This window comes from Canis aureus, chromosome 2 (genome assembly GCF_053574225.1).
Source record: "Canis aureus isolate CA01 chromosome 2, VMU_Caureus_v.1.0, whole genome shotgun sequence".
NCBI classification, from domain to species: Eukaryota; Metazoa; Chordata; class Mammalia; order Carnivora; family Canidae; genus Canis; species Canis aureus.
In genome coordinates, this window is record NC_135612.1 from 11,344,592 (window position 1) to 11,488,770 (window position 144,179).

The 144,179-nt window shown below is 37.9% G+C and overlaps 1 long non-coding RNA gene and 1 pseudogene across 2 annotated transcripts; one reads left to right on the forward strand and one right to left on the reverse strand.

Moving 5' to 3' along the window:
* Positions 1 to 3,314: 3,314 nt before the first annotated feature.
* On the reverse strand, positions 3,315 to 74,996 carry LOC144292712 (uncharacterized). 2 transcript variants are annotated; one of them, XR_013360054.1, is made up of 3 exons: positions 74,880 to 74,996; positions 45,722 to 45,806; positions 3,315 to 3,389 (listed from the first exon to the last, which is right to left on the reverse strand). It is a non-coding gene; the product is annotated as an uncharacterized LOC144292712 (long non-coding RNA). The 2 variants fall into 2 exon arrangements; XR_013360057.1 differs by lacking the exon at positions 74,880 to 74,996 and adding an exon at positions 62,988 to 63,070.
* LOC144291438 (proteasome subunit alpha type-1 pseudogene) lies at positions 49,485 to 51,901 on the forward strand (annotated as a pseudogene).
* Positions 74,997 to 144,179: the final 69,183 nt, after the last annotated feature.

A 144,179-nucleotide genomic window follows, 5' to 3' on the forward strand; every position in this document is an offset into this window, starting at 1 on the left:
GATTTAGTGGATCTAATTATAATCCACTTGCCCAGGCTAGATCATTCAGCCATCAATGAATCATACATTATCGTTTTCTATAATTTGTTCTACCCAAAGATTTGGGGGCTCTAGCACAAACTCATCAGGCATCCTGATGAAAAGTTATTTCCTTCCCTAAACACCTTCTACTACTTGCCTTTCTCAATAAAAGATATTAAGATCTTCAACAATGTATTCGTGTAATAATGGAAAAAAGGAATGAAACCTCCCAAGAATAAGTAATTATTAATTTAATATTCAATCTCCTGTCACGCATGATTTCAACCATAATACAGTGACAGTCCTTGGTGGAAGCTTCCCTGGCTACCTACTTAACCCTAGTGTACTAGGTGTCAAGAAGTCACATGGGAAAACACTCTGGCTTAATACTCAGAACTGGGTTAAAAATCTCAAACCAAGGGGATCCCTGGGTGGCTCAGTGGTTTAGCACCTGCCTTCAGCCTAGGGCATAGCCCTGGAGTCCCGGGATCGAGTCCCATGTCAGGCTCTCTGCATGGAGCCTGTTTCTCCTTCTGCCTGTGTCTCTGCCTCTCTCTCTCTCTCTCTCTCTTTATCTCTGTGTGTGTCTCTCATGAATGAATAAATAGATAAAATCCTTAAAAAAAATAAAATCTCAAAAAAAAAAAAATAAACCTCAACCAATCACTTATTTGCTGCATGGCATCCATCAGTAACTTCTTGACCTTAACCAAATGCATTTTACCAAATCTAATCCATGACAGGTGGTTAATCAAACCATTATCATTAGAAGAGTGAAGTTCTTTCATTAGGGCCTAAATTTTAGACAATAGGGTTAAATATTTAAACATATTCATTTCTAGCTTCTCATTCAACCAAATTAAATTTGAATCCTAACCCCTGTCCAATCAGAACGAGAGGAAATTCTATCTCCAACTGTTTTTGGCTATACCTTTTAGGGTTACACCGAAATCCACTTAGGGGCACACCAAGTTTATGCAATTCTGGGGAAAAGGCGAGTGGGGGGTGTTTAAACCATCACCATATCATGGTCTTCATTGACCTCTTTTTACAAGCTTTTAACAGTTCCTTTAAGAAGCTCTCAGCTTTTCTGCTCTGTGTAGAGAATAGAGGAATCTGTTGAGTTTAGGAAACTAAATCCCCAGTTTCCTCTCCAAGAAAGTTCTACAGCTACTTAAAGATTTTCCACCTTTCCAAAGCACTACCGTGGATGGTGCTCAGGTCCTCTACCAGCCTAGAACCCAGGACTGCAGACCTACTCACTCTCCTTTTGAATCCTCTATTCCTTCTTTCATTTGAAGATGCTCCATCCCAGCCCCATCCAAGGATTCCTAAATAGGATCTTTTCAATGGACTTGAACTTCCACAGAAAACCAACAGCATTACTGACTCCCCTACATGGCTCTCTACCCACCTACCATGCCAGATGCAATTACAAAGAGCCTCACTGTCTGCATACAACATAAAGGGAGGGAAAAGTAATAAACAATTTACACAGTTTATTTTTTAATCCTGTTGTAATAGTCTTTCATATTCATGAGATCATGGAAATTTTGTTTTGTTTGTAGCCCTAGCACCTAGCACAGTGCCTGGTATGTCAAGTTAATTAACTTTTAATAAGTGATTGGCAACTGAATCAATCTGAGTTAGTAAACAAGTGAGTTACAACAGGATACTATTTTGAAATCCTAAACTGAGAAGTCATTTTTTTTTTTTTAAATTTAAGTTCTGTACTTCCACCCATTGGCTTCCACCCATTGGCTTCATGGCACTTACAGCTTCAAGGCGAAGCCTGAACAAAGAAGGCAACTAAAACACTGAAAGAATTCTTAAAACTTATAGCAGGCACAATAGTCTAAAAGCAAGGTATCTTTCACCTGAAGGAATAAGGCACTTAAGATATAAATGGATTTGTTGTGAATTTCAAAATCTCTTGGCTTGGAAGAGGAAATTAGACCCTGGAAGTCTAGAGCCAAAGTCAACTCTCTGTAAAGTGCCAGAAAGTAAATATTTTAGAGATTCTGTGGCCCACAAAGCCTATGAAAACTATTCTCTGCCATGGCAGTGCAAAATAACTCATAAATTATACATAAATTATCGAGGATGGCTGTGGTCCAATAAAACTTTATAAGAATAGGCAGCAGGCCAGATTTGGCCCACCAACTGTAGCTGGTCCGACCGCTGTCTAGAGCATAGAGTTTATAAATGCTGACCACATTTATATTCCTAGACTGTGGAAGAGCCTAGAGACAATGGGAAGAGAAAAAAAAGAAATTCACTATAAATGTTAATTATTTTAAAACGTTATTTCAGGTGAAGGCTCTTGGGAGTCTCATTCTCAAAAGGACGATCCCAAGAACAGAAGGTATGTCTCTCAAAATTCTAAGGGTAGAGATGCTTTACACTCTATGGTGGAATACCAATGGCAGCAATAACAACAAAGGCTCAAAAAAAAAAAAAAACCCTAAACAAACAAACAAACAAAAAAACAAATAAACAAAAAACAAAAGCTCCTCATGCCTGCCAGAGAATTGCTTTGATCCAAGGTCAAAAGATTCCATATCAGACAACCTTAGGTAAACAGGCTAAGGATAGGAAGGGTAGAGAATGTAGATGAGCATCAGATAAGCAGTCTCACAATCACTGAAGTCTCATCAGCAAGAAAGATGTTCCCTGGGAACAGCCAATTCTGAGAGAACAAGCCACAAGCAGCCAGAGGAGATGATGACAAGAGCTTTGGGACCAGAGGCATTTTATTTATTTATTTTTTTTTTTAATTTTTATTTACTTATGATAGTCACAGAGAGAGAGAGAGAGAGGCGCAGAGACACAGGCAGAGGGAGAAGCAGGCTCCATGCACCGGGAGCCCGACGTGGGATTCGATCCCGGGTCTCCAGGATCGCGCCCTGGGCCAAAGGCAGGCGCCAAACCGCTGCGCCACCCAGGGATCCCCAGAGGCATTTTAAAGGCAACGAAAGGATAAAGCTGCCCATCACCCTCAGGGCAGGCTGATAAAGATGAGCTACTTCCCCACTGCACTACTGTACCATTACACCTGTACCCAGATGCCATTTGGGGACAAAGAATAGGTGAATGGAGAAGACTGCCCAGCAGAAGTCATGGGAATTTGGCATAGGTTGAAAATCATGAGGTAAATCCATAAAACTAAATGCCTTCAACTATAAGTATCTTACATCAAAGATAAAACTTGTAGCTTCTGAAATGAGATTTTTTTTCAGGGATAGAAAAGTAAATTAATACACACTTCTCTTCATAAAAGAGTATATACTTACAATTGCCCAGATTAGCTCTCCTTGCGATGCCACGAGAGGCCAGTTCATGAAGCATCACCAAATCCTCTCATGTAACTATAAAAGTAGCAGCAAAGACTTCTTGTAAGTTATTAAACGTCAAAGTCCTGCTTTACTGTGTGAGTTGCAAAATCACTCACCTAATCTGCAGACAGCTACAGGACGTGGATACTAGTAGGATGTCCCTCTAGAGCAGGGCATAAAGTGCCTCTAGAGGAGGTGTCTCCTTCTCCTTGGAGGACCCAAAGGAGAGCTCTATTTTATATCTGTACCTGCCAGTCCCCCTAAGAATGTAGCTTTATAATGACTAGTATTCCTCATGAAGTTCCTGAATTCAGATAGACAAAGGAATGAGAAACTATCATGAATTTTTCTTCATAAGCCCCAAATGAGAATCTCTATTTAAACCAAATCCTATCAACTAATATTCGATAAAGGAGGAAAGACTATCCATTGGAAGAAAGACAGTCTCTTCAATAAATGGTGCTGGGAAAATTGGACATCCACATGCAGAAGAATGAAACTAGACCACTCTCTTTCACCACACACAAAGATAAACTCAAAATGGATGAAAGATCTAAATGTGAGACAAGATTCCATCAAAATCCTAGAGAAGAACACAGGCAACACCCTTTTTGAACTCGGCCATAGTAACTTCTTGCAAGATACATCCACGAAGGCAAAAGAAACAAAAGCAAAAATGAACTATTGGGACTTCATCAAGATAAGAAGCTTTTGCACAGCAAAGGATACAGTCAACAAAACTAAAAGACAACCTACAGAATGGGAGAAGATATTTGCAAATGACATATCAGATAAAGGGCTAGTTTCCAAGATCTACAAAGAACTTATTAAACTCAACACCAAAGAAACAAACAATCCAATCATGAAATGGGCAAAAGACATGAACAGAAATCTCACAGAGGAAGACATAGACATGGCCAACATGCATATGAGAAAATGCTCTGCATCACTTGCCATCAGGGAAATACAAATCAAAACCACAATGAGATACCACCTCACACCAGTGAGAATGGGGAAAATTAACAAGGCAGGAAACAACAAATGTTGGAGAGGATGCAGAGAAAAGGGAACCCTCTTACACTGTTGGTGGGAATGTGAACTGGTGCAGCCACTCTGGAAAACTGTGTGGAGGTTCCTCAAACAGTTAAAAATAGACCTGCCCTATGACCCAGCAATTGCACTGTTGGGGATTTACCCCAAAGATACAAATGCAATGAAACGCCGGGACACCTGCACCCCGATGTTTATAGCAGCAATGGCCACGATAGCCAAACTGTGGAAGGAGCCTCGGTGTCCAACGAAAGATGAATGGATAAAGAAGATGTGGTTTATGTATACAATGGAATATTACTCAGCTATTAGAAATGACAAATACCCACCATTTGCTTCAACGTGGATGGAACTGGAGGGTATTATGCTGAGTGAAGTAAGTCAGTCGGAGAAGGACAAATATTATATGTTCTCATTCATTTGGGGAATATAAATAATAGTGAAAGGGAATATAAGGGGAGAAGAAATGTGTGGGAAATATCAGAAAGGGAGACAGAACGTAAAGACTGCTAACTCTGGGAAACGAACTAGGGGTGGTAGAAGGGGAGGAGGGCGGGGGGGTGGGAGTGAATGGGTGACGGGCACTGGGGGTTATTCTGTATGTTAGTAAATTGAACACCAATAAAAAATAAATTTAAAAAAATAAATAAATAAACCAAATCCTAGATAAACAATGTTCTCTTCCAAAGTGAATAAGCTACTTAACTATAAGAACAGCCATCCCAAGTTTCCTCACAACTTGTCTACACACAGCCAAATGCAGTGAGCCAAATGCCAATGCAGGGAGCTATGGCTCAGGAAACAAGATTTCGGAGGGGTAGACAGAAAGAGGATTCCCTACATAGCTCACCCACAACCACTCAAGGCACAAAGGCAACCTACGGACATATGGTGCTGAGGGCATATCCTGTCCTGAGTACTGAACATTCAGTCAGCTTTCTAGCAGTCACCTAATGAATGGAGAGTTAAATGGAGTACAAAGTATAGGCAGTTAGAACTGATGTTGTTACTTGGTCTGTTTAATGTTCCTCCATCTATAAACTCGACTTTAAGGGTTCCTTAAAATCCCAGTGCAGCCTCACCCATTTCTTAGTTCAGGCAACCTCGTCACCACGGATACTACCAAAGTCACCATCAAGGTCAGTGCACAGTTCTTTCAAATATATATCCTCGAATATAAATCCTTGAAGGAAGTTTAGCTATTAATGAACCAAAAAAACAAATTTATTTTTTAAAGGTTTTATTTATTTATTCATGAGAGACACACAGAGAGAGGCAGACACAGGCAGAGGGAGAAGCAGGCTCCACGCAGGGAGCCCAATGTGGGACTCGATCCTGGGACTCCAGGATCATACCCCGGGCAGAAGGCAGGTGCTAAACTGCTGAGCCACCCAGGGATCCCTGAGAAAACAAATTTCTAAGAGTCTTTGAAGGTACCCTAAAAAGTGACAAATTTCATTAATGTCAATTTAATTGCAAAGAAAAATACCAAGCTTTGGTTTTTGACAAATTTTATCATCTCATAGAATGAGAAAGTTAATTGTACTTTTAAGTGTAGTTATTTTTAAAACCAAAACACCTTAAGGCCCAAGGATTCTAGCCATTTGTGGGGACCAGCTTCACAGATCTAAAATTATACTAAAAAAATAAAATAAAATAAATAAAATAAAATAAAATTATACTAAGAATAACACAGTAACAAACATTTTCAATCAGTTTGCTCTTCTAGTAGGTATCACAAGAAAAAAAATAAAAAAGGAGAGATTTTATTTCCAAGAGAAAAGTAGCCAATTTTTTCTATGTATGATGTGTATCTTCACTAAACACTGTTTATTGAGTTGACCTCCAGGTAAATTATCTGGTGTTTGGTACAGAAGGTTCTATTTAGAAAGATGGGGTTAAAAAAGAAAATTAGAGATCAAAAGGAAAATGTTATAGAGAAGATACGAGACTTTTTCAAGAGTATATGGCCATATTCTACATCATTATAATCCCTTTCAGGGGCAACAGTACTCTTGTTGTGAGTGTTCACTCAAAGGTAAACAGTAAGTCTCACTACTACATGAAGCCTGGAGAGTTCCATGTAAAAAGATGAATTACCAAATAAAGGGCTAGCAAAGTTCAACGGGTTCACACTGGGAGGGAGAGAAGCATCTTGGAAAGGCATGTATTTTCGTTTTCATGTATGACTGTAGAAATTCTTTCAGCATTACCATTGTGCTTTTAAATGCTTTCTGCTGAGAATAATTTCAGCATAACAATTGACCATATATTCTATATTTTTTTTCCTACTTGAAAAAAAATATACCCCTATATCAAAATATGCATAGGTAAAGAGCATGTGTTAAGTATTCCTGAGAATCTAAAACTACTTACAGAATATAAATTGTTAAGAAAGTTACCATTTGTCATTACAAGAAGCACCAAAAAAATCTAATAGGCTAAAACCAGAAAGCATGATCTTAAACCAATGGTCACCTTGGCATTAAGAAAGGTATTTTGATCCGAAAGATACTTAAGGGAAATATGGATATACCACTTTGTGTTAGTGGGGGTTTCTCTAGAGAAAGAAAACCAGGAGGATGTGTACATATTGAGAAACATTATTTTAAGGAGTTGATTCATCCCATTAAAAGACTGACGTGTCCAAAATCTGCCGGCGTGGAACTGGCAGCCTGGAGACTCTGATGCTGCAGTTCAAGCTCCAACGCCATCTACCGAGAGAATTCCTTCTCGTGTTACTCAAGGGAAGTGCTCCTTTGTGGCATCAAGACGTGTCATTGATTGGATGTGGCTCCTGTCCATTATGGAGGGCAACCCCTTCTATTCCACCAATTTAAATGTTAATCTCCTCCAACAAAAAGCAAAATAAAACAAAACCACCACACTATCACCACAACATCCAGAGTAATATTTAACCAAATATCTGAGCACCATAACCTCCCCCCCCCCAGTTGATACAGAATACCAAGCAGACTTGTTTTTAAGAGTAATTTTAAACTTCATGGGATAAGCATTGCGTGCTATATGTTGGCAAATTGAATTTAAATTTTAAAAAAGGTTAAAAAAAGTAATTTTATACTTTCTAAGCTACATATGCATCACATTTTAAAACAAGTAGGATAAATATGAAATAGGTGAAAGGTGACTAGAACCCTTTTTTTTTTTTTTTTTTTTTTTTTTTTTTGCCAGAAATTAGCTTTAAGACTTGTAATCAGATGCTTCTTCATTTACATTGGAAAATGATTTGTTAGGATGAAATGTTAACTTGAAAATATAGTGGGTTTTTTTTTTTTTGAAGCTATCATTTCTAAAATAGTGTAACTTTGCCAGCAGGGATAATTTACTGATCTACATGAAATATTTAGAGTGCTCAAATACCTGCAACTGCAAGATGACATTTTGTCAAGATCAATAAGATTCTTCATCTTTCTAAAGTATACAACTGCATGTTAGAATTTGCTTGGTGAACATTTTCCCAGTGACTTAACTTGAGATACATTTTTCCAGACATTTAAAATGTTATTTTAGCCCCAATTACTAGTTAGCACTCACACTTTATTTTGTTTTTACACTTAGCAGCAGACTTCCTTAAACATCATCATTCATCATCTCTAAGTGCTTGACACTTTCCCCCAACAACACCTGTGAGAAGTCAGTTCCATTGCTATCATTCTCATCTTCCACAGAGCCTACAAAGCATCTTTCTCGACAGAGAAAAAAGGTCTCTTACTTATCACCTTCTCAAGCCAGAATGTCACCTGCCTGTAGCCTGAGCTCTTATCACCTGAAATGTTATCAAAATCTGGAAGATATCTGCCCACCACAGTTGGTGAACATATTTTGGTTGCCTACCTCAACAGTGACTGGAGTAAGAATTGCCTTGTCTTAAGTGTCTTAGACTACTTCATTAATTGGTCCAGCAGGTCAGACCATCCATTGAGTTAGTCCTAATTAGACTGGAACTTCCCTGATGACAAGATGTCTTTGTGCTGTGATGTTAAGGACATGAAGAGATTTCACTTGCTCATAGATCAAGAAAAAGAAATGGGGATCTAAATGAGGAAGAGAGGACACAAAAAAATCTGAGAGGACAAAAGAGGAAAGCAAGGAGTAAAGGTTGGTTTAAAGAAAGGTGTACCCTCAAGATTAATATCTTATCTACAAGCTCCATTTTTTTTTAGCCTTTACAGTTAAGATGATAATCTCCATGGTATAAATTAATATTTACTGTCAGTTATTAGGTAATTACAAAGTTACAATTTTAAGATTTGGATGAAAGCAAGCTAATGGGTACCAATGGAAGGAGTGCTGAGGAAGAAAGGTGGCAAAGCAAAAAGAATGGTGAAGGAAGATCATCCATTTCACAATGGTGCTAGGAATAGGCAGCTGATTCTGTCTAGAAATGCATATTTCTAGCCCAACAGCAGTGTGTATGAAAGGATACTAAGTATTTAATACACGATTGGAAGCTGGCATCTAAAAATTGACCGTGTGGCAGATTCCACTCAGGTTCAGCAGGTAGGAGTTAAAACATGAGACGAGGACATACTATGACATGGGAAAGATAAGGATCATCAGTAAATGGACTAAGTCATTTCACACATATATGTAATCCATTTAAAACATAGCTCAGGGGGCGCCTGGGTGGCTCACTTGCTTAAGCGTCAGCCTTTGGCTCAGGTCGTGATCCCTGGGTCCTGGGATTGAGCCCCGCATCGGGTTCCCTGCTCTGGAGGGAGCCTGCTTATCTCTCCCTCTGCCCACCTTTGCCCCTACTTGCTTGCTCTCTGTCAAATAGATAAATAAAATCTTTAAAAATTAAAGTAAACAAATAAAACATAGCTCAGTATCTTAATAATTCATAAAATGAAATTTTTTAAAGCTACTGAATTTATGGTGGCAGTATAGTTGAGGCAATCCAGCTTCATCACTCACTGTGTGGCCCTGGACAAGTAACAAACCTCACTATTCTCATCTAGAAAATGAGTATAGTAGGGTTGAGGTGATAGTTAAATGGCTTCAAGTTGTTTGTTCGGTATGTGTCTCTTATTTGGTTGATACTATACAAATGCTGCCACCTTTTTCCCCCATTACTATCTATTTTCCCATTTAATGAATATTACAAGTACTACTTTAAAATGAGATTGATTTTTCATACTATTAAACATTCCTTGCTTTTGACAGGGTTTTAAACCCATCATCTAGAAAAACTTCACTCCTACAAATAAAATATTGTAAACTTTTTACATGGAAAGGCAGTACACACACATAAATATTGAAATTTGTACACATTACATCTTTTACCCAAGTTTTTGAGGTCATCTGTTATATACAATAAACCTTGGACTGTCAATGTTATGGACATAATCTTTACTCAGAAATTAAACCAAAATTTTATGAAACAAATTTAATCATTAAATATAGGAGATTAATATTTGAGCCTTTGTTTCTGCCATTTTAAATATATGCTCTTCTCTTCCTTGAAATGAGGTAAAGAAAAGGAATTTAATTTCTTTTCAAACCTGGACTCTCCTGCCAGTATGCTTAAAATGACTTCAAATACTAGAGTTAGATGTAAAAGGAGATTAACTAGATATCCAGCCATCCTCATTTGCTTTTAACTGCATTTTCTTTCTGTCTTTTACTAGAAGGAGGGGAAGAAATTAGGTTAAAACATGCCTGACTTTATATGAGATTATAATAAGCAGCATTTTCAAGAGATAAGAAAGCAGAGCTAAGAATTTATGCAACAGCAAAGGTTGTTACAGGATCTTTATTCAGAAGGAAGAGAATTACAGTAAACTTGAAAAATGAGAAGCAGATGCACTTCACGGAGTTTCTTTCCTGAATAGTAAGGTGTCCTTGTTTAACAAGGTAACTTATTTTACCAGAGAGACATGGTAAATGTCCTGATCTGTATTACTTAGAGAACAAAGTAGTAAATGAGTATAATGACTAGTCATAAATATTCATGAAATCAGGCAATTATAAGCATAACCATTGCTTTTTGATTGTTTAGAACTGGACTGATTACCATATGAAAACCATTCCTTCTTGAAAAAGTTGTTTTTTTTTTTTAATTTAAGATTATTTGGCATAAGTCCTCTTGTAAAAGATGTATAATACCTAGTTTAGTATATGTGCTGCCGAAGCAAGCACTATAATACCTAATTTAAAATCCTGTGCCATCAGTTTGGTGAGGACAAAATGTGTAAGTCTCATTTTCCAACATAGTTTGCTGAGGTTAGCAACAGCGACCTAGAAAGTACAAAGGCTGTTAAAAACAAGAGTTAAAACATACTGATTTAACTATATACCAGTAAAAGACTTGGAGTCCCAACACATGTTTAAGAAAACAACATATTTTCACCTCTGAGATTGCTACTTGTAATTTTACTTACAAAACCTAGAATTTGTATCTATTTATAGTTCGGGGTAAATTTTTCCACACTCTACAATTCAAAAAGAAAAGCCACCTGTAAGAGAGCCATTTTTGTTATTCTGGTGTCCTCGAGTATCAGGAGACAGCAGGGTTCCATTCATGCGTTCACTCAACCGTTGCTTAATGCCCGGTATAGAATACATTACTGTATTATGTTGCATCACTATAATGTGAAATGGAAAAAAATGATGACCCAGAAAAGGAAAAGATTCATCAGTTTGGTGAAAGAAATACTATGGAGTAGGTGGGTCTTTTCCAAGAAGAAAAAGTCCCTCAAATGATATCAGAATGAAAACCTACATTGAGTCATACAGTCACCAAAAGCCCTAGCCACCAATGATTGTTCCATAAGCAAATAAAGTAGGTCAAAGTATATGCTGTTACTAAAACAATCTAAAAGATTAGTCCATGCATATTGCCACCATACTCAACTCCTTCCAGATTGAGTCCAAATTTATTTGCATGGCATCTAATTACATCCTTTCTTAGACTCCCAGTCACCAATCTATGGTAACAATAAACTACTCACACACCGCCACATCTTGATGAATTTAGAATGTTGGGCAATGGCAGAGCAAAGCAATGAAGTAGCACAAAGACATTCAAGTACTGAAAAAGGCTACAATAGTCCCTAATTCATGGATATGGATCTGTGCCTGCCTCCAGCAAAGTTTTCCTTTCAGCTTGTTGGGAGACTGTTCTCGTTGAGACTCATCTTCAGTTCTTTATTTAAAGCAGAATCAGAGCAGAGTAGAACTTCTTTTGCAGTTCTTTAAATATAAATATATATATATATATATATATATATATATATATAATTTTATAATATGTATGTACATAACATAAATAAATGAAAGAGAGAAACTAGTATTTTCTGTAGTTCTGTTGGGATGTACCTTTAAGGAGCACTTAGGAAAAAGATCAAATTTCAGCATATTTATCAATAGAAAGTTATCAAGGTCCTTATTAGTGGGATAAATACTTAGTAATAATGAGATTTTCTATGTTCAAAAGATAAAGGTGCAAGTATAGTCATTTCTTCCTAAGACATATTTTATATAGCCTTCTTCGGAACTTGGTATTTTATCAACTTTAAAAACTTTTTATTTTTATCAACTTTAAAAAGAAAACCGTAAGACAGACAACGGATCTTGAATCAGATAGACCATAACTAAAAGGTCTAAAATCATCCCACTACTGCTTCTATGAAGACATTTTACAGCTATCATAACTTGTGATGGTAAAAAAAGGCTTTAGTCTGTCATACATATGCTTAAGTGATAGAATTTACATGGTCTTCTATGTTACGAGATTTAAGAGTTTTACAAGTCAATTAACAGGCCACACTTCATTCCAACTCTAAAAAACTTACTGCAGTTTCTTCAATACCTGCAAACTCATCTTCATTGCAATTCAGTGATCTGTCTTATGCGTGGAAATTCAGATAAAAGACTATAGTGGATAAATACATGATAAATGTATTATAGGCATGTAGGACAAAATTCTTTTAAACTTATAGCTCAATTTCTCAATTTTTTTCCATGACTAGTTTATAAGTCTAGCATCTGATTTCTCATGGATTTTATTTCAACGGTTATATAATCTTTAAAAATCACGTTCATTATCATACTCACTTGCAGGTGTCTCTAAAGATTGAGAATTTTTCCTAGCTCCCTTGAAAACTATGCCAACTCATTAAAACCCCAGCTGGGAATCTCATTGCCCTTGAGCTGCTGACAGAGAACCCCTAAAAAGAAATTAGAAGATATCATATAGACTGCTTCTATCCCTGCAAATCCATCAAACACTTAATATGCACCAAGCAATGTAGCACATGTTCAGAACACAAATAAGAGTCAATTGTGACCCTGCTATACAGACAAGAGTATCCTGGGGGGCAGTGGTGGGAGAGAGAAATGATTAAGTGATGATTAAGTTAATTTACTCATCAGTTAAATGCAATTTTGTCAGTTCAGCAATACAGAAATAAACAAATGCCACTATTAGCATAGAGGAGGGACTAATAAAATCCACATTGATGGGGGTATTGAGTTAGCAGAGATTATATAAGTGTAGAATGATTATGAATAGCAACAAAAATAGAGAACAGATATATTAGCATATGTAACAAATACACTTCTGAAAATCAAAAATTTGTTAGTGCTAGAACCTAAAATTTAATGCAGAGAGTTTAAATGGATGAAAACTAGAGGGAAATCAAAGTGAGAATAGGTAGTGTTTAATTGTTTTAAAAGCAATTAAAATTCCACAGAAGAGCAAAATAAATAATACATATTGAGAAGTTACTTCTTGCAAGCACTGTGTTGTTACACACTTGTTTATTCATTTCATCGCCATTCAACAAATGAAAATATTAAAGCTCAAAAAGACAAAACTTCCCCAAGGCCATGCAGTCCAAAGGTAGCAGAGTTACCCCTCAGCGGGTTTTTCAATATATTCCAGTCAAAGTCAACCATGCATCAGTATCTGATTTCAGAGCAATGGTTCTAAACAACAGTGTCAACTGAGAACATTCTAGAAACTGAATTTCTCATATCTCTCCCTTACTGAGTCAGTATCCAGAAGGATAAGACCCAATAATCTGTGTTTGTCCAAGTCCAGGTGATGTGATATGCATCATGGTCTAAGAATATCAGAGGAAAAGTACAGGCATTTAGAGACAACCCCTCCAGTGGATTTCAGTTCACTTTTCACCTCTACTGTCATTACATGAGATAGGCTTCAATGACATCTATGTCACTAGGTCAGAAAGTAAAACAGGACCTTTCATAGAAGAGGGCTTCCCAAATTCTGATGTGCATATAAATCTCTTAAGGATCTTATTAAAATGCAGATTTCAACGCAGTAGGTTTATCAAGAGCCCAAAATCTTGCATGTCTAACAAGGTCCTAGAGGACTCCAATGCTGCAATTATGAAAATTAGGCTTTGAATATCAAGGTCACAAGTCAGAAAAATGGTGTTCTAAAGACACAAACTACTAAACTTGACAAGGTAAATACAGTATTTTGATGAGACACACTAGAAATTGTCAAAAAGCGACACCCAGAGAATTGTGATGTTACAAAAATACCCAAGCAGGACTGCCTTTAAAACGTCCCTCATTTATTGTTGTTGTTTCGAAGACTTCAAGGAAAAAAAATCCCTCCAACACCCACACATTTCTACATCTGGAAGCTTTTTCTTCCAACTTCAGTCCTCTGTCTACAATTGAATCTCTACCTCTTGCTCTAGCATCAGTGGACATGAACAGCTAACTCTAGTCTGCTTTTAGCATGTCCTCTCAAATTTGGCCCACATCACCCTTCATTCAGCCTTTGCCCCTTGACAGGTAGTTACATTTATTTGATAGCCTGATAAAACGACCAATGACTTACCTAGTATCTCACCATAAGCAGCTCAAACGGATTTAGTGAGGTCTTTTAATGGCCTCATCAGTTTCTTCCAAAATCTAAGGCAACCAAAAAAAATTTAACCAGAGTTTTGAGACCACAGAAGAACCATAGGACAACGTCTCCATCAAGCATGGCTCTGCTGTGTTACTGATTGCTTTAGCAACTTCACATACAGCTCTAGCTCAAGTTTAATGGCACCACTTAGCACTTTGCTACAATATGCAATACAGCTTTCCACCAAAAAAGGTGAAAAAAGAGCTATAATAAAAATCATTCTATGGCATATATACTTAAATTCTGCAGGGTTTCACTGCAGATCCATGCCAGCCTGCAAGTGTTTTATGATCAAGAAAACAGAACACTTCCTTGGTGGACTTGGGCACTCTCCCAAGTTACCAGATTCTTTTTTCCTTTTCATTGTGTTTATTTAGTATTCTTTGGCTACTAGAACTGTAGATTTCAATAAATTTATTTTGTTAGATGGTTAGCAAAATAGTGTAACAAGGACTATAGGTCAAGCAAAGACAGTTGAAATATAGCCCTGCTCTTAAAAAATTATGAAGTGGGAGATGCAGCAGAGTGTCATGGTCAAAGGTAGCTTTCTGAGACATCAAGAGTCCAATCCCATCATCTGCCACTTAAACTCTCTGGGTAGTTTCCATAATCACCCTCTGTCTCAATTTCCCTATCTATTTAAAAATATGGAGACGAGGCAAAAATACAATCTTTCCATCGTGGAATGGTGAGAATTCATCAGTTTACATTCATAAAATACCTAAAGAAATTCTGGTACCTCATAAATGTCCCCTATTTTTTTTTAATATAGTTAAGACATGAAGCTGGCCTCATAAACTCAAGTGTGCCAAAAGCCCCCCCCCCCAATATACTCTTGCTTATTTTGTTAAAACTTAAAAAAAAAAAAAAAAAATTCTTCTTTCCCTCATTCCAAATAGGATGGTGCACAGATACTTTCAACAAATTATCTGGCCACAGTCAGTCTTATTTCAATTTGCATACCAGCTCTTAAGGCTTATAAAATGCACAGGCATCAAGAGCTGGAAGGACAATGATCTGGTCTCTGCTTCTCTCTCTCTCCTCTCTCTTCTATATTACCCATCATCCTATCTTCTCCTTAATCCTTCATCTAAGCAGGTAGAAAACTGTGATGCCACTGTCTTTTGTCTCTTTAGGTCTATAGAGTCAACTACTTGCATTTTAAGGTTACAGAAGAAAAACTGAAAACGTGTCTTTCCTCCTGCCAACTACTTGCTCCTTACTTGAGAGCAAAAGAATGGTCCTTCTCCTTGTAGGTCACTCTACACCCTGAAATTTCTAGCAGCTTATCCACTCCTCGACACCCTTCCCTCTCTGACCCCAGAGACCCAAACCTAGAAGCAGGAGCCCCTGTGAGCCACCAACCTCTTTAAAAAAAAAAAAAAAAAAAAATTATTTATTTATTCATGAGAGACAGAGACAGAGAGAGAGGCAGAGACACAGGCAGAAGGAGAAGCAGGCTTCCTGCAGGGAGCCGGATGTGGGACTTGATCCCAGGTCTCCGGGATCATGCCCTGGGCCAAAGGCAGGTGCTCAATTGCTGAGCCACCCAGGGATCCCTGAGCCACCAACTTCTATCATCCAATCACTTCCCCTGTTTTTTCCTTTCCTGAACACACAGGAGAATTTTTCTAGAGGTGGAGAGGATGATCCTCTCCTTCTCTAAACTCTCTCAAATTTTGATTAAACTCTTGAATTCATTTCATTCCCCTGAGGGCTTATAATTCTGGAAACAAAAGTCAAGAAAACCTTTTGACATGTGCCTTCCTTTTGGTCACACCTTTCCCTGGAGGCAAGGCTCAGTTGATAACCTTGCTGCTTGTTTGGGAGAAAGGAGAAGACACAATAGGAAGAAAGCAAATAGGAATTAATTGCCCAAAACACCGACAAAAATACAGGTGCACCAATAACCTTAACGCAAGGCAGCATGTTCTAGGCATTCTAAGAAAAGGATGCAGAAAAAAATACTAGATTTTTAAGGGGAGAGGTGCCCCTGTATGAAGGGTAGATCAGAAAAGGCTCTGAAAAATGTAGTATTTAGGCTTCCCTGAGGGATTTGAGAGAAATGGGTAGAAATCCCCTTCAAGGTTTGAGCAAAAACACTCAAAGCTAGTAAAATTCACTATCTTTTCATGCAAAGTAAAAAAATCATTTTTAAAATTTAAAACACTATCCTTGCCTACAAGAAGGTTCCACTTAGAATCAACCATGGTAACCTGTGAATATCCTGAACAGGGATTACAAGTTATGCCCAGGTTCCAAAGAATTGCAGACTTATTTTTTTATACCAATGATTAAAAAAAGAAAGAAAGAAAGCCTCCTAGGGACCACTTAGTAAATCAGGCTACCAAGGGGAGTAATGATTTAGGGAAAGCTTTTCTGTCTGTTGGTCTAACATATATGTCCATTAATTTAAAAGAATTGGGCTCCATTTAAGATGTTTTAAGAGTTAAAAGGAGCTCTGCTATGTGAGGCCATCATGTTCGATTTCTGACTTATTTTAAGGTTACAGATAAAGAACTTAAAAACTCTTATTCCCACTAGCCCCCTACTGGCAAGTACAACATCTTCCAGACACGACATAAGGGAATTGACTCATGCATAATAAATTTTTTTCATTATGACCACTGCATCTTCCTGACCCCAACAGCTCTGCACAACATGAGGTACCGCGGCATCATGAGCAGTGCAATTTCTTTCTTTCCATAAATACTTTTAAGTATACACTTGCACAGGTCAGTTTGTCCTGTCAGTGCATGAAGATGCTAAACTTCTCTGTGCATTTGTTCCCTTCTTAGTGTTTATCCCACCATTCTTTAAAGGGTCAGAATTCAACCCTGGTTGAAGGAAAACAGGATTATTTTCGTAACAGAATAAGCAAATGCAGTTTCTAAAACAGATGAAAGGTTTCAAGGTTAAGAAAAAATTCTATGCTGAAGAAATGCATTTAAGTATTATGTTGTTAACAACCTTTCAATGTACAGTCATAGCCAGAGAAAATAATGATTAAAAAAAAAACAAAAAAAAAACATCAGGGATGTCTGGGTGGCTCAGCAGTTGAGTGTTTGTCTTTGGCTCAGGGGGTGATTCCGGGGTCCTGAGGTCGAGTCCCGCATCAGGCTCCCTGTGTCTCCCTCTGCCTATGTCTCTGCCTGTCTCTGTGTGTCTCTCATGAATAAATAAATATTTTTAAAAAAAATCAGCGTTACCCCTGGGAGAAAAAATGAAATTTCCCCCCAATAATAGTCTTACTCGATTTTTTTTCATGTTATTGAGAACAAACTTATCATTTATCTGTCACCACTGGAACTTGTAGGATTTGCATTTTATTAGCTTTATCACTTTATCATACTTACATGTCTTGAGCCCAGCCCACTAGCAAATCTCTGGAGATTAAGATAAAATATATATAGATAGATAAAATCTAGGACTCTGAAGATCAACAGGAAAACTACTTTATTAGAAAATCTGTTTCTTACTGCTGAAGAAATTAGCTGATGAGCTACATTTTTGTGACAGAATTTTTGTTTGAAAATGTAACTTCAGAGGTACCTGGGTGATGCAGTCAGTTAAGTGTCTGACTCTTGGTTTCAGGTCAGGTTGTGATTTCCGGGCTGTGGGATCCAGCCCCATGCATAGGGCTCCAGGCTCAGTGCACAGTCTGATTCTCCTTCTCCTTCTCCCCTTGCCCCAACCCTCAAATAAATAAATGTTTAAACAAATAAAAACAAAATGTCACTTTAATTTCTTAATTATGTCCTCTAATCCTTCAGAGTGATAAAGCTAGACTTAGAAAATTTTTCCATGTCTTTCTCATTAGGAGTAGGATATCTATCATCTCTACAGATCACTGCAAAAGCTACAAAAATCACCAGTTGACCATAACCAAATACTGAAATCAAGTATTCCTGAGTAAGAGTTAAACAGGGGTATATAATACACATTAATAGGATCTGCCTCAACTTTAATCCTATTATTTGGTGGCAGGGCTACAGTTGTGGAAAACGTTTGTTACTGAGTGTGCCATTAGGAAGAAGCATGGTGGAAAACAGAATGCTGGCAGGCCTGGAGCTCACAAAATAAATTTAGGTTCATAGTGCAAAGAACTGCCTGTATGTAATTGGCCGATTCACGCCTATTCAACCAAAATGAGTAGTTACTGAACATATAAGGCTGTGTCTAGGATTGTGGATTTTCTATGTCTTGAGAGGAAAGGGGAATCAAATGGAATGAAGTCATGGATCTGTAATTCTGTGCCTTGGAAGCAAAGCCTTTCCTGTGTTTCTAGAGAAGACCTTGAGTACGGTGAAGAAGTGCCCTTAATGCTTAAATCTAAAGTATTTATGTAGCAGTATAGCTACTTCCTTAAATCCTGTAAGGTTACCTAGATCCTGCCATCATTAAAACCACCACAGATCTGGGACGCCTGGGTGGCTCAGTGGTTGAGGGTCTGCCTTCGGCTCACGGGGTGATCCTGGAGACCTGGGATCAAGTCCCACGTCGGGCTCCCTGCAGGGAGCCTGCTTCTCCCTCTGCCTAGGTCTCTGCCTCTGTTTGTGTGTGCATCTCATGAATAAAAAATAAAATCTTAAAAAAAGATAAAATAAACTAAAACCTACTACAATCTGAGTAACTACCACTACTATTTTTACTCACATGGGAGTAAGGTCATCATTATTTGAGTATCAATCTTCTGCTCCTTCACTCTTCTGGCTTTTCTCCTGTCTGTGTAAACTGGTGTCATTTATTCATGCCACCAGAAGCCAGAGAAAATAACTGATCAATTGCTTTTCCCAAGAAAACTAGAAATGTCAGATGTTTCTAATGTTCTGACTTAGCCAAGAGCAACCTGACATCCACTTTACCAGAAAAAAAAAAAAAAAAAAGGCCAAGAAAAAACACAGAACATTCCTTTTTCCCTTAGTGGCTCATTTAAAAGGCTCTTCTCCCCATATTGCTAGGACTCCTTTTAAATATCCTATCATGGAATATAAAAAATAATGAAAAATAATGAATGAAGGAAGGGGAAAGGAGAAAAAAATGAGTGGGGAAATATCAGAGAGAGAGACAAAACATGAGAGACTCCTAACTCTGGGAAACGAACAAGAGGTAGTAGAAGAGGGGGTGGGGGGGGTGACTGGTGACGGGCACTGAGGGGGGCACTTGATGGGATGGGATGAGCACTGGGTGTTATGCTATATGTTGGCAAATTGAACGCCAATAAAAAAATAATAAATAAATAAATATCCTATCACTTAATTTCAAGTAGGATTGTATTTTAGGCCTCTACATGTATCCCATTATCCCAAAGTTCTGTGTAAAAGAGTTTACACCCCTTGATCTGACTCTGCTTTATATGTCACTGAGAATGACAAAACCCCAAGTGGCTCATTTGTAATAGCAGGATTTGCTGAGCTCCCATGCTTTGGTCTCAGCAGCCCCACGTGTGCATGTGCCCATGTATGTCCGGCCACACCTGGGCTTATGGGGGACACAGAGGTGCTCCAATGCTCCCTCTACTATGTGTCTGATCAAACCGGTGCTCTTAAACTTGGATCTGTGAAGCCATTACAAAGACAGTAATGTTAATACACCTAATAACAGAATTAAAGAAAATTACGTGTTCCAATTTTTCTTAAGACTGGAGTACCCCCCCAAAAAAAAAATTTTTTTTTAATTTAAAAAATTAAAAAAAAAAAAAAAAGAGAGAGACTGGAGTCCCTGGTAGTTTGTTGGTTGCTTTCTTGGTGATGTAGAAATCATCCTGCCTTGTGAATGACTACATGAAGCTCACATGGTAACTGGGATAGTTTTTTCTATCTTCCTTTCAACTCTCCAAAGCAGTCTTTCATCGTCAAAGACCTGAATACTGACTACCGTCGTCAGTGTAGGGTTACAGTGAAGCCCTTCTCCATTGAACCCCATTACACCTGTTTGAACTTCTTAACTATTATTATGGCAAATGTTCATAACCTTTAAAGATTTTATGGTACTTCCCCCTCCTCTGAGCAAGCTCTGTTCCTCCCCACCCCCACTCTTTTGCTTCTTTTTCTTTCTCTTTCCCTCTGGGAAACAACCACTTCTTTTATAAAGTGGCTGCACTTTATTGCTCTCCTCTCTTTTCTTATCATCTGCCTTCTGTCACAGCCCAGCTGGGAATTGATTGAAGGAAAAAAAGTGAGAGCTGGAATTGTTTCAAGTCATTTTCTTCCAAGCCCCAGGATACCCCAGGAACTGATTCATATACTTCTCACCTCCTTGCAACCTTCTCTCATCTCTTTCAAGCCCTAGTCTAAAACCACAGAACAGCATGTGGCAGCCTGTCAAAGGAAACACGTGACCCCAAACCCCATTATCGCTATGACATTTGATGCCCTCCACAGTGAGACTAATGTATTGCCTTTGCCAATGCTTGTCTAGTCAAAAAAATTATAAAATGTAATCAAGTTATCCATCTTAGTCTGCGAGCTGTGTATTATCTGTCTCCTACTGTAATTAAGTGGGACGCACATACTGAAATAAAGGAGATGAGCCAGTTATCAATGAGCCTCATGCTCAAGTCTGCTTAGGACTCGTAAGATGAGCATGTGTCCTTTTCCATCTTCAGTAGAAGTAAATTGGTTATGATGAAGGAGGAAAACAGGGGTTACAGCGAAAAATTCTAAGCAGGAATTAGCAAAAGTGAGTCTTATCAGATGGGCTATAATCTCTCAACTGGCCTCCATTTGTAGCACAGAGAAGCTAGTGACTCCCAATGCCAAAAACCAGTACTTTTAATATAAACTAAGAGGTGTCTTTCTATTAATCACATTACTATTAACATAAAGACTCTGAAACACAGGTGGGGGGACATGCACAAGTCCATATGGTGGGAGTAAATTAGAGGAACTATTGCAGACCCTAAAGCTAAGGACCTAAAAGCATACGTAGGAAACCATGATAGAGTTGATCACGGTTCTGTAGATCTTCAAAGCTGGACAAGCTTTGGACATTTCTATTAACCACACAGCATAATCAAATAAAATGAGGTTAGCACTATGATGAAAGAAAGAAAACAAGTAAAGGTGAACGTTATTGAATTATATGGGTGTTTTTATCGATCATCTCTTTTTATTCCTGCTCTAAAGGAAAAGCTTTCAAAATTCATTATAGGCTTGAGCTGGGCTTTGTTGTAGAAAGTGATCAACTGGTTTAAATGTGGTTATTGCTTTATGGGAAATTTTTACTGTGTTTTTTTTTAAAACTTCAACCCTCAGGGTTGTCACTCTGCCTTTGTAAGGAATGAGCAAGATTACAAGGGCATTCCAGTTTTTATAATATGGTTGGATTAGAAACACAGTCACTGTCCAGCGTATTGTCAGGAGGAAGAAAAAATGAGGTTATGAATGTTAAACACTGAGAAGCCTTTCTCAAATGCAGAGGTAGGAATTTTAAAACTGTTTACTTTTTCAGTATTGTAATTTTTTCCAGAAGCCAGGGGGGAAAAAACATCAACATACTACCTGTGAACACTGTATATTATACTTCTCTAATTTACAAATAGCCTAGCAGTAAAAAGTCTAATAAATTTTATTACATTAGTAGGTGAAGTTTTACACTTTCATGGAATTCACCACTTTACCCTGACAATTTTTTATCTTCTCATTACCACAAAATTTTGAGTCCACAATTTTGAGTTACTAATTTGCCGGAGTGATTCGATCATTCCTGGGGTTTTTTGTTTTGTTTTTTTGTTTTGTTTTGTTTTGTTTTTGCTTGTTTTTTTGACTTTGGATTTTTTAAGAAACAGAACTTCATGAATTTCAGATGCACTAAAAGCCTGTATTAGCAAAGGACTCTATTTCCCCACTCCCTGGCAGCAAGGGGCCGCCATGTGACTGAATTTAGGCCATTGGGAAATGGGCAGAAATGATGGTTGTAATTTCCAGATTATAGTCTTATTAGAAATCCCCATGTATTTTTCCTATTTCTTGAATGCAGATTTGTTCCTGGGGAGATAGCATTTCACCTGTGTAGCAGGAGGAACATCTTGAAAAATAGCACAACTATCAGAAAGATAGTCCTCATTTTTGGCTTTCTTGTTAGAGTAATTCAGCTTATATCCTATCTATTAAAATTGTTTTACTTTTTCTTAAAATTTTTTTTTAAGTTTTAGTATTCTAAATAAGGATTTAAACATAAAGGCCCAGTGAGTAAATTCCAAAAGTAACACACAAAAATATTGATACAACCAAAAAGCATTTAATATCAATTAACAACCACATCAGAAATTTTTCATAACTAGAAAATTCTCAACTCCCGGAAGCTTAAATTCTTTTACTTACAAAATGTCTCATAATTCTCAATTGTGCAATATATAATTTCACTCGACTGGAATACCTCAAAATTATCAAGGGAGATTTTTCCAAACACATATTCAGTAAAGTTTCTCAGATACATTGATCGGGAATCTCTAAGAGGGGACTTCATTAGTGATTCTGATACATACCAGAGTAACTTTTTAAAAATCCTGTTCCTTGCCTAAGAAAAATACTCCTGCTGATCCAATTAATGGATTATGTTCATCCTTGCAAATGCCTTTCTGATAATCTTAACAAATGTTAAAACAAATGTTTTGTTAAAAACAAATGTTTTTAAATTGTCACTGAGGAGTCTGGGTGCATCTCCAAGACAGAGCAATCACTGATAGCAATACCCTGGGGAAAATCTATGCAGAAACAAGAAACAACCAGAAATATACCCTTAGAAGGTGCTTTACAGAGTTTAGGGGAATAAAATAGGCAGACGCAACTGTAAATGACCATTGAAAAGCTTTTCCTTAATATTTGAACAGCAGCCTCTCTATTATTAGTTTGTGTCTTCCCAAAGTAGCTTGTACCATTGTTAATACTCAAGTACATGTGCAGCACCAGCGTTCAACGGTGAGGTAAGAAGGGTCAAACACAGAAAACATACACAAATTTAACTATATAGCAGTGCAGTCCTTTGTATATTATAACCTAGTATCATTTTATAGAAAAGAACTGCTTGAATATTCTTTCACATTCGAGATGATAAAGACACCAGGTAAAATTCTGTCAAATACATAATAAACTTATTATTTCTTTCTTATTCCTGGGATCATAATTCTTTTAGTCTGCCAAAGAATAAGAACTCATCTACTTCTCCATAAAACATGAACATTTCAAAAGACGTAAAGTAATTTAAAGATTGCATTAAGGAGATTGAAGACTTCTCCTCTGATGATGGAGAACCCGAAAGTGTATTTATGCAAGCTTCAAATTCAAGGAAATTGCTGGTACATGAGATTACGTTTACACATAGAACATCCAAATTGGAATTCACCCTGAGTAGAATTTTTCCTACAGAATAAAATAAGTCAACCCAGAGTCAATGGGAGATAAAATACGGAACAGGAAAGAAGAGCACAAATTGTCCCAAGTCAAATAAAAGATTGAAAAATCATAGATAACCTGAAGGAAGACATTCAATTTTACAAAACTGATACATGAAAAAAAAATTTTTTCACTGACCTACTTGTCAGAGTTTTTAATCACAGAACCTGGCACTTAAGTGCATTCTCAATGAACATTAGCTTTCTCCTCCCACTCATCCTCTCTTCTATCATTCCTTACACTTTAGTTCCTAGTACTGCCTGCTTCTGCTTTTGACTTAGTGAAGACAATGAAGGCCTTTTGTGAGCTCTTCATGTAATGAGTCATCACAAGAGGGCTTTGTTACCAAGTTCCCTCAGTTTTTCCATAAAACTAGCCAAAAACAGGTCTCCTGTTTCTGCAGTTCATGCTCCCATGCATACACCAGATTCCACTTCTTTTCCTATTTCCCAGGGTGTCCCTTCCCCGATAGCGCCCTCCATCATGGATCTACAGTATTTTCTCTTCCACGTATTTCCTCCTTCCAACTACTTTTACTTTAATCTCTCCTTTTCAAGAATCCTATAGTTTCCCCCTCATCCTGTTTATATCCTTCCACTCAATGCCAGATTCATGACATATTGGTTGCCTTCAGACTGCTTCTAAATATCTTCTACTTCTTTCTCTAAAGTTTCTTTTTTTGTAAAGTTATTTGTAAAACTATTACCCCTGGGGCACCTGGGTAGCTCAGTTGATTGAGTTGATTGATGCTCTAGATGGATCTTACTTTATAAATAAGCTGGATTCTGGTTTCCAACTCTCAGCTTCAGCTCAGGTCATGATCCAATATGCAGGCTCCATGTTCAGTAGGAAGTTGGCTTAAAGATTCTCTCTCTGCTCCTACCCGTGCCCCCCACTGCTCTCTAAAATAATTTTTTTCTCTCTAAATTCTTACAAAAAATTTTAAAAAATTATCTCAACTTCAATAATGATCATTCATAATCTATTTAACTTTTTTATAACATTTAGGGAAAACCTAACACTTGAATCCTTTGATTTTTATGACTCTCTTCTGTTTATTTTAGGGTTTCAGTTTTCTTTGATGTGAATTAAATGAATACACTCAAAATACAACTTACATGAATATAAAAACTGCTCATTGTTTGTATTTCTTCAATTCTTATGTCTGAAGCATCCCATTTTCCATGTCAAGATCCAAAGTCTAGGCTACTGTCCTTCTGCCCATCTTAGCATTCAAATAGCAACTTATTCATTCTCATAGTTCTCAGTGCCTATCACTTCCAAATGCATCTCTAATCCTACCCTCTTATAGCCACAGACTGTATTTCCAATTGCCCACTTGAGGCTTCCACTTGTGTATCACATCAGGTATGTAAACACATCATATGCCAAACTAAAATCCCCTGAACCCCCAAACGAGCTGTTCTTAGACATAGAAATTTGAAGTCTTTTCTTACTTTCTTGGTATCTATACCCCTATATTGACCTAATTCTACTGACCCTTGTTTCCAAATACCCAGTTGCTCCTTTCTCTCCATTTCTATAGTTAATATCTAAATCTGACCATACCTTACCTAGAGCAATAGTCTAATTGTTCTTAACTATACTCCCTTCCCATCCAAGGCCTTCAACATGTATTACTATCAAATCGTTCTTTCTAAAGCCTATCTGCCATGGCCATTCTTCCTTAAACCATGACTCAGTCTCCACTTTGTATTTAATGTTTTCTATTTGCAAGACCCTGTACTTCTACAACATTTCCTCTTACTATCTGTACCCCACCCCACCCCCACTTGCCTTATTTCTTCTTTCCTCATCCAGTTTTATATAATGTTACACTATGTTATCCCCCTCACTTCTATTCACTTTCTCCCCTGTGTTCTACCCTTAGTTCAAGGATCATTCCCCATTTTTTCCATAAAGTTTATCCAACTCTTACTGCATTTTGATTCCTCCAATCTCCCAGCACTTGTCCAAGAAAAAAATTGGGCAATTCTGTGGTTTTTATCTTCCCTGATGCACATGATATTCCATCTTCAGCAATTCATCACTTTGTGTTAAGTACCAATCTTGCTGTGTGGACTGGTTTTAAAATACACAAACCAAAGTGAAAAATGACTAAATGATAGCAGATCACATGTGAAAGGCAACTTATTAAAAAGGAACAGGAGTTTGACACTGTTTCCTGAAATGTTCAGCTTTTAGTAACTCAACAAACTGCACATTTATGTGTGATTTCCCATTTATTTTTAAGAGGGGGAGGAGCAGAGGAAGAGAGAGAATCTTAAGCAGGTTCCACACACAGCACAGAGCCCTATGTGGGGCTTCAACTGATCACCCTGAGATCATGACCTAAGCCAAAATCTAGAATCGTTTGCTTAACCGACTGAGCCACTCCTTTTTGTATTTTGACAAATAGCTAAAAATAAGGAGGGGAGGAAAAAAAATCATGCAAAAACACATGAAGAAAATTTATCTACTTCCCAGTATTACCTAGATTCAGTCCTGGGGTAAAATTCAGAAAAATAAAAATCCACTGGAGTCAGAAGGAATGCTGGGAATAGAGCATAACAAATTTCCCAGTGTCTACCAGGAACTGACCTGGTCAGCAGAGACACTGCCTCTGAGTAGCAGGCACTGATTACTTACTCTTCAAATCTATCCTCATTGTGGAGAAGCATAATTCCTTCCGGCTCTATCTCAACTTAAAAGAGATGTCCCTTAAATCCATCTACTTTCCTTTGCTCTGGCTGGTTCTATATGTGCCAAGGCTATCTATTACTAGCAAATTGGGTTTCCCATATATATTGATGTCAAAAAGTGACATGCTGAGAAGACATTTGGTACCTGTTATAGATTGCTCTAGATGGATCTTACTTTATAAATAAGCTGGATTCTGGTTTACAAATCCATCTCTTCAAAGTCTGATTACTTGAATCCATTCATCACCATGTGAAAAATTTAACAGTGCTGTTAACTAAGAAAAGAAAAAAAAAAACAGAACAAAGCAAAGGAAGGATAACATAGCAGTGCAGAAATCATTTTAATTATCTGTCTACTTCAAGTTCTTTTAGCAATACTATAATAGAAAGTAGAAATCCAGGTACCTGCATAGATATTTGTACTTAAATTTGTTTTATTATAAAATTACTAAGTTGAAATAGACACCAGCTAAGGACCAATCTTGGTCTGACATACTGTATAATCCTGGCACTAAACTTTTTAAAAACCCACTAATTTTCCCCATGCACTACACACATTATTTCCTTATCATCTTATCAGGAAATATATTTAATAGTTGATCCAATAAGGGAGGATATACTCTCATGTGAACTCTGACTCTAATGGTACTTTATTTCTAAATGTACTGCTCAACTCCTCTTTCAATTCTTACCCAACATCTATTTTCCAAACCTTTCTTTTTTTGTAATCAAATCATGAAAGACCTTGCCTATAATCTGTCTTGGAATGGTCACAAATAATTGACTAGGAAAGTATCACCTCCATTCCCTCCCCACACAGGTAATGGCTTTATCTTTCTATTCACATTATTGCCCCTATTTTTCATGTAATAGAAAAGGCAAAGCACCTGAAAAAGCAAGAAAGTAAGAGTGGGATGTATTCAAACCAGATCAAGCATAACCTTCTTAAAGACTTGGGACTTTTCATGGCAGTCAATGAGGAGCTCCTTTAAAAATGTTTAAAAATTAAAAACAAAAATAAATAAAAAGATTCTATTTACTTGACTCAAAAGGAGAGCACAAGCAGCGAGAACTGCAGGCAGAGGGAGAGGGAGCAGCAGGCTACCTGCTGAGCAGAGTCCCATGTGGGGCTCCATCCCAGGACTCCAGGACCATGACCTGAGCCTGGGATCATGACCTTAGCTTGATAGTAGATGCTTAACTGACTGAGCAGTCCAGGTGCCCCAGATGAAGAGCTTCTGAAGGGTTCAAAATTAAGTAGGAGCAGTACAATACATTTAGGTTTGTGCCTTCAACATATTCAGCTATCATGTGGAAAATGGATTTGAAATGAAGATAACCACAAAGCAAAGCAGACTATAGAAGCACATGAGACCTGAAACACTAAGAAAGAATAGTAACAATTACTATGGAAGGAAAATTGGGGGGAAAAAAACATTTAAGGGTAAAAATCAGCAGTCCTGATTGACTCTAAGAAAACGGAAGGCGATTTCAAGCATGAATTCTAAGTTTTTTACTTGAGTACTTAAGTACACAGTAAAAGAGAACACTCAGGAGGAGAAGTCAATGTAGGAGGTGAATTCAGGATCGTGTGTGTGTGTGTGTGTGTGTGTGTGCGCGCACGCGCACCTTTGCTTACTGGGTGTCTATCCTACCTTTTACCTGGAAGTACCACTTATAGAGACATTTTGCTTTGAGGGAGCACTGTTTCCTACCTCTCAGTCTTTTCAGTTTGGGTAGAGCTGAAACCATCCCCCACCCAACCCTCCACAATAACAGAGATCTCCTGGTTAGCACACTGAGCTAGCCAAAATAACCCTTTCAGGGAGGTCACATGACCTACCTAGGAGGAGTCTATGCTATTGACAAACCTGGCCACTGCAATTCAAGACTGGAATTGCCAAGGCCCATCTTACCACTCAGGGGAAATCTGTGGAAGATCGATTCAGGGATCTGACAGAGTAACTGGGTACTTAATCATGTCTTCTAAGGTAAGACATTTTCAGGACATCTGGGTGGCTCAGTGGATGAAGTATCTGTCTTCAGCTCAGGTCATGATCCCAGAGTCCTGGGATAGAGCCCCATGTCAGGCTCCCTGCTCAGTGGGGAGTTTGCCCCCCCCCCCCGCCCCTACCCTGCTCATGCTCTCCCTCTCTCCCTCTCTCCTTCTCAAATAAATAAAATCTTTTAAAAAAAAATAAGTAAATAAAGTAACACACTTTCATCCAGGACAAATGCTAAACAGGCTTCCAGGAAAATTCTATAGGTCTGGATTATCCCAAACAAGAACCTATATAGTCACTTAACCAAGAGATAAAATAAATATTCTACTTATCTCTATCAACTGAGCATCTGGACACACACTTTTAGGTGATATAGCAAATCAGTTACCAATTTTGATAAATCCAATTAGAGTAGAGTTTATCTCTCTTAACATTTAGATAATTTCCAGAGAAACACTTTGGGGAAAAAAAAAATCTATTATCCAGGATACTCTCACACAAAGTGATAGTGCCTACAAGGTTAGGAACTAGAGGATGAAAAAGGAAAACCATTGATTCACAGGAATCCTTTGGTAATATCAATTTAGGGATTTCTGATCCCTAAATGTTAACATAGTTTTTCATACTTAGACAATATATGCATGACATATAATCATTACACATACTAACAAATTTTCCTAGAGTATAACCTACCAAATTCATCAAGTTATTAACAAAATTCTTGATTTGTGTCTTTGTAGGTTAAGACATTAAAGACAAAGATAACACATGGATTAAAATCATTTGAGAGCTTCTGTTAACAATATTAGTGATCAAGAGTGAGAATCACAGTACAGAACCTTGGCAATCGCTTCCACTGGTTTAAGCCATTAAATTACTTAAAGTTCCAGTCTTGGAGATCCCTGGGTGGCTCAGCAGTTTAGCGCCTAGGATGTGATCCTGGAGTCCCGGGATCAAGCCCCATATCCGGCTCCCTGCATGGAGCCTGCTTCTCCCTCTGCCTGTGTCTCTGCCTCTCTCTGTGTCTCTCATGAATAACTAAATAAAATCTTTAAAAAATAAACAAATAAATAAAGTTCTAGTCTTTGGTTTTCCTGTTGTAGTAGGTTCTGTATATCAACCTATTATGATCACTCAGCTCTTATTTGTATTCTGATGTTAGGTTATAGCTATGAGGCGATACAGTTGAGGGCAGAATGATTGAATGACTGCCCTGGTTAGGTCTGTCTCATGGCATCTGTATGGCAGGATGATCATGGAGGTCCTGGACAGGCAGGAATGGGAACACAAACAAAGGATCTCTGGTTCCAGTGTGTGTGTGTGTGTGTGTGTGTGTGTGTGTGTGTGTGTGTAGCGGGGAGGCTAAGAGTCAGCAGGTCTGGTTTTAGAACCAGATACTACACGTAGAGCTAAATAATGTTGGATGGGTCACATAAAGTCTCTACGCCTCAGTTCTCCTCTTGACAATGGCAATTTTCCATAGTTCTAAACATGACACAGCTGAGATAAAATGGATTTCATGTGCAAATACTTAGAGCAGTTTCAGCGTAATCAGATGTAGGGGGAGACATGCTGTATGGTACCAAGAGTTTATTAAATATATAGTAAGGCATGGAGTCAACAGCAACTGTGAGGGTTGGCAGCGAATGAAAACAGTAGAAGCTACAGGAAACAGCAGAGGCAAGACGAGGTTTTTCAAAGATTAAGAAGAGGACCTTCACTTTAATATGCTTGATGGCTTCCAGGGCCTTCTTCATTCTGGCTCACAGTTCTCTCTACCATCTGGTATCAGCCTGTGAGGCCATCATATGACCAATGCCTCCAGCATTAGTCCTGAACCCCCTAAACTGCAACGGTAAGTCTTCTCTCCAATAAATGGGATCCTAACATTTTTTGACAGTCCTTTTCCTATCTGGAATGCCTTTTTTTGTCCTGACATCAAGCCTTTCGATAAATTCTAGTATTTCTTCAGCATCCTCTGTAATTCAGATCTTACATGATGCTGTTTGTAAACATCATGCTATCACACGATGCGGTGTGATAACGATGATGTTGGTAAAAATTCCAAAGTACTCAACTAATCTAACCACAATAGTGTCTATGCCAATACATATACGTATACATGTGATAGTTATAAAGTAGCTAGACAAAGTAGGTTTTGTTCCATTATTGCTTTTTCCTCACTTTGCCGAAACAGATTCTCACTCCTTTGAGGTCAGGGATGGTGTCATACACTTTTTATATCCCTTCATTTTCTACTTTAATACATAAAAGAAGCCACCAATGAATAATCATTTTAATGGTGTATTTAACTTCAGATTGTTGAGATCCACATCCCCCAAATGATGATTGTTTCTATTCTGTCATAGGATTTTTTTTTCTATTTGCTTCTTTCTAGGGTAACTCATAGCATATATTTCATTGAATCTAAGACTACATCAATTTTAAGATAGGCTGACATTTTATGCCATTCTAGACTGCCAATTATACCATAACATGCTATCATTTATAGAATGCATTCCAATTCCAACATATTAAAGTGGAAAAAAAAGTCATCCCTCTTAGAACAGATGCAATATAACAGTTAATCTAGGAATATTATCAAACAATGAGAATTTATTAGGAGTCAGTTATTGAGTTATTAGTGAAGACTCTATAGGGCTCTTCCCTAAGTAAAATGTGTATTTTAGGGGCAAATTATTTTAAAAGAATTCACATTATATCAGTAGTTTTAAGTTATACCAAGATAACTGTAAAGAAATGGTATTTAAAAATCAAATTAATATGGTTGACACATGTTTACTGAATAATTTACTAAGTGTTCATTAGTTATAGTTAGAGCAAACCTCTCCATTACTTTTTAAAATTACAATTCTGTTTGTCTAGAAAAATTCTTAATTTGCTTTCTTTGTTGGAGACACTTGCTAAACTTCCACATCATTTGTCCCTAACTAAATTTCATCTATTTTCTGTCATACAAATGAAATTTAAAATCAACTGAAAATGCTAATGAGGTATCACCTGTAGTACAAAGGCTAGACTTGTACTGCATCCATAGAGAAGCACCCATAGGACAAAACTGAGGGGGAAATATCTTGGTTTCAAAAAAATCACTGTTCATAACATTGCTCGTAGACATGGGAACTCTAAGATAAATACAACCCTGATGATGATAAGCCTCATTTCCCAGTAAGAAATGGGATTTTGACAAATTATGAAACAAACACTGGAAGATTTAGCCCAACTAATTGACTGAACTAACTGAACTCTTCCTGGAGTTATCAGCCACACGTTAAAAGCACCCATATAGCCTGATCATTATCTGTGATCCAGAAAAAACAGTTGTGCAAGGCCTCAAGAGAAGGAGTTTGTCTGATTGGATGACCTGACTGCCAATTGCTAGACAAGGCCTTTTGCCAATCTGTGGGAAGTTTCCCCACATATTACTTAAATTGCAAATTCTTAAAAGCTTAGTATTGCCCAAAGAATCAATTGAAAGCCTCTGTAACTTCAAGACAAAATTTAATTCCTGAACTATCCTTTTACATTTTTCCTTCTCAATAAGCAGTATTTTAAATCTTCCTGAGTGATTCAACTTATTAAAGTATATCAGATTCTTCCCCAAGCATAAAATTGTAAAACATCACAAACTATCTGCAGCAAGGAGGTTTTGTCTCTAGTGGGACTTTTGACATTTCCCTAATAGTTTAAATAAATGCCATTTGATTGTTGAGGACCTGACTTTTATGTTTACCAGATGTAATTTTGTCCTCATTACTGGAGGCAAATCAACCAAATCAAAATTTTCATCTGTCTAATCAGCTCCAGTTCTTCCACAAATTCAAACAGCAGTGGACCTGTAAGCATGTTGTTGTGCCAATTTATCTGATCAACTAAGTATTTTCAATGTTTGCCTGAAATATTAAAAACAATGTAGACACAGCACAAAATGTTTGAATCTGATAAGGATGAGCACACTATGACTATAGACTAAGTCAGGCCTGCTGCCTATTTTTGTACAGCCTAAGAATGGTTTTTACATGTTGTAATGGTCATGTTTTTAATGTTTTGTTGTTGTTTTGTTTTTAATGTTATACAAACATATAGAATATCTTGTTTGCCAAATGACCCAGAAAAACTAAAATATGACCTGATCCTTGATAAAAGTTTGCTGACCCCTGCTACAAAACTTTATTATCTTTATTAAGAGTCTTCCTTAGGGGGGGAAAAAAAAAAAAGAGTCTTCCTTAGGACTCATTACCTCATTCCTGGAGGCTGCTGCTGCTGCTGGACTTCCAGTGATATGGCCACATCTACAGATTCCAAAATATTTGCAGAATATCACTGGCCTTCTAATTGGGAAAATCTATATTATCCTGTATAGATGCCCCTAATCCCAATAAAAAGTTATAGGTTGGTCCCTGGACTCATAGCTTTCAAATTCACAAAGACTGAGTAACAACTCAGTTATTCTGCAGGACTGGATTTTGTAAGGGATCTGTATAGGGCAGTCATTTTACTTGTTCAACTTGAGAAGAAGGGTTCACAGATGTTATCTATTTAGGAAATAAAGATAGAAGACAGAGGAGTACCAGGACATCCAAGCAACTCTCTCTGGGTATGGTTATCAGAACCACACTTCGCTTACTAGGAATGAGCTTTTAAAAATATACCCAAAGATATTATCCTTTTGTTTCAATGTTCCCAAGGATGTCACTACATGGAACATTTTTTTTTTTTTTATCTAGTTCTTATAAACCTGGGAAAACTTGTCAATTTTGGTTTGCTTCCTTAATAGATGTGCTTTTACAAGGGTACAAAGCTTAAGTCTTAAATTTAGCTAAAAGCAATGGGTGCTGTAATGGACATAGCATCACAACTATCTGGGATGTGGCTGGCAGATGGTTCACAGAGATTCTGGAAACAGTAGATGTGGCCATGTGGCTGGAAGTCCAGCAGCAGCAGCCTCCAGGAATGAGGTAATGAGTCCTAGGAAAGATTCCTAATAAAAACATTGAATTTCTATAGCCATCTCTTAAAAATCACACAGCTTCCCAATGATCTTCAAACCAGGGTCAGTTTTCCAAAGGCCCTATCTAAGAGGCGAACACGGACAACTTTGTCTGGCTCTACACTGGTATCACGTAGAATGCTAAAAAATAACACCAAGTTATAGGATTCCAGTTTTAAATAACCAACAACTTCTCAACACATATATCCCAACAGTTTATATTATTTTTTTAAAGATTTTATTTATTTATTCATGAAAGAAAGAGAGAGAGAGGCAAAGACACAGGCAGAGGGAGAAGCAGGCTCCATGCAGGGAGCCCATTGTGGGACTCGATCCCGGGACTCAGGATCACACCCTGGGCTTAAGGCAGGTGCTAAACCATTGAGCCACCCAGGCGTCCCAAGCTTGCATTATTAACAGACATAGTGAGGTTCATAATTCAAATAGACTCATTTGGGGCCAGGAATATAAAAGGTAAAACATTATTTTTTAAAAATTAGGTAATAATGAAGCCTGAAATAGTATCATTTGGAAAATCTGCTGAGTCTGTTTTATATGAATCATTAAAGAGTCGACCTTCGGGAAAAGAAAAAGTATATTAATTTTCACAAACAGGTAACCTCATTTTGACAATACTTGATGAGTATCTCTGTCTTCAGGCCTTTGGAAAACAACATACCATAAACACAAAGTAAAGCCATCAAATTGATTTTTACTGCCATCCGTGAGGTAATCTCAACTTTACTGGTGTAAACTAGCCAAGATCAGACCAAGTACGAGGAAATAAAATAAGATTTAAGTTTCACAAAGAAGTTAATGTGACAATTGGCTCAAAGGTCACAGATTACATCACTATACGCTCATTTAATCAACCCTCAGTATCTGTATATGTGAAACTGCTAATAGCAAATCTTTTCCAAGTGCTCTTATCCACCTAAATGTTTTTTTATTACCCATGTCTATAAAACAGAATGAGGAGAGAATCATTCAGGAGACGATTTGCTCATATGGGCAAGTGAACTATAAGGGACCTTGTCAAACTTTAACCACTGTTTACTGTTGAATTGTCAATGACAGTTGGTGCCTCATTTGGTATCACACTTCATTGGAATATGTCCCTGCCTTTTGATAAGTGCAAAAGTGGTCATTAACCACAAAGAAACAATCAACTAGCCAACAGAGTGCTGTTCTGAATCTTAAAAGAATTAAAATAAACACTCAAGTGGAAAATATCACAAGATAGAAGGCAGAGTGCCACCTTCTGTTCTCCACGGAAACGTTAGAACCATTTACAAAAAAGAATATAAAGAAAAAATAACCAAGTCTTGCACTCCAGTGGGGATCATAACAGAGTTAACTAAAACATTCCAAGAAAAAAAAAAAAAAAAAAGATTGCAGCTTTAGAACAATCATTGCCAGTTTCTGAAAAAGGCTTCATTCATATTGAAAAAAAATGAAAGCTTACTGTCTTTTATAGAAGTAACATGATTCCATGTAACCCTATTTTTCTGTAAATAAAATAGGACAAGACCTTCCTCTGAAGATCAGTGTAAGACACCATAGAAAGGGTTACTAGGCCACTATGTCATTATGTCACCACTATCTCACAGCTAAAATTCCTCATGTTTCTGATTTCCACCCCCTAAGGTATCTGCATTTTTGTTTATGTGTATAATATCTTTTAAATGTAAAAACATCCACTCCTACAATAGATATCACATTTTCTGAAGTTCAGACTTACTCTTCAATCAGCCATTGATGGTTATGATAAGGCAAGTGTATTTACCATTATCCCATATAATCTGAAAGAACAGTGTTTCACAGGGATTTTAATGAACTGAGGGGGAAAAAAAAACCTTTACACAGAAAAATACTCATTCAAATACAGCTTCTTTAAACTGTGTAATCATCAAGGTCATAGATGGAGTTAAAGCAAAGAGCTTTAGAAATAATTAGGTTGCTCTTTTTGAAATAAAACTTTCGATTTGTGATACATGTGATATAATTATATTTAGCAACAAGAGAGTAAAGTATGTGTTTATATCACTTGTATTTAATTACCTATATTCTCCCTTTTGCTGTGTGCTACTGCCTAGAAACTATGAACCATTCCTGCAATTCTGTTTACTGTGATTCTATCTGGGTCTGTACTCAAGTATCAATACTGTCCATGGCCAGAATATCCAGGGGCCGTTGTGTATGCTCAGCTCCATTGAGGTACAGTGGTCAAAATAACAAAGGACTGCCTGTTTCCTTAAGGCAGAGGATACTGAAATGCACTGCAAGTCAGAGAATATTAAATTCTTCTTAATTCACTATTTTCTTTCTATTAAATATTGCAGAATGTGTACCTCCCTCTGAACAAAGGATCACTCTAGGTAGTATTTCTTAAGGGAACATCAAGAAGAGAAGACCCTGGAGGGTTAAAAGGTATTACAAATTCAACAGCAAGTTTTAAATCATTTGTGGTTGTACTGCTTCTTATATATGCAGCTATTTCCCATCTTTTTGTCCAGCAGAATCCTTCCATCAAACACAGTAACCTATTCCCCTTGACCTATGAAACCATAGTTTTAGGTTTTACAAAATGTGATTTCAACATAATCCCAAGATTGTCAGTCTGGTTTTATGACAACAAAAAGAACAAGGGAACTCAAGTGTATAAAAATATATTGAAAATTTCCATAGCTACTGTACCAGATAATAATATAACAATTCTGGCTTCATTTAAACACAGAATTTACCTCCCAACCCTTTCCCCCTAACCCACCCATGAAAAGAAAATCACTAAGGAAAAAAAAAAAAAAAGCCATGAAGGATTTTATTTTGAACGAGAAAAAAAAATTAAGAAAGGTCAACAGCAGAAAGTAAATAGCAATTTGGAAGCTAAAAGGCAGATGGATGTGGAAAATAACAAAATGTCCACCAATAACAATATAAAAGTCAACTGTCGTCTAAGTCAAGCCATGGCACATTCACAGCAACGAAATGGATGAAATGCAACCACTCCTAACAACACGGAAAAAGCTAATGATCCTGATATTCAGCTAAGTATTAAGACCCAGACGATTATGTATAATCTGTATCTGTTGATAGCAAACTCAAAAAGTGGGGAAACTTAAATATAGGGTTTAGAAGCATTCATAGGTAGTAAAAATACAAATAAGAGAGAATAATTAAATATATCAGGAAAATGTTTGCCTTTAAAGGAGAAGGTAGTAAAATCAAAAAGGATATACAGAGACTGCCTTGAGGTCAGCAATATACTATTTATTTACCCAAATGGTGGTTATATTATCATTTAAAAATTTTTGTTATAAAACACATGAATACTTTATATTATGCTGTGTGCTCTGTACCATTATTTAAAAGCTAAAAGCAAAGGAGACAAACAAAAATACGAGAGACCCATGCAAACTAAATCAATGGATTCAAAATAACAAAAAAAAAAATTTTTTTTTTTCAACATGGGTTTCTATACCCAGCTACATATCTGTCAACCATGGAAGTAGGATAAAGACAGTTCACACATTAGAGTTCTCAGAAAAGCCTTTCCCGTTTACCCAAACACAAACTTGCAAGCAACTGGTAAAATGAGCCCTTGTCCAAGCCATGACACAGTTCACACAAGAGAAGCAAGAAATGGCCCTGAAATATAAACACTGAATTTAAATATATCCAACATTGTGATGGATCCCTACTGGAAAAGTGGAGAAGGGAAAATGAAAGAAAATTAAATCCTCATCTTTCATTGTATGAAGTCCACTGCTAACATCTGTTTTAGTTTCTTCATACTGCTAATGAAACAAATTACCTCCAATTCAGCAGCTCAAGTAAACATTACCTTAGTAACTTCAAGTTCTGGAGCTCAGAAATCCAAAATGGGTCTCCCATTGTGCTAACACCAGGTGTGTAGCAGGTCTGTGTTTCTTCCTGGAGGTTGTAGGCAAAAATACATTTCCTTGGATTTCTCAGCTGCTAGTGTGGGCCCCACGCCTCCATCTCCAAAGCCAGCAAGAGTCACCCGTCTTTGCCACAACACACCACTCTAACGCAGAATCTTCAGGACCCTCTTCCACATTTAAAGGAAACTGTGATTACCTGGATAACCCAGACTCCTCTCGTAATCTTAGGGCCAGCTGATTAGCACCTGTAATCCCATCCATTCCCTTGCCTGTCCCTTGCACCCTCACAACACATTCACAATTTCTGGAGGTGAGGATTTAGACAAATGTAGGGACCATTATTCTGCCTATCACAATATATAAAACTGAAAGTTGAACAAGTTCTTTTGAAAGATAGAGGGAAATGCCAAAAGAACAAACTGAAAATATCAAAAATGCTTGTATCTCCAGAGAAAATGTTGGGAGTGATGAGGGGAAGAGCAAGGGACGACTGTATTTCATCAAAAGACTTGTAAAACTATTTGATTTTCTAAATTATGTACAGAAATTACTTTCCTAAAATAAAAAAAAGAAGAATTTATAGTTCTGTTTCTCTCTCCTTCTGTTCTGAGTACCCATCAGAGGCGGGCACTAAATAGGCTTCTGAAGCCGTTATCACAAACAAGTTTCAGATGTGATGACTTTGATTTGCAAGATGCGTGTTTTTGTTGTGGGAAAAAAAAAGCCGCTGGAGTCTGAAGGAGAGGTACTGAAGGAAGCTCAACACTGGGGTGTTTTTGTCCTAATATTCTCCAGTAAAAGTGTGAAGAAAAATCAGATGAGCCTTTTTCCAGGAGGCCAGGAGAGAGTCAGAAAAGGGGAGTTGGGTTGGTTTTAAGTTCTAGGACAAGTCACTAAACATGGTGGGTAAGGAGGCCAAGGTATGTGGGTAGAAGGAAATCAGCAAAGAGATTTCCAGTCCCCTCCAGACTCTGCAGCAGGGAAATTTGTGCAAGTACAAGCAAAGCCATCCATCACTCATCCTATGATAAAGAGACACACCCATTCTAGCTGCTATCTGGTGAGGGCCTTCCATCGATGCCCTTGGATTGGCCGGAGAGAAGTGACACGAATTAATGTTCCCATTATTTTCCTGAACCTTATGAACTGCTCCATGGTGACACCACCCTCCCACCCAGTACACTCATATGTCCCCTCAATTAGACTGACTCACCCACATTACCCTATTGCTACCTTTGGAAATTTATTTATCATATCCCGCCTCATCCTTGTATACATAGGACAATCACATTTTGTTAATTCCTCTATCATAAGGATTGCCGCCTACTGTACGGTGGTCTGGCCCCCATCGTACCTGTACCTTTTGCTATACCATGAAATCCCCTACAGCACAATATTTGTCCCTCATCTCCATATCCCCAGCAACAACACAGGTCCTGATGCAGGAGGTCCTTAAAAGATGGTCACATAAGGAATAAGTGAAATACCGGGTACCTTAGATGTTCTGGTCTAAAAATTGTTTCTTTAAAAAAAAAAAAAAGATTTTATTTATTTATTCATGAGAGACAGAGAGAGAGAGACAGGCAGAGACACAGGCAGAGGGACACAGGCAGGGAGTCCAATGTGGGACTCGATCCCAGGACTCTAGGATCAAACCACTGAGCCACCCAGGTATCCCCTAAAAATGGTTTCTAAACTGGCACACTGACTGATCCAAGATTTCTTTTCATACAAAGAATAAGTCAACTGGTAATAAAGTGATAGAATCTTCACTAAGTCTGATTGTGTATAACAAAATGACCCCCAAAAATATTGAAGTTGGTTTGCAAATTAAATCTCTTCTCTTCCAGAGATGCATACCACCATCATTGCTTAGAGGTCAGATTTAGGTACTAGTTTCTTCTTTGTCACATATTATCACTGTGACATTGAGCTAATTATTTTGTGTGATTTATTTTCCTCTTTTAAGTATGGGTGAGATAATACCCATGGCATTGAATATTGCATTAATGAGATAACATAGGGGAAAAAAGTGCAGGGGCACTGGGTGGCTCAGTCGGTTAAGTGTCTGCCTTCCTCTTGGGTCATGATCTCAGAGTCCTGAGATCAAGCCCCACTTCAGGCTCCCTGCTCAGTGGGGAGCCTGCTCCTCCCTCCTGCTTATGTTCTCTCTCACTCTCTCTCTCTATCTCAAACAAATAAATAAAATCTTGAAAAGAAAAAACAGTGCCAATATTAGATGTGTATATGTAATAGCTAATGCATTAAATGAGTATCAGTAGTACAGAAGAGTGAGGAACTCCATCAATTAGCAATTCAAGTATTCATTATTTATAAAACCACCTCCAGTTACAGGAATAGTTAACTATATGCTTATTAATCTATTTAAAGAAAGCACATAATAAAATTTATTTTATAGGTATTGCTTTAATAATTTCCTTTAAATGTAATAGTGTATTATTACTTCCTTATAAAGAAACTTACAATTAACACAAAAGAGCTAGGAAATAGAAATTATGGCTACTCTCCCAAACTCTGGGAAAAATAAAGGGAACGTTCAAAAATTAAATTATAAGAATAAAAATTTTAAAGCAACATTAAATATTCAGGTCTGCTATCAGAATCCAAAAAATAATCTTTTTTAGCCATTTTGTCTAAATGAGTTTGCATATGTAGAATGTTAATTTATTCTCTAATTTGGTTCAGATGGGATTACAATTGGTGTGAAATGAAAGCTAGTATGCTAAATACATATTCAGAGCCAAAAAGATTTAATCAATATATGGAATAACTGTATAACCATCAACATACACCAAAACGAATTCTCTCTACCTGCTCTAAACATGAAGCTACACAAGGAAACATGTAGAGATTTGATCTTTAAAATGTTGATAATATTTGAAGAAACCGATTGAATTTAATTGTATTATTCAAAAGCTGCACATTTTTCTCATTGTATAAAGTACGTACAAAGCTTGGACTTTGGCTTTGTCAAGCTTAAAATTCTTCAGTATCTCTAATGCTTAGTACCCATCATCAGCGTCCTTCTCAGGCCATGTGTGCAGCTCCTAATAGTTAAATTTCTATTTCTCTTTTTCCCTGCCTTGAAGCCTGACCAGGTTCTCAGGCTTTCCATTTGTCTCCCTTGCTCAAAGCTTCTTATCCAGCTTACCATGGGATTAGCACTGTGCTAGGCCCTATGCTAAAACCCTTCATGCATTTAAATCCTCTTCACAATTAAATGTGACGGGATATGTAAACAGGCTTCAGTAACTTCCCCAACATTCACATAGTTACTAAGTGGCAAAGCCCAGGCTTGTAGCCTAAGCCCACACTCTTAATCATCACTCTCCATGGTTTTCAAAATTGTTCTTAGCTTCAGAGCAAAAGCTCATTCGGAAGTTCAATATGTACACTAGATAAATTTGAACTAAACCCATTTGATTGAACGAAGGTGAAGGATTAAATATCTAAACCTATTCCTTTGTCCCACACTTCTAGAAGGAACTCCAAGGACAACAGATTGAAAACCACTGTTCTCAATCTTTCCTTCACCCAAAGTGGATCTGCTTGGTCCAATTCCATCCCAGAAGCCCCAACCTGAAAGCACTGATTTCTCAATGGAGTATGCAGCAAATGCCTCTCGGGCCTGTGTCGCATTCCCCCTTTAACTTAAAGTTGTGGGACAGGGTTCAACCCCCAAGATTTCCAGGTTCCTGCCAAGCCCCAGAATCTTTCTCACCATTGTGGGAAGGGCACCAAATCTTCCTTCAAGCAGAACTCAGTAGATGCAGGTAGTTAGTGCACCCTTCAAGCAGTAGATGGGACTAGATAGGCTAATGATCCAACCTCCTGTTTCCCAGGTGAACTACTCAGAGTTCAAGCCCTCATGGCCTGAGGCAGCCATCTCCATTGACTTCTGCTCCTTTTCCATCCCTACTCTCTTACTCCTCACTCATGAATCCTGCTGTTACCTCGCAAGTAAACTGCCTCACCCAAGTCCTTGCCTTCAATTCTGCTCCCAGGAGCTTCACATTGAGTCAGGATATACTGAAATATATGAGGTACCCTTAAAATAAAAGGAATTGGCACAATGCAACACTACAGCAGGATTGTGAGGAGGTCACAACAGGAGCTCTCCTACAGAAGAAATATGAAAAGCCAACAGGTACATGAGAAGATGATGAACGTCACTAGGCATTAGGGAAATGGAAAATGAAACCACAATGAAATAGCACCTCGTGCCTGTTAGAACGGCCATCATCAAAAAGATAAGAGGTAACAAATGCTGGGGAGGATGTGGAGAAAAGAGAACCCTTGTGCACAGGCAGTGGGATTGCCAATTGGTGCACCCACCATGCAAAACAGTATGGGGGATCCTCAAAAATTAAAAATACAGCTACTATATGATCCAGTGGTTCCACTTATTGAAACATTTCCAAAAGAAATGAAAAAACTGAGTTGAAAAGATACCTGCATCCCCATGTTCATAACAGCATTATTATTTATAGGAGCCAAGGCATAGAAACAACCTAGGTGTCCATTGATAGATGAATGGATAAAGAAGTTGTAGTATAGGGCAGCCTGGGTGGCTCAGCGGTTTAGCGCCGCCTTTGGCCCAGGGCATGATCCTAGAGACCTGGGATTGAGCCCCACATTGGGTTCCCTGCAGGGAGCCTACTTCTCCCTCTGCCTGTGTCTCTGCCTTTCTCTCTGTGTCTCTCATGAATAAATAAATAAAGTCTTAAAAAAAAAAAAAACAAGAAGTTGTAGTATCCATGCACAATAGAATATTAGTCAGCCAAAATACAAAGAGGAAATTGTACCATTTGTGACAACATGGAGGGATGTTGAAGGTAGGATACTAAATGAAATAACTCAAAGACAAATATTTTATACAAATACTTTATAATCTCACTTATATGTGGAATTTAAATAAAATAAAATAAAACTAACTCCTAGGAAAAGAGATAGGACTGTGGTTACCAGTGGTGGAGTATGGAGGGACAGGGAATTGGAGGAAGGTGGTAAAAACATACAAACTTCTATTCATAAGATAAGCATGGACTAGGGATTTAATGTACACCATGATGCCCATAGCTAGCAGTGCTATATGACACATGGGAAAGCCACTGCAGTAAATCCTAAGAGTTCTCATCACCAAGAAAAATTTTTTTTTCCTCTCTTCCTTTTTTCGTGCTTTTCTTTTTACTGTATCTACATGACAAGATGGATGTTAGCTGAAGCCGTTATGGTAATCATTCCACAATATATGTAAATGAAATCATCATTCTATGCACCTTAAACTTACCCAGTGATTTTTGTCAATTATTTCTTAATAAAGCTGGAAAAAATACTATCCCTATCTTAAACCATAAATATAATAATCATTTAATGTATGCAGAAGATAGTTCTTAAAGTTAGTTTTATTTTTGCTTTCTAAATTCTCTTCTCTAGGGCAGCCCGGGTGGCTCAGTGGTTTAGCGCCGCCTTCAGCCCAGGGCCTGATATTGGAGACCAGAGATGGAGTCCCACGTCAGGCTCCCTTCATGGAGCCTGCTTCTCCCTCTGCCTGTGTCTCTGCCTCTCTCTCTCTCTCTCTCTTTCTCTGTGTGTGTCTCTAATAAATAAATAAAATATTTAAAAATAAATAAATAAAAAATAAATTCTCTTCTCTAAACCCAAACTTACAACATGGTTTTATAAAATATTTTTATTTTTATTTTACCTTTAGCTGTGTAAAATGAGTATTTGTATTTTGTAAGTTACCTATTTTTCAGTATGATGATTCATTGAATATGAAGCACAACCCTGTTCATTAGCTTCTTTATAAAACTAGAGTATCTAAAATTCTCACAAGTACTCTATATTCAGAACATTATTTATAAATAAGCCACAATAATAAATTTACAGAGTAGAAAGTACTCTTAGACATCCTCTATTTCAATTTCTAAAATCATAGATGGAAAAAGGATTCTGGTAGAAATTAAATGACTTTCCTAAATTCTTCAGCTATGATCTGAATCGGAAGGACAGGAAGACATCAACACAATAGGAGGATCCTAGGTTCGTCCCATGAACACTAGATAACTATCAAATCATCCTAAACACCCATAAATCAACCTGAAGACTGACAGAAAAAGCTCCACAACTAAAAGGAGAGAAGAGGCCACATTGAAGAAGGAAGCTACAAAATAAATATAACTAAATCATTTGAGTAAAGTTTGTTGGTTTCAATAATAAAAATACATGTTTATCTAGATATGTAAAAAATAAAAATATTAAAATTAAATATAATTTTGCTACCTCTGAAATAGTAAATATTAATAACTTCATACATATGTCTTTTATTTTTTAAAAATAACACGAGGCATTTCTGACTAATAATATTTTTTTAGCTTGCGTGTCAAAATTGTTTGTAAACATCACTTTAATACCTTTGTAACGTGTCTTTAGCTTTATATACAATAATTCGATTGATGATTTCCCAATTCTACATATGCAGCATTGTTTTATTTTTACTGTTGCTTTGCTTTGGGGCATAAGTTGGGGACTGGTTTGTTATTACTATAATGAAAAGAAGCTGTCATAAATATATGTGAACAACAACAGAAATTATCTGAATCAGATCTCTGGGCTACTATTCCACAAATGCTTTATCCAGTTTATGATTTGCAATCATGACCTCTCTGAGAATCTATAACATTAATAAGTATAAAAGCTGCAATATATAAAAAAACACGTACATGCTCAGACACATTTGCACCTAAATTGCAAATTGTGTGTGTCTTCCTATTACTCAAAATGAAAATCGCCTGTCCTCAAAGGATCCCTATCTATAGGATTATAACCTATAGATAGTGGTAAATTAAAACAAAAGAGATGTTTAATAAGGACAAATAGGAAATAAGTGTAGTCCTAAGAGCTTAGATTCCAGAAAGGAAGTTACCTCCCTAACCAAAACAATCTACATAAATGAAGAAAAAGCCAAGTCCGCCGTGGAACATTTTTCGGTGTATTAAGTGGAGGTGTCCATATAGTTTTTATGGACTATAGCTGTGCGGGATGGATAAATAAATTGATAAATAAATAAATAAATAAATAAATAAATAAATAAAGCCTCCTCTATAAATGAGTAGTATGGGTGTAGCAATTGAAGTGGTTTTCGTATTTGTAAGAATTTGCAGTTAATAAGTCTGAACAAAAGTACAAAACGTTACAGTGTAGCTCAGAATAGACAGAGATTATCACAATCAGAGGGAAGCTTGTATAGCCTGGTCTATGAGGCAAGAAAAAGAGAGAGAGAGAGAAAGAAGGGAGGGAGGGAGAAAAGAGAAGAAAGAAAGAAAGAAAGAAAGAAAGAAAGAAAGAAAGAAAGAAAGAAAGAAAGAAGAAAGGAGGAAAGAAAGAAAGAAAGAAGAAAGGAGGAAAGAAAGAAAGAAAGAAAGAAGAAAGAAAGAAAGAAAGAAAGAAAGAAAGAAAGAAAGAAAGAAAGAAAGAAAGAAAAGAAGGAAGGAAGGAAGGAAGGAAGGAAGGAAGGAAGGAAGGAAGGAAGGAAGGAAGGAAGGAAAAAAGAAATTTGAAAAATTTAGCTAAGAAAAAGTGTATTTCAAACAAAATATCTGACATTATAAACAAAGTTGTTTTAAAGAAACTCCTTTAGAGTGACATTTGTGCTTTGATTTTCTAAATGGGGAAATAATTCATAGACCAAATTAGATGACTTAAAATGTGACTTACTTGTATCTATTCTCATTTGTGCAAGAACTGAGTATCAATACAACCCCTTTTACATGATCCTTATTCGGGAATAGTGTTATGAAGATCATTTTCACTTCTTGACATACTTCATTTGAAATATTGTCTCATCAGTGCTTCTGAAGTTATTATTCATTTCAGGTAAGAGGAAAGAAGATAGAGATGTCACTGAAGGTGACAAGCTAACCATGCAGATAATATCTGTGTTCTGTATAACCATTTGGGGGACATTGCAGTCAAGAATCTTATTCTCACTTGCCTCTCTAAAAACTAATTTTTTGACAATGCTTACAGAGTAACAACACAAGTCAGCATAACTCGTATGCATCTAATCAGATTATAAGAGTCCCAATAAAAATAAAGAATCCAAATACATACACCATCGTATCATAATTTTTTAATAATGATAAATAACCAGGAATGATATAAAGACTCATAGACCTAAGACCCAGATGTAACATAGATACTCAATAAATATTTATTGACTTATTCAATTAATTTATGTGATGTTAGGATAAAAAGAATCTGTTATTTGTCTCCCTGATAAAAATTCTGTAATTAAAATACACACATTTTTGCTTGACTATTGTAGAATCAGAATAAGAGGATTAGTAAGCATCACACTGACCTGTGATGGCCAAACCTCTCCTCCCTTTGGCAGAGGTTGATGTGTAAGATTAGAATTCTCAGGTAGTTGTGAGGACTCTCCCCTCCTGGGATAAGAGAGAAACAAAAAGCTTGAGCTCCTCTTTTCGAGATTCTTGGCAAACCTTCTCCCTATCTGTTAATATGCGTGCTTTCCCTTTGACTCCAGTAGAACACAACTGATTGAGGTTTCAACTCTCTTAAGTTACACTCACACTTTACCCACACTTTCTTGATTCTACTCCTCGGTGGCCCCAAGTTCCCCAAAAGCATATTCAGAAACTTTCTTAAATGGCATCCTCAACTGGATCATCTCGATGCATTCAGGTTTTTTTTTTTTAAGATTTTATTTATTTATTTGAGAGAGAGAGAAAGAGTGAGCACGTGCCCTGCCAATACAGGTTGGGGAGGGGCAGAGGGAGGAGAAGCAGACTCCCCGATGAGCAGGGAGCCCAATGCGGGCTCAATCCCAGGACCCTGAGCCAAAGGCAGATGGTTAACTGACTGAGCCACCCAGTTACTCCTATGCATTCACTCTTAATAATCTGACATTTCAAATTCTTGGGAGTGGTTTACCGTGTTCTTATTTTCAGTCACTACTATGTGCGATGTTCTGTTAAGGCTACAAGTTTTGTACCAGGCAACAGCAAGCAAATAAGGTGAGATTTTGCATTACCTTCTGGTTATACTGCACTGAAATAAACCTCAAGCAAGTGTTTGTCATTTTGACTGTTTTGCATACTGTTTAAAATGACAAGGCCACCATGTAGGGTTTGTAAAACATTTAATTGTACACAGATATGTTCACTTTTACATCTTTCATTATATTCAGATATGTATCATAAAATCATGATAAGAGGTCTTGGAAGTTCGAAAAGTTCTAGTAATTTTGAGATGAACACACAAAGGCATGCTTAATATATCCTCTATATGGAAGTAAGTATATCTAAATAGGAATACATTTTTCCATTTGCTATATATTCAATCTTTCTTCCATGTCTTTCATTTCCTTTGGTTTTCTTTTAGTGATATTCAATAACTAGTAAAACTAGACGATAGCAAAAAAAAAGTGTTGATCAAACTATAATTAAGTGGCTTAAGATACTCATTCCCAAGTTATACATTTGTCCTATTATCATGTTATTCTTTTAGCATTTTTCTTGCTGACACAGCAATAAATGGAGTTCATTCTATCTACTAATTATATCTACAGTATAACAATTATACTATCCACAGTACTGTATAGCTTTCTGAAATATCTGCAAAGCAATTTCTAGATCTTGCAATATCTAAAATTGCAGATTTAATTTCTATTTAATATACAGTGTGAGTCAGTGCCATATTTGCTTAACCTGTCAATTTTCTTTCATATAACCTATATATCATATGATTCTCCAGTGATCCAAATGCCAAAATGGAGTCTTCCAGAGTGTATAAGGTGAATAAAAGAAGAACAAATCCAAATTCTGAAGCTGGAACACAGGAAAAATTATTTTAACCTAGAAAAAGAACAGCAGTTGCTGTAGACCTCCACCTCCAAAGGGAAGAGTCTCAGGATTACTCCCCACCCTCACCAGAACGGAATCCTCACCATGTTTCCTCTGCAGTCAACAAGATGTGTTTAGGAAGTGAAGGCGAATCTATATGCCTATAACCAAGCCATAAGGAAATCTTCTCGACTAATATCTATTATCACTTTAATGTATTTTCTTTGTATCTTTTTCATAGATATATTACATAGTTGAAATTATATTGAATGATACAACTTCATATTTTACTTTTTACTTAGCAATTTATCACAAGCATTCCATAACATAATCTTCCACTATTAGCTGAATGTTGGAGTTTTATATAATTTTGCTATGATTCATAGTGCTATTAAAAACTGTTATTCAGGGATCCCTGGGTGGCGCAGCGGTTTGGCGCCTGCCTTTGGCCCAGGGCGCGATCCTGGAGACCCGGGATCGAATCCCACATCGGGCTCCCGGTGCATGGAGCCTGCTTCTCTCTCTGCCTCTCTCTCTCTCTCTCACTGTGTGCCTATCAAAAATAAATAAAAAAAAATTTTAAAAAAACTGTTATTCATGATTTTAACCTCTTTTTCTTTATTATTTTCTTCCCAAAGACCTTAGAAATACAATGATTAAGTTAAAAAGTATGACCAATATTGATAAATTTCCAAACACTATGATCACCAGTTTGCAAGAATGCCTTGTCAATGCACCTTTATCAGCATTATGCATTATAATTTTTATACATGCTGGTTTGCTAGGCAAAATAAAATTATATAAAAATAGGACCTATTATTCTCCATCTGCACAATGAGAGCAAGGACCATATCTGATATTAGTCGTATACCTCCACCTCTGGCCAGCACAGTGGTGGACACATAATAGGTTTTCAAGAAATAGGGGGATCCCTGGGTGGCGCAGCGGTTTGGCGCCTGCCTTTGGCCCAGGGCGCGATCCTGGAGACCCGGGATCGAATCCCACGTCGGGCTCCCGGTGCATGGAGCCTGCTTCTCCCTCTGCCTATGTCTCTGCCTCTCTCTCTCTCTCTCTCTGTGACTATCATAAATAAATTTAAAAAATGTAAAAAAAAAAAAAAATATTTGTTAATGGATATTTTTGAACGACCACAGTAATTTGCTGCTTTGTTTATTATTCACATTCAACATTTTTTGTATGTGCATTTTTACATTAATTTTTTCTCTGTTATAAATGAACTTTTTGTGTCCTTTATTAATTATTTATTAGGATTGTAGTAGTTTTCGTAATTAAGATGTAGCAGTTTCAAACTTCCATGCATCAAACTAAGTTATAAAACAAAATCTATCAGATGCAAAGATAACCAAAAAGAAACAAAACTTGACTGGCAGTCTTCAATAAACAATTGTTTATGTTCATTCAAGTAAATAAAAATAAGTGACATAAAGGAAATCAATGATAATAAGAAGAATAAAATGTACAGTAACAGATGACTACACTTATCCTAGTATATGAGTAATGGGTAGAATTGCTGAATCACTGTTACACACCTGAAATTAATATAACATTACATGTCAACTACACTTTGATAATAAATGTTTAATGAGTTTGACAATAATTTTTGATAATAAATTTTTAATGGAAAGTATGTTATTCCTAATTTTATATCTTACAGAGAATATTATATGCCCATAGAACAATTTAAAATGTATTGTATACTAGACCACAACATGCATGGCAGATGTTTTGAGCCGATTCCCTCTCCTGTGGTTGCTTTCTTGAGCCCATCAGAGGCTCCTCTACTGAATCCTTCTGACTTCAAATTCCATAACATTATTGACATATTCAGTTCCTTCACTCGTCTGCTCCTGGCTATCTCCTTGCCACTCTACACAGACTCTCACCATTGGAATCTCATCACTCCTCTTTTGAGTAAGATCAAAACCAGATCTATGCTGGCATGTTCTGTCCGTGGGATCTACCTCTGATCCACAGGAAACACTCACAATTCCAATGACCTACGTGTCCACCAAACAAATGAATGGATAAACATATGGTGTATGATATATTATATAATTATAATATATATTATTCAGTGAAGAGAAAGAAGGAAAACCCACTATTTGTAACAGCATGGATCGGACATTATGCTAAGTAAACAATCCAGACATAGAAAGACGAATACTTATGATCTCACTTATATGTGGAATCTAGAAAGTTGATCTCAGAACTAAAGAGTAGAATGGTGGTTATGAGGGGATGACAGGTTGGGAAGATGTTGCTCAAAGGGCCTAAATGTTCTGCTATAAAATGAATAAATTCTGAGGATCTAATGTACAGTATAGTGACTATATTTAATAATACTGCATTGGATTCATGAAACTTGCTAAGATAATAGTTCTTAACTATTCTCACCACACACACACACACACACACACACACACACGGCAACAATGAAAAGTGATGGATGTGTGAATTAACTTGATTGTGGCAATCATTTCACAATATGTACGCTTACCAAACTACCACATACATCTTATATATGTATGCAACTTCATGTCATTATATGTCAATAAAGCTAGAAAAAATATTTTCAATTAACAAAAAAAATCTACGTAATATTCTTAATCTTCCCTATAAGTAATATTGTCCCTTTAACAATGTTTATTTGCTTTACTTTTGACTCCCTCAAACCCGCAAATAAAAACCTGTCAAATGGACAATAAACATGATCTTTTTTCCAAAGAATAAGAGGCAACACAGAGTTAATTCCAATTTCTTTAGGAAATTTTATTGACTCTATCTGCCTTAAGTGTTTAAGCAGCCACATTGATTATACAATTGCTCGAAGATTTAGGAGAAATTGATTAGCTGGAAAAAAACCCACATACACATGGATTTGTAGACAAGCAGTTAACTCATGGCCCAGAAGTTGTAACTGAGTGTTAATAATGCTCTCTCCTTACAATTGCTTCTTGCTTTTAATTGCTGTGTGCTTCCAGTGTGGGGCAGAAGCCTTACATGAAAACTGACCCAGTTTAAGTAAACATTTTTATCAATACAACTGATCGCTAACAAAAGTGATAATAGTAGTCTTTTGATTCTGATTTATGGGGTAAGAAGATGTAACATTTAGACTCTAGCTGATGAATACAGTTAACCTAAAAAAAGACAAGGCAAACTGCAAAAAAGATGAGACCTATGCACTAAAAGAACATAGGAATGGGGCAGGAAAAAAAAGAGAGAGAAAAAAAAAAAAGGAATGGGGCAGAAATGTGTCTTTGTCTTAAATCATGTCCACTGAATCCCAGAACCTGGCTTCAAACTAATGCCCCTGTTTTCATCAACTTCCAAGGCCCAGTGCTCCTGGGTCTTTCCTTCAAATTCTCACTTTTGCATCAGATTCATACTGCATGTCTTCAGCTGCTGACCCAACATTTACTCCCACCTACACAGTGAGGTACAAGCTGATCCAGAACCAAATCACTGGCCAAATCTAGTATTCTCCCTCCAGAAGGAAACAGTTAAAACAGAAGCTCCCCAGCAGTGAAAACAGAGGTCAACAAAATGAGTGGGAAGCCAAAGTAGTGACCAGTATAAAATTCAACTACTCTCATAGATGTCAAATCACTGTAGTGATTGATTCAATGTTCAGAAGAGAAACTAATATTAAGGAATGAAAAAAAATTATTTAAAACCAAGATTATACCACATTCTTGTACACAAATGTTCATAGTGGTGCTAGTCACAACAACCAAAAAGTAGAAACAATCCAAATATCCATTAACAGATGAATGGATAGGCTCCTGAATCCACACCTCTGTGGGAGGCTGCAGCCGGACCCCTACTGGAACCACGTTTCACAACCAGTATGACAATGATGTCATTGTTTGGAGCCCTCAGGGCAGGATGCATCAAATTGAGTATGCAATGGAAGCCCTCAAACAAGGTTCAACCGCAGTTGGTCTGAAATCAAAAACCCAAGCAGTGTTAGTTGCATTGAAGAGAGCACAGTCAGAACTTGCAGCTCATCAGAAAAAAAATTCTCTATGTTGACAACCACACTGGTATTCCAATTGCAGGTCTTACTGCTGATGTTAGACTGTTACATAATTTTATGTGCCAGGAGTGTTTGGATCCCAGATTTGTATGTGACAGACCTCTTCCTGTGTCTCATTTTGTATCTCTAATTGGAAGCAAGACCCAGATACCAACACAACAAGATGGCCGGAGACCATATGGTGTTGGATTGCTTATTGCCATTTATGATGATATGGGCCCTCACATTTTCCAAACCTTTTCATCTGGCAACTATTTTAACTGTAGACCCATGTCCTTTTGGAGCCCATTCTCAATCAGTTCATACTTTCTTAGGGAGACATAAGTGGGTTTATAGAGGAAAATTTGAACGAACTGGTTAAACATGGTCTGTGTGCCTTATGAGAGAACTTCCTGCAGAACAGGACCTAACTACAAAGAATGTTTCCATTGGAATTGCTGGTGAAGACTTGGAGTTTAAAATTCATGATGATGATCATGTATCTCCATTGCTGGAAGTCCTTGAAGAAAGACCACAGAGAAAGGCATAGCCTAGGCAACCTGCTGATGGGCCTGCTGATGAAACCAATGGAGCTGAAAAGGCACAGGACAGTCTATATATTTGTATTATCCAATAAGTAAAAATGCAGGAGCATGTACCAATGACAGTAATCAATTCTTAGAAGAAAAAGATGCAGGGTGGTCTAATGGTATATTTTAGGAATCACTCCAGATGTTTTTTCCAAGCAACTTGTCTGAAACCATATAATGGTATGTATTTTTCTTTGAGAGAGTCTATATTATCATTTTCTAGAAAGTATAGTTATCTGTACTAATGTTTTTATGAGAACATTGTGTCTTTGTGGGTTTAAAGACAACTGTGAAATAAAATTGTTTCACGTGCAAAAAAAAAAAAACAGATGAATGGATAAGCAAATATGGCATGTATAAAAAATGGAATATTATTCAATCATTAAAAAGAATAAAGTGCTGATATACTAAGTAAAACAAACCAGACACAAAAGGTCATACATTATATGATTTCATTCATATAAAATACCCAGAATACACAAATCCTTAGAGACGGAGAACAGATGATGTCCTAGGGGCTGGGACGAGAGGAAATAGAAAATGACTGCTTAATGGAAATGAGGTTGCATCTAGGGTAATGAAAATGTTTTTGAGCCAGACAGAGGTGGTAGTTGCACAACACTAAGAATGTACTAAGTGCCACTGAATTGTCCACTTTGAAAGGGATAATTTTATGTTATGTGAATTTCAGCTCAGTTAAAAAACAAAACAAAACTATTTTTAGCCATTTCTGCTTTTTGCAGACAGTGGCATCATTCAGAGTGTAAAACTGAAAGGAACAGAAGACATTTAAAGTCTCCCTAAGTCCTTATTGTGGCTAATGGTTTGTTTTAACAAATCACACTGAACTATAATTAGATATGGAAGAAGCTGAATAACAGAGAGTAAATTACCATGAGTAACTATCAGAGAATGATTTGAGAGGGAGAAAGGAAGGAGAGAGGCCCACTATTAAGAGGCCAGAGCCAATGGGCAACGTTGGTCAATGAGAAAGTCCTGATGTCAGGAGGGCCAAATAACATTTAAGAGCAGAGATATTGAACACCCCAATGCAGTTTGGGGAAAGGAAAGTTACTGATTCTCTGCATTGAGTACAAAGCAGGTTAGTGATCAGACACTGTAAACAACACCCAACCAGAATAAGAATTTAAAGCCAGAGTAATTACAAGATTCATAATTCACTTAAGAATCCACAGAAATCTAGCTATGGCATTGGATCTCCTTCACATTGTATGACCTTAGACCTCCAAATACCTGGATCACGAAATGTGAAACCACTTTTTTCGAAAAGAATAAAATACATTCAATTATATTTTTATTCATAATACTAGTATTTTAAGTAAAAGCAAAATTTTAATTTTTAATGTTATTTATTTCATTTTGTGCCTTAAATTTCCATTTGAGTATAATTTTATAATACATATTAGTATCAATTTTTTAAATAAATAAAAGCAATATAATTTGGAGAACTGTGCTTTAAAATGTTTTATTAATAAGGGGTGCAATTTGGAAAATGTGGAAACCACTGCTTCAGATGATAACATTTTAGCTCACATAGCTATATATTTTCATTAAATCAAAATTAGTAGAGAAAGCAAAAGTTCCCTTTTCCAAGCCATTCAGTATGAAAGCATCCTATTTACATGAAAGTGACTTGGTGAGGTGTATGTTGGTGAAACTTCATCAGGATCCCTTTAACATGCATAATATCCCAGGTTTCAGTTTGGCTTTCCCACACCAGCCTCTGGTGTCTCCATGGCTGAGGAACCTGGTCCCATTGACTTGCCTACTTCTGTTCTGTAGAGATAACCATTTATCGCTGCTGTGATGATCATATCTGTGTGAAATTCCTTTTCAAATCTATGGCTTCCAACAGTTTCAGGGAAGGAAAAATCCATAAGCTGTCCAAAAACCTTTTGATTTAGATCAAAGTCTCAAGAATTGTTGAGCCTAATTTAAGTTTTTTGTAGCAACATATTTTCAAGCATCTATGATGCTCTTTGCTAAAAATGTTTCACTTTGTTTCTTCCCAAACACCAATGTACATTTATAGTTACCTCCTTTACAAATCCTAAACTTTATCTCACTTATTCGTTGTTGGGGTTTTTTTCCCTAGGGCTATGAGGTACTCAGGAATAGTCTCCCTACTTATGTGTCTATCTATAAGATTTTTATCAGAAAAATAGGTGTGTACAGACCTCACTTAAATCAGGAAAAAAATCACGTAGGACACAATAGCCTATTTAACTCCTTTTCATGGGTGCTAGTGGGGTAGATTATATACAGCCAATAATTCCACAGACATGAGCCTCAGGTCTTTTATAGCACCTATAGAAGAATATAATAGACACATATTTAGGATTCACAAAAAAGGGGGAATTTGTGGGTTCAAATTCTGTCCTTTTCACACTTAGCTATAAATTTTTTCTCTGGTTTTTCATATATGAAGAAGTCTTTATGTTTTAAAAATCTAACTTACAAGGTTAATGAAAAAGCATTATATGAAATAATAAGCTATAATAAGTGTCTTATGCATTGAAGGAGTCAGCAGGACCCTCATAATGTCATTTAATTACCCTATTCTTGGCATCATCCTCTAGCTCCCCTTTCAGGCAAATTTTTTTTTTTTTTTTAATAAATGGTAACTCATTCCTACAACTTCATCTAGTTCCAACACCCTGGAAATACTCCTAAAAAAATCTGAACACTCTCTGATCTGTTTCCTTCATTTGTTTTAGGTTTGTTTTGAAAATTTGGGACAATAATTTTGGAAATATCAAACCAATATATGGTTAAGATCCCACAAATCGTGTCCTCCTACAGTGCTCAGCCATTGAGTATTCATTTGAGATTTACTGCATCAGAAAACAGAGAATGGATTCAAATAGGTCGTGAAATAAAAAGTAAAAGTATATGTCATAGAGAAACACTCATTCAGTGGAGGAAAGAAGAATATTGCAAGAGATAAGATAAAAGGGGAGCCAGTACCAAGAGTAGAACAAAAAGGTAGGATGTCAAGCTCTTTATTATTCTCTCAGTTTATTAGCAAGAGTCAGCAACATCAAAGCATAAGAGAGGACAAAGTTGAAATTATATAGGCTTTTGCCTAACTTATCACTAGAGATTCTACTGGAAAGTCATCTACCACAATATGGAATAGCCTCAGCAAATTAGAAATTGTGTGGAGAACACTTATATCAAAAATGGTGGGTGAGAGCATCCCTCTCCAGGGACTCCTTTGAGTCTATGGGTTGTGAAAAATAACCAATCATTCACATATAGTCTGAAGCCAGTGGGTCTGGTATAGGGACATTGTGGTAAAGGGTGAGGGGATTCAAGGTCTTGAGGTTTGAGGGATGACATGGCTAAGTCTCAGAGGACCTGCAGGAAAAGCAGATTCCAAGATGATGTCTGGTCAGCAGATGGAGAGACATTACCCTATTCATAGGCCTCGCAGAGAGGCCAGAAGATGAGTCTCACCAGCTCAAAACATAACAGCATATGCCAGCAAGTGTACACTGACCAGATGAGATAGGAAGGAACTCAGATCATAGCAGGGGACCCGCATCTACACAAATCATCCCTCTTCTTGGTAAGGTCAAGTAAACTTCCTCCTACCTGTAGAACCCACTTTAGAATATATAAGAGGGAAAATAGTAACAGATTTACTAGAGATTAGAATTTTGGAATAACTATTACCAGTTTTAAAGTTGCTATTTATCTGTTTTAAATCTGAAGAGAGTAATAAATCTTTAATTGGCAAGCTTGTTTCCTTACCATCCCTAAAGCCGTATCCACTACTACCAATGGGACCTTAAAATCAAAATGTTTTAGAAAATTTAAAATTCTTTTTTTGGCAGATGTGCGTTAAAAAGTTTAAGTATATGAGCTAACACAAAAGATCAGATTGTCGAAAGGATCAGATTCCCACAAATCAGAGATCTTACTATCAAACTTTACTAATAATTTCAAGGATTCACAAAATTAAGATGCACAGTCAAAGCACAGAGATATCTCAGACATCTTGCATGGTTTCCCAAGTTCTTTTTGTATGCATCATGTGCATGTTGCTGGCTGAAAATAATAGATGAGACCTCTTCATCTACTGCAGGTCTCTTCAAACAGTGAGGAACATTTAAGCTATGAAACATTTTGTATAAAATCTTTACAGGGCCTGTGGGTCAAGACATTTCCAAGAATCCATAGCTCATAAATTCAAAGAGAGAAATGAGAAAAAAAACAGTAAAGATGACTCATAAGCTGTGCAAATAAATATGAATACAGAAAAACACAAATCAAAAGCCTGAGTGTCTATATTAATATTTGAGAAAATCAACTTCAAAACAAAAAATATTATATATTTACCAAGAATAAAAGTTATTTCATAATGATAAAGGAGTTGATTCATCAAGAGAACATAACAATTCTAAGAGCTTATGTACCTAATAATAGAGCTTGAAAATATATAAAGCAAATCTGATACAACTATAAGGAAATACAAAGACAGACAAATGCACAATTAGAGTTGGAGATTTTAATACCAATCTCAGTAATATATAGGGAATTAGACCAAAAATCAGTAAGGATATTCTTATGGGTTAAATTGTGTCCCCCACCACCCCCCCCCCAAAAAAACAAAAACAAAAACAAAAACAAAACTTCACATGTTGAAGTCCTAATCCTCAATATCTCAGAGACCTTATTTGGAAAAAGAACATTACAGAGGTAGTTAGTTAAGATGAGGTCTTACCAATGTAGGATAGGTCCCTGACCCAATATGATTGTATTGGATCATAAAAAAAGGAAATTTGGACACAGAAACAAGCACAATATGTAAATTTCAGAGTTCTGCTACCACAAGCCAAAGAACTACCAGAAGCTAGAAGAGAGACCTGGAATAAATCTTTTATTTCCTGTTTTAGAAGAAGAAGGATGACTCTGCCAATACCTTGACTTCAGACCTCTAGATATTCGGTTTGCAATATTTCATTACAGAAACCCTAGAAAACTAATACAGACATAGAAAACTTGAATAACACTATCAACCAACTTGATCTGGTTGACATTAATAAAACACTACCTAACAACAGCAGAGTATACATTCTTCTTAAGTGCAAACAGAACATTTTCTAAGATAAACTATATTCTGGGCCATAAAACCAAGGATATTGGTTATACAAAGTATGTTCTCTGACCACAACAGAATTAAACTAGAAATTAATAACAAAAAGTCTTATTATTTTTTCTTTTTTGAAGCATAAATTGACTATGATTCAGGATTTACATATATTAAGAAATGTGATATTTAGATGTTCATCTTGTAGATTTAAAATTATAGATTAAAAATGAAGAATTGGGGTACCTAGGTGGCTCAGTCATTTAAGCAGCAGACTCTTGATTTCAACTTATGTCATGATCTCAAGGTCGTGAGGCTGCGGCTCACATCAGGCTCCGTGTCCAGTGGGGAGTCTGCTTGAGATTCCCTCTCTCCCTCTGCCCCTCCCCCTGTGCTCATACACACACTCTCTCTCTCTCTCTCCAAAGAAAAGAGAAGAAAAGAAAATAGAATTGGGAAGAGGCTACAAAATGAGGTTCCATTTGAACCCACAATCTCTTATAAATCATGTCATATACCGTGTCAACCAGAAAACTCAGGATTAAATTATATGTGAAGGTATATGCACTCAAAAATGCATTACCACCTTGCTTATAACCACAAAAAATAAAAACTATTTCAATATCAACATTGATTATTTTAGTAACAAAAAAAAATGAACATGAAAAACAAAATACAATCTGAGTAAGTTTTAGGGTGTTAATTCATTACCAGTGCTATCATTTAAATCCATGAAGGGCTTACTTTATACCCCAGGGACTTCTTCACTAACTAAAAAAATAATCATAAGAGGTGAATGTTACAATCCAAAACCAACAATTTTGGAGAAGGTATAAAGTTGATAAAATTGTTTTAAGCACCATTTTTCATTTTTATTTTATTTTATTTTATTTTATTTTATTTTATTTTATTTTATTTTATTTTTTGTTTTAATAATAAATTTATTTTTTATTGGTGTTCAATTTTTCAACACACAGAATAAAACCCAGTGCTCATCCCGTCAAGTGCCCACCTCAGTGCCCATCACCCAGTCACCCCCACCACCCGCCCACCTCCCCTTCCACCACCCCTAGTTCGTTTCCCAGGATTAGGAGTCTTTCATGTTCTGTCTCCCTTTCTGATATTTCCCACTCATTTTTTCTCCTTTCCTCTTTATTCCCTTTCACTATTTTTTATATTCCCCAAATGAATGAGAACATATAATGTTTGTCCTTCTCCGATTGACTTATTTCACTCAGCATAATACCCTCCAGTTCCATCCACGTCAAAGCAAATGGTGGGTATTTGTTGTTTCTGATGGCTGAGGAATATTCCATTGTATACATAGACCACATCTTTTTTATCCATTCATCTGTCGATGGACACCGAGGCTCCTTCCACAGTTTGGCTATTGTGGACATTGCTGCTATAAACATCGGGGTTCAGGTGTCCCAGCGTTTCACTGCATCTGTATCTTTGGGGTAAATCCCCAGCAGTGCAATTGCTGGGTCGTAGGGCAGGTCTATTTTTAACTCTTTGAGGAACTTCCAAACAGTTTTCCAGAGTGGCTGCATCAGTTCACATTCCCACCAACAGTGCAAGAGGGTTCCCCTTTCTCCTCATCCTCTCCAACATTTGTTGTTTCCTGTCTTCTTACTTTTCCCCATTCTCACTGGTGTGAGGTGGTATCTCACTGTGGTTTTGATTTGTATTTCCCTGATGGCCAGTGATGCGGAGCATTTTCTCATGTGCCTCTTGGCCATGTCTATGTCTTCCTCTGTGAGATTTCTCTTCATGTCTTTTGCCCATTTCATGGTTGGATTGTTTGTTTCTTTGCTGTTGAGTTTAATAAGTTCTTTATAGATCTTGGAAACTAGCCCTTTATCTGATACATCATTTGCAAATATCTTCTCCCATTCTGTAGGTTGTCTTTTAGTTTTGTTGACTGTATCCTTTGCTGTGCAAAAGCTTCTTATCTTGATGAAGTCCCAATAGTTCATTTTTGCTTTTGTTTCTTTTGCCTTCGTGGATGTATCTTGCAAGAAGTTTATTTATTTTAGAGACCACCTGTGCACTAGGGTGCATGTGTGTGGGTGGGAAGGGGCAGAGAGATTCTTCAAGCAGACTCTCCACTGAGCATAAAGTCCAACTTGGAGCTCCACCCCAGGACCCATGGGATCGTGACACGAGATGAAACCAAGAGCCAGAGTCTTAACTGACTGAGCCACCCACGTACCCTAAGTAGATAAAGCATTTAATAATTCCTTTAAGCTACAGAATAGCAATAAAACCACAACTATTTTACATTTACATAGAGACTCCAACTTACAAGGTGATTTTTCATAAATTACCTAGTGGAAGTTTCAGTTTATCCATAAAATAAACAGGAAAAGGATTACGCTGAATTTTCAGAGGAAGAAATCAAGGCACAGAAATTAAGAAAATAAAAAAGTTGGAGCTAGAAATCAGTTCTTCAAGGGCTAAACCATTCAGTTATTCAGGTATGTATAATGACAATGAACATTTTCTTTGATCAAAGAAAGGAAGTTTTATATATGAAAGTAAATTAATTTATCACCATTTTATCACATGACCAAAAATATGTTAAAAGAAAAAAAATGCTCCAAATTACATTTGGAAAATTGAGTGATATCAATGTTGCTTATCACAATCTCAAAATGAATGATTTACAAAATTCAAAACAAAAATCACCATGTCATGTACAATTGCTGGACAAATAGCTCACTAATTTTCTCTCACATATACCTATCTAATTTTATTTTCCATTGTTAGGGTCCCTGAATCCGATTACAGTGTAATCAATGTAATGAGTGAAGAAATAAATAAATAAAACGAAACAGACTTTGCCTCACAGCAGATATTTGCATTGCATCCATGAGAATTTGCTGTTATTTTTAAATTAGCTGCAGGAAAGCTTTTTTATTGCCTTTTAAATGCAAGAGAAATAGTCAAACCAAATAAAATTCCATTTTTAATAACCAAATATTACACTAAAAAAGGTCAAGCATATCTGTCTCTACTATTACATGCATGCAGATTCTGATACAGGACAAACTTTAATTTTCAATTAAAAATGAAAACAATGCTTACCCTACATTTTGACTATTCATATCTCTCACAAATACAGAAGATATTAAAACTGAATTATACCTAAGTTTGCATAATAAAGAAAATTATAAACTCAAAAGGCTTAATGGCATATCACTCAGTTTTTCTAATTTATTGCCTACATTAATACCCCATTAACCAAAACACCAGCCAAGAGCCAAAAAGTAAACCATGTAGTGGGGGGAAAAAATGAACTTTGGAGTCAGATGAAACTGATTTGAATCCCAATACAATCACTTACTAGCAAGGTGAATCTGAACAAGTTGCTTAGCCTCATCTATAAAACGGAGGTAATGATAGCTATTTCTTGTGATTGTATGGCTTAAATAAGAAATGAAGAAAGCATGTGGGATGGCTTCTGTTCATAATAAGTTCTCAGTTGTTATTATTGTTATTAAGCTGCTACTTCATAAAACTAAAATTTTACTCACAGAAAAACCACGGATATGATAACCAAGGACCCATTTGCTCTTGTACACATGGCTCTAAATATCTAACTTTTCCTAATTCTCAGTACTAATTTTTCATTCACTCATCCAGAAAATATTTATTAAATTCCAACTACGTGTCAGGCATTGTTTCAAGCATTGAGAATATAATAGAATTTGTTTGCGAAAGCAAACAAAACAAAAATCTTTGTTCTCATGTGCAATATAAAATATACATAATGAAAATATAGTTTGCTAGATAGCAATGAAGGCTAACAGGAAAGTAGAATAGAAACTGCTATGGTTGGGTGTGAGGGACCAACATGACCTAACCTGAGAATGTGGTATTTAAGTCAAGACATTCAGGAAGTGAAGGAAGAAATTATATAAAGTGATCAGATTTTAGTTATGTAAGACTCATTAAGATCTTGAAAGCTCTGGGACCCCTGGATGGCTCAGTGATTGAGTGTTTGCCTTTGGCTCAGGACGTGATCCCAGAGTCTGGGATCGAGTCTGGCATTGGGCTTCCTGCATGGAGCCTGATTCTCCCTCTGCCTATGTCTCTGCCTCTCTCTCTGTGTCTCTCATGAATAAATAAATAAATCTTTAAAAAAAAAAAAAAGATCTTGAAGGCTCATTGAGAGTTGAGAGTACATAGAAATTTAGGCTAAATGAGTGATGAGTATTAAAGACAGCACTTGTGATGAGCATTGAGTGTTATATGCAAGTGATGAATCACTAAATTCTACTCCTAAAACTATGTTAACTAACTAGAATTTAAATAAAAATTTAGAAGAAAAAAATGCACTTAAGGCACATGCTTTGGGTCTCTTAAAAAATCAGAATTGTAATTTTTAGACTTTATAGTGACTTGATAGTAAGTCTTCCTGAATCAGCCTGTTCACAATTCAGGGCTGGTTGGAACTGTAATCTTCAACTGAAGAAAGGAAAATACCTCCCCTTGATATAGTGTACCTGTGACTGTAGATAACACTATGGGATGGTATATGAGAAATTGTTAAGAAAGTAAATCCTGGGATGCCTGGGTGGCTCAGTGGTTGAGCATCTGCCTTTCGCTCAGGTCATGATCCTGGGGTCCTGGGAGACTCAGGTCATGATCCTGGGGTCCTGGGAGACTCGATCCCAGGACCTATGTCTCTGCCTCTGCTTATGTCTATGTCTCTACCTCTCTTTGTGTGTCTCTCATGAATAAATAAATAAAATCTTAAAAAAGAAAGGAGAAAGAAAGAAAGAAGAAAGAAAGAAAGAAAGAAAGAAAGAAAGAAAGAAAGAAAGAAAGAAAGAAGAAAGAGGGATCCCTGGGTGGCGCAGTGGTTTGGCGCCTGCCTTTGGCCCAGGGCACGATCCTGGAGACCCGGGATCGAATCCCACGTCGGGCTCCCGGTGCATGGAGCCTGCTTCTCCCTCTGCCTGTGTCTCTGCCTCTCTCTCTCTCTCTCTGTGACTATCGAAAGAAAGAAAGAAAGAAAGAAAGAAAGAAAGAAAGAAAGAAAGAAAAAGAAATTCCTGGTGGCACCTGGTTGACTCAGTTGGTTAAGCATCCAACTCTTGATTTCAGCTCAGGCTCTGATCACAGGGTCGTGAGATGGAGCCCTGTGTCAGGATCCACACTGCGCATGGGGCCTGCTAAAGATTCTCTCCCACTCCATCTCCCCTTCTACTACCACCCACTAAAGTTAAATAAATAAATAAATAAATCTTTGAAAAAAAGTAAATTCTGACAGTTCTCATATGAAAGAAAAAAAACATTTGTGTGTGTGTACGTGTCTGTATGAGAAGAAGATAGATGCCAACCAAATTGTTTGTGGGGGAATTGTTTTGTAATATATGTAAGTCAAGACATTATGCTGTACACCTTGAACCTACAGAGTGCTATATGTCAACTATATCTCAGTAAAACTGGAAAAAAGTTTTAAACTTGTTTTTTAAAAAGGAAACCTGATTTGTAGGCAAAAGAGAGGACAACTGTTACAGCAATGACCTTGAGTATTTATAAAAAGGAATGTAAGCTAGTCCAAAATAGATGACAATGAAAGGTGAGGAAATAGTGTATATTAGTGCTAAGATTCATTGGTAGATATGACAATGGAATCTTGCAGACATTCTCTCTTTGAATGCTTCTAATTTCTCAGTAATATAGAAAGCAAAATCAATGGCTAAGAGTAAAGTCTTATGGATTTGCGAAAGTAGAATAAGGTATGAAATAATAGTCTAGGAAAGATAGTAAAATTAATGTGGGAATGGAGTAAGACAATCTGGTGGAATTGAAGCTCAAAGGAGTTAAATGACCAGAAATTTAAAATATAATCCTGAATGGATAAACAAAATGTGCTACATACACCCAGCCTGAAAAAAGAATGAAATTCTGACACATGCTACAATATGGGCAAACCTTGAACACTTCATGCTAAGCAAAATAAGCCAGTCACAAAAGGACAAATATTGTCTGATTCTGCTTACATGAGGTACCTAGACTAGTCAAATTCAGAAAGACAGAAAGTAGAATGGTGGTTGCCAGTAGTTTGGGGAGTTGAGGAGGGAAGAGCTTTTGTTTAATGGATACAGAGTTCTAGTTCTGGAAGCTGAGGAAGTTCTGGAACTGAGTGGTGGTAATGGATATACTACAGTATAAATGTGCTTAACTCCAATGAATTGTCTACCTCAAAAATGTTTAAAATGGTAGATTTTATGTTACATATGTTCTGTCACAATAAAAAACACTATCTGTCAAGCAAAAATCATCAAATCAAATCAAATCAGACAGCATGGCTTTATGTTCCTCCACAGTCATGTTTAGTCATGCAGACATAGAGCAAGGGGAGAGTTGGATTAAACAACATTGTTTGCTTTTCATGGTCAAGTAAGAAGTTATAATGATAAAGGATGTGATCTAAGACCAAAAAAAAAATGAGGGAATTGAAGGCATAGATGTAGTTACAGGCAAATGCTGGTAGAATTTTACCCAGTAGGACTGAAAAATTATTGGAGTTGAGATAGTCAAGTGCATCAGAAAAAAAGTAGGAGCTGCTATTCAGGGAGTGGGGGCTTGAAGTTGAGATCATGGAAGAATTAAATTGTTGTGTACTGAACGCGCCGAAAACATGACCATGGGAGTGAATGATTTAGGGATGGCTGAAGACACAAGTCATAAGAAAAGAGAAAGTCAAGGACTGAGGAACTGAGGGTATTGGAAGTATCATCTATATAGATAATGAAATTACCAAGAATTAAAACAACCATATTGTTGTAAAGCCAAGAGCTGAAAATTTCAGGGAAGAGTGAGGCAGATGATGACAATAGATGACTACCACAAGGAAGAGTCATGGGTAGTAATGTAGTCTGATGAAATAAGATTTAACACTGAGTGTTTGTAAGAAGAAGGATGATCTAAAATCAACCAAGAGGACATAGAGTCCATTGCAGGCCCAGTGGTATAAGACACATGAAAAAATATATATAGCTATCACTTTGAGGAGGGCTCCAGGAGAAGTGTCCAGACCCAGTTAGAACATAATATTAATGTCACGTTCAGAAAAGAGGTTAGCGATAAAGAGGATTTGCCAGTAACTGGTGTTATGCTCTAATCGACCAAAGACCAAGAGGAACACACCTGTAGTAGGACGAAATCAGAATTATTGACTTGATGCATCAAGGGAAAGTACTTCAGAGGAATCATGGAATTCAGCTTTCAACAAGAGGGAGGGGAGGCATCCTTTATGAGGGTTGGGTTCCTGCTTGAAGGAGTCTAAGGAACATACTTGGAAGCAAGGATCAGTTCTGGATCGGTGGCAGTTTCTGAGGTAAATGTGAAGATGAATTAACTGGGGATTAAATGATGTTCTGAAGTGAGGGTGGCTTAGCAAATGGCTGACTCCAATAATAGATGAATATATATATATATATATATATATATATATATATAACCTGGAAAGCAATGGCTTCTTGGCCTGATTATTCCTCCTGACTATCCTGAGACACATCTGGGGGAAAGTTTCTGAGTATCTAATGAGGTGGGAGAGGTTAGAGATCTCTCTAAAGCTCTCAGAGTCCTGGAGTAACCACCAGGCTTCTTCTGAGAGAGGCCTACAGAGAGGGGGACTTATTTAGAATACACTCTTGACTTCTATGAGAAAGCAGTAAATAAGAAAAAACAGGGCTAGTATAGGTATTACCTCATAGTGAGGAGAAGAGAGCAGCAGAGGAGGAAATAAAAAATTATAAAACAATCAAATCTCACACAATTTAAAGTTATGTGGTATTAAGCCAAATATAACCCAATATGCAGCATATTCCCTGAAGTCATCATATTGTTATAGCAGAGTGTAACTAATATTCATAATGGTGCCCCTGAATTACTAATAAAATAGAAAATTATGGTGACTATGCTCTTTAGAAGGCAATGAGGTAGAGTCAGAATATATTTTATATTTCCTTCTGTTCACAATAAATCATCCATCCATCTTTCTTCACTAGCTCCTTCAGCCTTTCAATTTATTTTTAAACAATTTCCATCAAGAATATTTTTAAAGTATTAAGACAAAAGATAAACCTACAGCTACATAGAAAACTGGGCTCTACAGGCAGACTCTTACCCCAAAGGTTGTCCAGTGAGTGGATTGGAGCATGATATGTCCCCATGTTCACATTCTACCTCTCAATAGATGGGAACAGAACAATGTCGTCTACCAACATCACCCTTAAAAGAAAAATACTGGAGAGTTCAACATAAAACAGTCTTGGCCTACTGGCACTCGCAATGTAGCACAGATGTGTAATATTGAACTCACCCTTGCATATTGTTTGGCAGTTTACTTGTTGCTTTCATATATATTCCACCATTGATTTTCACAAATATCCTGTGAAGACATGTGATCTCATTCAGGAAAGGCAGAAACTGTGCTTCAGGGAGTTTAAGAAACTTGTACAAGATCACATTTCTAATGAGGGGAGGGTGGACTTCCATTCATGTCTCAACCTTCATATCTGTGCAGCCTCTTGGGCAAGGGGAAGAACAGGGAGAGATTGTACAAGTGCTTAAGGAAGGACAACCAAACCCCAGCTCCCTCATACAATCAGGGCCAAAAGGACTGATAAAAGAGAGCAGGAGAAAAAGGAGATGTCTGCACCTCAAACAGGGGTCAGATACAGGAAGCAGCCGAAGTAGGCTAGGGCAAGTTCCTGTTTTGCTTCTTCTCATCCTGAGTGCGATGGATAAAGCCTAAATTCTAGCCCTGCAATCGATCTCACTCAGGCAGTATTTATTTGAGTTTGACCTCAGATTAGTCATTGTGTTGATCTGATTTGACTTGAACTGTGGTCCTAAATCTGAATTCAGTGTTTGTTTGTTTGTTTTTTTTAAATTTTTATTTATTTATGATAGTCACAGAGAGAGAGAGAGAGAGGCAGAGACATAGGCAGAGGGAGAAGCAGGCTCCATGCACCGGGACCCTGATGTGGGATTCGATCCCGGGTCTCCAGGATCGCGCCCTGGGCCAAAGGCAGGCGCCAAACCGCTGCGCCACCCAGGGATCCCTGAATTCAGTGTTTTTATATTGACCAAACTATGTAAGTTCATTTTATATACAAAATAGTGTAGTTTGTCATATTTGGAAATTCTGTCTTTATTTTCACTGTTGTCAGATTTTATTACCTTGGAAAATGTACTGATTGTGTTTAAGAGAGAATAAGATCTCCATTAAAATAAAAGATCCCTAAATATTATGAGCATGTTTCCCTGATTCCTGTAGAGACTATCTTCCCAGATCATTGGGCAAATATGGGTAATCTATATATCCAAATGCATATTGAAGAAACCTAAAGACTCTTTGGAAAATATAAGAAATAAACAGATGTTTCTTAAAGGACATGGAGAACAAGTGGAATTAAAATGTAAGAATTACAGTTTCTAATGTCCCTTAAATATGCTTAGATTACTGTATTACTTGTTGCTTTGCTTCGATATACTAAGCATTTGCTGTATACCAGGGCCTGCCCTCACGTGGTTTACAGGAAGCCATATCCATATGAAGAAATGTGACCTGAAATCTATGGGGTATGGTAGGAACACAAAAAATAACATAGTAACTTATATACTAGATTATGGGAAAAGTTTTATCAGCAAATATGCCATAGGATCTGAATCTCAGTGTCTGCTATGGAAATTGGGAGGAATGCAAACTACTGGATGAGTTTGTTCATGATAAAACTGCCTATGACAGGAATCCAAAAATGTAGAATGGAATAGAGAACTAGGTTAGGAGAGAAAGAAGAAAGACCATGAAAAGCTCTTTGTGTCATGAAAATAAGCTTGAACTTCATTCTTTCAATAATATTCTTAACAGGGCAAGCTAACTGCTACAACTCTCAATTCCAGTATTTTGGAAGAAATTTCATAGCAATATTATAACTTACTCAAATGTAATAATACATGTGTGGGTGGTAGGATAATGTTTGCAATGGCACAATAATGAACTAATTGTCAGATCTTGCTCATTGCCCTTAATTTTTACTTGTTTGATGATTAACAGTTTTTCCTGTAGGCCAATGATTCAAGATAATTATGTGGTTCCATTTTTGTTAGGTATCCAAGTTCAATATGTATGGGGAAGATTTATTCTGCATCTGTTGGGAATACTTTATAATAATTATTGAGCATGTAATATCCTCTAGGGTCTGAGCTAAGTGCTTTGTATATAGATAATTTCATCTTCAAAATTCTTGTATTAAGTAATACTATTTTTCACATTTCTCAAGTGAAGAAACTAATATACTCAGAAAGTATAAATAGTTCATCCAGGGTGATACCTCATGAATGGAAAATTGGAACTTGAACCCAAGTTTCACAGATAGCAAAGACCGTATTCATATATATTAAACCACTCCTAGGAACAGAAATATAAATAGTTACATTTCCTTCCCTCAGGGAGAATATAATTTAGTGTAATAAATAGTCAACTATAAAAGAGAGAGTAAATGCACCCTATAAGGGCACAGTAGATGAAAACCTGCCATAGACTTGAGTCCCTGAGGAATGTTTTCCATGGGATGGGACCTGGAAAATGAAAGATAAAAAGAAGAAGGATATTTCAGGTTAAATGGAGAGAGAAACAAGAGCATAATGTCTGTGAAAAACCACAAGTAGTTCCATGGGACTTACAGGACCTGTGACATTACGGGGGATGGCATCAGAACCTTGCACTAAGACACATACTGTCCAGACACTGTTGGAGCCTCTTGATTTGGTCCTTCATACACACTCTATCTAGCATCAATTTAATCCAAAAGAATACAAATACAAAGTTAGAGGTCAATGACTTGCTAAAATCCCTAAATTATGAGCTGCAGGAATAGCTTCTGATAAAATACGACCAGGAAAGTATATGGTTTCTAAGAGCTGCAAACATCTGCTGACATGTACCATGAATGTGTTGACCTCTGTCTAAGGCTATACGTACAGTTGACCTTTTCATACCTCCAGGTTTTCACCTTTAGTGGTCAGGCATTTCAAGTTTATGCATATTAAGGGAACCAGCCTAAATGCATGTCAGTGAAGTCTGTAGAATCATCAGAAATTATCAGACAGGTTTTCTGAATCATAATTTTCAGGATTGTGGAATATCATTCAATGTTATCAACTCTAGTAAAAGGGCCAGAACCAGAAAAGGGAGTGCAGCTATTAAGATAAATAAATAAAATTCAACATAGTTGTCTGGGTTGTGTAGTACTGGGCTAGAAAGTATGATTTAGCACTAACTTTAAAAAGTTATTAATTTTTAAATTTTAAATTAACCTTCAAGTAACCTTGAATAAGCCCTCAAGACTAAGATGTTTAGCTTTACAAACTTGTGTCACCAATCCTCCCTCAACCACCAACAGGAGGAAAACTCTATGATTTCCACAAGGAGTTTGCTATTTGGGATGCAGGCGTTTAAAACCCTCTCCAACGTGCTCCTGTTTAGACAAATGAAACAGGGAATGAGCAAAGAATTGTGCTATAATAGAGCTCAGAGAGGCTACCTAATGTGCCTCTGAAATAAGGCCCAAGAGCTGTGGAGTCTTCAATTATTTATTTTTCTCACCCACTGATGCACACATCTATAGTTTTAATGTATGTGAATTTTTTTAAAATCTCTGCTGTCAAAATAATGAAGATACAACACTTGGAACAGTTTGCTCCATTTACAAGTTAAATTTAACCTCTTAGATTAAATTTTGGGCTGTCTTACAGGTACCTCCTAATTACTAGCAACATTCTACAGCTAAAGAGCAAATCTTTCACAACTATCCCTTTATCTGTTTAGTTCCATAAATCCCAAGAAATGCACCCTGACTTCAACTGATCAGTTATAAATCAGGCTATGTAGAGGAGCGGAAAATAAGAGTAAAAAGCAACATGCTTGATAAATGAAAGAGAATTTCATAAAAGTTGAGGTGTAGGAAAGTCATAAAGGATAAAGCAGCATTACAGGACTCCTTTCTCTGGCATACATTACTTTCCAAATGAAATTGTAACTAAGCTTCAACAAGCCATTCCTCCATGTGTAATTCAGCTGCTTCTATTCAATGGGGCTCATGATAAAACCAGTTAATTCTATGGAATTAGCCCATTATTATCCCTCCTTTCTTGTCAAATGAGTCCTCTGATTGGAGGCAATGTCATGAAAAAAATACCAAGTCAATGGCCAAGGCGCCCCATAGCATGCTATCCCATAGCATAAATGCACTAATAGCGGTGTTAGCAGAAGCACACTGGGCAAGAAATACAAATCCGTGCCCAGATCATGAAAGATTAAGTTTTGTCCCCTCCATGAGGAACAGGCATGGTATCATACAATCAACCTTCTATCAGGTAGCTGGCCTGTAACCCAGAGAATAGTCCAGGATGAGTACCATAAACCAGTAGCATTTGTTGGGTCAGCCTTGATGAGAGGTCCTAAGTTATCAAACATCTCCTTGAGGCAACAGAAACTGTCATCAAAAGTCTTTTTTACAGGATAAGGCAGGTTCTTTGAGATAAAGGAAAGATTTTTGCCTTTGCCAGCAGAAGAGGATTTGAGTCAACCTTGTCTGTGTGTCTGCCCAAAGGATTCTTTCCCATATTTCAGAGTCCCCATGCTTCTCCTTTATTATTCTTACGTTATCTAATAGACCTGACAATGCTGAACATTTTAATTGGGGCTGAATTTCCGTGCCCCTTCCGGCTAGGTCCATTACTTTGTCAGTTGTATCTGACCTGCCACAATAAGATATATAGCACTCTTAAATAGCCTTTGAGGCTGTTTGGCTTTTTGATACATATTCTAAGCTTTAAAATTCTCCATTTCCTAGTATACACTCTCTAGGACCCTAACTTTTAATCATTATTGCCGTGATAGCAACTAAGTTCACAACTGATCTCTCAATGCCTTGCCCTCTACCTGCACCTAACCCCACGCCACTACTATGAATTTTGAGATAATCATATTGCTACTGTATGCTAAAAATTATCCATGTCCCATGCCCCCAGCAAGAACATTCTCTTGATCTAAGCGAGCAATTCACTCCCAGTACCCTTTCTAATCCCTGGTGCCAATTACTACAGACAGGTTTTGGCCCCAAAATAATGAAGTCTCAAATTTGTTATGTGAGGAGAATTTCATGAATGGAATCTGTTTACAAAGGTATAGACAGTTTGTAAGGAAGCAATAAAAGGTAGTATAGTGTGCTAGAGCCAGTAATAGTGTGGAAATGCTAATCCTCGCAGGCCTGAAACAATGAGGATTATAAGGAATATCTACTAGAATCCATGAGACAGACAGACAAACACACACACACACAGAGAAAGAGAGAGAAGGAAGGAGGGAGAGCATTGCTTAGAGAGGGCTACCTAAAAGGAGCTGTGAATTTTAGACAAAGGATACATTCATTTTTTGACACAATGCCACCATGTAGAAACTAGAGGAATAATTTTTCCTCTCTTTCTCTCTCTGACCTATACTGCAAGTATTCCCACTGTCCGAACCCAAACTGAAGCCAGAGGACAAGAAACCCCAAAGCAGTCCATCCAGGGTAGTCTCCCAGGACACAGTCCACGGTAGAGAAGGATAGATGGTGAATCTGAATGGTCAAAGGCAAGATCTTGCATAGTAACTGAAATTCTCCATTTTAAACAAATTCAATCAGATGTATAGGCCAAGCAACATACATTTTTTCCCAGTCATCCCCCTCCCTAGCAGTATTTTTGCCTACACATTTGCAGATCCTTAAGAAATAAATCAAGGTACGTACTTAGAATAAAAATTATCAGTGTTGTTATGTTTTTTTTTTTTTGTTTTTTTTTTATTTATGATAGTCACACAGAGAGAGAGAGAGAGAGAGAGAGAGGCAGAGACATAGGCAGAGGGAGAAGCAGGCTCCATGCACCGGGAGCCCGATGTGGGATTCGATCCCGGGTCTCCAGGATCGCGCCCTGGGCCAAAGGCAGGCGCCAAACCGCTGCGCCACCCAGGGATCCCTGTTGTTATGTTTTATTATTAAATTCTGTGCTCTGAGTACAAATAAGAACAAAATTCCTATCAGTAGACACAAAATCATGGTAAATACTATAATCAAAGTGTTTCATTCAGAATAATTTTTCATCTTCTAGCTAAAGAGATAAGAATAAAAAAGGATAAGATATTTATATCTCATGTATTTCTATAATCATTTACTGCTTTCCATCTTTGCCGTATTTTTCTTCTTTTGAGTAGCTTCACTTGTGGTCTAACTGTTTTAAGGATATCTTCCTTCATTGTAAATATAATACCTGTATTTTCAGTAAACAAAATTTATTTCAATCTCCATCCATAATATGTAGATCATTTTGACCTGGTTCATAAAGGCATACATTCAATGTGCATAAACACAAGAGCAAATAAAAACTACGACAAATTAAGAGGCAGTTCCAGGTAAGACCTAAAGTTTCTGCTAAATAAATAAATAACATGTTGATTAGAGTATTAGTTGATGGGATGTCTTTTAAAAGTGATACATCCTGGGACACCTGGCTGGCTCAGCAGTTGAGCATCTGCCTTTGGCTCAGGACATGATCCCAGAGTCCCAGGATGGAGTCCCACATCGGGTTCCCCGCAGGGAGCCTGCTTCTCCCTCTGCCTCTGTCTCTGCCTCTCTTTCTGTATCTCTCATGATTAAGTAAATAAAATCTTTATAAAAATGAAAATAAAATAAAACTGATACATCCTGAAGATGACAGATAAGTTATTCCTCAAAGGCAGCACTGTACTGATTAAACTCAGTGGTTAAATAATCAAAATTAGCATCCTGATTTCACAACATTAATTGGATATCCACTGTATGACAGATATTGTGCTAGAAGGTGATAGTCTAGTTGAAGAAACTAATTTTTAAGCAAGTACTTATAAATCCATGTGAATCAAGGAATAATCTATCAAATCATGTCTCTAGCCCTTCCAACAATTTATTTTTTCGCAACCATGTAACTTGACTCTGGTCTGCTTTGCTCACTGTTCTCCATCTTCCCCAGAAATATGTTCTCTTTTCTTCCTTTCCAATCATACTTCATCTTCAAAGTTAACTCAGGCTCTATGTGACAAAGGCTGTTAATTCGCCTCCAAATTAATTCTTACCTCCCTGCTGAGAATATATCTTTACCAGATTTCTCTGCCTCCCTTACTCTCAGTTGGGGCCCCTAAGAAAGAGGACCACCCAATGGAATGTGAGTGGGTTAGTATGAACCACTCATGAGTATAACCTAACAAGTGTCCAGCATTCAGTGCTTCATGCTCCTTCCTACAACCAAGAGACTGGGATGGTAATATCCAGATTGACTTTAGAAGCCATGTATTAAAAGTGCAACTTGGGCCATTAGCCTGGATTCTTGATAACTATATGGAACCAAGAAGCCTTTGTACTATTACATGAGCAAACAACAAATTACTAATATGTTGAAACTCACATTTTGGTTTCTATTCATTACAACAACTCAACTTATGCTAACCGGCCTCTTCCATTAAACTACTTATGGTCATTCCCTTTCACACCCATTGAGCCTTTGTACATTACACCATACATTCCAACACTCATTTGTGACCTCATTTTTTTTGGTATAACATTTTTTTAGGTACGCTTCTTGCATTTTATAGTTCCCTAATTCCTTAAACCAGGGATCATCTTATCCCTGAGCATCAACCAGGAGTTTTAGCATAAAGAAATATGATTATCAAGCCAAAAGCATTAAGTAAAACTTCGTTGTGTAGTGAAGTATTAATTTTCCCAAAAAAGAGATCTGCCCAACTCCTGGGAAGTAGGCTTTAAATTCTTAGAATTTCCTGAAGGGTAGGAGTGTCTTTGGTATTCATATAGCTTATGCTACCTAGTAGACTCCTGGTGAGTTTCCAGATAGCTTATGTTAATGAAATGACTCACGATGTTAGCTCGACACATCAGAAAGAATAACCATGTGCTTTGACTTGGAGTTTTGAACCATGTGATATCAGCTTGGCCTCCAGGGAAATGAAGGGGCAGGAGACTGAGTTCAACCATGAGGTGAGGATTTGATCAATCATACCCAGGTAATGAAGCTTCAGTAAAAATCTGGACACAAAACTTCCTGGGTTGGCAATATTGTCATACACTGAAGATTCAAAAGTAACATGCCCCTAGAGCATGGAAGCTTCAAGCTTAGAACCCTCCCAGATGCAGATTCCTCCTGCAATGTCTCTTCTGTTGTCCAATTCTGATGTGTGTTTTTTTCTGTAATAAAATTATAATCATAAATGTAGAGCTTTCATGAGTTCTGTGATTCATTTTCAGCTAATTTCAATACCTGAGGGAGTCCATGGGGACTTGTAGCCAACTGATATGAAGTCATGCTGGCCCTGGGGACTCCCAGACTTACGGCTGGTGTCAGAAGTCTTAAGTAGATGTGGCCTCCAGACTGGAGGATTGTGCCCTTAACTTCAAGGTTAGCTAACTCTGGGTACTTGCAAATTCTAAATTTGAATTTAAAAAAAAAAAAACATCAGTATGTGCATAGGGTGAAAAGTAAGAGCCCCTTCCCCCACCCCCACTTCCACAACCCTGTGCCTCTAGGGGGCATGGCAGGGGTGAGAGGGGAACAGATGGGAGGCTGTGAGCCCCAGAAGGCAAGTGGCCAGAGTCCCACCTACTGAAGCCCAGCCCACGATACTTGTGATTTGACCAAATGTTTTCAGCTAATGGTTTAACAGAAAATGCTTAGACAGACTTCTTGCCCTTGAAAATCGCCACCACATTCTCAGCCAATGTAAGCCCTGTTACCAAACAACAAAAATACAGCACCTCCCAATTTTATTCAATCAGCAAAGACAAAACCTATTTTTTTGTTTATCAGAAATGTTAAAAGTGTACCTGTAGCAATTTTGAACAAAGCACATTAAGCTTTGTGAGATAAACTGAGGTGAAAGTGTATAAAACAAATATACAAACGTCACTGTAATGACCAAGGTAGCTAGTGTTCATCAGGGAAAGCTAATCAGAAGGTTTGCCTGGTTATATCATATTTATGTTTCTCTTATCTATTCTAATTCAGGGGAGGGAGAAGGTGGGAGAGAGGACCAGGATAGAGAGGAGGGGATGGTAGACCAATGCCTTGTGCCTGGTGACAAATTAAATAAAACACATCAAATAAAAAAAAAAAAAAAGTATGAATCACAATTTTTTACTCTTAAAAAATAAACTATGTTTTCCCACTCTACCCACTGAAAAGGTCTAGAAACAATGATAGCCCAGTAGTAGTAATATCTCTATTTCCCAGATTCTGATCTTTAAATAACAATTCTGAGCAGGCTTCTTCGATTATTCCATATCAAGAACATAGATATACCCCACAGACTGGATCATTTTGCTGTACCAGAAAGTAAAAAGCTATCAAAGACAAACGAGATTAATGTCAAAAGGACATGGAAGTCAACATAAAGGGGCTCACAATAACCTCATAATAGAACAATTTAAACATCAAAAGGAATAGCAACAATAAATTGAAATTCATCTTATGAAAACAAAATTTCATGGCTTCATGATTATATTTCTCTAAATAAACTTGTTGTTCACTATCAGATATTGCTAGGGCACCAACTCCTTATTCTGAACATTGAAAAACAAAAGGGAACATTAAGGATTTTTCTTCTTTTCCTGTACAAATAGAATTCTGGAGAGCAAAGTAGTTGAGGTAATACTTTTATTTAAAGAAGACTTCCAGGTAAAAAATACAGAAAGGAAACCAAATTAGAAAATCATCTTTCTTATCTCTCTTACTTTTCCTTCCTCTTCCCCTTTTCCTGCCACTTCCCTCCCCTTCCCTTCCCTCTCACTTACCCCTCTCTTTCCTTCCCAAACAATCCAGTCCTAGAGTCATTAGTTAGGCCATTGCAAGTAGGCATCCAGGCTTGAGGACAGAGGGAGACATGCTGTTCCACAGTGGAATGTTGTTTGCTGCTACATAACAAGTGACCTCAAACTGAGAGACTTAAAACCACACATCTATTATCTCACAGTTGCTATGCATCTGAAGTCCAGGCACAGCTTAACTGGATTCTCTGCTTAGGGTCTCACAAGGTCAACATCAAGCTTTCAGCAGGAGCTGCGGGCTTATCTGACTTGAGAAGGATCCACACTCATCTCACTCAAGCTGTTGGTAGAATTCAGTTCTCTCTAACAGTCTAAAGGCATCGATTTCTTGCTGGCTATTGATAGGAGGCCACCATCAGCTCCTAGAGGCTTTCCACAGTTCCTTTTCACACAGGCTTCCCCAACACGGACACTTGCTTCCTTGTTGCCAGAAATACATACTGAAGTATTAGGGAATGGATGGGCTTCACATCATTAGCAAACTCTCAAAGACATAGGAAGAAACAATCTTCTTTCTATATTGTACTTCCAAATTTTCAGTAAGTTTAAGAATTGTTTGTTTTTTTTAAGAATTGTTTTTTAAAAAGCTTTTTAATAGGGGTGCCTGAGTAGCTCAGTCAGTTGAAAGTCAGACTCTTGATTTCAGCTCAGGTCATGATCTTAGGGTTAATCGAGCCCTACCTCAGGCCCTATGCTTGGCAGGAGATCTGCTTGAGATTCTCTCTTTCTCTCTCTCTCAAATAAATAAATCAATCTTTAACTTAAAAAAATAATAAATTACAACCACAATTCAGTGATGAATCCAGACAACGATCAGCAATGGGAGCTAAAACTACAAGGTATCCTGTAACTACAATATCTTATAGTTTAAAGTTCCATAGCCTCTTCTTTGTAATGGAGGGCTTAGGCTAACTTCGCCTAAACCAACTGATTAATCTCAGTGTAATTAATCATTAATCAATAAAGGAGAACAGGCTTCAGGATGTGATGTGTTATGAAGCACACGGAAGCTACTATGAAGTATTCTCTCACAGTTTGGATCTGAGAGGCATAGTTTGCCTCTAGTTCTAATGACTAGTAAACAGGAAACATGGAAGAAAGCAGACATTTAATAACATCACAAGGAAACAATCAGTCAAATCCAGAATGTAGAACATTCTACTGGACAAATTAACTGGTTTCTCCAACAAATCAATTAAAAAAAAAAGAAAGAAAGAAAGAAAGAAAGAAAGAAAGAAAGAAAGAAAGAAAGAAAGAAAGAAAAGAAGAAAAGAAAAGAAAAGAAAAGAAGAAAAGAAAAGAAAAAAAAGAAAAAAGAAAAAAAAGAAAAGAAAAGAAAAGAAAGAAAAGAAAAGAAAAGAAAAGAAAAGAAAAGAAAAGAAAAGAAAAGAGGTATATAAAGGAAGAATTTAGTGTAATAAGAGACTTTAGAGATATAATAACTAAATGTAATTATGGACACATCACTGTGATCATGAGAAAAATGTAAAGACTACTTATAAATGATATGAAGGAATTATTGTTAAATTTGATAGAAATGATTACTACATGATAGCTACATTTTAAATTTCTCTTTATATGTTAGAAATGTGGGGCAGTGTATTTATTTGTAGAATGGTATGATGTTTCAGATTAGCTTCAAAACCAACCAACAAGATAAAAGGTGATAAAACATTGGCAAAGGTTGATAATTTTTGAAGAGAGATGTAGGTTCATTATACTAGTCTCTCCTTTTTTGTGTATTTTTGAAATTTTGCATTTGAAAAAAAAATCTATATAAAAAATTAACCTGTTGTTTTTCTTAAAATGGCCTTGAATTTATTTATTCTCCTTTAACAATATAGGACATCAAATGTTCACATGGAAATTTGAGCTGAAGAAAGGACACAGGGAAGTTTTGGCTTGTTTTAAATGGTTCAAAACTTTGAGTAATATGGGAATAAGGAGGTGACATGGCATGGATCAATGGAGAAGAAAACAGCTAGTAACCTGAAAAGAGAAGGTATAAATTTACATTACACATATATACCCTCCCTGACAAAAGGACCCTTAGTTAAGACTGGGAAGAGCCATTGTCAGTGATAATCTTGCTAAAGGAAGAAGACTGGTGGAGCAAGATTATGATGGGATATACTTTGGATATGATAAAGTCCGACTTGTGTTTAGGAAATAACAAGGTGTAAGTCACACACCTGGCCGGCCCTTCAGATAAGGCCCTCTTGATTCTCCATATCAAGCAGCCATCCCAAACTTCATCAGAAATTCCGAGAAGTTCCTTTGCATGCATCCCTGATAGAAAGAGTCCTAGCAGACTTTCCAGAAGACTTAGAGTAAAGAGGTCATTACAAGCCCCAGGAGAGACTAATTCAATTACTACAACATGAAATTGTTGTGAGGATGTCCACAGCTTGTCTACAGGTCCAGATTTGGAGACAGATGGCTTCAGAGGTCTGAGATGGACTCTCTGCTAAGGAATCAGTTATCAAGCCTTCCAGAGCCATAGGACTAAATTCTTTATATTCTAAATAAATATAAATGTCCCAGCAAGGTGGGGAATAAATTTCTTTGTCAGAAATGAATTAAAAATCTAGAAATGTGTTTCATCGAAAAATAAAATTACTCGATAAACCAAGAGCCTATTTTTTTTTTTTTTAGAATTTCTTTTAAAAACTTATCTTAGTCCAAACACAAATCTCTTCTTTACAGTGGGGACCTGAAGAATATCTTTAACACAGTAAGCACCCAATAACTGGTCTAATATAAATGAAAGCAAGATTGCAAATAGAAGGGCATAGAAGCTCATCAGGCTTAAACCATGAATATTTTCAATTTAAAAACAGCAACACAAAAATCCCTATTGAATTCTTTCATCAACAATTGACAGGGATCATTATGCCCAATCTAAAACTGCTAAATCTGAATATCAAAGAGTTTAATGTAGCTTGCCCCAAGCCACTCAACTGTTACTACTTAATAGTAAAACAAATAGCTGCAAATTAAAAACCCAAGTTTCCAGCAGCCTTTTGCGTTCGACCTTTTCTTTTGTCTTTTCCCTTAAATGGCTGAGTAGGAGAATAAAGGTAATCTTTGGAAGTGAGATAGATGGACAGAGCAATTCAAAACAAATATAGAGTGGATCAAGTTTCCTACAGAGCAGAGAAACATTACAGAGATATCACTGTGTGTAGAATGACTCTTATGGGCTTAATATTTCATATTAACTTTTTTCCCTGCTGAAATTTATTTTAGAAAATTCAAGCTAAAACATCGTGTTTGGATCCAGGTGTGTCCTTTACCTTTGACCTCAATAGGAGTTCTACACATATGAAAGTAGAAATTGGCTTTTTACAGTAGATCAATAAAAGCTCCCTGGGAGTGAGCCGAATGCCTCCCAGAAACACTTCTGTCTTTACATCTCATAAAATGACCTTGATATCTGGAAGGAAAAATATTCTATTTTCCCATCCACTTCTATTTTCCCATATCACAGAAACTGCACATTGCTTATACTATGCAGTACCCCATGACAGCTGGGAGAGAGATTTATCACATTCTGATACTTTTCAGTTTAGAGAGGTCTTGCTGCTGTTCCATTTCACTTGCATGCAGCTCAAGAATAGAGAAATTGGACTCAAATATTCACTGTAACTAGATATTCCACCAAGGAAATCAGTAAATATGTCCTCTGTCCTGTTTTCTCAACTTTCCTTCCTTCATTTCCATCTACCCTTATTTAATTCTCTTTCTCCATAAATGTACAAAATTGGACATACTATATTTCACAACTGTGCTTACTAAATTTCAGCTATCAGCACTTATTATGGATAAAAAGACCTCTTTTTGGGCAAGTCGACACAAATAACTACAACTTTCAAGTAAATTACGGTAGATTTAAGGAAAGCATTGTAGATTCTATTTTCACAAATCATGATTTCCTGGAAAATATTTAGACTCAAAGAATGCTGTCCCTGGCTTTCCAGGAAATAAATAATTTCATTATTTAGCTACCATACCATGGCTTTGCTTGGAAACATAACTTGAGGAAAACTCACGTAATGGGAATTTGGATATCTTGATCCACATACTCTCAGAATTATACTTTCTATAAAAAGCAGTAACTAGGACTTAAAAGGGGAAAAAAAACACAGACTTCAGTTTAAAAACCTTGGCTGCCTCCTTTCATTTTCTCAGTATCTTTTAATAACTAGCGCTCACTTCAAGGTCGTGCCTGTGTGCACAATTAGAGCAGTGCTATGGTAAATCCAAGGCAAACTTAGCAGTTTCGAGGTGGGACATGAAGACATACACCTCTCCTCAGCCTTATTTTAGGTTTTGTACCTAGGACTCTCACGTCAGGCACGTTAGTTGGTGAGTTCAGGCATTTGCTAAGCCTAAACTCACTCATAGCCAGCTCATTCTTCTATCTAAATCTTTGTTTATACCCTTACGTTTGAATTATCTATAACTATGCCCTCAATGTGGTAGTCATTAGCCACGTGTGGCCATTTAAATGTTCATTATAATCAACTGAAATTAATTTAATATAATTATATATTAAATATAATTTGATTAATAATTTTATTTAATTTATATTATATATATATATATATATATATATATATAGCTAGTGGGTACCATACATACAGTGCAGATATAGAATTCTTTCATCATCAAAGAAAGTTCTATTAGACAGAGATTATCTATATTGCTTTTAACTTTGTGCATACTACCTCTTCCTGTCTCTACAAAACAACATAACTCTCTCCAGCTAAATCTCCTACATCTTGCAGAGCTGCTACTCTACTGATGATTCTCAGTAGTCTGAACGCCACTGCTCTTATTTCAATGCCACTTGTCATCCCAATACTATTTTGTATTACTAAGCTCTTCTGTATAGATCTCATCAATTATATTCATTCAGTCTTCAAATATTCCTCAAATATCCTACATCATAGACACTGTTCTGAGTCCTGGGAGATGATATTTCAAAATAGATAAGGGCATGAGCTTCTTGAAAACAGAGCCAATATTTCTTTGACTTCTCTAGTGTTTAGAACAAAGTAAGGACACAATAAGTGAATGAAAAAGATACTTATTAAGCAGCTACAGAAGTCTAAGTGCTAAAATAAATAAAGAAGCAAACAATAAAAATAAGGAATATTTCTACAGGAAGAAATTCGATGCCTTCCCACTGGGTCTATATCCTGAGTGCTCATCCTTCCCACAGAGTGTACATTCTTAACCTAGTGCATCATTTTCAGAACTTTTCTTTTAACATTGAATTACTGAGGCAATTGACTCAACAAGCTATGTGTTGAGCTCTTTCACAGAAGAGAATATTCGTTTTAATCATAACAGAAGAAATATATTAGTTACAGTTAAGGCTAAAATACTTTAACAAAGATTTTTTTTAACCCATGATTATATAATATACAGTTAACTTCTTTCTCATATAATAATCCAAGGGGAGCATTCAAGGTTGTCAGGGTAGTTCTGATCCACAAGATCCTTTAGATTATAGCACTCTTTTAGCTAGTTGCTCCACCACTCACCTAATGTATAATTTTCATCTACATGCTTGAAACTGGATCAAAAACACATTATGTTCATAAAACAAGGAGCAACAGGGAGGAAATCCAGAATATTTTTAATTTTTAAGCAATGAGACAGAAGCTCTCTGTATCACATCTATTCCCATCCCACCAGTGAACTTGATCATGCAGGAACTCTCAACCAAAAGAATTCTGAGAAATGTAGTCTCTAGCTAGATGGCTATAGGCTCCCAAAAAATGGAATGGTAAGAGGAAGGGGAGCCTTCCAGTGAAATACTTTAGCTGTACTATCCAGAGAAACTATTTTCTTAGGTTATTAGTCCGTTTATACATAACACTTTAAGAAACTACCAAAAGAATCATAATTCTAAACATATGCCTGGTGAAGAAAGCATTATCATGTTCTATTCAGGATTCAATTGGTATTTTCTAAATACCCTAGAATAAAACTGATAAAAGGAATGCTTACTAATTAATAGTAGGTCTTAATAAGTGCTGTTGACTTACTCTATTACTAGTTTCTAAAATGTATACAATATATGAACCTGCCTCAAAGAGCAAATGACTACGAAGTAGACCAGCAGAATGCAGTGTATGCATTTAGAATGCACAGTGCATTTAGCATACACTCAGATAAAACTACGAAGTACACAGTATACGTCACCTCTTCTTTTTCTCTATTTTAATACTCAGCATCTTCCCAGGAACAACACCAAGTCTTAAAGGCTTTTTAAATAAAAACACCAGTGCTCTGAAAATTCTTCTCCACAAAGAAGAAAGATTTTATCCGAAAATCCTTAATACCTGAGCATAAATTTGTTCAAGTGATATTCTCCAAAGAATATTCATGCTTTAGTGGAGGTCTTGGGGGAAAAGAACAACTCAAATGACTGATTTGCAATGCTTGTATTTCGGGATTCAAACTCCTATCTAAAAGAAGTCTTTAAAGCAATCTGATCCTTACTGGTTGTTCCAAGCCATGCAATATAAGGATTATAGAGGGAATATAAATCATTATAATCTACATACAGCTTGACCTGATTATACTCACATTATTTCAGTAGTAACGTTTGCATCCTCTATTCCTTGCACAGCTTCAAGTGTGCAGTTTTTCCCTGAGCACAAAGCCTTCCTACCAACTACATTTTGACACTGCTACCAGGGACAAACTATTGAGCTTCATGTTCCCTTAAACTAAATTATTATGTTTTTAGTATTCTGGTTTATGACAGTGACCCAGAAAACTGTAAGAATATTGCCTGCTGCCAACCTTGAGAAATATATCTTACTGAACTCAGTCCTTGGCAATGTCACTCAGCCTCAAATATTAATCCACCCACTTGTCCCAGCTGGAAGCTACATTGCAATTAACATAAATAAATGATAGATAGAAGATAGATAAAAAGAAAGTAAAATGACTCATGTTCATTTCCTAAAATCCAAAGACTATTCAACTATATCCAAAGGTTGGTAAAAACTTGTGATGGTATTAGAAGCTTTTTGGGAGTAAAATCTTAATAACGAAAAACATGATGTTCCAAGTTTTTATCATCACCTAAAACAACAATGTATTAGTATGTCTCCTATTTCTGACTTGACTGGAAGAGCCAAAGAGTTTTTGCTCGAAGAATCTCATTGATTACATCCAGAAAGCAACGCGGGGCTAAAGTCATCTGAAGGATGTACTGCACCAATGTCCAACCAAGATGGACAGCCCCCTCACAGGGCTGAACACTGATACTGGCTGTAGGCTGGGAAATCAACTGATGCTATCATTCAGAACTCCTACACATAGCCTGTACGTGGGGTTGATCTTTACAGTATGAGGCTTCATTCCAAGAGCGTCGATTCCAAGAGCCCAAAAGTAGAAGCTGCCATTCTTTTAAGATCTAGGCCTAAACACTGGCACAGCATCAACCCTTCCTTATTCTATTGTTGAAGCAGTTGCAGAGTTCACCCAGATTCAAGGAGAACACAGACTCTATTTCTCCATGAAAAAGTCATAGAATTGATAGACACCTTTAACTGGTCACACATGGCTGTACACTCACTGTACATATAAGGAACAGCAAAGACATCATTGGGAACATCTTGTTGAGGGGTTGCCTGGGTGGCTCAGTAAGTTAGGCATCAGACTCTTGATTTCAGCTGGGGTTGTGACCCATGGGGTCATGGAATCGAGCTGCACATCAGGCTTTGGGCATGGAGTCTGCTTAAGATTCTGTCTCCCTCTGCCCATCCCTCTGCTGCACTTGCTCACACTCTTTCTTTCTAAAAAAAAAAAAAAAAAGGAACATATTTTGTATTATCAGATCAGTAAACTAAATGTGATATTTCAGACCAAAATAATTTACTTTAAATTATTTCAAACGAAGTTTATGTGGCCTCTAAGGAATTACAAAGTCCTGTTATGATTATTACTTGGTAAGTTACGAAGTTCTTTTCAACAGAAGCAAGAACTGGATAATTAAAGTGAGATTGTAAGGTAGCAATACTTATAAAAACAAACAAACACAAGAACCTAACAGTTAAATTTGGAATACCCTAAATTGTAAAGGAAAGGAAAAGTGAGGAAGTCTTTCATGAAAAAGCAACAAGGATAAATTTTAATTAATATATCAGCTACCACCTGTTCATGATTCAAAGTGAATTTTAAATAGAGATCTAAATTTCTCTAAAGATTTCTAATTAAACATAAAACATTTGTAAACAAAAGGCACAGTGGCAGAGACAGGCTGCTTGTCGGTCTGGTTTCTCTTGCTGGGCCTTGCTAAGACTACACATCATCGCACCCCTGCCTTTTTTTTTTTTTTAAGATTTTATTTATTTATTCATGACAGACACACACAGAGAGAGGGAGAGAGAGAGGCAGAGACACAGGCAGAGGAAGAAGCAGGCTCCACACAGGGAGCCCGACATGGGACTCGATCCCGGGTCTCTAGGATACACCCCTAGTCAAAGGCAGCGTTAAACTGCTGAGCCACTGGGCTCCCCCCACCCCTGCCTTTCTTGCAGTTAATTAGGTCTCCATGATTGGGTTCTGGTCAATGGAATGTATGCAGAATTGAATGACATCACTTCCAAATCTAGCTATAAAACAATCTGTGCAGTTCTGCTTGTTTTCTCTTTCCTTCTTAGCTAGGCCGATGAGAGAGATACAGTGGAGGACTCACACTAGCCTCTTGGGGTCCACATAGACAAGTCACTCTCTGGTAGAGAGATCTGCCCTGTTCACATCTGCCGAAAGCAAGAAAAAAAATCCTTTGTTGTGACAAATGGTGGTTGCTTGATACAGCCACTAGCACTAAACATATTACTAATTAATATAGAAAGTAAAAGTTAGAATCTCACCTACCTCTTATAAGAGACACTGCAATCACCTTCTTTGAAATGCTCAATGATTTTAGGAATTCAAAGTTGACAGACACCATGGATGTCATCTGACCAATCTGTTTTCTTGATGCCAATAACCACACACTGCCACCAATGAAGAAAACACTTAAAAACATCCAGATTTGGAGAAATACACCTTGTACAAAGCAGGGGCATGGAATCCTGTGTTGCCATGACAACACAAGCATAATTCCATTTCAAAAGGATCACTAGCTCTCCTATGAAATACAAACTTCTCTTCCAAGCAAGGTTTTTGAAATGTTGCATGACCAAAGGAAAGTACTGAATATCTCACTCCAAATAACTGATTACATCCTTTGATACCATCAATACCAACTGCAACCAATAATAAGGAGCCACTGTGGTTTCTTCAGTTGTCCCCAAACATGAATGCCAACAACAGACTCAAACTTCAGATGGCATATCATTTACATCACTAGGAAATAAAATAGTTTTTCCTTCAGGGATAACAATTGTGAAAGTTCATTAGTTTTCTCAAAGTGAAATGTTTTGATCTAATAAACTAACCTCATGAATAAACTCATATCCCAAAAGTCTTGCTGTTTTAAATAAAATTACATGATATACACTGATGTTCTTTGAGGCTTTGTGATAGTAATACTACAGATATGTATTATTTTGGAGTTATAAGTAACCCTACAGATCATTCAATCCAAATTCCCCATACTGTGAATTGGGAAATTGAGACTCAATCATGCTTAGTGACCCAACCACAAGATTAATTAATACTATTTTGTAATAATACACTGCTTTGTACTACTGCACTGTTGATACTGTTTTTATACTGTATAGGGTTTTCTGTTAAAAATAACCCACATTTCCAGCCCTTACTTCACAATGCTTACATGATCAATACTGTAATCTCTAAAGGTTAAAATATATATCTATATATTTTGCCAAGATTCTACTTCAGTGTGTAAAAGTAATTTGTAATCTTTTTAACTATAAGGAGTTTAATGAAAAAATAAATTGATCTCTTAACTATTTCAAAATCTTCCTTGTCTTTTAGTGTCTTTTGAAAAACTAAGACTATAAAACTTTATCAAAAAAAAACTTTATCAAGCTTTTATTAATTGTAGAAAAAAAGAACTATCTTATCTAATGAAAAGTGTTTATTATATGCCCAATTATAAAATAAATTTTAGTACACAGCTTTATTATTACAGTTGCATATATTAATTGAGCTACTCAACATTAAAGCCTTACTTTAATGAATAGATAAGAATGACTTTAATTAAATTACTGATGTACCTGAAATGTAATTTAGATATTTATTCCATAAATAGCAATTACACTATATTATGTTTAGAGAATTTCTAAACTCGTTGAAAATAATTAGTTTACCTAATTAGGAAGTTGTACCATTCAAATATCACTTTGATATCACTTTGATATGAAAGTTTTCTTAGCAAACTTTTTTCATTAAAAATGTAAATTTCAGTTAAATCCCTCTTCAAATTAATGTAAATTCATAATGAATGAAATACTAGATAAAATATTTTTGTATTTTAATGACAACATTTAAATGATTAGAAAATAATGTGCAGGGGGGGGAATATCATGCTATTTTCTGAAATGAAAAGAATAAGGAAACTTAAAGAGTTTATGTACAAATACATCCTTTTCCACCAGCCTCTTATCAACTCTATTTTTAAGCTTCCACATCATAGAACAATTTAGAAACCACATCCATTTCACTATTCTGCCCCAATTAATTCCTCATATACTTGATAAAGGCAGATGGGCAACTGTGGACAGAGGCAAACACATAAACTAACAGTGTATGACCTCCTCATCTTTTATGGCCACCACAACCTTCTTTTTCTAAAGTTTCTGTTTCCTAACTATCCACCTTCTATCACAGCCCGAAACAGATCATAAAACCAACCAACTCCCTCCCAGATTCCACGACCACCACTACCAAACAAAAAAGTAAAAAGGTTCATCCAATCTTACTGCCCGTATTGGACAAACAGCATTAGAAGCAAGAACCAAAAAAAAAAAACGGAAAGAATGGGACACATACCAGTCAGCTCATCACCTAACCTATGCCACCATATTTACTTTGATGCTTATTTAACAAATGTTTTTTTTTTTTAACAAATGTTAAATTTAATCGTTCCTTAATTTAACACTTCTTCCATCCTGGCAAAGTAGTATAGCATTAGAAAGAGATTATAATTCCCTTTTTTTTCGTGAAATAGAAATAATAAATACCCAAAAGGTAAAATTAATTTTAGGAGCAGGAGAAGATCTACAAATTGTCTCTTCATCAAAATAACAAGACAATCTCTTTATTAGGACACATGCCTGTGTTGAGTTACTGACAGAATGACATAAAAAATGATTGATTTAGAATAATAATAATAATCTGGACTGTATGCTGGCCGAGGATGTTTGTCTCTATCTCACTGTAAAAGTTCTTAACAAAATCGCAAAATGCTTCAAGTTTCTTGTGGCTTCTGTTTGGTTTGGGGTGGTTTAATTTCCGAATAATACTTCTGCCCAGGGCAGCCCAGGTGGCTCAGTGGTTTAGTGCTGCTTTTAATCCGGGCGTGATCCTGGAGACCCAGGATCGAGTCCCATGTCAGGCTCCCTGCACGGAGCCTGCTTCTCCCTCTGCCTGTGTCTGTGCTTCTCTCTCTGGGTGTGTCTCTCATGAATAAATAAATAAAATCTTTACAAAAAAATAAAAAATAAATACTTCTTCCCACATAATATGTGATGGGAACCAGTAATCAATATTAATGCAAAAATTCAAAACTTAAACTTCGTTTTAAAAATTATTTCTATCTTTAGTATAACCAGAAGATCAAAGTGTCCCAACACTGCCACCATCACTCTCTCTCTAGAATGCCAACGTCTAACTCCAGCGTGGGGATTTAGGAACCTAACCAGTCCACCTCTGCCAGCTAAGTGGCCTTGCTGAAGAGGTTTCCTATTGCTTTTCCCTCTGTCTCCTTCCCCCTTCCACTCTTCTCTGCAGCTTAGCCTGAACACATCAGCATTTCTCTATAGAAAATCAGCAGTCATCTTTGAAGATATTTGATCTGCAAAATTGAAAACTAATGAGGTGAGAAAGATTAAGGGTTGTGAGTAACTCATCAGCTAGGAACTAAACAGGAGTAAATGAGTATAAAATGGCATCGAAATATGTGAAAACAAATGGTTGTACTCTGGGTATTACTGACTAAATTTTCAAGCACTGGAAGAAAATAATGCTTCCAAAACTCACCCCTCAAAACTAATTTCAGAATTTCCATTTTACTCTCTTCTGGATGTGTCTTATAACAGTTGGGTGTATAAGGAAGGAACTATGAGTAGCTGTTGTCACACCCTGTCCAATGTTTAGTGCTTGTTCAATGCCAATCCCTGAGGGACACCGGCCAGGTCCCCTGGCTTTTTGTTTCACCTAAAGAAGGATACTAGACATCACACTAGATTAGAAGCTCCACTGATTAAGAAATACAGAGAAAAGAGCATCCATGACTCTTGAGCAATAAATCCCTCAGGTTTAGTTTATATTGTAAGTGGGTAGTCTAATTTATTTTATTCGAGTATAGTTGGTAAGAAAGGGATAAAAATTTCTAACCCATATTTTAAGATATTTGTTGTTACTTAAAGAGTGAAAACTGAGAACATTAAAATCCAATTCCCTCAACTTTACCAAGGCACAGAAAAACACAAAACACACTAGGAAAACAGCCAAAGAATTGAAGTCAAATCGACTAATGTAAATCATGAAATTTATAGATTCCCTTCGTATTTGAGAAGAACTTAAGAATGCATATTAATCTAATTACAAAACAATAATGAGTTTCTGGATTTAATGAAATATTATTTTAAGGGTTGTATAATATGGTTAGACATACTCTGAGAACTAATTTGTTTTGTATAAAACAGACATATTTATGAGTTTGTGTGTAACTCATTGCAATATGTTATATAATAATTTCACTTTATTATATTTTTCATTTGATCAATAAATATTTTAGGCACTGTTACTTCTATTCAGAAGTTCAAATATTGTTCGTAAGAATATTTGGTAAAAGGGAATGCCTCAAATAATCAGTAGCACATAAAGAGCTTTATGAGAAAAAAAGACATAAAAATTAATAAAATATATACACCTAAACAGCATCTTTACTGCAATAGGAAAATGCTATATTGTATACATACAGCATCTGAATGAATAAAACACCACATATACCACAAACATCTTTAAGTAAAACCAAAGCGTTTGATAACTGACCCCAAAGACCTCTATGCATATGCCTATTATATTGTTGTGTATGTGAAAATTACTGAAATCATTCTGGTAGCACTGAGAATATGTAAGAGCCTACTTCTTAGAAAGAAAATGAACAGTCACACTCAAAAGACAGATTCAAGATGACAACTGTATTCTTTTTGATTATTCCTTTCCACTCAGTTAGTTCCTGCTGGTTGAGGTATGGAAGAAAGTAAGAGAAACAAGTCCTTCTCCAAAGATGTTTATGTGCTCTAAAAGCTACGAAGAATTTAATTAAGTGCCAACCCACTTTGACTGTAGAAGCTTTCAAAATACATCTTAGAAGACGGCTCAGTTTTCATAGAGTCTCCTAGATCAACCCTTAAGGAAAGCCAAGAATGTCTCCCATATTACCATCATTAGCTTGTCTCTGTTTGACTTCTAAAGATTGCAATTCTCAAGGCAGCCAAGGACCACAAAAAAAAAAAAAAAAAAGGAAGCAGAGGAATTTCAGGAAAAAAAAAAATCAGCCAACAGCCTCGAAAAGAATTTTTTTTAAGTGAGAAGACAGTTGTTTAGAAATGTCTTTCTCTATCTCTTACTTTGAGATTATTTATCATAATTTCATTTCCTCGAATCTTTCCTTCCTCTTTACCCAACTCCCATTATATTGCTTCTTAGTCCTGAGATCATACCGACTCCATGTGCCTAGCATCTGTGTCTATATCAGGTTATGTAGCTATACTCCTTTGCCCACCCTCCTTGACACATGCCCTACACACACAAACCTGCACCTGCAGACACCACATAGGCTAGGAAGCTGAGCTCCAGAGAAACAGAGCCTTGATCATTATAACAAAATTCAACTTTTGTCTTCCAGCCAAATGTGGATTTTTGCACATGGTATCAACTAATGCTAACCCAACAGCAGGAAACTAGTAAGCTTTATCAACAGAGATGCCCAAGTTTCTCTGGTGGCCACTCTACTTACCATTTCTTTTTAAGAGAATTTGCAGTAATAATTCCTTTTTTCTTTTGTGAAAATACTAAAGAGAGTGATGAGGAAGACTAGCAATTCAAAAAGCATTATCTAATTATTTCAGATAGCAATAACCTCCCGCTAGCTATTTCTATTTCTGATCATTTTATTTCCCTTTTAAAATTCATCTTTAGGGCACCTGGGTGGCTCATTCAGTTAAGCATCTGTCTCCAGCTCGGGTCATGGTCCTGGGGTCCTAGATCAAGCCCCATAGTCCATCCAGACTCCCTGCTCAGTGGGGAGCCTGCTTCTCTCACTCCCTCTCCTTCCGCCCCTCCCCCTGCTATTTCCCTACTTGTGCTCTCTCTTGCTCTCTTTGTCCATCAAATAAATCAATAAAATCTTTAAAAACAATAAAATTCCTCTTTAATGAAAAAAATAAAGACTATTCAGAATTGTTACCTAAATAAGTTCCTATATGAATCCTTTTGTTTCCTTTTACTCCCAGAAATAGAACAATAGTCCAAACTGAGGAAAGAACAAAGCAGGTCAACATTTTTAACCTTTATCTGTTAAATTTCTCTAAAAATCACCAATTCAAAAACACATAACATGTGCTTTTATTTCCTCATTCTTCTACATTCATAGAATATTTTCCAACACAGTATACACTGTTGTACATATTGATTGTATCTGTAGCTTAAATATATCTTTTTCGATTAATAGTGTAAGTCCACAGGCTATTCATTGTGATCAGTTATCTGAAGTAAGGAAAGGAGTCCTTGAAATCACGTTAGACCTTAGGGAAGATTTCTCAATAAAGAGAATTGATAAGCTATGGGACTGAGGACCTCTGCTGGCAGTTTTGTAGCATTATTTTTTTTTTTTTAAAAGCCATGATAATAACTGACAGGAGAGAAGGTGAAGATGTCTACTTATTCTGATGTATTTCGTTTTACTTAGAATCCTTCAACTGCCTTCCTAAAACCTCATTTATTGTTCCTGCCACATTTGGAGCAATTTGAGCCTTTAACTTCCAGAGAAGTTGCTTTGAAAAAGATAGATGGAAAGTAAGACTACTGGATGAAAATATTAATTTTAATAATAATGTTCTAAAGGAAATTAAACTTGCTCATGAATAATGCCTTAATCTTTCTTCTACATGGCAGCTACATGTAGATATATATGTACATGAAGGTGTGACTATCGATAGGCAGATTAGACACATCTTCGTGATGTAGAATATGAAATTTAGTATCAAAGTTGAATAAAATTCTAATAACATAGTTACTGAGACATTTCTCATTTTTTGCAGAAACTAGACTTATTTTATATATAATCTGTATCTAGGTATCTCTAGAAGCCAAGTTTTTATCTAAATGTCCAGAGCAATGCTGTAAAGCTTGAAAATGCCGTTGGACTGGTTTCCCTTCACTTCATTTTACCACTAATGTCACTTACTTGTGTGTTACTTCTTTTATTTGTAAATTCATAGATTTTTATGACTGAATGAAACCTTAGAAGTTGTGTAGTTTTACCCTTTTGCTTCAGAAAGAAGAAAAATCTGAGGTGAACAACAGCCTCTCCCTATTCTTGCCAAGTCAGGGTAAGATGAGCAAATAACACTTCCTCAACCATATTTAATTCCTTCCTCCACATAATCATGTGAGATAATGTGAGACATTACATATGAATATATAATCATACCTTTACTGATAGCTATTATTAAAATACATATAAAAAAAGAAAAGTGTAAGCATGTTGCAGAACAAATTGGAAACACGTAATTGTTTCACTGCAGAAATTACATGTTCCACCACCAGGAAACAGAGGCTGGAGTTTCAGTGAAGAAGAACAACGGAAGCAAAGTGGAAGGAAGCAAAGTGAAGGTGCCATCCATGAGATTCCCACGTGTTGGGTGGATATACAACAAGCTGCCGGGGGAGCATGGACCTGTCAAATGTCAGCGGGCCTTGCAGTTTTTTTCACTTCAGAAAAGCAAGAGTCAAATGTTCCACTTCCTGACCCTTCTGTTTATTAACTACACTAAATGGTTCTTACTGAACTGGACTGGTGGTCGTTTATTAAAGGAATCCCATCCCAATGACAACGTATCCAGGTGTTAAGTTCCCAGGATATCAATTGATCAATATGCTAGGAGTCAGCTAGATAAGTCTAAGCAAGCTTCCTGGCCCCCTGTAAAAGGGCCTTAAAGGGCCTTAAAGGGCCACCCTGTAAAAGGGTGTTTCCTGTGATGTATCAAATCTGAAACTACCTCTTCTGGTCATTCTGAATAAGCAGTGGTAAAAATGGGTTGGAACGATAGCGTATGCCTATGTGTATGTGTGCATTTGTGCACGTGTGTGAGTATATACATGTTTGCATGAAAACTGTTCTGTGATTATCAGTGAAAAATCAGACTTCTGGACGCATTGATTCACTGTTCTGAATCTTTCTAAAGTCATGCATTTGTGATTCGCCTTTGTCATTTTGTTTGGAGAGGAGACTCAGTTATAATCTTCTCTAACTCACAAAGACAAAATTAAAAAAAAAAAAAGGCATGTAGAGAAGTTATGAAACATATAGAAGACCCAAGACTGAAACTCAGGTCTTTCTCTTCTAAATCTGATGCTCTCTGTACTGCACCATACCAGAGAATCATAATTAGAGAAAAGCTATTAGAGCAAAAAATATGACATCGAAATAAGGAATACTATCTTTTAAATGGGCATTTAACATTATTCACAGTCCTTTCATGTATATCATCTCACTCTACCGTCTCATTTAATAAGAAGTGAGTGGAAATAGGGCTGAGGCTTGTTTGTGGATAAAAAGGAAATAAGAACTCTCTCTCTCCTTTTCTCCTGCATCAGTACTACTTTCTGAAGTTTAGCTACGGGAACAAGTGCCTGCCTGAAACCTTCAGCAGAGCTTCAGCTCTTGGTGAAGAATGGAACAAGTAGGGCCCGAATCCAACATCCATTAAATCTGTGGCTCTGCCAGTGGCATTCTAAGGCCCCAAGGGAGAGATTCACAACATAATTTAGAAGAAATTATTTCTTTATTCCACCAATCTTTTAAAAGCACCATTATAGAGTTGGGTTCCTTTATCCTGAAACATCTAATTTTACCTTTTAGAAGACTAAAGAATGTTTAAAATACCACAGCGGACTCTGCTAGATGTTCCTGAAACAGTGACATAAAATGATCTAATGGGAATGAAATTTAGAAGAATGCTTTTAGAATTTTGAGACTTTTTTTAACAGTAAACTATAATGCATAATATTATTGATGCTGTTGTTTTCTCTAAGCACATTGTTACTAAGCAAATGATATGGCTTATAATCCATAGTAAAGTAAAACAAAAGAAAAATTGGACCTATAGATGAACCTAATAAATGTTTTAGAAATGTGTGTCTAAAGAGACTCGGGGCAAAACAAGATTCTTTAAAATAACAGGGGTCATGACTAAACAAAGCGATAATCTAATAATCTATACTCATCTCTATTTGAAGAAAAATATGTTGACAGAGGGAAGCGTCCTACCAAAAACTTCAAGTGTAGAGTCAAAGAAGATGGATGTGTAAGTTCACTTCCAAAGGATGGTGCTCCAAAGGATGTTTCTCATCATGTGGCAAGTGTAGCCCATGTCATTTGGAAAACCGCAGGCTTCATGGCCTCAGATAAGACCTCTTGTTCTGATTCCAAACTGCATTAATCAGAAATGTTTTGATTGTGAGTGAGAAAGAATCAACTCAAGGATACTTATGTAGAAAGGGAAATTTTGGTTAAAACATTTGGTTAGAATATTTATAGATGGAGTTGGTCTCAGGCTCTTCAAGAATTCAAACACTGTCATCTGTTTTTCCTTACTTGTTCCCTACTCTTGTCCTCTCCAACATCCAATCTCCTAACTCTACTTTTCTTTGTGTATTTACTTCATTACTCCTCTCTGAAGCAGAGGACAGAGGGCCATACTCAACATGATCCAAGAGGAAAATGAAAGCTCTTTTCTCATATACTCTTTATATCTTTATATTGGCCTAGCTTGGGCCATTCTAGAATTTTTTTTTCTTTTTTTTAGTCAAATACCATGCCTAAGAGAATGAGGGATTATGATAGGCCCCCTCTAGGGTCCATGGCTACCTATGTGACCTGCCAGAGGGATATTGTTATTGGCAGTTGCTAAAGAGCTCTATGGAATGAGTAAGAGCAATTCCCAAAGGAAAAGATGACAAAGAAATCAACACACACATTCATCACACAAGCCTCTACATAAAGTTTGTTTTCCACAGAGACTTTCCTATTGGGGTAACAATGCAACACCACCAACAGAAGTACATCCACTCATTCACAATTATTGTTCTCATCATCTGGTTTACATTCAGATTCTTCAGTGTTCAATGAATTTCATGCAGTCCCCCAGAATGCAGCCTATCAATAACTAAACAAGCTGCCAATCTAAAAGATGACTTTGAGCATGTAAGAAAAACGTTCTCCTCTCTCAAGACACTTACTCACCATGTACAAAAAAATTGGTCATAGTCACATGTATAATGGCCATTGTTGTAAGCAGTGCTCCATGGAGTTGTATATTCCAAAATTTGCACAAACAAGAACTACGGCTCTGACCAGAAAATGGAACAAGCACTCTTGCCCCAACATGGTTGCCCTGGAAGCAGCTGGGTACTCTAACTTAAATTCAGCAGGGTTCATGAACATCATCCACAACATTTATTAAGTACCTACTTTATGAATGTGGCTGAACAGAGAGAACGATTGCTCTAAATCAAATTTTCTCCATCTGCTTTTTAAAAAAAAAAAAAAAAAAGGAGAATTCAAATTCCTTGAAGAGAAGAGATAGAACAATCTTATGGACATTTAAAAAGGCTAAATGGATGGCCCATCAGCTTAAAATATTTCTATCACCGTCTTCAATTTTCTTTCCTTCTTTCTTTTTTTTTTTTTAAGAGAAGGAGAGAGAGCAAAGCTGGGTTCAGGGAGCAGAGGAGGAGAGAGAGAGAGGGAAAGAGAGACTTAAGCAGGCTCCATGCCCAGCACTGAGCCCAACGTGAGGTTCAATCTCATGACTCTGAGAACACAACCTGAGTGGAAATCAAGAGTCAAACGTTTATCTGACTAAGCCACCTGGGTGCCCCTGACTTAAATTTTTTATACTTAGTTTCATTATATTCTCTCCAAGAGACCTTTATACTTTTTAATTATGAGCATTGTACATTGATTCATGTAATAAAATAATCATGTTAGTATGAGCTAGCAGAGAAAATTTCACATACCATTGAATCCTGCAAGTTGTAAAAAAGTATCTTGGCAACTTCTGAGAATAGGAGATGTATGAGTAAGTCTCTACTTCTCCCACATGCCTTCTCCTAGAGATCATCTTGTGATTTTGTCAGTTAAAGGCATTGACAATTTGTTTAAATAAGGATTCTACTGTTTTCAAAAGTTTTAAAATCCCCGCATTAATTCATATTATGAGTTCTCTCTTGGCATAAACATGTTAAATATATTAAATCCCTAGGAAATATATTAAATCCCTAGGAAAGTGGATGGAATCATAGAACAGGCCACTGAGAAAGAATGAAACCTGAGGAAAATGTAAAACTCATCAATTCTGTCAATAAAACGAGTGCTAAGCAAGAGTGAAACTCAGATTCCTAAGTGCTCATGGAATATAGAGATAAAAAATGAGGAGACAATTCTAAGGAGATGAGTTGGTGAAGAGGTTTCCCTTCTCATCTGCAAGGTTTAGTTTTTTGTATTCTGGAGCTGGCACTGCAAAAACAAGCCTACAGAACTACTAGAAGAAGCTATATTCAACATTTCCTGATTGTGACTATCCTCAGGTCTCCCAAATCTCAAACAAATAAACCAAATATTTCTGGACCTTATGTCCTACTTAGATAGACAGTATTCTCTCCTTCTTTTCTTAGACTTCCCAAAAGCAATCTTAATAATTGTTTGCAATTCTGGGGCCTCTAAGTCACCCTTCAGTCCACTTCACTGTGCCTTCTGCCTCTGCCATGCCTTTGCAATAATAGTCACTGATCTAATAAATGTCATTTTTATCCATAATCCCAATGGGTATTTTTCAGTCTTGCATCACTGGACTTTGGAGATGTCTTTGACAAAATGGATTGCTATTATCTTCTTGACTCTTTCCTTCTTTGCCTTTTGTGTTAGGAAAGGATGGATGAAGAGGAAAAGAAAGCTTTAAAACAAATATAAGGTATATGAAAACTCCAAGTCACAAGAGAAGTAGTTCAAAGAATTAAAGAACAGCCATTGGGACTGGAATATAGATAGTGTGGGCAATGGCTGACAGTGGTAGAGATGAAGAGAAACAGCTAGATGCCACTTTATCTGGATTTATTCCGACTTTTTGGCCACTTCATTTCTTTCCATGTGATTCCCAATTTTTCACTCCTAAAATATTGATGTCACCAAGATTAATTTTTTCCACATGTGAACCTACATTTTTCATTTCATTCCTCAACATTGTTTCTAAATTAGACATATATTTAATATCACCTACGCAGATTTCAAAATAAAAATGGATTCAGAATTTCTTTCTTCTAGCATTTGGCATGTGCGGTAAACATGAGAATATGCCTCTCAGATCTGACTGCAGGGAGTCTAAGTCCCCCACATCACTGAGGACCCCAGCTACTGTTCTCTGAAACTGTCACATTAGTATTGAGGTCACACTGGACATCAAGTATTTCCCTGATTAATTAATGTCTCTTGTTTTTGAACTCTATGTTGGCATCTGTTTCTTAAATGACCCAAACCAACACTGCCGTACCAAAATTAACCAAGATAAAAGCAGTCACAGACCAAGATTTGGGGGCACCTGGGTGGCTCAGTTGGTTAAGCATCCGACTCTTGATTTCAGCTCAGGTCGTGACGTCAGGGTCATGAGATGGAGCCCTGCATTGACTCCGTATGGACATAGACCCACTTCAGATTTTCTCTCTCCCTCTCCCTCTGCCCTTCCCTCTTCCAACCTCATGCATGCACTCTCTCTCTCTCTGTCTCCCTCTAAAAATAATAATAATACATTAAATTAAAGATAAAAAATAAATTAATAAAAGATTTGGACTGGTTACCTACTACCTGGCAATTGAATAGGATGCCATCCTGGTGAATAGGCAGACGCAGATTGCTCTTAACACAGGTAGCAGGACAAATGTTAAAATTTCAACAGTAGTGAGCCAAGGAAATGTCTCAATGGAAGAGAATGCTATGCCATGTGCAATGGTGGGCATTGGAAAAACAATCCTACTCATTGCTAAGCTGTTCCAACACACTACATAAAAGGCTAATAAGAGACTGCAGGCTGGTAACAAGCTGTTAATGGTTAAATGTTAAAGCAACGTGTCCTCTCTAATAACCCATAAGATGTCCCTATCCCAGACAGAAGAAGGGTAGGCACAGCTGAACATAAGCTAAAGACCTAGCTGTTAGTCTCCAGAATCTCAGAGATGTTTCAATGGTCAGCCAATGCAGGGGTGTTATATAAAAGTTGGATTCCTGATGGGGAAACCAGGGATCCTTAAATATGAGATAGAGCCATATGAATGGATGCCTCTGAGGCTGTTGACGCTGTAACCTCTGAAACCTACAGATTTACACAAATGATGCACCCTTCTCCATTAAAATCTATCACTTGTGCTTTGCTGGAAGATGCTGTAGAGGCTTCCTCCTCACAAGGCATTTCATGTTCCTCTCAGGAACTTCCAATTTGACCTACAAGGCTTATAAAGACCAAGGACTAAACCAAAACAGAACCTGATTAGGAACATAATGAATCTGATAAGAGAGGAAAGAGATGATATATTTCAAGTTGTATAAGAATTAGTCAGGCACTGACCAGCAGGAGCTAAGGGAGAACTTTTAGGATTGAAGTTTGAGGGTACTTGATCAAGCTAGGAAGGTATATAAGACTAAAAAAGCAAGAATTCATTGATTTAGGGACATTTTCTTTGGACATGGGATTTAGCACCGTTCACTCCAGGGAATGGCCAACTCATTGCTCAGATGTCTATTAGAAAACTGGAAGAAAAAAAAAATTATGGCCACTGTCACTAATGTAGAAATGCCTGATTTCTCCTAGCAAAAAATAGACAATGGAATGGAGAGACTAGTAGAAGAGGAAAAATATGTGAAGCCAGAAAGACTCTTAAAGGATGTGCTGGAGAGAGGTAACCAGCACCACTGAGAAGTTCAGTGGTAGCTCTCTCTGGCATACCAGGTATGATGGCAGGAAAGACATTCACAGAACTGGACTCCTTAATATCTTATGTGATGATGGGATCCTGAAGTAGTTGAGGTCAGGCAGTGTGATGTTCAGGCAGCGATAATTACTATGAGAACCAGTAAAGTCAGAGAGGCAACCAAGGCCTCTGGACTTGTAATGAGTTGAGTTAGTTTTAGAGAACTCAGTGTCCCAGGAAGCAATATTGACAGCTAGCCAACCTAGGTGCTGCTTAACCTGTAACCAGGGGGCCGGGGGAGCAAGAGTGAGGAGCAAGCCATTATACTGAAGGTGATCACCCCAATAAAAATATATAATTCTTTATTAGTTCCTGGACCTGAACTGATTTGCAGATCTAGAATTGGAACCCACTGGCCTGAAAAGACAACCAGATCCCTAGAAATAAGGTCCTGCATTATATACCATGATGATTCCCCTAGTCCTTCCCCCAATGGGACATACAGCCATTAGCTTGATGACTGTGCACTGAGAAAAAAAACAAAAAAAACAAAAACAAATATTTACTGATGTTTTAAGAGAAGAAAGTAGGGTGTCAGGAAGGTCAGTAGGGTTAAGGAAGGTTTTTAGGGGGAAATAAGCTGAATCAATAAGATTAATTCCAATCTATTACTTCTCATTTTAAAAAGCTGTAAATCGAGTTATACAAAGTAAGTTCTATGACCACAGTGAAATTCAATTTGATTCAATAACAGAAGTCTCCAATTATTTGGAAATAATAGCACAGTTCTAAATAACCCCTGGGTCAAAGAATATTCAAAGAGGAAACAATAAAGTACATTGAAATAATGAAAATAAAAATATAGCATTTCAAAAATTATGAGATCTAGCTATTGCCTAACTTTATTTAATTTATGTCTATTCATTTAACGTCTAGAATACAAGCTATATGAGGGCAACAATCTCATCTTTTTTCTTCTTTGTATCCCCAGTTTCTAGCATAATGCTCAGGCCAATTAAAGAAATATATATGAATATATGAATCCCACCACTCAGAAACAACCACTAAAAAACTTTAATGCATATCCTTCCAGAATTTTCCAGATATATATAAACATTTATCTTCATTCTTATAATAATGGAATAATACTCTCCATACCCATTTGTAGACTATATTTCCCCAATAGCAATATTTTGGGAAGTTACTTAAGTTTAAATAAATAAAGATATATATCAATTGTCAGTGGTTTTAAAGCATCATATAAGTTTATCTTGGTTTGTTTAACCAATGTCTACCAATGAACATTTAGGTATTTTAAGATCTTCTGTACTAAAAAAAAAAAAAAAAAGCAATAAATGACATACACATACACAGAGCATACTTATCTTTTAAGAAAAAATTTCTAAAAAAAAAAGACTAAATTTCTACAGGTAGAATGGCTGACTTAAAAGTAATGTACATATGGATTCTGTATAATGATAAATTCTATAAATAATGTACAAATCTCATAGCATACCAAACTAAGGATTTTTTTTTAAAGGGAAAGCTATTGTCTTGATTTTGGAGTCAAACATACATTAATACTTGTATGCTTATAATATTTATAATTTGTCCCTTTTATTGAAGTAATTGTTGAAATGACAATTTTTATGGCTTCTTAGTAGTTCATTAACAAAATACTGATAATAAGTGAGTATTTTATGATTTGCATAATATTTATGAATGAGCTGTTGTTATTTACAAACTGTTGATGAATGAAACTACAGTACCAATAAGGGCTAGTTGTTGAGTTGAATGAACTTGATCAAGCACTCATTCTGCAAATGTCTTGAAACTTAAACAGACTACTTGACATAAAAAATATTTACTTGTATGGGTAAAGCTCAACTTTCTCCTCTCCTACAAATATTTTGTAGCTACTTTGGAAGGTCCATTGTGAAAAGGGGCATTGATAACATAATCAGAAACCTTGACATATTTTCTCTGGACTCTGGGTACCTTAGCTGCCTGACATCAGAACCACACCTGATAAACCTGCCTGATTGCGGACTATGGCTGAGCTCTCTCTGAAGGCAGTCAAGAGAGATTGTTCCACTGAACTTGATGTACTCGTGACACAAGAGACAAATGGCCTGTGTGTTGTCCTGCCCAAGAAGATTGCCTTCCCACATGAGATAACCCAGAAGAGAGTAAACCTTTTAGATCCCTAAGAGCTGATGGAGAAACTATAAATAGTCACAAAATGCATTCACTAGCATCAAGGAAATATAGGTGTGGGATCTCCAACAATGTGGGAAGGAAGGTGTGATATTCTTCAAAGAACACACAAAACACACAAAAAACACTTATGCCAGTAAGACGTGACCTTACATATCTGACATGGCTAAAGGAAACCGACAAAGATCTGTGTCAGACAAGTAGTGTCAATAAATAGTTGTGCCCTCACCATATCTCTTTCAACTCTAGAGGAGGAGCAGTCTCCAGAGTGAGAAAGGAGAAGAAGTACTCTCTGAAGAAAAAAAAAAAAAAAAAAGAAAGAAAGAAAGAAAGCTAACTGGCCCCCTCTTTCTACAGCTGGTATCAAAATCTAAGGAAGGAGAGAATCTTTAACTTCAGTGAACTTGAAAATTCTATTTCATGAAAACAAGTATTTGAATGAGCTGAGATTGTCTGTGGAACCTGAAAAGTCATGGGACTAGCTTTAAGTTTATTTTATCCACAGGGCAGGAGGAGAATTGACTCCATAGAAAAGCTTTTTAAAATACTAGAGTTAAAAACTAATTTGCTCCATGATTGTATACTCTCGCTGTGTCCCACTATCTCAATATAATGCTTCTACACTAAATCAAAAGAATGATTTTCATTATGCAAAGTATAATAGCATCTATAGGCTACAAGTATTTGATAGTCATAGTCTGTAAAATAGCAATTGGAAATGCATAATATGAAAAGACAAGTTTTTATTATGGTGCTTCAATTAAAGACGCATTGTTAAGTAACAGACTCCAGCTTTATAATATGAATATCAATCAGTCTAAAAGTATTGATCAAGCTCCACTTTTGTGCCCATTTCTCCTTCTCCCTCCCTCAAAGGAGTATGAATTCTGATTAAACAGGCATTAAAACACTATAAGGTCTAGTTCCATCTTTAAATACAGCAAGAGTTTGAAATTTTAAAAACATATATTAGGAGTCTTTAAAATTTGCTTTATAAAAACTTTGGTTTTTTTAAAGTGTATCTTAATATTCAAGTAAGCTTGGTTTTGTTTGAGTTTGACATGTGCTTATTCCTAGAAATAAATAGGATATTTGATACCAAAAAGTTCTGAAAAAGAGCTACCAGTAAAGACAGTACACACTACCTATTCAAATCGGTAAGTGGTCCAAATCTATTTACACTTCATAAAACTTTCAATTATAGAAACAAAAGAAAGCATCAACATGAAACCCCCCCAAAAAAAATTAACACCACAGAAAATGTTATGAGCATATGAAGATTTAACCTCTTCAATATAAATATATTTTTTATATATTTTTATATGTCACATATAACATCATACATTCTGTTCATACCTCAGGGCTCACTAACACATAAGAAAGGAACCTCAAACAATTTAAATACATTAACATCATACATTCTGTTCATACCTCAGGGCTCACTAACACATAAGAAAGGAACCTCAAACAATTTAAATACATTGTCATAATAATCATTTTAAGAAAAACAAATTTTTTAAATGAGATAAATAATTAAATTAGTCAATAATTGTTAAATAATAACTTATCAAGCACAAAAAAATCTTGATTATATTTTCTTACTAAAGTGTTTCTATCTCCAAAAACAAGTAAAAAAAAGTTGAGACACTTAATAAGAATGATAGATACACTATCTGATTCTTTTTGAAATAATAATATTTAAAAGGAAAGGAAGGAAAAAAGAAGCAGGGAGATAGAAGAAGTTGAAAGAAGCAAATGGATAAGCAAATTCATAATATATCAAGTGGCAAATAAACTAAAAATATATAAAATGGTTGTGGTTTCAGTAACAGCAGTAAACATTTTGATCTGCAGAGTCCCATTAAAGCTAGATCAATGAAACTCACTAATTAGATCTTATTGACACTACGGGGAAAAAAAATCTGTCTATGTCCTGAAGTTCCAAAATGGGAGAATAAATCCTGGAGCTAGGGGCCATCTAGTTAATAGGAGATGAGGGCCAAGCTGAGAAGACACACAAGAGAAAGCAGAGATGAAGGATAGAGAGAAAGATGTTGTCAACATCTGTGACTCCTTGGATTCATCAGGGTAGAACATAGGCCTGCAACTTTCATATATAGAAGCCAATAAACACCCACTTGCAAATGCAAGTGTCCTAATTAATATAATTGAAAAGTCAAATTTATGCTAAACAAATAGAAAATAGAAAGAGACTAGCTGAATGTTGGTGCAGTAGTAGCTCCAAAAATGTTTGTGTCCCAATCCTGGAACTTGTAACTATGTCACTTTACATGGAAAAAAGGACTTTGCAGGTGGAATTAAATTAAGAATTTTGAGATGAGGGATGCCTGAGTGGTTCAGTAGTTGAGCCCAGGGCGTGAGCCCGGAGTCCTGGCATCAAGTCCTGCATTAGGCTCCCCGCTGGGAGCCTGCCTCTCCCTCTGCCTATGTCTCTGCCTTCCTCTCTCTCTATGTCTCTCATGAATAAATAAATAAAATCTTGAAAAAAAAAAAAAAGAATTTTGCAATGAGGTAGTTATCTAGGTAAATCCAGGATAATCACAAGGGTCATAAAGAGTGAAGCAGGAGTCAGAGTCAAAAAGAGAGAAAGCCAAGTGCAGAGACTGGAAGAGAAAAGCAGAGATTAGAGAGATGAGCTTTGAAGATGGAAGAAGGGCTTCCAAGCCAGGGAATATAGATAGATAGGCTCTGGAAAATGGCAAAGAACTCTGCCCCAGAGCTTCAAGAAGAAACCAGCCCTCCCAACATCTTGGCTTCAGTCCTGTGAAACTGATTTCAGATTTCTGAACTTTATTATGGCACAAGAACACATTTATGTTCCTTTAAGCTACCAATTTGTTACAGCAGCATTGGAAACTAACATAGGGGACATTTCATGGAAGTATTTTGTCTTTTTTTTTTTTTTTTTTTTTTTTATGATAGTCACAGAGAGAGAGAGAGAGAGAGAGAGGCAGAGACACAGGCAGAGGGAGAAGCAGGCTCCATGCACCGGGAGCCCGACGTGGGACTTGATCCCGGGTCTCCAGGATCGCGCCCTGGGCCAAAGGCAGGCGCCAAACCGCTGCGCCACCCAGGGATCCCCTCATGGAAGTATTTTGTATAATCCAATATCTTCTACATGATTAAGAGAAGTATCCCTCCAACAAGGCTAAATTAGATTTGGGATACACTGAATTGAGAGAATATTGAACTCAAATATTTTTCCTACCTCTGACTTTGAGAGATTCTGGGAAGAGGGACACCCAATAACAAGGAGCATAACCAGCACCTAAATCTTGGTTTCTAAGTACCATTTTCTATTAAAAGTCAGGCCCATTAGAGAAATGCGTGATTCTGGGGCTGGAGTTCGAAAGTACCAAATGAGTCTGGAACATCTGTTTGTGTTGAAGAGTAGTAAAGTACTCAATGAATGACAAGAAAAGGATATGCTTCACTGACACAGAAGCCAGTATGAAGGAATTGACCATATGAAGAACAACAATATGAACATCAAAAAAATTAATCATAACACATTACAGTCCATTTTATAAAATATGAATTTGTGAGCTCATATCAACATAAAGAGATAAACAAACAAATGAATAAGTAAATAAGAATCTTACACTAGAAGGACACCTAATAAATATAGAAGGAATGCTTAAATTAGGAAAACCAAATACTTGGCAACCGTTACCATTATAGCACAATGAATTCAGCCAAAATACAGTCAATGAATACTGAAACTAATGGGTGAAAGTTTTACAAAGAACGGGATGTTTGCATAATTGCATATTGGAAGAACCAAAGAAATTACAAAAAGAAAAAAATACACCTCACATTAAGGTAGGCCTGAAGTCCAGTCAACCTCTGCACACTGACTCTTCCAAATTCTATTAACTATAAAAAGCATTGAATACTTAACAGTGAAGAAACCTGCCAGACACTTTAACCAAGGATTCAAAGTAACTTTCGCCAATAATGGAACAAATTAAAATCATGGACCACCTAATAAGATGCAATAAAAAGAACACACTGTCACTTGGGTGATTCTGTGACATTCCTGCCACATATACCAAATCTGAATCGAATCATGAGGAAACATAAGACATACCCCAATTGGGGGTACTCTACCAAATAACTGGCCCATAAAGATCATAGATGACTCAGGTTCAAGGCTGAAGGAGACTGAAGAGAAACAACTAAATGCAACACAAGAGCCTTGATTCATTTTTTTTTAATATAAACTATACCATTGGGACAATTGTCAGAACATGAATGGGGTCAGCAACAAGTTAGAAGTAATAGAAGAATATTAATTTCCTAACTCTGATGATTATCTGATGGGTGGGTAGTGGTATATCGTCCCTGGTTTTGGAATTACACATGAAGCACTGGAGTGTAACAGGCATCATGTCAGTAATTTATTTTCAAATGGTTCAGAGAATACAGTTCATTGCACTACTGCTGCAAATTTTCTATAAACTTCAAATTATTTCAAAATAAAAATAAAAACATTTAATACTATGTTAACTTAAAAAAAAAAAAAAAAAGCCCAGAGACTGCAGTAAGATTTGTGTAACCCTGGTGCCAGAGTCAGTACCATGGACAGACCAGGTTGCCTCCATATTTTTAACTACACCTGGTCTTAATAAATCCTAAAAAAAAAAAAAAAAAAAAAAGAAAAGAAAAAAGAAAAAATCTTATAAATGATGTATATAATTTAAAATACCACTTTTGGAATTTGAAGTTACAGTGGCCATAACTGTCTCTTCTTGCAGACATCTGTTACTGACAGTGATGCATTTTCTGTCTTCTGCTATAGAGAATGTAGCCTATGTAGTAGACATCAACGGTTGTCTACTAGCATCTATTCCTCTATCTTCCTAACACGATTCTGCTCTTGTTCAGGCATGTACTCTCACACCAGTACCAATGTGTTTAAAAGGAAGTTGATGGACCCTAGCACCAGAATTGGACCTCATTTATCTAAAAGAAATCCTATCCTCCACCCTAAAGATCAGTTCAGTCAATCCAATTAATTCATGGTAGTCCCCTAGCCTCGAACATTGAGTCAGGAATGAGCTTGTAATCTAATATGGGTCAAGAAGTCACAAAGGAAGGTTTTCTGGATGTTTCTGGTAAGTAACTTCTTTGCTTTTAAAAGCAAAATAGAATACCCCTCATCTTCTATATGCTCCATTATAGAGAGCCTAGAGCCTCCAAAAGGCATTTTGCCACCATGAGACAACTCAGCCTAAAAAAAATTTTTTTTTAAAGCCCATTATACTAAAGGGAACAAAGTCGAGAAAAATGCAGAAAAAGGGAGTTACACTCACCCCGATTTAAGCCAGTCCTGACACCCATTCTGCTTTTGTGCATTACTTTGTGAGCCAATTTAAATCAGTGGAATGGAACTGAATTTTCTATTACTTGCTTCCAAAGAATGCTACCCGATACAGTTTGTAATCTCAGGTTTGAAAAGATCGTATACAAAGTCAGCCTTCTCAGATGATTTCTTATTTTGTTTTTCTAAAGCCTAATAGGAGAAGAGGGAGAAGAAGAAAAATGAGAACCAGAGAAGAAAGAAAGTTATTCTCTGAGGTAAAAACAAGTCTGAGGTTGCATAGGTGTTTACATATATATTTAGATGAGAGAAGAGTATTTTATTCATTTAACAAACATGTATGTAGCACTTACTATGTGTCTGGCACTGTTTATATGTTTTATAATGTAATTCATTTGATTCTTACAACAATTTACAAGAAGGGGTTATTGCTATCATTCTCATTTTCAGCTGAAGAAACTGAGGCACATGGAGGTTAAGTAACTGGCCTAAACTAAGGTCACACAGCTAGCAAGTGGCAGAGGAGGATCCAAATCACCATGTTATATTAGAATACCACACAGAGAAACATTTCAGGGTTATGTATATATTATAGGATATGGCAGGTTGTTAATTCATATGCAAACCTAAGATTTACATTAGATAAACTGGATATTCCTCAACTATCAGAAAAATATAAGTGAAATTATGAGTCATTCATCTAAAAAAGAAAATCGCTGTATGTCTATGTTTATCTAAAACCAACACATGAGTCGATTGTAGCACCAACTCAGTAATTATGAAGTATGATGTATTAGAGTAGAAAACTCTGTTAAAAATAGAAAAAGAAAAATTTTCCTGTTAAAGCAAGTCTGTTAAAATTGGTTTTTTGTTTGTTTGGTTGGTTTCTTTTCTGGTTAAAAATAGAGAGTTTCCCAAAGAAAAAATAATCCAATCAAGAAAAGGGTACAAAACATGAACAGACATTTCCCCAAAGAAGGCATATAAATGGCCAACAGACACATGAAAAAATGTTCCACATCTCTCATCATCAGAGAAATACGAATCAAAACTATAAAGAGATACCACCTCACTCCAGTCAGAAAGGCTAAAATAAACAAGTCAGGAAAAGACAGATGTTGGCAAGGATGTAGAGAAAGGGGAATCCTCGCGCAGCCACTCTGGAAAACAGCGGGGAGGTTCCTTAAAAAGTTGAAAATAGGGCAGCCCCGGTGGCTCAGCGGTTTAGCGCCGCCTTCAGCCCAGGGTGTGGTCCTGGAGACCTGGGATCGAGTCCCAGGTCGGGCTCCCTGCATGGAGCCCGCTTCTCCCTCTGCCTGTGTCTCTGCCTCTCTCTCTCTCTCTCTCTCTCTCTCTCTGTGTCTCTAATAAACAAACAAACAAAAAAAAAGAATAAAAAAAAAAGTTGAAAATAGAGCTACCCTATGACCCAGCAGTTGCAGTACTGGGGATTTATCCCAAAGATACAAATGTAGTGATCCGAAGGGGCACCTGCACCCCAATGTTTATAGCAACAATGTCCAGAATAGCCAAACCATGGAAGGAGCCAAGATGTCCATCGACAGAGGAATGGATAAAGAAGATGTGAGATAGATAGATAGATAGATAGATAGATAGATAGATAGATAGATAGATAAATGGGATATTACTCAGCCATCAAAAAAATGAAATCTTGCCATTTTCAACAATGTGGATGGAACTAGAAAATATTATGCTAAGCAAAATAAAACAGAGAAAGACAATTATCATATGATCTCATTTATATGTGGATTTTAAGAAACAAAACAGAGGATCATAGGGAAAGAGAGGAAAAAATAAAACCAGATGAAATCAGAGAGGGAGACAAAGCATAAGAGACTCTTAATCATAGGAAACAAACAGAAGGTCACTGGAGAGTAGGGGGGGTAGGGGAGATGGGGTCACGGGGTGATGGGTGTTAGGTAGGGCACATGATGTAATGAGCACTGGGTGTGATACAAGACTGACGAATCACTGACCTCTACTTCTGAAACCAGTAACACATTATATGTTAACTTAATTGAATTTAAATTTTAAAAAAATAGAAGGTGTTTGGAGTATATAGTGGGAAATCTGAGTAATTTTAGTTATCAGCTAGAAAACAGTACCAGACAAAATTTTCTTTTTTTTTTATTAATATTTTGGGTATTCTTGCCCATTCAGGTCTGCTTGATTGACCCTTGAACTTCATGTCTCACCACCTTCAAGAACTGCTTGGTCTACAATGTCCAGAGAAGGCTAATCTAACAAATCTTCTCCAGGCTTAAAAGGGTAGGCAAAAGGGGGCCGACCTCCCAGCTAAAGAAAGTCTATGTTACCCAACAATTTGTAAATGATTTGGGGACCCCCCTGTCTCTGCTTGAATAACTCCGTCTTGAATTATTTTCTTTTAAAGCTGTCCCTTGGGGATCCCTGGGTGGCTCAGTGGTTTAGTGCCTGCCTTTGGCCCTGGGCATGATCCTGGAGTCCTGGGATCCAGTCTCACATCAGGCTCCCTGCATGGAGCCTGCTTCTCCCTCTGCCTGTGTCTCTGTCTCTGTCTCTCATAAATTAATTAATTAATTAATTAATTTTAAAAAAAATAAATAAAGCTGTCCCTTATGTGTGAAGCTGATGTAGAAAAGAAGGAAAGGCCTAGAGACAGAACAAAGAGATGAGTAAGAAGGCGCTTCTCTTCAACCTCTAAACTGCTTAATGATGATTTCAAATATTTAAATGCTGCAATGTCTACATTTTAAACAGGTAAAAATAATATTGAGCAGAGAGTAAGGTTAACCGCATAATTTTAAACATCTCCGCTGGCTACAAGAAAATTGATCAGGACCAAGTCTTCACTAAAACTTCCCTGGGTAGTTTTTAAGCTGCCGGGCTCATTCCAATCAGTCCCAAAGCTGAGATCAATTCTAAGGCAATCTTAGCCTTACTGTCCAACTGTTTTGCTGCAGTGCAGTCAGCATCTTCATTTCATCTACTCAAATGTATGTTCGTTTTATGTTTTACATTTTTTCCACCTCTGGATGTCCGAAAATATGTTGTTATATTTATAATTCCCATAGAATGCAGACTATAGCAGCTATTAAACAAAGATGTTTGCATAAATGAACTTAAAAGGCCACAGGGCAGGAGTCTGGAGCAGAGATAGGCATTCATCGCCCTTACCCTGCGTGCCCCCCTTCGGTGGAAGAGAGAGCGAGGCAAGCTCTCCTTGCTTGCTGTCCCCACTCTTTTCCTGCTCACACTGGGAACCGCCTGGTTTCGCTGATTGCAGGACACTTGGGGCACACTGCTCCTGGGGGCCCCTTAGCCCAGGATGCCCCCTTTCTTCCCACAGTCTTGCTCATTTTTGAGTGCATCTTTCCCTGACACAGAAAGAACATTGGCTAAATTCTAAAAGACTGATTTTTAGTCCCAAGTCTTTTTTTTTTTTTAATTGGAGTTCAATTTGCCAACATATAGCATAACACCCAGTGCTCATCCCGTCAAGTGCCCCCCTCAGTGCCCGTCACCTAGTCACCCCACCCTCCGCCTACCTCCCTTTCTACCACCCCTTGTTTGTTTCCCAGAGTTAGGAGTCTCTCATCTTCTGTCTCCCTTTCTGATATTTCCCACTCATTTCTTCTCCCTTCCTTTATATTCCCTTTCACTATTATTTATATTCCCCAAATGAATGAGACATATATGTTGTCCTTCTCTGACTGACTCATTTCACTCAGCATAATACCCTCCAGTTCCATCCACGTTGAAGCAAATGGTGGGTATTTGTCATTTCTTTTTTTTTTTTTAATTTTTTATTTATTTATGATAGTCACAGAGAGAGAGAGAGAGAGAGAGAAGCAGAGACATAGGCAGAGGGAGAAGCAGGCTCCATGCACTGGGAGCCTGATGTGGGATTCGATCCCGGGTCTCCAGGATCGCGCCCTGGGCCAAAGGCAGGCGCCAAACCGCTGCGCCACCCAGGGATCCCAGGTATTTGTCATTTCTAATGGCTGAGGAATATTCCATTGTATACATAGACCACATCTTCTTTATCCACTCATCTTTTGATGGACACCGAGGCTCCTTCCACAGTTTGGCTATTGTGGACATTGCTGCTGTGAACATTGGGGTGCAGGTGTCCCGGCGTTTCACTGCATCTGTATCTCTGGGGTAAATCCCCAGCAGTGCAATTGCTGGGTCGTAGGGCAGGTCTATTTTTAACTCTCTGAGGAACCTCCACACAGTTTTTCCCAAGTCTTATTCTGACTTGCTGTGTGTGCTGGGACAAGCTCTTTAATTTCTCTCTGTGTCAGTTGGCTTGTTCAAGACCCAGGTTGAACTGGAAGGAAGCTTAGGGAGGGACTGATGCCCTATAGGGCCCAAAACATGTTTTCCGTGCCCGACATCATGTTGTTTATGGCTGGGTTTTGGAGGGTTTTTTAATATTTTAAATTACTTGCCAACATTTTAGAGTAGAAATTTTTTTTAGTAAAAATCTCAAAAAATATTGAAAAGGCATTTTTCGAATCCTATAGCATTTCTAAAATAATCTCATTAATAAGTTTATTGTAAGGTTTATCATTTTATCTTTGCTTCTATCATGTGTTGCTAGTCCCAACCATGACTTATTTGAGGGTGAGTAACTGAGCAGGAATGCATTCGCAATTTTAGGTTCCTGTGGGAAAATACAGTGTGTTTATAATGCATTTTCCAGAAATGAATTGGAAAAGTGAGGATTATCCTGTGACTTTGTTATTTTTATAAATTCACATGCCCACTAAACTAGATTTAACTCTTGGGGTAATTATTTTGATTTCAAAGTTTCTAAGGTTTGACTATGATAAAATTGAGATGGTGGCTAAGGTTAATATTTTGTTAACAGCAAGTTTGCAAGTTTGGTTGGTAGCTGTGGAATATAAATAGTTGAAATTTGTATCGGAGCCAGCCAAATTTGGTTCTGTTTTCTCTCAGCTGCTTGTCTTTTACATTAGAAAATAAAGGAAAGAATAGCCAACAATCTCAGGAATGCTTACCAAGTATCTGAAGCTAGTTTTCAAATTCCATTTAGATAAATTGGGGGAAAGAAAAAGGGGTATAAAGGCATACGTGGAAAGCTCTATAGGGAAATTTTCCTTTAAAATTCACCGCATGGTTTAAGTGTGTACGTAAGTGTGCCTGTGTGTGGATTTCTGACACACATTAAATAGTACAAGTGAGATGTACGTGAGACCTTAAATTAAATAAGTTGCAAACAGATGAACACTGCAGCGGTGTTGTTAGTCTTTGGATAGGCTGGCCTCTTGGAATTAGGTCGGATAATGTCATCTTCAGAACTGGAATTAGATATGCTTTTAGTGAACAAGCACCAGTTATGGGTAACACCCTGAACTAACACTGGTAATTGTAATGCTAGTGAATCTGGATGGTCTGCTAAAATCCTCTGGGTGGGGGGCGCCTGGGTGGCTGAGTCAGTTAAGCCTTCTCTTGATTTTGGCTCAGGTCATGATTTTAGGGTCATGGAATCGAGCCCCACCTAGGGCTCTGGGCTCAGCACGAGTCTGCTTGTCCCTTTCCCTGTGCTCTTCCCGCTGCGTGCACTCTCCTTCAAGCAAGCTCTCTCTCTCTCTCTCTCTCTCTCTCTCTCTCTTCCTCTGTCTAGAAAAAATAAATAAGATCTTAAACAAATAAATAAAATCCTTTCAGGGAAACCAGATAGATAGACAGATAGATACTAATAAAAAATAAGGGGCTAAAAAAATAATAATAATAATAAGGGGCAGTCTGCATGATGTTTTTAAAAACTAGACCCAAAGGGTAAAAACCCCTTTGTCTTTAGTTCATGAATTCCCTTCTTTCAGGAGAAAGAGTTCCCTGATGGCTAACTTTGTGTGCCAAAGGGAATGGGCCACAGGATGCCCAGGTATTTGGTCAAACATAATTCTGGGTGTTTCCCTGAGAGTGTTTTGGGTGAGATTAACATTTAAATTGATACTCTGGAGGCACCTGCATGGCTCAGCGGTTGAGCATCTGCCTTTGGCTCAGGTCTTGATTCCGGGGTCCTGAGATCAAGTCCCGCATCAGGCTCCCTGTGGGGAGCCTGCTTCTCCCTCTGCCTGTGTCTCTGCCTCTCTTTCTGTGTCTCTCAATACTCTGAGTAAAGCAGATTGCCCTCTCTAATGGGAGTTGGCGGGGCTCATCCGATCTGTTGAAAGCCTAAGAACAACAACACAAAGGCCCATCCCCCAGGAAGACAGAGTTCCTTCTACCTGACTATCTTCCAGCTGGGACACCAACTTTTTCCTGCCTTCAGACTCAGACTGAAACATTGGCTCTTCGCAGGTCTAAAGCCTGACAGTCTCAGACTGGAACCACACCATCAGCTCTCCTGGGTCTCCAACTTGCTGACTCACCCTGCAGGTCTTGGGACGTCTCAGCCTCTATAATCACACAAGCCAATTCCTTACAATAAATATGTGGAAGAAAAGTCAAGAATCTTGGAATGCTTACATAGATCTATACCTCCTATTGGTTCTGTTTCGATGGAGAACCCTAACACACCAGCCCATTCACAACATTAGCTCACTGGTCTGTTCATCACATGCACTTCTGTTTTAGAGAAGGGTCCACGATACTACGTTATCTGGAAGGTAGCATGCTTTAGGAACACCCAACTCTTCTCTACTTTCTTTAAATTGTTTTACTAAATTTACAATGTTAATTTGGTTTCATAGGGTCTTCGTCACTGGTAGAGAAATAGGTAGACCACTAAAAATGGTCTACCATTTTCCAGCTTCTTATCTAGAAATATCCTTTTTAACCAAGAAATTCTCAAGATTATTAAATGTTTCTTTAGAATTTATCTGTCTCCCGAAACCTGTTTTTTCTTGGATGGACTCACAATATAAAAGTGCTCAGAGCAAATTCTAGATTCCAGGTGGGTACACATTCTATACGACCTTTCTGAAACATAGAACTTCAAGCAATCATCCCTACACCTTTCCCCTCTGCCCCACCCCTTTGGCAACATCTCTAAATTTCAGAATTTTCCACATTATATAATATTTAGGGAACAGATGGTAAGCGTATTCTAATTTCAATTCCTGAGTCAAATTCATTAGTACTGGCTGTCTTATCCATTATGTTGAGAATTAACAAGCAAGGGTAGACCACTGACAGAAATGATTAATTAGCTATATCTGCCCTGGGTGAGGTAGAAAGCAGTGGCTGTGAAAGTTAAGCACTCACCATCCCTGCTTTAGATTTTTTGACATCCTTTTAAAATATACATGAAGAACAATGTTGCAGAATAATTTATTGAGATAATAATTTCTGTCTTATCCCCACTTCTCTATGAGACTCTCGGAAGAAATGCAATTTTAACTTCATTACTGTTACCCAAATCCTTAGAAATAGGAACTTCCCACATTGTACTCTGATTTCTTTTACTTCTAGAGCTTGTTAACAGCTTTGGGTTTCAGAGGCAGAAAGAGGCTGCTGGGTATCAAGAATCTGTAGGCCTCTGTTTTGGACTCAAAGCACCTGTGGTTAGGTTGGGTAATCCCAGTGGGGAGAGAGGACAGATCTGTGCTTGGAGTAATTTTAGAAAATGGCTCATCCTAGAGAAGAAAGAATAGCTTCTAGGATACTGGTGAAGACAATGGAAGACTTTATGGTTTCATCTGTGGTGCACATTCACAATCCCTTGTGCCCACTGCCTGGGACTAAAGAGGTGAGAAGGCTTCCAGACACCTACCCTCAAAGACCCAAGACTCTTCATCACAGACAACAGTGTCTGTGATAAAGCCTGAGGTGAGCACAGAAAACCTGTGTGAAGCCACCTGAGTCCTTCTGGAGCAGGAGTACCTCAGAATAGTAGAGAAGCCACTCTTCTCAGCAGCATCACTTGAAAATAGGAATATTGAATGGCAACCAATACAATGGATGAAGGACAGGGATCTTCACTCATTTTTTACACACTTGAATGTTTGCACAAACCCTACAGAGAAGTCATAATCTGTCACCCCTCCAAACACACAAAAAAGAGTACACTGAAAGTAGGGGGGCTGGGACGCCTGGGTGCCTCAGTGGTTGAACGTCCACCTTTGGCCCAGGTCATGATCCCGGAGTCCCAAGATTGAGTCCTGCATCAGGCTCCCTAGCGGGGACCTGCTTCTCCCTCTGCCTATGTCTCTGCCTTTCTCTGTGTGTCTATCAAAAATAAATAAATAAAATCTTAAAAAAAAAAAAGTAGGGGAGCTAAAATCCACATTCAGTTTGGGAAAAAATATTGTATATTGCTCCCCCCCAAATTCCAAATCAAAATCAGACCTAATACATGAGAATTATAAAAGAACAGAAAAATATGAGCTAATTTAAAATAGGGTCAAATTCGTTGGCATCACTAGAAACTCCACAGAGTTGGGCAAAGAGGTCAGCGGATCTCATGGGTAAATGAGAGGAAGAAAGAAAGAAGATTGAGGCGCTCACAGGGTAAGGCATTTGTCCAAGATCCCAAGGCTAGTGTAAGAGAGCGAAAATACTAACACAAAGCCCTCTGCTTCCTATGAGACTTCAGAGCCAAGGTGATTCAGTGTTAGGAAGCATGATGCATGCTGCAGTTTTGGAATTGTGTGAGGGACCAGAGATCAGGTGACTGAAAGTACTCTATGGGGCCCCAATGCATACCAGGGAGGAGCGAGAGAACCATCCGGAACAGGGTGACACAACCATAACACCCCCAGCATGTGTGATAGGCAAGACACTGCGGCACACTGAGAAACTGCAGATGGGATTTAGAGTTAGGTAGAACTGAATTATTCTCATTTCTTTGAGAAATGCATATAATGTGCTCAGGACAGGGTAGGTACCACATGAACATACTTCGAATAGAGGTGCAGTGAGCCTAATTCCAAAACTCACCAAAGAATCTGCTACAACAGATCAAAATATCACAGCAAATTTCTTGAAGAAAGAGAGTCAGGATAAGAATTATCTATAGGTGCAGCTCTCTTGGCTTTGACCTGTGGTTTGTTCTAAAAGCAGATGCTTTTTAAACTGTTGCTTACAATTTTTGTCTTTATGTATCTATATATGTTATGTATCACAATATTTACCAAATTTCCGTCGACTTCCAAGCTTCTGTGAAACTTTGACCTTACCAGCTCCGGTTTTGTCATGCCCATTAAAATTCAGGAACGGATTCCTGCAATTTGGCACGAAATTAGAATGTTCCAAATGTTACTGTCCTCCCCATCTTCCAGTAGATGCTTCATTTCTATACTTGCAGTCAATACTTTTTCTCTTAGAAAAAAGTAAAAGAAAAGAGAAAGAGAAAGGGTTATTTGAATATTTTTTTCTTCTTAATGGCACCCAACCAATCCAAGTTGCTGATTCAGCTATTCTTTAAACCTTTTAAGTGAGAAAAGTCACTTCTTGTAAAGTTTTAAAATCGTCAGCAAATATTCAGGGCCCTATTACATAAATGGAAGATTTATAATTGTGCTATTAGTTAGTTTCATTTAACTTTATTAGTTATGGAGATGGATGCCACAAAACTAGACCCATAATGGGTACACATAGACACATCCACATATGTGCTTTCTAACCTCTTAGCAACTTACTCATATAAATCCTATAACTGAGAAACAAGGAGCTTTCCATTTGAATCAGTTTTTCTATTTGACTGGATTTGACTATTCAGATTATATAAAATAGATTAGAATGTGGCTGAATAATCAGCTTGTTAATTGCTCTCTGAACAAGTTCTTAATGTGTCAGTACTATCTAAATAATGAATAATTATGATTATGATTTCAATATGGAATAACTTGCCCTTGGCTTTTATTTCTTGAGAGATGTAATGTCCCTCCAATTGCCTTCAATCAGCTGTGACATCTTCTGTACATTGATAGATGTATTATTGATACACGTGCTCTTGATGTGGCAAGTTCTTTTATCTTTGATTAAAATGAATTACTACATCGCAACAGCTACTCTCCAATTGTCAGTGGCACAGCCAGCTCACCACTCACTCACCACAACGTTTCAATTTTAAAAAGCATGTTTGGCAAATACGTTTGTGTTTCTATATATGCAATCCAGTTTCTTTTCTCCTGATATAAAAGACATACGAGCTCTGCTCCCCTGAAGTAGAAATGTATTGCTTCTGCCTGCCTGACTTTCTTTGTCGTTCTGGTCAGAGCAACCCAATTTTCTTTTGGACCATCCCCCTAGCCCACATTCAACCTTTATGATGTGGCGGAGCTGATCTTACCACTCCCCCAACTGCCCCATCTCTAAGAATAGGCCTCTGAACAAAGTTGGCCTAAGAGTTTAGTTCATTACCCAGCCACAGTGAATGGTTCAGAATTATAAGGACATAAAACCTAGTCAAGCGAATCAGAATCATTCCCTATGATCTTGTCAGTACAAAAAAATTGTACGAATGAGACCAAATCTTGAGAGTATTTTGATTTTCTGGATTCAGCTATGAATAAATACAAGATCTACTCTTAGACTACTCAATTTATGTAAACTATTCTATTTGGAAAAAAAATGGATTGAGATGGCTTTTCATATGCTTAAAACCAAAAGACCTCTGATTAATAAGCCTATGATCTGATTGTTTCCCATTTAGATAGTGTATTATTTAAGACAGGATAAACTGGTAAATAATAAAATTTGAAATCTCAGTTACTCAATACAACAAAGTATTTATTTTATTCTCAACACAGTCCACTACTAGCTGGGCTGCTTTTTTTTTTTTTTTTTTTTTTTTATGGCAATGGTATTTTAGGGAGCACACAGTTTCCAAGGCACCTCCTGACTGCAAGACAAAGAAGGAGAAAGTATCTTGGCTCTTTAGTGGCTTGTACTAAATCTGATACAGGTCTCTACTGCTCATAGGCTATTGTCTAATCTGACCACTTGGCATCAAATTAACTAAGGAAGACAGAAAATGTAAGGGAGTATAACCATACTAACTGGGAACAACTATCTGTGTCAGTTGTTTTCTAGAGAAAAAGAACAAGTAGGGCGTGTTTGTGTCTGTGTGTGTGGAGAGAGATATGTATTTTAAGAAATTGTCTCTCACAATTGTAGGGTCCAGTAAATTTGAAATCCATAGACCAACAGGCTGGAAACAGGCAGAAGTTGATATTATAGTCTTGAAGCACAAATTCTTTAGAAAACCTCAGTTTTTTCTTTGAAAGCCTTTAATTAATTGGATGAGGCCTACCTATATTACTTAAGTCAACCAATTATAGATGTTACTCGTAGAATACAAAATATCTTCATAGAAACACTTGATTAGTGTTTGATTAAATACCATATGCTGTAGCCTAGCCAAGTTGACCCATATTATTCACATCACACTATCTCTGCCACAGATTAAATGCTCTTATAATTTTCTTTTTATAATATTCTAATAGAAATAAACATCTCCGCTATGTGTTGGGAGGTTATAGTCATGTCCCATTCAACATATTCTTTGCAGGTTCTCCAATGCCATGAAGCTAAATGTTTTAACAATATAAAAATATTTTTCTGGTCACTAGAATGCTAGTTCATTTCTTTAAGCTAAGTTCCAGTGCTATATTTTTAACTTTCCATTTATATATTTATTAATACATTCAATTAATCTTTTTTAGTACCTGGGAATCCTTGGGTGGCTTGGTTGTTCAGTGCCTGCCTTTGGCCCAGGGCATGATCCTGGAGACCTGGGATCAAGTCCCACATCAGGCTCCCTACATGGAGCCTGCTTCTCCCTCTGCCTGTGTCTCTGCCTCTCTCTCTCCTCTGTGTCTTTCGTGAATAAATAAACAAAATCTTTAAAAAAATTAAAAAAATCTTTTTTTAGTACCTACTATAAGCTAGGTACACCAAAGGTCACATTTTCAAGTCAGATATCTGCATCATCATATTGAAGGGGAATAGGTAACTATGGTAAGTGTCTGATGCTTTGTGAAAAATCATCCCTAAACTTGGAGGCTCAAAGCAACTATATTTCATGGTTTCTGTGGGTCAGCAATTTTGAAGTAGTTTGATTGGGTAGTTCCATCTCAGGGTCTTTTATGAGTGCACAATCAGGTTTTAACTGATGCTTTGATCATTAGAAGGTTTGATGAGGACTACAGGGTCTCACTCATTTATCTGGCAAGTCGCAGAAGACTTCAGTTGTTCTCTCTATGGGCCTCCTCACGGGGCTGCCTGTGTGTCCCTCCTTACACTTGGCTTTCCTCAGAATGCGAGACCAAAAATATCAAGGCAGAAGCTTCAATGCCTTATGTGACCCAGATCTGGGAGTCACACATTGTCACCTCCACTGATTTCTATTATTCACACAGACCAGCTCTGAATCATATTGGAAGAAACTATATAAGAACATGGATTCTAGGAGGTAAGGATCGTGGTGGGTCATCTTGCAAGCCAGCGACCACAATAACATATGCCAGTCCTTTGATTGAATTACCTTCTCTTTAGAGATCCCGCTGGCTCACCCAACTGAACATATAATTTGGTAATTCATATATTCAGCTCTGATAGGTCACAAGCTGAGATTTCAGTTAAATTTAGTGTAGAGCTAAAGCTTCTGCATTAGGTGAGAGTAACGTGGGAAAAAAACATTCCTTTCCTCACTGGATCACTAATCCAAAAATTCTCAAAAGAGGTTCAGTTGGAGGCTGTGGACACCAGACACAAAGCACACACACCCACTAGCACCAACATTACCATAGACCCACCACCTCTTACACAAGTAGAAGAGGCCTGTCTTTGGTCACAAAAGCAACACAGGTAACTACTATTTGAGCATTACACTTAATGGGAAATTAAGTGTTTTGAAATTATGTAATATTGGCGGGAATCCCTGGTTGGCTCAGTGGTTTAGTGCCTGCCTTCGACCCAAGGCATTACCCTGGAGTCCGGGGATCGAGTCCCACATCGGGGTCCCTGCATAGAGCCTGCTTCTCTCTCTGCCTTTGTCTCAGCCTCTCTCTCTCTCTCTCTCTCTCTCTCTGTGTCTCTCATGAATAAATAAATAAAATATTTTTTAAAAATTGTGTAATATTGGCTTATTTCTGTATCTTATTATCCCTGAAATTTCCATTATGTTGAAATTAAAATACCAGGATATTCAATCTTAAAGAAGATACAAATATCAGCGGAACAACATTTTATTTATTTTGTTGTAATGGGTACAAAATCGAAATGTGATGCTGAAGGTCTTAGGAGCTCTGGTGAAGGGGATGAAAACTGTGATAACTGCTACCATGGGCCAAAGCAATTTTGAGCTATGTAATGTCAGCATTCAGTTCCACTTCTTATGTTAAACAGATGTAATAACAAACCAGTTCTATATTAATAACTGTTTCACAGAAAATTAGATAGGAAAATAATTTTTGAATTAAAAAAAAAAAAAACCTAAACATATAAGTTCAAGGAATCAGTCTCAGTTTTCTCCTCTCAATTCTGTAGGACATCTCCTAAACTCATTCACATATGGCCCCAACCATGGGTTGAGAATCTATTTAACTTTAATATTAAACCAGGTAAGTCAACTAATAATGTCACAGAGACTTACTTAAAGAGATGTTCAAAATAAACTATTCAGAAAAATCTGAGTTAATTTGCCAAAGAAATGCTTTTTTTTTTATTTTCAAAATGAAACAATCAGTGTTTCATTTTTTCAAGGGAAAATTAATAGCACAAGAAGGGTTCTTAATGATTCAACTGATGGAAAATTATAAAGCAATTTCTTTCAAATTGTTTTCAACATCCTAGTGTACCACCAGACTCAGTACCACTGTCTTTACTTTAAAAGGTATTAATAATATCAATGGACTAATTAAAAACAATCAAAATGGAATCACTTATACCCAATTCTCCTTTTCCAAGGCCTTGTGTTGCAGGTTTACATAGCCTTTGGATAGAAACCAGAAAAATGATTTGTTCTTGACTTTAAAAAATTAGCTTTTCTAGTTCTTTGAGAATAAACAGAAATAGAACAATGGTATGTCAAATGGCTAATTATTTCACCATTATAAACTGAACCTTCAGAAGACAATAATAAAACCATACCCAACTAATCTAAACTGCCAAACCAAAATAAATTTCTTTTTATTCCCAATGTCCAGGACGCAAACATCAAGTGCTTCAGTTAAAAGCAAATACACAGCATAATTATGTTGTTGATATGACTATATAATTAATCCCATCAACTCTAATTAAATGTTAATGATTAAATCTCTGGAATTTTCTTCAGAGTTCATGAGAGGCAAGAATTTCACCTGACATTATTAAATCATCCATAGAAGTTTAAAGTGACACTGTGAGAAGCTATGCTATAGTGAGCTACACTAGACTGTACTTGCTTGACTTTTCTTAAATAAAAGGAAAATGTGAAACATATTCTCAAGTTGCATAATATTTGGTAAGAATGATACAGGAGAAATAGTGAACGTTAGTTATCTATTGAAGTGTAGCAAATTGAGTGCCATAAAACAACACTATTATCTCACTGTTTTCATAGGCACAATGGCTGGATCCTCTAGCTCTGGGATCTCTCACAAGGACCTTGGAAGGCTGCAATCAACCTGTCAGCTGGGTCTGCAGTCATATTAAAACATGACTGGTAGTGGATCTCTTCCCAAGCTCACTCCATTGGCTGTTGGCAGGGTTCAGTTACTCTCCGGCTGTTGAATTAAGGACCTCAGTTTCTCACTGAATGCTGGCCAGATGCTGCCCTCACTTCTCTACCATGTGGGCATCTCCATAGTGCAGCACACAACATGACAGCCTGTTTCATCAGTGCAAGCAGGTAAGAAGAGCCAAAGACAGAGTCTGCAGGCAAAACTAAAATCACAGACTTTCACAGCTTCATCTCAAAATGGCATCCCATCTCTTATGCCTATTCTACTTATTAGAAGAAAGCCACTAGACCCAGCACCCACCAAAGACAAGGTGATGATACAAGAGGTGAACAGCAGGAGGTGGGAATCATTTAGAGTTATCTCAAAAACAGCCTCCCATGTGATGCTACTACTACTGAACTTTGGGGATTGTCTGAGTTGAATAGTGTTCCCCCAATATTCATGTCCATCTCGGCACCTCAGAATGTGACCTTATCTGGAAAACAAGATCATTGCAGATGTAATTAGTTAGGTTAAACTTAGATCACACCTGATTACAGCAGTCCCTTATTCCAACATGACTAGTGTCCATATAAAGAAAGAAAGAAAGAAAGAAAGAAAGAAAGAAAGAAAGAAAGAAAGAAAGAAAGAAAAAGAAAAAGAAAAAGAAAAAGAAAAAAAGAAAGAAAGAAAAAGACATACAGAAATAGGAGAATGCCAAGTTATAACAGATGCAAAACTTGGGGCAATTCATCTACAAGCTAAGGGATACCGAGGATTTTCAGTAAGCACCTGAATCTAGAAAGACACAAAAAAGTATCCCACCTTAGGGCTTTCAAAGAGAGTATGGCCCTTCCAACATGTTAATTTCATACGTTTAGCCTCCAGAACTTGGAGACAATACATTTTTCTTGTTTCAAGCCATCACGTTTGTCATACTTTGTTATATAGCAAGCCCTAGGAAACTAATACTTTAAAATGGGTGTTCATTTAAAGAACACTTCTATAGATCATCCCAATAACAGAACTTTTTTCTTCTGAAGAAAACAATTAGATTAGGCTGGCTAATCTATAGATCCTTCTTTAAAGAAAAAAAAAATACTCATGTATTACCAGGGTTAACTACTTGCATTATTAATTATATTAATTTTATGCACTGGATGATATTGCCTTCTTGAACATAAATGACAATTCTTAGGGTTAATAGGACACTATTTGCAAGTTTTACACTTCATTTATCGTGGGGTGGACAGAGTTGTACGTAGCTTTAGATATCTGCCTCCTACTATGTTTACCCTTGCATTATCCCCTCCCCTTGGGTATTGTGGGACCTGTCCCTCATTCTAACCAACATATGATGGCAAAGGTGATAAGACATCACTCTCACAATTACAGTAGGCCATATAGGATTCCATCTTGCTAGAGACTCTCTCTCCTGCTGGCCTTGGAGAAGCAAGTTGCCACGAATCCTACAGCTGTAAATAAACGAACTCTGAACAATCTGAGTGAGCCTGGAAATGGACTCTTCCCCGAACAGGACTCCAGATGAGAACATGGGCAAGCAGAAGCTTTAACTAAAACCTTGTGAAATCCTAAGCAGAGGACACAAAAGAAGATATGCTCAGATTCCTGACCTACAGAAGCTATGGGATAATAAATGTGGATTGTTTAAAGCTACTAAGTTCGTGGTAATTTGCTCTGTAGCAATAGATAACTAATGTTCAGCTTGATTTTTTTTCCTTTCAAGTATGATGATCTCCTTTGAATTGTTATGATTGTCATTTGGTGGGGGGAGATTTTTTAAACTTCTGTTTAAAGACTTATTTTTTTAGATTAGTTTTAGGTTTATAACAAAACTGAGAGGGAGATATAGAAATTTATCCTATACCTCCTGCCCCCGCACCTGCGTAGCCTCTCCCCTTATCACCATCACTCACCAAAATGGTACAGTTATTACCAGGATGAACCTACATTAACTTCACATTGGTATTGTATATTTTATGGGTTTAGATAGATGCCTAAAAACATATACCCATCATTTTAATATCATATGGATTATTTTCACTGCCCTAAAAATCTTCTGTGCTCTGTCATTATTTTTAATTGATGTATTTCTTTTAAATTATCAATCATCTTTTGATGAATCAATTACCTACTGCTAATATCCAACACTGAAAAGTAAAAATTCCTATTTAAATTAAAAAGTCTTTTGTATATTTACTGTTACTCTTAGTACTAAGAATTCTCCAAGTTGGGAGGTGAATTGAGATTTTTGCTATATGACTTTTTGCAATGTTAATATGATACTATCACATACCAAAAGAGGATTCAATTCCCCAATCACTTTTTGGAATTCAAATTACTGTGAAAATCTAATCCATAACAGCACACCATGATGTCATTTGGCCTTTACCATGTAACAAATAAGTCATAAACATGAAGTCATGGGACGATTCTCAGTTATAAATGTTCTATCAGATGATCCATTATACACTTACTTCTGCTTATATTAAAATTTTAGATTATTTTATAAACCAAACTGCAAGATACAAAAGTTCTCATTAATAAATATTTAAAATTTTCCCCAAAGACACTGAGTCTGTACCTCTTCTTCTCATAAAAATAGTAGAATAAAAATAAGGAAAAGTGAGTGATATAAAAATAATATTGACATAAGGTTAACTTTTCTAATGAAAATAATCTGCTACACTTGTTTCATTTATAGTGACTAGTTATATAATATCCTTGTCACCAGCTTGGTATGCAGAGAAGCTCCAGCCCTATCCCTAAAACATGAATGATTAGGCCTTTCCCACCTTATCAGTTTTTAGTTATTCCCTAGAGCTTTACCAGGGTCCCAGGATTATCCCCATGTGGTATTTAGGCAAGAAGTAGCACTCATGGGCACCTGGGTGGCTCAGTCAGTTAAGCATCTGCCTTAGGCTCAGATCATGATCTCCCAGTCTTGAGATCGAGCCCCTCATCAGGCTGTCTTCTCAATGGGGAGCCTGCTCCTCCCTCTCCCTTTGAACCCCCCTGCTTGTGCTCTTTTACTCTCTCTCAAATAAATAAATAAAATCTTTAAAAAAAAAAAAAAAAAGGAAGAAGAAGCAGCCGTACTCATACCCATGTGATGGCGTACCCAGACCTCAGCCTTGGACTGAGGCACTAACTAGATGGGTCCCGACTCTACTCCTGGCAGCCTCTTTGATACTCCACAATCAATGTGCAGACCTTAAAACCCCCACGACCTCTCTATGCTCCTTGGAAAGATAGACATGGGGGAGCAGATAAGAAAGGAAAACGTTCCAGCCCTCACTAATGACTTAGCCCTCACCAAAGGATAGGCAGGTGTTTTTTGATAAAGTATAAGAAAATAAAAACTTTCAGTAATTTTTTTTTTTTTGGTGAGACCTTGTGTTTGCGATATTAAATTTGCAGCAGCATATCTTAAAGCTGACAGCAAAACAATGGTATGATAATGTAGTTTCTAAAGAACTAGTGCCCAAATGTATATGTACTTGGTGAATTTCAAAATATAGCACTTAAATAAAGTCACAATTCTGCATTGCCCACAAAAGGGGACACTGAAAATCTCCAGTAAGCAATTTACCCAAGAGAAGCCAACACATGTCCTTGAAAAGACTTGCTCAGGCTCTGGTTTCTAGTCCAGCATATAAAGAACTTAGAAATTGTCACCCTGTCGTAACAAATACGAATCTGAACTGAAAATCAGCAACCCTTCTTAGATCCATCAGAGAACTGAGGTCAGAGGCCAGGCCTTGTAAAGAAGAGCAGAATGTTCTACTGTGCTTCAAAATGGTTCAAATGGGATTTTTCTCCAATCTTCACTGTGGAAACTTGGCAGAGCTCCCGATGGTAGACTCACCAGAGTGCGAGCACGTCTCCCCTTAAGCTGGCCTCCCTGGAAGTCCTAACTCCCATAATTGTCCACCCTGAGCCTCCAGCAATTTCCCAATTACACTTCAGGATTTCTTACCCTGATACTGATTCCCACGGAGGTTTCTACTCATGGGTTTGTGCACCAGTAAGTTATGATCTCTGTGTCTGCCTGTGGGGCTCTCCCATTTTGGAGGACCCAAGCACTAAGTCCTTTGTACATATTATTCTCCTGTAATCTCACAATAATTTTCAATTCCATCATTCTCCCCACATTACAACAACAACAGTGAAGCTTAGAACATTTGAACAGCAATTCAAATTTGAAGCAAGGCCAGGTCTCGAGCCTACGCCGGCCCAACTTGAGAGCCTATGCCTTGAACCGTCGCACCGTGGGGCTTATTCAAAACCATTTCCTGTCACGAGCCGTGGGACCTACCAGGTTAGCCATCTCATGGGTGGTAGGGGAAAAATGCAGTTGATGAGAGAAGACATGGGTGGCAGCAGTCTATCAAGGTAAGAGTTGTCACTTGTAAAACTAGACCCACCACCACTTCACTATGTCACCTTGGTTTGATGACTTCGGAAGTAAAGTGAAGGAAAATAAACAGCCAAGATCCAGATTTTGCCCTGAGATGGGAACGTGTTAATGAGCTTGCTTGTTAATGAGCTTGTTAATGAGCTTGTTAATGAGATCAGAGAGCACCGAAATTCTGTAATGGTGCTATGTACGTGTGCACTTGCCAAGGCACATGCATTTTTCTGGAAAGAAGATCCATGGCTTCAGATTCTCAAGCAGGCCTATAATCAGATGATCCCTTTCAACTCAAATAGTTGGTTCATCTCTCATTCTGAGTCGTAGCTCTCCCTTACCTTAATTTCTATTGATTATCGAGCAACTTGTTTTCCTTTCCAAATGTATAATATTTTTAACTATTTTGTTTTTTGTTTTGCTTTTGTTTTGTTTTTAAGGAGGGGGAGTATCTTAAGCAGGCTCCACATCCAGCATAGAGCCCAATATGGGGCTCAATCCCACAGCCCTGAGATCATGACCTGAGCCGAAATCAAGAGTCAGATGTCCAACCGTTTGCCTGAGCCACCCAGGTGCCCTCAAAATGTAGAATATTTTCAAAAAAATAATAATAATTCCACATTTGGAAACATCATGCTTGAAAAGTTCCCTGGTGGGCCTTTGTCCTTTGCCTAACAATTGCATCTGCATCTTTGAACAAATGCATTGGATGGGTAAATGCATGGTCATTGCCCCAACAATATTACCTCAACAATAGTCATCCTCTCCAGTAGAGGAGTTCTGGACAAGCGAACAAGCATAACCCAACCATTCCTGTTTTCAGGTATATAGTCACTGTGCCAATTTGTTGACGCTGAAAAATCTGGATTTCTTTTTAGCGATTTTAAGAAACTTTTATAGACTAAGGTGGAAAATAGAACTTCTTTTTCTTAGGGGAAAGGCTTCCTGTGTTCTGAGAAGAAGTGTTCTTTTTAACATATTTTTTTTAGTCAGGTAGTTATAACAGAATCTTCACACATTCTCAGAGAAATCCTGAAATGGGTAAGTGACTCAAAGACAGGCACTTGAGACTGGATCTGTGCAACATAAGCATTCCCTGGGGATTTTAAGAAATAACTAAGGAGGACATTAGACATTTATTAGTTATGCATATGGGCCCTGACGGTGTTGACTGAGTCTTAAAAGGAGTCTCTGCTGAGACGCAGAAATATGAAAACACACAAGTAGCGATATCCTGGTGAATGTTTAACAGGGTTTCAAGGAAGGACATTCTAAGACTCTGATGTATAGTGTTTGCCAATCTCTGAAAGATATTCTGAGATGGTAAGAGTACAGAATCAGCTTGAAAAACAATAAAGTTCATCAGGCCGGAAGGACAGGCACAGGCACACAGAGTGAGCTACAAAGCTGACAGGACAAACTGTTTCTTTATATGGTCGTCAAATGTCTAGTGATTCCCTTTATGAGGGATCACTACTTTCTTGTCAAGGACACTCCAGGATGTCCTTTGCTAGTCCCGATTGTGTGGCCAATTGTTAGACCTTTCTACCCCCCTGGCAGTCCCCACCTCTCATAACCCATCCCAGAGACAGCAACCACCTGGGCCCGGATCACCTCTTTCCTCAGATTCTCCTCAGAATCCTCTGGCAGGAGCCCAACCCCCATGGACACTGATGGTCTCCTCCCTTTTGTCAGGGTGACACTGAACTCCTGGGCTGAGTCAGTCAGTAAATCAGATTTTGTGAGCCTCCAGGCTGGAAGTCTTTGGCTGGTGGGGCTCTAATATTTTCAAAGTGTTAAGATTCCCCATAAGGTTGATTTTAAACTACTCGTGTGATGTGGTTTGGGATGAGAACAATCAGCAGAAGTAGGATTAGATATAAGCTGGCACCATGGCCCAGGTTACTCTCTCAACAACCATGGAACAGATAGGTTTAAACCTCTCGGATAGATAAGGAAACTGGGGTTCAGAGAGTATAAATGAATTGTTAAACATCACAAAGCTGGTGGCAGAGCCACCCTTTAAACCGGTGTTATCCTTCTGATTGAAAAGACTATGATCTTTTCACTAACACCACACTGTTTAACGTGGTACGAGAGTATCATCTCTTCCTACAATAATTTCGTGGATATGGACCTTTCTAAAAAGTGTAGGTTCCACTGCTTGTGCAGACCACCGTTTCTCAGTCTTTGGTATATCTGCCCCACCCTGTACAGCAGCTGTGTGACTTTAAGCAAAATATTCACTGCCTTTAGGTCTTGGTTGCCTCATCTGTAGGATGGGGACAAATACAGCATCTACGTAGACTGTCATATAGATTTTTTTAATTAATAAATGTAAACTGTTTAGTATAATGATTAACATACAGAAAGTACTTGAAAAATGTTGGCTTTCAAAATCATAATGCTGGGGACGCCAGGGTGGCTCAGTGGCTGAGCATCTACCTTCGGCTCAGGACATGATCCCGGGGTCCTGGGATCGAGTCCAACACCAGACTCCCCGTGGGGAGCCTGCTTCTCCCACTGCCTGTTGCTCTGCCTCTCTGTGTGTCTCTCATGAATAAACAAATAAAATCTTAGAAGAAAAAAAATCATAATGCTGTACCCATAAAGTACTGAATAAGCTATTTTATGGGCATTCAACTTAATAAGACTCTACAATTTCACTTAAATCATTTTATGACTTTCAAACACAGGTGATATGGTGTTTAAAAAAAAAAATCTCCCTATAATCTTGTTTCCATCATCTATTGCTACTTTACAAACCAACATTTACCAGTGTAAAACCACAATAACGTACTACTTATCCATTCCTGTGGGCCGACTGGGTAGTTCAATTCCATGTAATGCCAGCTGAGGTTGCTCACAGAGGTGACTAGGGACGTGGCTGGAGGACCTTGGTGTCCTTCCAAGTGGCCTCCCTCTCCTGGTGTCTCATCCTCCTGGGCCATTCTGTATGTTATCCCTCTCTAGCAATATAGCCTAAAGACTTCCCTGTAGAATGGTCTCTGAGTTCCAAGATGAAGTTTCCAACAGGACAACTTGAGTTGTGTGTGAGCCCTCAACAAACCTGCTCGGGTCACATTGGCTAACGTCCACCGGCCACAGCAAGTACCCAGTAAAGCCCATGGTTCTGTGGAAGGGGGCTACACAAGGGCATTGGGATTGAGAGGTAGAGCTGTCTCTTTTTCCCCGGGGGGGGGGGCGGGGGGGCAGGGGGAGCACAAATACACCAGCCAGCCACAGATTCCTATGCATATTCATGCATAAACCTCTTTCAGAATCGATGAGAAAATGCCAAGTAACTGATGTTATAAAGAGCGTCTTGAGTCCTGTGAATAATGAAAGCAGAATTGGAACTGACTAAAATTTCTTGTCAGTCTGATTGTCTGCGCCATATGTGCGTGGCCCCATCGTATGATGAGAATCTAGAAATAATGGCAAAGTCATTTTAATGAGCTAGGGAAAAGTGAATAAATTATGATCCCTGTAAGTACCAATTTTAATCTACCTCTTTATGGACTAAAAAAAAAAGTGTCAGAGATTATGATAATCATTCATCTAACAACACACACATAACATCATCATCATTACGGTTGCCATTATAACCATTACATTTTTATTAACATTTTCTCCCTGAAATTTCCATTTGAAAGCCAATGGTAATTTCATTTTGAAATCAGTTCTGTGAATGGCTCCAGTACATATTTTATTTCTGAAGTTTGCCTCCCCTGATAAAAGCTGGCCTGTTTCACTTTTTTCTTGTTCTTTTCCTCTGCCCTTCTGGGGGTGACAAAGAAAAAGTTATTTCCAAAAAAATAAAATAAAAAACACCCAGCTATTATTGTATGCCTGCCATAATTATAAGCAAGATTCAATTACATTGCTCTAAAATATTCATTGCAAATTTATGATTTAAAGATATTTCATTTCCTATTCATGTGTAGTTCCCATACTCACAATATAAATATTTACACTTAATTATGGAAAATTTCTCACATTATCCCAGTAGCATGAAAATATATTAATAAATTTACATTAATAAGTGATTCTTTGAAAAATTATTTAGAAGTTGGAAAAGAGAAGAATGACATACATACAACTACGGTAGCCAAAGGCTTAAGCTTTCAGGCCTCTCCTTTACCCAGTTCACATAATCATATGTTTTTGTAACATTTACAAAATGAGGATATTTTATCTTATCTTAGGACCTGTGTCTCTTTCCATTATGAATTCTCTTCTATCACCTGTCCACTCACATAGGGCGGCATTGGAGTGCTGTGGCATTTTTAGACTCTGGTAAGGAAAAGTCAAGTCAGGGAGCCATTTAGTTCAGGTTTTGTGGGATATAACTATCTAGTTTTTGGACTCACTGATGTATATAGTTAAGTTATGTGATAACAGTCATCCCACTATAGGAAAAGCTTTAAAAATGCATCTCTCCAATAAGTGCTGCGCACACTCACACATTGTGCCAGGAAGGCACAGGTCAGGGTCCTATTTCCACATGAACGCATGGTATGGTGTCTGCCACAGAAATGTGTTGGTAGTAGAGAAGAAACAGAGTTTGAAATCTACAGACTAAATTGTCTTTCTTTTCTGAATTGATCATAATAAAAATACATCAAAAAAAAAAAAAACAAAAAAAACTATGAAGGTGGGATCCCTGGGTGGCGCACCGGTTTGGCACCTGCGTTTGGCCCGGGGCGCGATACTGGAGACCCGGGATCGAATCCCACGTCGGGCTCCCGGTGCATGGAGCCTGCTTCTCCCTCTGCCTATGTCTCTGTCTCTCTCTCTCTCTCTATGTGACTATCACAAATAAAAATTAAAAAAAAAAACTATGAAGGGGAGTACTGTGCAGGTCTATCAGGCAATTCATTAATAAAAAGTAGGTTTTCTTTGTGGATTTTGTTATGTTTATAGTATTTGTCAGCTTTTAAACTCTTGTAAATTGTTGTGATTCTTCTTCTCAACCTAAACAAATATTCGCTTTCATAACTAATTTAGTAGTAATACTTTTATATTCTTTTTAAGAAAGCGTACCAAACTGGACAAGCAAAACCTGGATCTGCTCCTAACAGCAACTGATCTCTAGTGCAGTGAAATCTCTAATTTGAGGGGTTAGCTATTGGCCAATAAAAAAAAAAAAATCCTGGAGGGTATTATGCTGAGTGAAGTAAGTCAGTCGGAGAAGGTCAAACATTATATGTTCTCATTCATTTGGGGAATATAAATAATAGTGAAAGGGAAAATAAGGGAAGGGAGAAGAAATGGGTGGGAAATATCAGAAAGGGAGACAGAACGTAAAAACTGCTAACTCTGGGAAACGAACTAGGAGTGGTAGAAGGGGAGGAGGGCGGGGGGTGGGAGTGAATGGGTGACGGGCACTGGGTGTTATTCTGTATGTTAGTAAATTGAACACCAATAAAAAAAAAAAAATCATGCCTCCTTGGTTTTGGATTTCCATTTTTCTTCTCTTTCGTCATGAAGACTGATTCATTTATCTCTCAAATGTGACTGTAATCTCTTGCTTTCACTTTAAACTCAAACATGTAGGATTATGAATGACATTTGGCTAGAGGTAGATCATTAATCTTGACTGTATTAGTCAGGGTTCTGTAGAGAAATAGAATCAACCGTGTGTGTGTGTGTGTGTGTGTGTGTGTGTGTGTGTGTAGAAAGAGAGACACAGAGACAGAGACAGAGAAATTATTTTAGGGAATTGACACACACACACCATGGAGGCTGGCAAGTACAAGATCTGAGGGTTTTGTCTTTGTGCCCATCTAGGCCTACAGACCAGACTCAGGGAAGGAATGAAGTTGCAGCTCAAGTCAGAAGGCAGTTTTCTTTATCTTAAGGCCTTTGGCTGTGATGGGGTTGAGGCCCAACCACATTACGGAGAGTAATCTGCTTTACTAAACGTCCACTGGCTTACATGCCAACCTCATAAAATAACTTCACACCAACATCTAGACTAGTGTTTGATCAAATATCTGCATATTGTGACTCAGCCAAGTGGACACATCTGGTTAACCATCACCTGATGAACACACAGTAAAGATGGGAAAGTAACATCGCTACACTTAGGTAAGTCATGACATGCAAATGTATATATGCCATATCTAATCCTCTGTGGAAGGATAGATTTTATGAAACTGAGCATCCCAATGAACCAAAAAAAAAAAAAAAAAAAAGATCAGATAAAGAAATTCTGTTTTGCTTCACATACACGAAATGTCAAAAAAAAAAAAAAAACATATTGGCAGCAGATACAGAGCAGAATGTTGATATCTTGGCTAAGTTGTGAGGTTGGCCCAGTCCCTAGAGATTACCTGGAAAAAAAATAGAGTACTTTGAATTGTACTTCCTCCAATGCCTTAGAGAATTCAAAAAAAAAAAAAAACAAAAAAAAACCCAAGAGATCTCAGCCATGTGACCCATGATCATCCCTTACAGTTCTAATATTCTATAACTCAATTTGATGTTATTAAATGAGATTTAGAGGGAATGGGGGAGGAAATATTGAAACAAGAAGATTTGATAATAGCTCTACATTAGATGTATTAGTGACATATGCTACCTGCCTTTTGCCTCAAAGAGCCTATTAAATTATCATCAAAAAGACAGCTTTGAGAGGCAAAGGGGTTTAAAATCAGAACATTTATGGTTCACATCATAGTTCAGAATGGCTGATTCGCTAAACAGTATTTCGAAGAACTGCTTGGAAAGTGACTTTTAACAAGTGACAGAAGTTAAACACAAAATAAGCTTCCTTTATGATCCAAAAGCTCAACATTTTGAAAATGGAGTTCATGGGGTAGAAAAACTTTAAATAAATTTTATGAGATGACACATCATACTTAGCTTCTTTGCAACACCCAAATGCTAAGTGGGAATTATCACTCCAGATTCCAGGGTTCTTGTTAAGAGATTTATGAGCCTTTTAGTTCAGGTCTCTTCCAACAAACATCACGCTCTTCATGCCACTGTGCAATTCAGTACAACACAGCAGAGTCACATTGCCTATCAAATCTTGCCTCTAGACGGCATGCTCCCTCCCCGACTCCAGCTGACTCCCCTCTGCCTTGTAGCAAAGGCCTGCCTCACTGCTCCTCCCACACTTTATTCACTCTCCAACTTCTGTGTGCTATTTCTTTACTTTCATCCAAATCGAGTATCTCATTCAAAGATCAGATCGGGTCTTAACCCTTTAATAAATGAGAGGGCATAAAAGAGAAACACTGAAATAAAAAGGCATCCAAAATCTGTAGCAGTGCTTTTCCAGCCAACCTCCTACAAAACACTGGTTTCTTACATGCCGACTTAGATGTTTTAACTATTAATATCTTAATGTTGGAAGTCTTTCCCCAATCTCCAAATTAAAAACGTAATTAATGAGTAAAAATTTCAGTGCCAAAGAATTTCTTTTATGCACCTAAGGTAAAACTTTAGTGTCAGCTAATACCCGCCAGATGACAAAATGAATGCATTAATAAACGAACATTAATGAAAAGTGAAAAAATTATTCATTTTATCCTCTAGTAGGTATTAGCCATCATTAAATTTTATATAAGCCCTCTCCTCACTTGAAAGGAATGTCCCTTCCTGTACATTAATACAGCAATATTCTGATTACCCATTAGATTCTGTTGAGTTTGGGCAAGAGTAACTTTCTGAGGCCCTAGTGGCTAAAAGTGCACTAACAAGTCTTTTCCTCTGAAGTGTTAGTATTAACCCTAAGCTTTGACATCTCCCACCGAAGTACAGCTGCCATATGAGACCACGTGGAAACAGTCAGCCTTCCATCCTGCATCATCTCTCATTTTAAAAATGCAACAGATAAGTTCTGCACAGGTCATAGACATATGACCACCTCTTCTTCCGTAGCCTCCGCACAATTACTGACTTAATCCGAAATGCTTAGTAAGGATTTATGACACTGTTATTGCTCTCATTAAATGGCACTGTTAGGAGATGTAGCCACCTTCTCCCCTCAACACATGCTCCACACACAACTTCCCAGCACCAATTCTAGGTACTAATCTCTTGATCAGCAGCAAAGAGTAATTAGAGACCAATGTTTTGTTTTGTTTTGTTTCTGCTCCAGTGTTTACAGTTTCTCTCCTCACTCTCAACTACTGAAAAAAAAGGAGCAAAAGAAACGATAACCTCTTTTCTGGCAACCAGATCTCTGGAAACCCAGAGTGCACTGGCTGAGAGCAAGGGCAGCAGCATCAACCACATTAACAGTAATAATTACCTTGATTAGGTGCTGAATGTGTATCAGGCCTTGTGCTAAGCCCTGTACATGAATCACCTTATTTATTCCTCTTCATGCACCTCTGAGGGAGGTTTTGTAAGTGGATGACTGTTTTCCATAAACTCCAGAGTGGGTTATGACATGGAAGAGAGAACACGGCTAGGTGAAGAGCCTTGCGGCTGGGATGGGGAGGAAACAGCAGCCTGGACGTCCAGCTGATGCCAGCGGGGATGGACGATGCCACCCAGGATCACATGCTCACCCCCCCCCCTTACCTGCACACCACACACAGGACAGGAAATGTTTCTTTTATGAGAGAAGTGAAGCCTGAAAGGACTGAGGTTGTGCCCAGCCATAGATGGATTGGGCATTCACAATAGAAATTAATTTCAGTTATGGAAAAATATATGTCTGTTTCTCACACATCTGAGTTTGTAGACCCAGGTAATTACATCACTCCTCTTGCAGGGTGAGCTGAGGGGTGCATATCTGATATTCGGGAGGATCAGACACTTATCCAAGATCATGCAAATAAATATTCAGTGATGGTGTCAGGATTTGAAGCCAGACTTCATTCACTCTTTGAGCAATATATACGTATAGATTTCATGGATGTAGTGGGTTATTATCATTAAAAAGATTACCGGTTTCACTACGATTTCTATGAGAAGCTGTGCCCTTTATGTGTATCCCTGGGCTGCCAAGAAAAGCCACAAATGTATCTGGATCATAGCACTGTCCTGTAGTAATCTAAGTGAACCTAAATCTATGACTGTAAAGTTTCTAGCAGCCACATTTTAAAAAGTGAAAAGAAATAGGTGAAAAAAATTTTCATAATATATTTCCTTTAAGAAGCATCCAAAATATTATTTCAATGTGTCAACAATACTTTTTTTAAGATTTTATTTATTTATTCATGAGAGACACAGAGAGAGAGAGGCAGAGACACAGGCAGAGGGAGAAGCAGGCTCCCTGCAAGGAGCCCGACATGGGACTCGATCCTGAGTCCCCAGGATCACGCCCCAGGCCGAAGGCAGGCGCTAAACTGCTGAGCCACCTGGGCTGCCCCAATATTTTTTAAACAGCAAATAAACTGCATCCTTTTTATACTAAATCCTCAAAATCTGGTGTGTATTTTTTTTAATCAAGGTATAATCGACATTGAATATTCGTTCCAGGGTGCCTGGATGGCTCAGTCAGTTAGGCATCCAACTCTTGATTTCGGCTCAGGTCATGACCTCAGGGTCCATACTCTACTAGAGCCTACTAGAGATTCTCTCCCTCTGTCCCTTTCCCCTTTCCCCCCCCTTCTCCCTCACTCTCACTCTCTCTCTCTCTCATAAATAACTTTTTGAAAGAACATTATATTCGTTCCAAGTGTACAACATCATTTGAACCATCACCACACACGGTTCCCAAAAAATTTTTTTTATTCTTTTTTTTTTTTTTTTTAGAAAGTGTAGGATGGGGAGGGGAGGAGCAGAGGGAGAGGAAGAGAATCTCCAGCAGATTCCCCGCTGAGGGCTGAGGGTGGAGCTCTACTCAGGGTACCATCCCAGAACCCTGAGATTATGACACACTTGATCCACCGAGCCACCCAGGCACCCCTATAATGAGTACTTTTAGACCTATTCTCTTAGCAACTTTCAAATATGCGATACAGTATTATTAACTGCAGTCTCTGGTGTATATTTTATACTGACACATCTTAATTCAGATTAGCCACCTTTCAAATGTTTAATAGCCAGATGCAGCTAGTGGCCACATTTCAGGTTGTGTCGGCCCAGATAAAACCCAGCAAAGTAGGTGGTGATTCAAATTCACAACCAAGGACACTTTATGACCTTAATTCATGTCGTCCCCAGACAGTCCTTCTTTCAGAAAGTGCTGCAGGAAGCACAGCCCTTCTGTCTTTCCCAGAACGTTATCTTCCTTTGAGAAAAAAAAAAAAAATCTGACTTTTTCAGGAGTCAAGCTTGGCATTTTTATTTTAGTAAGACAATTTTCATTTAAATTTTTCTTCTCTAACTTTTACCAACAGCTTTCCTGCGGAATAATTGGCATTCAAACCTCAGTGAGAAAATTTATATTTTCTTACAGTAAGGACAAAAGTTTGTTACGCTTTTACTGCACATCCTGCCCTGTCCTAGTTTGTATTAATCTCAGCAAAGTCTTGCAACCCAGGAGGCAGGTACCAATAGTATTATTAATCTCATTTTGTACATCAGGAAACAGAGGCTTTGAGAAAATTCAGGCTTAAAAGGAGACAAAGATTACTGTCAGGGTGATTGGATTAGAGTGAGGGCACCTAAATTCAAAACTAGGCAGGTTGCCTCCCCTGAGCAATACCGTCTTCAAGACTATCCAAATGAGTGGTGTCTGGTCTGGGTGGTTCAGTGGATGAGCATCTGCCTTTGGCTCAGGTCATGATCCTGGGATCCCAGGATCGAGTCCCACATCAGGCTCCCCCCGTGGAGCTTGCTTCTCCCTCTGCTTGTGTCTCTGCCTCTCTCACTGTGTCTCTCATGAATAAATAAACAAAATCTCAAAATTAAAAAAAAAGACTACCTAACTATAAATATCCAGGGGAGATAGGTTTGTACTTTTGTGCCACAAAATGCTAGAGGCAGAGATGAGGCAATGCTAGGATCGTTTTGATATGATTACCTGGATAAATAGAAGAAACAAGAAAATCTTCATTTAGATTTCTGGCTCGGGAAGCTAATCTCCCTTTAAAAAAGGCCTACTTCCTGGGGCGCCTGGGTGATTCAGTTGGTTAAGGCTCCAACTGTTGGTCCAGGCTCAGGTCATGATCTGGGGATCGTGGGGTCCAGCCCCCCATCGGCTCCACCCATACTCAGTGAGGGCCTGCTGCTTCTTTCCTCTCCCCTCCTTGCCCCTCTCCTCACCCCTCCACCTGCACGTGTGCTCACACTCCCTCTAAAATAAATAAACAAACAAAATCTCTTTTAAAATACCCACCATTTGCTTCAACGTGGATGGAACTGGGGGGTATTATGCTGAGTGAAATAAGTCAATCGAAGAAGGACAATCATTATATGGTCTCATTCATTTGGGGAATATAAATAATAGTGAAAGGGAATATAAGGGAAGGAGGAAGAAATGTGTGGGAAATATCAGAAAGGGAGACAGAACATGAGAGACTCCTAACTCTGGGAAACGAACAAGGGGTAGTGGAAGGGGAGGTGGGCGGGGGGTGGGGGTGACTGGGTGACGGGCACTGAGGGGGGCACTTGGTGAGATGAGCACTGGGTGTTATGCTAAATGTTCGCAAATTGAACTCCAATAAAAAATAAATAAATAAATAAATAAAAATAAAAAATGCCTACTTCGCTCATTTAGGGATTTGACTCTTTCCATCTCTTGTAACTTCAGGATTTGCAAACAACAAGCTTCTTTTTTTTTTTTAAGATTTATTTATTTATTTATGATAGGCATAGAGAGAGAGAGAGAGGCAGAGACACAGGAGGAGGGAGAAGCAGGCTCCATGCAGGGAGCCCGACGTGGGACTCGATCCTGGGACTCCAGGATCACGGCCTGGGCCAAAGGCAGGCGCTAAACCGCTGAGCCACCCAGGGATCCCCGCAAACAACAAGCTTTACAATCATTCGTATAACATTTGCTGAAGGCATTACAAAGTGGAAGTATTTTATAAGACACCATAAAGTGAGAAGTCTCCTTTTGAGCCTTATGCTGCGATGCTGTGTGCGAGAACTTGGGGAACTACACTGGAGAGTTTCTGAGATGTAGTCTCCCCTCGAGAACAACTGTTAGAATATTTTAGAAGCATGAGCACTGCCTGCGTTTTCCATTTAGAGATGTTCCTTTTCTGGAGCCTGGCACCACCAGCCACTATCACTTTTATCACCGTTAATGAATATGCGAGAACCCCACTGGAGCCTAAGTTACATTCTTCCTAGACTCAGACGTGTCTGAGCATTTCTGGCAAACTGATGAATCAGAGCCTCAAAGAATCTGAGAGCAGGGGAGCCTTTAGGCAAAGAAAGAAGAAGTGAAACTCACTTTTTTTTCTAACAAAAATGTCCCAAGTAAAGAGTGAGAGGAGGGCTCCTGGGGGGGGGGGGGGGGCACTCACCTAGTTTCCCCACCCTGCCTCCTTGTCCCAGGCCAAGGCCTTCACTCCCTCCAGGGCCAGGCCTGAAGGCCTGAGAGGTGGAGCCTCAGCAGAAATGCAGGAGAGCTGCCTGGCTTCAGGTCTGGGAAACACAGGGCACCCAAATCAGTCCTGCTTTGAAGTCGTTTTTTTTGAAAGACGATGAAACAAGGGAAAGAATTTTCCCCACTTGGAGATGAAGCCAGGACAGATTAGAGAAACAAAGTGCGGAGGGAAGGCCCAGCAGCGAGCGCATTGCCGGCCGCAGGGCAAAGCCCTGGTGGCCTGGCCTGGCCTGGCCTCCCCATGACCGAGGCAGCATCCTCACGGTCACACATCGCCTGCGGCCTGCACCCACACTAACCGGCCACGGCAGGCACTCTGTGCATCCCTGGGCCGGGGGCTGAGTGGGAGCACTTATGGGAACTCCCAGAGATGGTTGGGGTGCGGGATACCTGGAGCAGTGGAGTTTGCAGGGAGGCAAGTGTAAACAGAGTCAGAGAAGTCATTCACAGGCTGTGAGCTGGATGTTATTCCTAGTTTGCCTGCTCTAGGTACGGGTTGCACGAGCACTGCGCTGCCCTCATGCCTGTTACTCCGACTCCAGCTCATGCTCAGGGCTCCCACCCCAGGAAAGAAAAATCAACATGTCAGGGGAGGACAGACCAAAGGAGACCCCTGTGTGGAAGAGACAGGGAAGGAATGGGCTCCGGGATGAATTACAGGGTTGTGTCTGATGACCCATCCTGCAGGGACACGCTTCCTGACAAAGACTGGTGGGCCCTGGCCCCAGGCCGGAGGGGATGACTGCCGGAGGGAAAGCTCCCTTTTGGCCCACTCAGCCCAGTGCACTTGGAGAATTAATTACGATCCCTGCAAAGTGAGAATAAAAAGCTCCCATTACACAAATCAAAAGGGAATGTGACGGCTTTGTGAAGTATTTTTTTTTTCAGGTCTCCTGTTTGCTCTAACAGAAATGTATCTCAGTCCCTCGATCCTAGAGCCCAGCAAGAAGTGAGTCACATTGTTTCGGTAATTCGAATCATGTTGCATAAATAAATGGAAAAATGATTCATCCTTTCAGATTTCCCTGAACAAACTACACCCGGGCTGCCAATGAGGCTAACCGTGCTCCACAAGAGGGCGCCAGAAGCTGACATTCCTTAGTAACCTCTGCAGAACTCCTGAATTTGGAGCTGGATGACCAAGTTGAAAGAGGGCAGGACTCCAATCCCTGAAAGCAAGAGGCAGATAGATGTATCTGGCTCACGTGCTTGCTTTATGCTAAGGCTTAAAGAGTAGTGAAACCTCCACAGTGGTCCAGGATGTGAAATATGTAAATAGCACCATCTGAGCAAGAGAGATAGTGTTATCGCTCAACTTGGAATTGCCTTGCTGAATACTGGGGGATTTTTGTTAATGAATTCATCTTCGTAGGCTTTTCTCTACTTAAAAGGGAGCCCAGAACGGTGTTCCACTTATTAGAATCATTGGTACGTATCTTTTTATGCAATGGCCAAATTGTTACATGAAACAATAGAAAACAAAATGAGGTATCTACCGTGGTAGAAGTCACTGTTAATTTGCTAAACAAGGCCAACCGTAAGGATTGGGGCTTTGCAATGAAGCCGTAATGGAGAATACAGAGAGAGCGTTTCAGAATATTCTATTATCAAAAGAGAGCAACAGGGTTGTTTTTAAAAAAGAGGAGAGAGAGAGAGGCAGAAATATGATCCAAATTGCAGTAGAGATGGATTTAAATAAATGTGGGGTTTTCTTGGGTTTTTTTGTTTTTTTGTTTTTTTTTTTGAAAAGAGAAAAGAAAAGGTCAATGGGGCTACTAAGGAACCAAGAGCCCAGACACTTTCAGCGGGAAAACATCAAGGTGATGATTTTTACAACAGGTGTACTCATTTATAGGTTTATTCGGATTACTCGGCCTCTCATGCCTCCACTACTCTTGGGCGGGACCCATAACGGTACTAACAAGTTATATTCTTTCCTTGTGCCCTGTGTTCCTCCTTCTGGCACTTAAGATTGTAACCCGGACACCACACCCTTTACTACGGAAGGATAGGGTCCTGTAGCCCCTAGGCCTGAAGTCCCCTTTCAAGCTAATCAAGGAGACGCAGAATTCAAAGGAATAAACAAACAGCTCTTGTTAGAGCACCACGTTCAACTCCTACAGAATCCACACAGCAGAGGAAATTCCGAGTGGATTCTATTTAAATGATCTTTTAGTATGTTAATTACCTACTGCCCCACAACTAAGTCCCCAACCCATAGAGACCTAAAACAAGTGGATTTATGACTCACTGTTTCTTTAGGTCAGGAATTCAGAAGGTCAACCGGTGGCTCTGGCTCCGGGTCTCAAGAGGAATCAAGGGGGACGCCTGGGTGGCTCAGTTGGTCAAGCGTCTGCCTTTGGCTCAGGTCGTGATCCTGGGGTCCTGGGATTGAGCCCCGAGTTGGGCTCCTTGCTCAGTGGGGACTCTGCTTCTCCCTCTGCCTCTGCCCTTCCCCTGCTCATGTGCGCACACACATGTGCTCTTTCTCTCTCTCATAAATAAATAAATAAATAAATAAATAAATAAATAAATAAATAAATAAAATCTTTTTTAAAAAAAATTTAAAGACTTTATTTATTTTATTGAGACACACACAATGAGAGAGAGAGGCAGAGACACAGACAGAGAGAGAAGCAGGCACTATGCAGAGAGCCTGACATGGGACTTGATCCAGGGTCTCCAGAATCACGCCCTGGGCCGCAGGTGGCGCTAAACCGCTGCGCCACCGGGGCTGCCCTAAAATCTTTTTTAAAAATAAGAAAAAAGAGGAATCAAGATATCAGTTAGGCTCAAGGTGTGACTCATCCTAGAAAATCCACCTCTAGGACTGCTCCCTGGGGTCTACTGGAAGGAGGCCTCGGTGTCTCACCCATGGCCCTCACCTATTCTTGAGAGTCCTCATGACAGGGCAGCTGGCTTTCCCAGATTGAGTGGCCCCTAAGAGAGCAATGGAGAGCCCATAAATCTGTTATAACTCAGACTCAAAAGACGCACTCAATCACCTCCTATCGGTTACCCAGGCCAGCCTTTTCCAACATGGGAGGAGAATACACAAGCATATGAATACTGGGAGGCTAAAACCTTTGAGGGTATCCTGAAAGCTGGCTCCACACTCAGCTCATCCAGCGTTTAGACATTCATGGCATTCCCAGATGGCCAAGCTAGATGTAGGCAGAAAAATAGCTCTGCCAAGGGCCCTTCTATCTTCTTCCTCCCACAGCCTCGAAGATCCTCTGTGTTCTTTTCTCCTCACTCTCACCTCCTTCATCCATACCCTCATTGTCTGCTGCCTCTTGTTCAGCTCTTTTATGCTCCATTGTTATACTGTCCCAGAGATTTCACTGCTGGCGGCAAGAGAGAAGGTGGAAGAGCAGGGATCGTCCCTGAGGTCAGTCTTAGAGTCTCAGCATGGAGCCAATAGCTTCTTCATACCATGCAATTAAGATTAACACCATCTAGTATATCTCCTGTGCTTTGATTATGTTAAAAAATATCTGTTTCTTTCTTTAGTCAAACCCCTTTTTTCTTGGTCTCAGTGTAAGACCAGGTAGGACAGAGGAGGGGGAAAGAAAACAAAACCCCTATTCCCATGCAACAACGGCAATCATAAATTATTTGTAAATTATTCCTTTGACATACATCTTACCTAATGAAATATAAGTTTGCCAAATCAGAAAGTATCCTCCTGTCCACTATTTTAATCCCAGTACCCGCCACGGTGTGTGGCATGTAAAAGACACCCTAATAATTGTTTAGTATGAAGTGGGCAGCCACCTCAGTGATATTATTTAAGAACTAAAATCTGTCTCCTGATGATAATCTAAGTAAAGATTCATAAGTCTCTCTTAAAATAGAATTGCACAAAAAAAATAGAATTGCATGATCTGAGACAGAATGTATTAAATAATGATACGTTGATCTCTTAATTAATTACTATATCTCTTCATTTCTTGGCATATATTTATAGTGCATCATAACTTAATAAAATCCAACCCTTATCATCCACAAAACCCTTTATTGAGCACCTGTTCCATAAATGAAATCCTTCCATGATTGCTCAATAAATAAATGTATACCTGTCAGCTGAATTTAGTATCAGATTATCGATGAATTGAACTATTTCCTATGCGAGGTATACCATAACAGGATGATCTGCCAAACAATGCTGCCTCTAATAACCCACAGCTCAACCCAGAGGCATCATCTGTGATGGGATTGAGGCCCAAAGCATGCTGAGCATTTGGAGTGCTGGAATCTACACTGTCACACACTGGGTCTCAGCCAGTATTCAAGAACACAGGCCTCAGTGTTGCTATTCTAAGCACACCTGTGGTGATGTCCCACCCAACCCAGAAAGGGAGGAGATACACCACCAGAAATGGAACAGTTACAGAGAGGGCTATATTAGCCTGGATCCTAACCAGAATCAACAGACTCTCACCAGATATTCAAAAAGCAGAATTTATTTGCAAAGGAACCAGTTTTAGGGCACCTGGGTGGCTCAGTGGGTTAAGCACCTGACTCTTGGTTTCCGTTCAAGTCATGATCTCAGGGTCCTGGGATGGAGCCTCCACTTGAGCTCCAGGCTCTGTGGGAAGTCGGCTTGAGGATTCTTTCCCTCTCCCTCTGCCCCTGCTCGCTCTGTCTCTGTTTCTCTCTCTTGAAAAATATAAAATATAAAATAATAAAATAAAATAAAATAAAATAAAATTAAATTAAATTAAATTAAATTAAATTAAATTAAATTAAATTAAATTAAAAAATAGATGAGTTTTGAAGATCTGGTGGGATATAGACAAGCCTGAAGAGAAGGTACAAGCCCTGGAACTAGGAGCAGCAGAGCTGCCCGCCAGCCTCAGCAGAGGGATGGGGGGCTGCTGATGGCCACCACACTGCAGAGAAGTGCTCACAGCCCCCTGGAAGGAGCTATGACCTTTCACGGCCAGCCTCATGCTTCTGCCTCCTGCCAATCCCCTCCAAGAAGACAGAGGGGAAGGTGCCCCCAAATATCCAAGACATGGGAGCTTTATGTATTCCTCTCTGAACCCTTCACACAGAATAGAGTCTGCCAGAGATAAGGAGTCCTTAGGAAATGCTGTTCTGTGGAAAGTGAACCCGACACCCCCCCCCCCCCCCCCCGTCCTCACCCCAACCCTCATGCCCTGAAATCTTGCAGGTCACCATAGCTCCTGGATTCTCAACCTCTCACTCCTAACAGGAGAAGGCTAATAATATGAGGAATCCTTTCTGCAGAAAAAAATGAGATAATATGCTGTGAACTCTAGGGGCACCTGCATGGCACAGTTGGTTAAGCGCCTGACTCTTGATTTCAGCTCAGGTGATGATCTCAGGGTTGTGGGATCCAGCCCCACCATGGACTCTACACTCAGCAGGGAGTTGGCTTGAGAACTCTCTCTCCTTCTCCACCCTCCCCACCCCTCCCATTTGCAATCTCTATCAATCAATCAATAAATAAACAAACAAATAAATGGTTGAGGCACCTGGATGGCTCTGTTGGTTAAGCATCTGTTTTTGGCTCAGGTCATGGTTCCGGAGTCTCAGGATGGAGCCTGGCATTGGGCTCCCTGCTCAGCAGGGAGCCCGTTGCTCCCTCTGCCCTTCACCCCACTTGTGCTTTCTCTTTCTCTCTCTCTCAAATAAATAAATTAAAGTTAAAAATAAAATAAATAAAATAAAATAAAAAATAAAATAAAATAAAAAATATAAAATATTCAACAAAAGAAAATGCTGTGAACTCTACATCACTGCAAAAATGCAAGTCACAGGGGCTCCCTAAAGGAATGTTGCCTCCTTGTCAATAATACTAAAATGTCACCGCCTGGGATCATGTTACCAGTGAAGAGACAGTGTGGACCCTCTCCTTTAAATTATTCTATTCAATAAAATAAGTAATCTAAGGCATAGAAGTCTATGTTTATTTCCATATTACTCAATAACTCTATTTTTATTTTTACTAGAAGAAGAGCAGTCCTACAAAAGGAAAAAGAGGAGTATTCTTAAATTATTAGCTTAGAATTAACCAAGTCTGTGTAAAGATAGAAGTGAGTTTTCCAATACAGTAGCCACTGGTTACAGGTGGCTATTTAAATTTAAACTGATTAAAATTAAAAATAATTAGAGGGACATCCAGGTGGCTCAGTGTTTGAGCATCTGCCGTTGGCCCAGGGCATGATCCTGGAGGCCCAGGATCAAGTCCCGCATCAGGTTCCCTGTATGGAGCCTGCTTCTCCCTTTGCCTGTGTCTCTGCCTCTCTCCCTGTATCTCTGAAGAATAAATAAATAAAATATTCTATAAATAAATAGATAAATAAATAAATAAATAAATAAATAAATAAATAAATTTAGAATGCAGTTCCTTGGCCAAGCTCATCACATTTCAAGGATCCAACAGCCACAGTGCACAACACTACCACCTTCACGAAAGGTTCTACTCTATGCTCTTGAGCACAGATGCTAGACCCTCCAAGCTTCTTTCATAATTTTGAAACTCACACAACTAAAATTAAACATGACCATGCTTTGATTACGTTATTCTAACTCTGTTTGGGGTATGATCACAACATTAAATTCAAACTATTAATAATGGCCATCAACAAAATATTGAAAAACTGATGAATATCCTACCTTCTAAATACACACCCAGGGTAGAGCCAAAGGGACCTCATAACTATCACACCCAGTGCCCTACTTAGGGAGAAAGTTAGAGACTCACTGAAGAGGAGTCTTTGAAATGAATTCCAGGAAGACAGTGCCACAGTCTCTCCTAACCCCACTGTGTGGAAGGAGGGGGTGGTATGCTATCCATGAAAGCAATCCACATAAAAGGAGCCCTAGGAGAATCATTCAGAGATTAAGGTTCTCTGCAGGAGATCTCTCACTGCTCAGGTTGAGTGTGCTCAGTCGCAAAAATGGGGGGGGACTTTCATGAGAGTATTTTAGAAAGCCCTGACATCTGTCTCCAGGTGTTTGGGGCATTCATGAAGTTACAGACTGGGGCCAGACCTTGGGCGCTAAAGGAATCCATAGGCTGGAGACAGCTGGGGCAGCCCATCATGGCAGGGCAGAGAGAAACCAGCAGGAAGAATGGCCTGCACTTTCAGCAATCAGCTGGGCTTCGACGCACAAGTTTTCCCATGTCCACTCTCCGTTCCCAGCCCAGGGCAAAAACTCATGAGTCTGGTGCTAGAGGAGAAGCCAGGCCAGGGATTGCGGAGTGTCAGCCAGCAAGTACATTGCAAGCATCAGGACACTGCAGTTCAGAGATCTCTGTAGAGGGCAGGGAGGGCAGAGAGCCCACCAAATCATCCCACAGGGGAGAACCTCCCTGCCAAGGTCCAGAGCAACCAGCATTCAAAACACAGCCCCAGGAGGAAGACCAATACCAAGCACTAACAAACGCAGCAGGAATATTCAGATCAACCAACAATTACTGAGGAAATGCTTTATAAAAATTAACAGGCCTTAAAACTACGAATTATTATTAAAATCAAGTTGTTAAAATAATTCATAGATAAGGAAACCACAGAATTATAACCAAGGTCACAGAGCCAGTGGGTAGAGGATCTAACTCCAGGTCTCTAACTCTATAGGCCATGCTCGTAACCACTATGTTCTTTACTGCCTCCCTTTTTACCCCCTTTTTTTTAATTTATTTTTTATTGGTGTTCAATTTACTAACATACAGAATAACCCCCAGTGCCCGTCACCCATTCACTCCCACCCCCCGCCCTCCTCCCCTTCTACCACCCCT